Here is a 144,179-nt window from a genome sequence, read left to right as displayed (position 1 = left end):
TGCTAAACACCCCAAAAATGGAGAAACATATTGGGTACAGACAGAGGGGTGTTTCTCTGAGCTTGCAGCAGCGAAATTGACCTTGCTATCAAACGGCATTCTTTTTTTTGGCCTTATCGAGGAAGGCCCTGCCGAGGCTCCGCTTAACTCACTATCTGCACCAACAAACTTAGTGGGCGGTAAAAGCAATGTTGAAGCTGCACCAATGGTTCCTATCTCTGCCGTATTGTTTGGGATGTAGATGGTGAAACAGCAAAGGACCAGATCCCATGGGGCTGGCTCCAATTGAGACTCCCCCCGCACACCCCCTCCCCCCCCCCCCCCAGCCCTGCCAACAATTTTGTTATTCAAAGATCGGAATGCCATCTTTAAAGGCTGTCTCAGTGTACAATAGTTCACAAGGATCCTCCCCACCACCCCCCACCCCACCAAACACACCCCACCTCCCCATCCTGACAGGTACGCACTGTGCTGCCTCCCACTCCAGTCCTTGTCCCCTCTCTCTGGCTTCAAGTTGCACTCGTTCACTTGCCTCAGTGGTGTGAATATGCAAAGATGCCATCTCCATTTTGCTGCTTCTTATCGTTCCTCACCACAGTCTCCTTCCTCCTACCTGAATGCCCCAGTCAAGAGGGCCAGAAATGAACACCCTTCCAAGGCCACAAGCTTCATTCTCCAACTCCTTTGTGCGTTAGTCACACACCTGCCTTCAAAATGATCGAACTTCTGTGGGACTTGCTGAAATGTTTTAAGCTCTCCAAAAGTGTATCTGACCTCTCCAAAGACATTCAGATAGTTAAGTGACTTTTTTGCTCAAGGTCCTAAGTCCCAGCAGTCAGGTTCTGGAAGTGTGCTGCTGCTTCTGTGAACTGCATATGTGTGAAATCTATCCCCCTCCTCCATTCCCACCCCTGGCAGAAAATGGTGAATGCTGGTTCTGGGGTGGGACTTCCACATTCAGTGCCCGGGTGCCCTTTTGGATAAAACTCCACGTCATGCAGACTGAGAAAATCTGGGCACCTGGTTGTTAAAAGCCTATTCAATATATTTAAATTGCTTCAAATTTAATCCCTTATAAAAAGAAACATTTGCATTCATAACCCCACATCAAAGACAACTATTGACTGAATAACTTCTTGGAGCTGTCAATCATATTATGAACTAACTGTGATAATAATAGATTGTGGAAGTAGCCTTACACCTATAATGATTACCCTCAAGCTTATGTCAACAAGCACCTATTGAAATTGAAAGCACCATTTTGTTTCAACTCAGCGACACAACAGGTTTTTTTTTCTCAGAATTTAAAGAGCAGGGGATTTAAATAATTTGACAGTTTGATAGTTCCACAGACCGTATCCAACTTTTATGTACATTCAAATCTACTCCAAAAACATTTAGGTCATACAGTGTGGGAAACAGACCTCATTCCTGCAAAAATGGGGTCTGTCGGAACTCAGCACTAAGTTCAAATGGATCTTCTGAGCTCAGGTTTCCTCCATGTGTATATCAGATGCCACCCCCTCTTTCGCCATGAAATAGGATATGCTGGAAATGTGGGTGGGACTTGTAGATCTAGAGCCCCAGAGCCATTTTAGCTGAAACAATCTGGGTCACAGATTTGAGTCCCAGTTTCAGCTGTTTTTGTATTTGAGCTTTGGTCATGACACAGGTAGGGAAAACACACAACCAAGCAGGGATGTAGTATGTAACTGACAGAAGATACAAGCAAATACCACCTTCAATTCTCTCACACCAGCTGGCCATGAAAATGTCTGGGATTATTCAGCTCTCCTTATTCAGCAGCCCCTGAACTATATTGCATTCCAATTCAATGGGTTCTGAGATGTCTGGGAAGCCCGATCATGATCTGCATAAGCGGCCACTTGAAGGGCATGTAGTACTTGAAGGGTTGGGGAGATGGGTTGCTTGAAGGGCTGTGCGCCATGCCCGATGACTGTTTGTGGAGGATGGTTTATTCCAGCCCGTCCCTATGTAATGCATTATTAACTAACAACAGTTACACCAATGCTGTTCTGAAGGCTGGGTAGTTTGCTGCAAACAATGGTTTGTTTGAGGTTGCGCGGTTGTTTGAAGGCAAGTAGTGGGGGTGTGGGGATGACCTTGACAAGATGTTCATCTTCATCGATGACGTGTTGAAGGCTGCGAAGAAGATGTTGTAGTTTCTCTGCTCCGGAGAAGTACTGGATGATGAAGGGCACTCTTGTCGGTTGTATCCCGTGTTTGTCTTCTGAGGAGGTCGGTGCGGTTTTTTGCTGTGGTGCATTGGAACTGTCGATTGATGAGTCGAGCACCATATCCCGTTCATACAAGGGCATCTTTCAGTGACTGTAGATGTCTGTTACGCTCCTCCTCATCTGAGCAGATCCTGTGTATACGGAGGGCTTGTCCATAGGGGATGGCTTCTTCAATATGTTTTGGGTGGAAGCTGGAGAAGTGGAGCATCGTGAGGTTATCCGTGGGCTTGCAGTAAAGCAAAGTGCTGAGGTGACTGTCCTTGATGGAGATGTGTCTCTCCAAGAATGCAAACGATTTTGGAGGGTAGTCCATGGTGAGTTTCATCGTGGGATGGAACTTATTAATGTCATTGTGTAGTCGTTTCAGTGATTCCTTGCCGTGGGTTTAAGGAAAAAAATGTCATGGATGTATCTGGTGTATAACGTCGATTGAAGATCCTGTCGGTGAGAAGGTCTTGTTCAAAATTGTGCATAAAGATGTTGGCATATTGAGGTGTGAATTTAGTCCCCATGGCTGTTCCGTGTGTCCGGATGAAGAACTTGTTGTCAAAGGTGATGATGTTGTGATCCAGAATGAAGCGGATGAGTTGCAGAATTGCGTCTGGAGATTGGCAGTTGTCGGTGTTGAGTACTGAGGCTGTTGCAGCAATGCCGCCATCATGGGGGATGCTGGTGTAGAATGCCAAGGCGTCCATTGTGACGAGGAATGTTCCTGGTTCAACTGGTCTATGGTTGCTGAGTTTCTGTAAGAAGTTTGTTGTGTTGCGACAAAAGCTGGGTATTCCTTGTATGATGGGTTTCAAGATACCCTCGATGTAGCCAGAGAGGTTCTCACACAGGGTCCATTGCTTGATACGATAGGACGGCCTGGTGTGTTGGCCTTGTGTATTTTTGGTAGGCAGTAGAGATCTCCATCGCGGGAGTATGTGGGATGAAAGCACATAGGGCGCTCTGAAGGTCTGGATCCAAGGTCTTGATCAGTCTGTTGAGTTGTTGTATCTGTAAAGATCTGTAAAGACTTAATTCCCTGCAAATGCTCGCATTCAAAGTATCGTCTTGCATCTTTGACTTTGTCTATATATATGGAACATGTTCTCTTTCTGGAACATATCTCTTCATTCACCTGAGGAAGGAGCAATGCTCAGAAAGCTAGTGATTTGAAACAAACCTGTTGGACTTTTAACCTGGTGTAATGATTCTTACTGCACTTTCTGATAGGTAGTGGTAGGCGGTAGAGAGTGAAGCTAAAAGCTGAGGAAGGTAGAAAAATCTTAAGGGAATCAGAAAGGGGGGCTTTCGGGAGGTGGCAGTATACCAAACTTGGGGAACATTAGGACATGCATTCATACCTAGACTATGCACTCACTGTGAGATTATTATGAACTGTTTATGAGGCATGGGGCGACAAAACGAAAAGACAACTAACCTGGATGGTGCTTTTCAGACCCATCCATCAGCTGGCTCGAGATCCCCTATAGTTGGCACAAGGGGGCTTCTCCATTTTGTTGGTTTTCGCTAACACATGGTCGTTGTACGTTACTCAGTAAAGTAACATGAGAGATATTTTAGTCTTCTAATAAGTTGAAAATTGGCTCTACCAAAAGTACCTCTGTTTCCAATATGTATTTCACATCTTTAACTGTCATTTTCCAGAAAGATTTGGTTCACACCATTGGCGAGAGTGCAGCCATGGGGGCCTCTGGAATGATCCTGTGGGGAAATAGTAACTATTCACGCACTATGGTGAGTATTTCATTCCTGAACATGTGAACACATTGAGCTGAAGACATGGACTAAGACATGTATTCCAGATGCAATAAGAGTTTACCGGCGTTGGGTGTGTGAAAGTTGGCAAATGGAGACACAATCTAGTATTTGTAGACTATAGCTAGCCTAGGTTCAGGCCATTGCAATGTACGTAGGTCTGGGCCTACCATATATACAGTAGGTCCAAAAACCAAAAATATCTGAATACAGAAATGCAATCTGATTCACTAATGTCCTTTGATGAAGGAAATCTGCCATTCTTACCTGGTCTGGCCCACATGTGACTCCAGATCCACAGCAATGCGGTTGACTCTTAAATGTGCGTTGAAATGGCCCAGCACACCACTCAGTTCATGGGCAATTAGGGATGGGCAATAAATGTCAGCCCAACTGGCAACACACACATCCTGTGAATGAAGATTTATAAAATCGGCCCCAAGGGTTTCAGATAAAGGATACCTGACCTGTAGCAGTTAGATTAAGCCATCTCCATCCGTTGGCCTCTCTGTCAAATAATCCATTGCGAGCAGCTAATTGATGGTAGAACCCATTAGTGTGCCTTGATCCATTGTTCAATTTACCACATATTGAAGAACATGTAAATTGCTGAATTAATTTTTAGAAACTCTCTTAGCAAGTATTTGTACTTCTATTTTTCTATCAGGACACCTGCACGAATCTGAAGAATTACATTCACGATCATCTTGGACCTTACATCCTCAACGTTACTAGAGCAGCTATGTTGTGCAGTAAGGCTGTGTGCAATGGCAACGGACGATGTGTGCGGAAGGACCCTGAATCCAAAGCTTATCTGCATCTTGATCCCAAATTCAGCAATGTGATCTCTGAACTTCTTTCCACCAACCCTGAACGACTCCGCCAAGAAATTGATTCTGAAGCTCTGAATAGCATGCAAGAGCAGTTCAAATGCCAGTGCTACAAGAGTGGGATGGGTCCTAATTGTGAGACTGAATCAAATTTTTAGATTGGGAATTCAGCATTATTTTCTCTTTCTTTTTCTCTATGTATCAATTTAAGGTGGTGATTCAAAATTGCAAATCTCAAGTACTACTTTGAAATGAACATTCTTATATGAAGCTAGAGTGGTGGTGGCAGTAAGCTAATTAAATTGCTGTAATCCCCATAGTGTCTACTCTTGTACACCTTTCAGAGGGTAATCACAAAACAGCAATCAGGAGCTCAAACCGTGGAGTCGAAGTTGATCTCAGGGTGTCAACCAACGGAGCGAACTGGTTGGCCAGCCTCGAGGCTCTGGGCTTATTTGTATTTAGCAGGAATGCTGCAGCTGTCAAATTGGGGTCTTGATGCATGTCACTGCTCCACGGCCCCAGGAAGTTTGTGCCTGTTGGACCCAATTTGCATGGGGGAAAGGCCTACCTCAGTTTCAGCCACACTCATCAGCAGCAATAAGGGTACCCCCCCCCCCCCCCAGATCATTCTAATCCTACCAATACCTACTTTCCAAAGTGAAAATTGACCCCCTTGGATGACTTTTTTCCCCATCTCCAGCTATAACCTCATCGCCAACATCTGAACCAAACCAACTAAGACGGCCTCAGGGATTGAAGCCTGTTGTAGGAACAAAGCCTTGCCTCAGTCTGATATTTTCAGTGTGCCACGAAGGCTGTTATTATTTCCAATATTTCACTATTTTATTTAGCTCACCTGCAAATACTTAAATTTCTGTTATCGCCTTTACAGTCTCAGATCCCAAGAATCACAACTGCAGGTCTGGGATCTGCTCCTTTTGAGGGCCAATGTGAAGGTTCAGGTTGAAAAGTCTGTCTGGACTGACTGTGGACACCTGCACCTGAATAACATCTATTTGGGAAGGTAGCTTCCAGGACGCATGGTACTGGCTGTATCTCAGCAAGGAGCCAACAGCTTCAAGAAGTAAGGACAGACAAAAGTGGCAGAGAAAGGTGTGTCAACCTGATGGAAAGTATCCATGGGAGCTAAACCAGCTAATGTGTAAATTTTAGTTTTCGTGATGACACTCATATCAAATTTGATTAATTAAGTGGTTGTGGTTCGGTTTTTAGACAGTTTCAGCATCGGCAAAAATGTGCTCCAAAATTATCCCTAAAACACCCTGCCATCGCGCTTTCCATTTGTCCGCAGCGCACGTTCTCGCCCTGAAATTGGTCATTTTTCATTTGTGTGCACACAATGTAAGGCCGCACCCACACGAAGAACAGGGAGGACTTGGAATGCAGGTATGATGTGAAATTATGAGGGAATCCAGCTATAAATATGGGGCAGATTTCTCCATTTGGGAGACTATGCTCTCCCGCCAGAGCTGAATCACACCTGATTTGCACTCACGGTGGGAGAGCAAACCAGGTAGTGAGTCCCAATCCCTTCCCGTGCAAATTTTTGCATGGCTTGGATTGCAAGGGATTCCCTCGGGAATCCCACTATCGAGTTGCCTGCTCACTATATCTTATCCTATGCCACAGGATGTTGGTGTCTTTGAGTGAACTATTATGCCCAGGCATGTTTATAAGTTTTTATAAACTTTGGTCCGGCAGGTGAACTCTGCTTTTAATTTTCCTCCTTCCCACAACAGAATTCACCCCCCCCCCCCCCCCCCACCATCAATACAGTTCAGCCACGTCCCCCCCCCCATGACTTTATGGGTCACCACCCAGCAAAAGTAGGTTGGTGAGGTGACCCCCCCACCATAACCGACACCCCACCAGAGACCCCTAATTAGAGAGGTCCCCATCAGAGGTTCTCTGCACCAAGAGGGGACTGGAGCATCGGAACTGGATCGTAGCCGGGCGCTGGACTCTTAATCACATTGGGAACTTCGTGCCCAACGGCAGGAGGCAGAGAATCCATTTTTTATTTTTTACTTTAGAGCATCCAATTCATTTTTTCCAATTAAGGGGCAATTTAGTGTGGCCAATCCACCTAGCCTGCAGGGTTGTGGGTTGTGGGGGCGAAACCCACGCAAACATGGGGAGAATGTGCAAACTCCACACGACAGTGACCCAGAGCCGGGATCGAACCTGGGACCTCGGTGCCGTGGTGGCAGAGAATCCAGCCCACGCAGTTACAAGACTGATTCTCCTGTGAAGTAGGGATTAAAAATTCAAAGCAGAGTTCATCTGCAGGACCAAAGTTCATAAAGACTTATAAACATGGCTGGGCATAATAGTGCACTCAAAGACACCAACATCCTGTGGCATAGGATAAGGTATATCTTTTAAGATGAGGCAATTACTGAAAGAACAGGAACTGGCTTCTTCATCAGCAAGAATATGCATAAACTGTAAGATACCACACTCTGACAATGAATAACATGAAGGATGCCCCGAAATCTCTTGTGAAACTGCATCTTGAAAACTGAGTGTAACAAGAAAGTGCAAGGCAGGAAGCTCTTACAATCATCAACATAAAAATTAATTCTGGATAGTGAATGAACTCCAGGTTACGGCCTTGCTGAAGTCCTGTCTAGATTTATTGCCTCAACTTCTAAATCAAATGGCGCTCCATACATGCCCGTGAGTATCATTCGCTCTAACAGTTGGGAGTGGAAACACTTGATACAAATGATAGGTGCAGCTTATCCTGCAGCTCAGTGTTTGAGCCAATTGTCTACTTACCTGGTGTACAACCAGTTCCACAGGGTTAGCCTTTTTCCTTAATCTTTGACTTTTGTAGCATTTCTCTCAATATTCTGTTCATCGGATGCTTGCAGCATTCTGCAATTATACTTGAAGACTATTGCTTGATGCACACATGCAGCATGGTCTAGAGTGAAAGAGCACAGTTGTGCATCTGCGATTCCACACATTGAGCTCCTGGTTTCACCAGCACTGCCGTCAGATGGTGATGCGAGTTGTCCAGATTATTCTCTGCAAGGTGAGAAAGTTCCAGTGTGTGTCAACCCAGAGCTTCCTGAGCAAAATATGATTCTGTCCTGCATTACAACATGAAAAAAAATCAATTCTGATGTTTTTGTCACATACACCTTAGCCAATCACATACGCTACGATGCTGCAACAGGTGTCGATTTTCCATCATGAGTTGCTCTTCATTCTTACTGACTCAAGGGCAAGGGGAATGCTGGTAGGTTATAATCAGAGTGGAGATACAATAAAGGGTAGACAGAATTGTTTGAGGAATAAGTAGACATCTCTAAATTATGTCAGGGTAGAGTATTGAACAAGGGCATCAGATGGGTGAATGGGAACAAAATTGTAGAGGGCGCATTGAATGAAGTCACAGCGTCTACTCATAGGACAATTCACAGTCGCACATCGTAAACTGCTGCTTAAATACCATCAGCCTCAAATTCTTGCTTGTGCCAAATTAAATCATAAGGATTACCAGTAGGGTGTCAGTGCCGATCCAGTGGACAAGGCGTTCAAAAGGAGATTTAAGCTCCAAAGGGTTTAAGTCATTGTCCTCCTTTGCATCTTACTGAGAATATCTATGATCAGCAGCAACTTAAAGCAAATCTGGTGGAAGTACAATCTATGGTTTGATGTTCAGTCATGCCTTGCTATGTAATTCTGACTTTAAAATTGGAATGTATGGTGTTTGGGAACTTATCAATAAACTTTCTAATTGGAGAAGCAAAATGTTGTGTGTATGTTATGTCCATTGGGAAAGGTTATATATGTAGACAGGTAGACTTGGTAGCAGACAAAGACCTATGAGCAGTGGGGCAGTATAGTACAATGGGTTAATAGCTATTGTAATGAGTAAGTGGTGAATATTATTACCATAGTGCAGGATGAAGCCATTTGGCCCATCGTGTTTACACCAACCCTTCTAAAGAGCAGGTAAGGTAAAGTCGCCACAGTCCCAGGTGGCCATAGGCTGCTTTCCCCTTTGAGGGGGGAGAGCTGACAGGTGGTGATTTAACCTGAGGATCACCACACCTCAGGTGAGGGAGAAGGTTGAAAAGGCAGCCATTCATGAATAATCTATTCTAAAGAGCATGCTACCCATGTCCACTCACCCGTCCACCCCGCACTATCCCCGTAACCCCATAACCTAACCTGCACATCCCTGGACACTAACAGGCAATTTAAGACGGCCAATTCACCTAACCCGTATATCTTTGGACTGTGGGAGGAAACCATGTCTGATCTAATTGTAACTCCAACCCCACATTCCCGACTCTCCCCGGTAACCTGTTACACACTTTAGAACATGGAACATAAAGTGCAGAAGGTGGCCATTCGGCTCATCGGGTCTACACTGACCCACTAAAGCCCTCACTTCCACCCTATCCCCGTAACCGAATAACCCCTCCTAACCTTTTTGGCCACTAAGGGCAATTTATCACGGCCAATCCACCTAACCTGCACGACTGTGGGAGGAAACCAGAGCACCCGGACGAAACCCACACAGACACTGGGAGAACTTACAGACTCCGCACGGTAACCCAGCGGGGAATCGAACCTGGGACCCTGGCGCTGTGAAGCCACAGTGCTAGCCACATGTGCTACCGTGCTGCCCACTTTCTAATCAAGAATGTATCTTTGCCTTAAAAATATTCAAGGGGAGCTATTCCTCCACTGCACTGTGCTCGGTGTGGATCTGGATGCGCCGGGTAAATAGTGGGAAAGGGAAAAATCATGATTCAAGCCGGGTACAAACCAGTTTGCAATGGCGAGTTCTGGAGCACGCCTGATGTGACCATCAATTCACTCGGAACACGATTGGAAGTAAACTGAGGTTTTAACAGTCTTACAACTGAGCCTGCCTGCGATCAGAAGAACTGAGGGCAGGCTCACATGGCTGCAGCACTTTATACTTCCGGTATTGGGAGGGGCCATGGGCGTAGCCATGGGCGGAGCCAAGGGTGGAGCCCTGTACAAGCTCCTCATCTCCCCCTATGGGCAGAGCCGTGCAACGGCTCACAGACAGAGCCCACAAGGAAACAATACCATACAATACAATACAGTGTGAATTACATTCACCACATTCACCCCCTGTAAAAAAATCAAGTCCGGCGGGGGTGACGGGTCTCCAGGTTGAGCCGGTCCTGTGGCCGAGTCGCCCTTTGGGATCGGCGGAGCACCGGGGTTGCAGCCTCTTCGGGTAGCTGGGTGGTGACGGTCGGTGTGGGTATGAGGGTGGACTCCGGGGGTGTTTCGGTCCGAACTCCATTCCTGACCGGTGCAACGGGCGAAGGGGGGCGCAGGAAACCTATATGCGCGGGGGCGCAGGGCGTGGGCAGGAAACCTATAGGCGTGGGGGCGCAGGGCGTGGGGTATGGATGGGGTTTAGTGTGAGTGGTACCGCAGCGGTGGTGGTGATAGTGGTGGATCCTGCAGGCGCCAGGTCCCGGAGGGAAACGGTATCCTGATGGCCGTCGGGGTATTCAATAAAGGCGTAGTGTGGGTTCGAATGTAGCAGTAGTACCCTCTCTACTAGGGGGTCCGTTTTGTGTGTCCGGACGTGCTTCCAGAGGAGAACCGGGCCCGGTGTCCTCAACCAAGATGGGAGCGAAGCCCCCGTGGTAGTGCCCCAGGTCAGGATTTACGAAGCTCTCGGTGCTCCCATAGTCGACGAGGCACGGTGTCCTGTACCCATTGATTTGAACGGACATCATCGAGCTCTGGAGGTGCTTCAGACAAGACTGGTCCAATGTGCCTGCGTTGAGTTGCGGTAGTCGGCGGCTCGATCAGCAGTGCTGGAGTGGCCCCGTGATGACTGTCCGCGGAGGTCGTAGTCATTGAGGTGAACATCGGGTGATGGCCAAGATGGCGGCCCCCGCTGATTGCACGTGGCGGGCGGCGAGGAAGATGTCGTCCAAGATGGCGGCACCCATGAGTCGCACGTGGCGGGCGGCGAGGAAGATGTCGTCCAAGATGGCGGCACCCATGAGTCGCACATGTTGGGCGGAGGCGGAGTTGGCAGACACGCTGCAACATTACGGGGTCTGCGGGCCTGCGAGTTGGGGGAGCGATTGTTCTGGACTGCGGGGCAGTTAGAGGGTTTAGATTTTGCCAGGCATACTCTGGCATAATGTCCTTTGCGACCGCAGCTGCTGCAGGTCGCGTTGCGGACCGGGCAGTGCTGCCGTGGGTGTTGGGGCTGGCCACAAAAATGGCACGCTGGCGCTCCATAGTGGGTGGGTGGCTGCGCGGCGCAGGCCTGGGGCAGTCGCTGATTGGAGGTCCACGATGGGGTCGCTTGGTCCGCGGGGAATGAGTTTAGACTTCAGAACGCGACCTCCAAGTTCTGGGCCCCTTTCTCGAGTAGTCGCTGGCGCACATAGTTAGACTGGAGCTCCGCAACGTATACATCACGGACAGCGAGTTCCATATGCTGGGAGGCCATTACAGCCTGAAAGATACAGTCCCGAGCAAGGGCTTTTAAATCGCGCAGGAAGTCCTCTAGCGACTCTGCGGGGCGCTGGCAGCGGGTAGTGAAAATGTGCCACGCGTAGACCTCGTTTATCGGCCGCACGTACAATCGGTCGAGCATAGCAAGGGCCTCAGTATAGGAGTCGGTACAACATAGTTGCGTAGAGATGCGATGGCTCACCCGTGCGTGCAGTAGGCTGAGTTTCTGCTCCTCTGTAGTCTCAGAGGTGCTCGATTCAGCCAGGTAGGATTTGAAACACCGAAGCCAGTGTACGAAGATTTCCTTCGCCTCTGCAGCCTGCGGGTCGAGTTCTAGTCGATCAGGGTTGAGGGCTGATTCCATAGTAGTTTTCTTCGAGTTTTCTAAGACTATTAAATTGATGTGACCATCAATTGACTCGGAATACGATTGGAAGTAAACTGAGGTTTTAATAGTCTTACAACTGAACCTGCCTGCGACCAGAGGAACTGAGGGCAGGCTCACACGGCTGCAGCACTTTATACTTCCGGTAGTGGGAGGGGCCATGGGCGGAGCCAAGGGTGGAGCCCTGTACAAGCTCCTCATCTCCCCCTATGGGCAGAGCCGCGCAACGGCTCACAGACAGAGCCCACAAGGACACAATACCATACAATACAATTACATTCACCACAAAGCCCAAAAATGGCGAGCAGATCATTCGTCATTTACATTTGTTTCAATCTCAGTAGTGAGACAGAAGTTGAATGCACTGGCCCCCGGCAATTAAATGGCTCCCATAAAATCACGCAGGCGTTGTTTAATACTCCTTTCTAAAGCATGAAGCTGCCACGATGGTAACTGAGGGGAGGTGAAGAGGTGAGTAGCCATTTCCATTTTCTGGCATTCAGCTCAAGGGCACTGGAGCTGCTGCCCCAGTGCCCGGGGGAGGGGAGGGGGGGTTGCCCATGGGCCGGTGGTGGGGGAGAGGGGGCTTTGCGTCTGTGAGGTGTTCAAGCCATGTTTAAATATTATAGACACCCATAACAGGATCAACTATAGCTACAGTCTGTCTGTCCCACCAAACACTTCCTGGACAAAGTCCTGCTGTGGCATCAGTGCTGAAATTCAATTTCACTCCCTTTCACTGTAACCAGCCTCCAGCTGCAGAGCTGAAGGTTATTGCCATTGGCAAATTTGCCTTGTTCGTTTTGAGAGCAATTCACACTGCTGGTGGCTGCAGATGCCTGCAGGCTGCTGTTGCTGTTCCCTTCCTATTCTGTATCCGGAAAGAAAGACAACTTTTTCCAGATACCTGTGTCCTGGAACACTGGGCTCAGGGGCCTTATGTGTCCAGAAGTCAATCCCGTTTGAAGCAAGTAAATGCTGCTGGACCTGGCGCACAACATTTATCCAAATGGGCCCCTTGATGACGCCATTGAAGAAATGCTTTCACAGATTGCTGATGCTTTTGTTGCTGGTAAGTGCTCCATGTACCTGGCATGTCACTGCAGGTTAAACACGCTGGAAGTCAAGGATGTTCAACTGCATCTTGACTGCCAATGGAATATGCCAGGATTTGGTTCCGGTGAGATTGGGCCGTGTGGAAGGTCCTGCACAGCTGCGCCTCCTGGACAGAGAATGGCACTGAGATGGACCAAGCCCACCAAGATGCCTGGACAGCAGGATTCTCCGCCATCTCGGAGATGCCCCAAATCCAGGAAGCAATGGATGGCATGCATGTCGCCTTGCGCACACTGAGGCATCAGGAAATGCCCTTCATTAACAGGGATCGCCACCACGCCAGTCGGGGGCAGCTGTCAACGGCCCCCCCCGGAGATTCTCCAGGCCCCGATAGGCCAAGTGGCCGACGCGTTTGGCAGAGTCCCGCCGATGTGGATTACTCACCTCCCACACGGCGGGACCTGGCAGGTGAGTGTGCGGGAGCTGTGTGGGGCCCCACGGTGACCTAGGCCGCGATCGGGGCCTACCAATCGGCGGGCGGGCTGGTTCCATGGGGGCCTACTTTACTCCGTGCCGGGCCCCAGCAGGCTCCGCCAGATTGCCCGGGGTCCGGTGCGGAAAAGGGAAGCCCCGAGCTTGCACGGAAATACGCCGGCCGTTCCGCGCATGCGCGGACAAGCGCTGACCGTTCCCCGCCGACTGGAGCAGCGGGGATGACTCCGGTGGCACCCTAGCCCCCTAGAAAGGTGAGGAAGGAAAGGAAGGAAACAGCATGTTATGGGTGTCCATAATATTTAAACATGGCTTGAACACCTCAAAGCCCCGTCTCCCCCACCACCGGCCCATGGGCAACCCCCCCTCCCCTCCCCCGGGCACTGGGGCAGCAGCTCCAGTGCCCTTGAGCTGAATGCCAGAAAATGGAAATGGCTACTCACCTCTTCACCTCCCCTCAGTTACCATTGTGGCAGCTTCATGTTTTAGAAAGGAGTATTAAACAACGCCTGCGTGATTTTATTGGAGCCATTTAATTGCCGGGGCCACTGCATTCAACTTCTGTCTCACTAATAAGATTGAAACAAATGTAAATGACGAATGATCTGCTTGCTATTTTTGGGCGTGCTCCAGAACTCGCCATTGGGAGTGGGCTGGGTGAATTGCAAACTGGTTTGTACCTGGCTTGAATCTCGATTTTGCCCTTTCCCACTATTTACCCAGCGCGTCCCGATCCACACCGAGCACAGCGCAGTGGAGCAATAGCTCCCCTTGAATATTTTTAAGGCAAAGATACATTCTTGATTAGAAAGTGGGCAGCACGGTAGCACAAGTGGCTAGCACTGTGGCGTCACAGCGCCAGGGTCCCAGGTTCGATTCCCCGCTGGGTTACTGTGCGGAGTCTGTACGTTCTCCCCGTGTCTGTGTGGGTTTCGTCCGGGTGCTCCAGTTTCCTCCCACAGTCCAAAAACGTGCAGGTTGGGTGGATTGGCCATGATAAATTGCCCTTAGTGGCCAAAACGGTTAGAAGGGGTTATTGGGTTACGGGGATAGGGTGGAAGTGAGGGCTTTAGTAGGTCGGTTGCAGACTTGTTGGGCCGAATGGCCTCCTTCTGCACTTTATGTTCCATGTTCTAAAGTGTGTAACAGGTTACCGGGGACAGTCGGGAATGTGGGGTTGGAAATCAACCATGGTTTCCTCCCACAGTCCAAAATGTACAGGTTAAGTGAATTGGCCGTCTTAAATTGCCTGTTAGTGTCCAGGGATGTGTAGGTTAGGTTATGGGGCTACGGGGATAGTGCTGGGTGGACGGGTGAGTGGACATGGGTAGCATGCTCTTTAGAATAGATTATTCATGAATGGCTGCCTTTTCATCCTTGCCCCTGGCCTGAGGTGAGGTGATCCTCAGGTTAAATCACCACCTGTCAGCTCTCCCCCCTCAAAGGGGAAAGCAGCCTATGGTCATCTGGGAATGTGGCGACTTTACCTTACCTACTCTTTAGAAGGGTTGGTGTAAACTCGATGGGCCAAATGGCTTCATTCTGCACTGTAGGGATTCTATGATAATGATATTCATCACTTACTCATTACAATAACTATTAACCCATTGTACTATACTGCCCCACTGCTCATAGGCCTTTGTCTGCTACCAAGTCTACCTATCTACATATATAACATTTCCCAAATGGACATAACATACACGCAACATTTTGCTTCTCCATTTAGAAAGTTTATTGATAAGTTTCCAAACACCATATATTCCAATTTTAAAGTCAGAATTACATAGCAAGGCATGACTGAACATCAAACCATAGATTGTACTTCCACCAGATTTGCTTTAAGTTGCTGCTGATCATACATATTCTCAGTAAAATGCAGAGGAGGACAATGACTTAAACACTTTGGAGCTTTAATCTCCTTTTGAACTCCTTGTCCACTGGATCAGCACCATCGTGGCGGCTTCATGCTTTAGAAAGGGGTATTAAACAACGTCTGCGTGATTTTTCAGAAGCCATTTAATTGCCGGGGGCCACTGCATTCAACTTCTGTCTCACTAATGAGATTGAAACAAATGTAAATGACGAATGATCTGCTTGCCATTTTTGGGCGTGCTCCAGAATTCACCATTGGGAGTGTGCTGGGTGAACTGCAAACTGGTTTGTACCTGGCTTGAATCATGATTTTGCCCTTTCCCACTATTTACCCGGCGCATCCAGATCCACACCGAGCACAGCGCAGTGGAGGAATAGCTCCCCTTGAATATTTTTAAGGCAAAGATAGATTCGTGATTAGAAAGTGGTCAGCACGGTAGCACATGTGGCTTGCACTGTGGCTTCACAGCGCCAGGGTCCCAGGTTCGATTCCCCACTGGGTCACTGTGCAGAGTCTGTACATTCTCCCCGTGTCTGCGTGGGTTTCGTCCGGGTGCTCCAGTTTCCTCCCAGTCCAAAAATCTGCAGGTTAGGCCGTGCTAAATTGCCCTTAGTGGCCAAAAAGGTTAGGAGGGGTTTTTGGGTTACGGGGATAGGGTGGAACTGAGGGCTTAAGTAGGTCAGTGCAGACTTGATGGGCCGAATGGCCTCCTTCTGCACTGTATGTTCTATGTTCTAAAGTATGTAACAGGTTACCAGGGACAGTCGGGAATGTGGGGCTGGAGTTACAATTAGATCAGCCATGGTCTAATTGAATGGTGGAGCAGGTTCAATGGCTGAATGGCCTATTCCTGCTCCTAATTAGCATGTTCATATATGCACCTCAAAAACCCACAAACTCGGACATCGAAAGTTTAAAAATGTACTCATTCTTTGTAAAGGAACTCTTTGCAATAGATATAAAAAACCATTTGAATTCTGTCTTGGTCTCGTGGCTCAATCTATACTGGGGAGGTTTCCCTTTTAACAGGAGTAACTCTGGTCTGACGCGGGTAGGTTACTTCACAACTACTTTATTAACAATTTACAAACGAGGCCTCAAGGTAGGTACAGCTCTCTCGGGTATAGGCTGTTCTATCAGTTCCACAGAGCCGTTGACACATGGCTGCTGATATCACTGTTGCATCTTGAGTGATTAGCACTGCTGCCTCACAGCGGCAGCGACCCGGGTTCATTTCCGGCCTTGGGTGACAGTCTGTGTCGAGCTTCCATATTCTCCCCGTGTGAGCATGGGTTTTCTCCTGGTGCTCCGGTTTCCTCCCACAGTCCAAAGATGTACGGGGTAGGTGAATTGGCCGTCTTAAATTGCCTGTTAGGGTCCAGGGATGTGCAGGTTAGGTTATGGGGCTACGGGGATAGTGCTGGGTGGACGGGTGAGTGGACATGGGTAGCATGCTCTTTAGAATAGATTATTCATGAATGGCTGCCTTTTCATCCTTGCCCCTGGCCTGAGGTGTGGTGATCCTCAGGTTAAATCACCACCTGTCAGCTCTCCCCCCTCAAAGGGGAAAGCAGCCTCAGGCCACCTGGGAATGTGGCGACTTTACCTTACCTGCTCTTTAGAAGGGTTGGTGCAAACTCGATGGGCCAAATGGCTTCATTCTGCACTGTAGGGATTCTATGGTAATAATATTCACCACTTACTCATTACAATAACTATTAACCCATTGTACTATACTGCCCCACTGCTCATAGGTCTTTGTCTGCTACCAAGTCTACCTTTCTACATGTATATCCTTTCCCAATGGACATAACATACACACAACATTTTGCTTCTCCATTTAGAAAGTTTATTGATAAGTTTCCAAACACCATATATTCCAATTTTAAAGTCAGAATTACATAGCAAGGCATGACTGAACATCAAACCATAGATTGTACTTCCACCAGATTTGCTTTAAGTTGCTGCTGATCATAGATATTCTCAGTAAGATGCAAAGGAGGACAATGACTTAAACTCTTTGGAGCTTTAATCTCCTTTTGAACGCCTTGTCCACTGGATCAGCACTGACACCTACTGGTAATCCTTATGATGTAATTTGGCACAAGCAAGAATTTGAGGCTGATGGTATTTAAGCAGCAGTTTACGATGTGCGACTGTGAATTGTCCTATGAGTAGACGCTGTGACTTCATTCTATGCGCCCTCTACAATTTTGTCCCCATTCACCCATCTGATGCCCTTGTTCAATACTCTACCCTGACATAATTTAGAGATGTCCACTTATTACCCAAACAATTCTCTCTACCCTTTATTGTATCTCCACTCTGATTATAACCTACCAGCATTCTCCTTGCCCTTGAGTCAGTAAGAATGAAGAGCAACTCATGATGGAAAATTGACACCTGTTGCAGCATCGTAGGGTATGTGACTGGCTAAGGTGTATGTAACAAAAACATCAGAATTGATTTTTTTTCATGTTGTAATGCAAGACAGAATCATATTTTGCTCTGGAAGCTCTGGGTTGACACACACTGGAACTTTCTCACCTTGCAGAGAATAATCTGGACAACTCGCATCACCATCTGACGGCAGTGCTGGTGAAACCAGGAGCTCAATGTGTGGAATCGCAGATGCACAACTGTGCTCTTTCACTCTAGACCATGCTGCATGGGTGCATCAAGCAATAGTCTTCAAGTATAATTGCAGAATGCTGCAAGCATCTAATGGAGAGAATATTGAGAGATACTGCTGCAAAAGTCAAAGATTAAGTAAAAACCCTGTGGAACTGGTTGTACACCAGGTAAGTAGACAATTGACTCAAACACTGAGCTGCAGGATAAGCTGCACCTATCATTTGTATCAAGTGTTTCCACTCCCAACTGTTAGAGCGAATGATACTCACGGGCATGTATGGAGCGCCATTTGGTTTAGAAGTTGAGGCAATAAATCTAGACAGGACTTCAGCAAGGCCGTAACCTGGAGTTCATTCACTATCCAGAATTAATTTTTATGTTGATGATTGTAAGAGCTTCCTGCCTTGCACTTTCTTGTTACACTCAGTTTTCAAGATGCAGTTTCACAAGAGATTTCGGGGCATCCTTCATGTTATTCATTGTCAGAGTGTGGTATCTTACAGTTTATGCATATTCTTGCTGATGAAGAAGCCAGTTCCTGTTCTTTCAGTAATTGCCTCGTCTTAAAAGATATACCTTATCCTATGCCACAGGATGTTGGTGTCTTTGAGTGCACTATTATGCCCAGCCATGTTTATAAGTTTTTATGAACTTTAGTCCTGCAGATGAACTCTGCTTTGAATTTTTAATCCCTACTTCACAGGAGAATCAGTCTTGTAACTGCGTGGGCTGGATTCTCTGCCACCACGGCGCCGAGGTCCCAGGTTCGATCCCGGCTCTGGGTCACTGTCGTGTGGAGTTTGCACATTCTCCCCATGTTTGCGTGGGTTTCGCCCCCACAACCCACAACCCTGCAGGCTAGGTGGATTGGCCACACTAAATTGCCCCTTAATTGGAAAAAATGAATTGGATGCTCTAAAGTAAAAAATTAAAAATGGATTCTCTGCCTCCTGCCGTTGGGCACGAAGTTCCCAATGTGATTGAGAGTCCAGCGCCCGGCTACGATCCAGTTCCGATGCTCCAGTCCCCTCTTGGTGCAGAGAACCTCTGATGGGAACCTGTCTAATTAGGGGTCTCTGGTGGGGTGTCGGTTATGGTGGGGGAGTCACCTCACCATCCTACTTTTGCTGGGTGGTGACCCATAAAGTCATGGGGGGGCACGTGGCTGAACTGTATTGATGGGGGGGGAACATGCCTGGGCATAATAGTGCACTCAAAGACATCAACATCCTGTGGCATAGGATAAGATATAGTGAGCAGGCAACTCGATAGTGGGATTCCCGAGGGAATACCTTGCAATCCAAGCCATGCACAAATTTGCACGGGAAGGGATTGGGACTCGCTACCTGGTTTGCTCTCCCACCGTTAGTGCAAATCAGGTGTGATTCAGCTCTGGCGGGAGAGCATAGTCTCCCAAATGGAGAAATCTGCCCCATATTTATAGCTGGATTCCCTCATAATTTCACATCATACCTGCATTCCACGTCCTCCCTGTTCTTCGTGTGGGTGCGGCCTTACATTGTGTGCGCAAAAATGAAAAATGACCAATTTCAGGGCGAGAATGTGCGCTGCGGACAAATGGAAAGCGCGATGGCAGGGTGTTTTAGGGATAATTTTGGAGCACATTTTTGCCGATGCTGAAACTGTCTAAAAACCGAACCACAACCACTTAATTAATCAAATTTGATATGAGTGTCATCACGAAAACTAAAATTTACACATTAGCTGGTTTAGCTCCCATGGATACTTTCCATCAGGTTGACACACCTTTCTCTGCCACTTTTGTCTGTCCTTACTTCTTGAAGCTGTTGGCTCCTTGCTGAGATACAGTCAGTACCATGCGTCCTGGAAGCTACCTTCCCAAATAGATGTTATTCAGGTGCAGGTGTCCACAGTCAGTCCAGACAGACTTTTCAACCTGAACCTTCACATTGGCCCTCAAAAGGAGCAGATCCCAGACCTGCAGTTGTGATTCTTGGGATCTGAGACTGTAAAGTGATAACAAAAATTTAAGTATTTGCAGGTGAGCTAAATAAAATAATGAAATGTTGGAAATAATAACAGCCTTATTGGTACACTGCAAATATCAGACTGAGGCAAGGCTTTGTTCCTACAACAGGCTTCAATCCCTGAGGCCGTCTTAGTTGGTTTGGATCAGATGTTGGTGATGAGGTTATAGCTGGAGATGGGGGAAAAAGTAATCCAAGGGGGTCAATTTTCACTTTGGAAAGTAGGTATTGGTAGGATGAGAATGATCTGGGGGGGGGGGGGGGGGACCCTTCTTGCTGCTGATGAGTGTGGCTGAAACTGAGGTAGGCCTTTCCCCCATGCAAATTGGGTTCCAACAGGCACAAACTTCATGGGGCCGTGGAGCAGTGACATGCATCAAGACCCCAATTTGACAGCTGCAGCATGCCTGCTAAATACAAATAAGGCCAGAGCCTCGAGGCTGGCCAACCAGTTCGCTCTGTTGGTTGACACCCTGAGATCAACTTCGACTCCACGGTTTGAGCTCCTGATTGCTGTATTGTGATTACCCTCTGAAAGGTGTACAAGTGTAGACAGTATGGGGATTACAGCAATTTAATTAGCTTACGGCCACCACCACTCTAGCTTCATATAAGAATGTTCATTTCAAAGTATTACCTGAGATTTGCAATTTTGAATCACCACCTTAAATTGATACATAGAGAAAAAGAAAGAGAAAAGAATGCTGAATTCCCAATCTAAAAAGTCGATGCAGTCTCACAATTAGGCCCCATCCCACTCTTGTAGCACTGACATTTGAACTGCTCTTGCATGCTATTCAGAGCTTCAGAATCAATTTCTTGACGGAGTTGTTCAGGGTTGGTGGAAAGAAGTTCAGAGATCACATTGCTGAATTTGGGATCAAGATGCAGATAAGCTTTGGATTCAGGGTCCTTCCGCACACATCGTCCGTTGCCATTGCACACAACCTTACTGCACAACATAGCTGCTCTAGTAAGGTTTAGGATGTAAGGTCCAAGTTGATTGTTGATGTAGTTCTTCAGATTCATGCAGGTCTCCTAATAGAAAAATACAAGTACAAACACTTGCTCAGCGAGTTTCCAAAAATCACTTCAGTCACTTTCAATGTTCTTCAATATGATAATAATAATAATAATTGCTTATTGTCACAAGTAAGCTTCAGTGAAGTACCTAGTTGGTACTGCTCCCAATGGATTACCTGACAGAGATGTCAAAAGATGGAGATGATTTAATCTAAGTATCCTTTATCTGAAACCCTTGGGGCCGATTTTATAAAGCTTCAATCACGGCATGTTGGCGTTGCTGGCTCTATTGACATTTATTGCCCATGAACTGAGTGGTGTGCTCGGCCATTTTAACGTGCATTTAAGAGTCAACCACATTGCTGTGGATCTAAAGTCACATGTAGGCCAGACCATGTAAGAATGGCAGATTCCCTTCACTAAAGAACATTAGTGAATCAGATTACATTTCAGTATTCAGATATTTTTGGTTTTTGGACCTAATGTATATATGGTAGGCCAAGACCTACTTACATTGCAATGGCCTGAACCTAGGCTAGCTATAGTCTACAAATACTAGATTGCGTCTCCATTTGCCAACTCACACACACCCTACGTCTTACCTATTAACTATTATTGCACCTGGAGTACAATATTACATTGCTTTATTAACATAAAAATGAATTGCATAGCCTTTCAAAAAAGTGTTTCGTTTTGCAAGTGTTTTGTTTTTGGACGAACAGATGAAGGATATTCGACTGTAATAATTACCACAGTTGTCTCCAGCTTACAGCCACTTAGTACATGTCCTCAGCTAAATGTGTTCCCATGTTAGGGAATGAAATACTCACCATAGTGCGTGCGTAGTCATGATCCCCCCATAGAACCATTCCAGAGGCCCCCATGGCTGCACTCTCGCCAATGGTGTGAACCAAGTCAACCTGGAAAATGACAGTTAAAGATGTGAAATACATATTGGAGACATCAGGTACTCCGGGTCGATCCAATTTTCAACTTATGAGAAGACTGAAATATTTCTCATGTCACTTTACAAAGTAATGTACAACATACCATGTGATATCGAAAACCAACAAGATGGAGAAGCCCCCTGTGCCAACTGAAGCTGATCTGGAACCGGCTGATGGCTGTGTCTCAAAAACACCATCCGGGTTAGTTCGTTTTGTCTCCCCATGCCTCAAACACAGTTCATAATAATCTCACCGTGAGTGCATTGTCTAGGTGTGAACGCACGTCCTAATGTCCCCCAAGGTTGGTCTACTGCCACTTCCCGAAAGCCCCCCCTTTCTGATTCCCTTAAGATCCTTCCCTCGTGCCCAGCTTTTAGCTTCACTCTCTGCCACCTACCACTACCTATCAGAAAGTGTGCAAACCCTGGCACCTGTAAATTTGATACCAGCTGCTTGCACTTGTGAAAGAGTTGGAAAATATCAATATGAATCCACATTCATTGATAGTTGAATTTTACACTTCCTGGAATCAATACCAGTAGTGGCAGAGAGAATGCAGAGGGGAGGAGCAGTTTGGAAACTATTCCCCCAGCATCTGGTGGGAAATCTACTTCACAATGTATTAGTGTGTGGCTCCATTGCTCTAAAGGGCTGTTTCCACCAACTAGATTGATTATTTATTTACTTTATCTTTGTGCATAATATTTAAGCTACTTTAATATTTAAGTATTTTTCTAGAACTGGATTTCACAGAGAATCTCAATAGCGGGGCGAGAGAGTGATGAGGTGTAAGGAGGGAATTCCTGAGCTTAAAAATTGCTCAACGTGTAGCTGAATGACGAAGGCGGGAGGGCGGTATTTATCTGTGGTTCACCATTTCTGATAGTGGATCCGGATGTGGGGAGCACTATAGCTCTCTCCCTTTGTGCCTGTTCCCATGTGATTAGTGTCAAGGGGCAAGGGGAGGTGCGTGTGATAAATTGGGGTGGGGGGGGGGGGGGCGGGTGGACACATTTCATGTTATTTTTAAAAATATTTTTACTGGTGTTTTCCAGTTTTTACAGCTCTTGTGTATCTGGTATTTACAAACAAATGTGTGTCTTATTTACAACGGTTTTTATGTGAGGTCCACCGTGTTGTGTTCTCTATTTTGCTTTACCTGGATGGCTCAAATGCATAGTGTTGAATAAAGAACACTAAGCTTTGTTAACAAACAAAACAGTTTAATTCACATTCCTAAAGCAGAAGGTTTCTATATTAAACTATGCTATCTCTAACTGGCAGATTTTCTCAAATACAACTGCTCCCATGCACTCTTCTAACTCCTAACTCCCAGAATCCCCAAGTCAAATGATATATATATGACTGTTCTGTGGCTCCCTCTAGTGGTAAGAAGCATTATCATTAACTTGTTAACTCTTTACCTCCCAGTCAATATACATAAAAACATAAGAACGTAAGAACTAGGAGCAGGAGTAGGCCATCTGGCCCCTCGAGCCTGCTCCGCCATTCAATGAGATCATGGCTGATCTTTTGTGGACTCAGCTCCACTTTCCGGCCTGAACACCATAACCCTTAATCCCTTTATTCTTCAAAAAACTATCTATCTTTACCGTAAAAACATTTAATGAAGGAGCCTCAGCTGATTCACTGGGCAAGGAATTCCATAGAATCACAACCCTTTGGGTGACGATGTTCCTCCTAAACTCAGTCCTAAATTTACTTCCCCTTATTCTGAGGCTATGCCCCCTAGTTCTGCTTTCACCTGCCAGTGGAAACAACCTGCCCACATCTATCCTATCTATTCCCTTCATAATTTTATATGTTTCTGTAAGATCCCCCCTCATCCTTCTAAATTCCAACAAGTATAGTCGCAGTCTACTCAACCTCTCCTTGTAATCCTTTCAGCTCTGTGATTAACCTAGTGAATCCCCTCTGCACACCCTCCAGTGCCAGTACGTCCTTTCTCAAGTAAGGAGACCAAAACTGAACACAATACTCTAGGTGTGGCCTCACTAACACCTTATACAATTGCAGCATAACCTCCCTTGTCTTAAACCCCATCCCTCTAGCAATGAAGGACAAAATTCTATTTGCCTTCTTAATCACCTGTTGCACCTGTAAACCAACTTTCTGTGACTCATGCACTAGCACACCCAGGTCTCTCTGCACAGCAGCATGCTTTAATATTTTATAATTTAAATAATTGGTATTTATTTATTTGCTGTTGTTTGCTGTTATTCCAATCAAAATGGATAACCTCACATTTGTCAACATTGTATTCCATCTGCCAGACCCTAGCCCATTCACTTAACCTATCCAAATCCCTCTGCAGACTTCCAGTATCCTCCACACTTTTCGCTTTACCACTCATCTTAGTGTCATCTGCAAACTTGGACACATTGCCCTTGGTCCCCAACTCCAAATCATCTATGTAAATTGTGAACAATTGTGGGCCCAACACTGATCCCTGAGGGACACCACTAGCTGCTGATTGCCAACCAGAGAAACACCCATTAATCCCCACTCTTTGCTTTCTATTAATTAACCAATCCTCTATCCATGCTACTACTTTACCCTTAATGCCATGCATCTTTATCTTATGTAGCAACCTTTTGTGTGGCACCTTGTCAAAGGCTTTCTGGAAATCCAGATATGCCACATTCATTGGCTCTACGTTATCTACTGCACTGGTAATGTCCTCAAAAAATTCCACTAAATTAGTTAGGCACGGCCTGCCCTTTATGAACCCATGCTGCGTCTGCAGGGCCGGCTCAAGGCACCGGCAACTCGGGCAGTCGCCCGGGGCGCCATGTGCTTCGGGGGCGCCAGAGACTCGGGTCCCGCGCATGCGCAGTTGGGCCGGTGCCAACCAGCGCATGCGCGGTGGCCGCCCTCCCCCCCGGCGCCCCCCTCGGTCCGCCCCCCCCCCCCCCCCCCGCCCCCCCCCCCCCCCCCCCCCCCCCCCCCCGGTCCGCCCCCCCCGCTCGGTCCGCTCCCCCCGCCCCCCCCCCCTCGGGTACCCCCCCCCCCCTCGGGTCCCCGCCCCCCCCCCCCCGCGTCCCCCTCTCGGCCCCGCCCCCCCCCTCTCAGCCCCCCTCCCTCTCGGCCCCCCCCCTCTCAGCCCCGCCCCCCCTCTCGGCCCCGCCCCCCCCCGCAAGGGCGCCGAAGTTCAGCTTGCCCGGGGCGCCAGCAACCCTAGGGCCGGCGCTGTGCGTCTGCCCAATGGGACAATTTCTATCCAGATGCCTCGCTATTTCTTCCTTGATGATAGATTCCAGCATCTTCCCTACTACCGAAGTTAAGCTCACTGGCCTATAATTATCCGCTCTCTGCCAACCTCCTTTTTTAAACAATGGTGTCACGTTTGCTAATTTCCAATCCACCGGGACCACCCCAGAGTCTAGTGAATTTTGGTAAATTATCACTAGTGCATTTGCAATTTCCCTAGCCATCTCTTTCAGCACTCTGGGATGCATTCCATCAGGGCCAGGAGACTTGTCTACCTTTAGCCCCATTAGCTTGCCCATCACTCCCTCCTTAGTGATAACAATCCTCTCAAGGTCCTCACCTGTCATAGCCTCATTTCTATCAGTCACTGGCATGTTATTTGTGTCTTCCACTGTGAAGACCGACCCAAAAAACCTGTTCAGTTCCTCAGCCATTTCCTCATCTCCCATTATCAAAAGTCCCTCCTCATCCTCTAAAGCAGTGCATCTCAAACTATCTGATGTGGTGTACCGGCAGTTTTTTTTTTCAATGTGCCAGGGACCGGTAAGCGAAACAAGCCAATCCAGGATTACTGTCTCTTTCTTTTCTGGAAACACTCCAAGTACCGGCAGACGATGGCTCGAGTACCAGCACTGGTACTCGTACCACATTATGAGAAGCACTGCTCTAAAGGACCAATATTTACCTTAGCCACTCTTTTTTGTTTTATATATTTGTAGAAACTTTTACTGTCTGTTTTTATATTCTGAGCAAGTTTACTCTCATGGTTTACCAGTCCTCTAGTCTCCCACCAATCTTTGCCACTTTGTATGCTTTTTCCTTCAATTTGATACTCTCCCTTATTTCCTTAGAAATCCACGGTCGATTTTCCCTCTTTCTACCGTCCTTCCCTTTTTTTTTAAATTTAGAGTAGCCAATTATTTTTTCCAATTAAGGGGCAATTTAGCGTGGCCAATCCACCTACCCTGCACATCTTTGGGTTGTGGGGGTGAAACCCACGCAGACACGGGAAGAACGTGCAAACTCCACACGGATAGTAACCCAGGGTTGGGATTCGAACCCGGGTCCTCAGCGCCGTAGGCAGCAATGCTAACCACTGTGCCACTGTGCTGCCCCTACCGTCCTTCCTTTTTGTTGGTATAAACCTTTGCTGAGCACTGTGAAAAATCGCTTGGAAGGTTCCCCACTGTTCCTCAACTGTTCCACCATAAAGTCTTTGCTCCCAGTCTACCTTAGCTAGTTCTTCTCTCATCCCATTGTAATCTCCTTTGTTTAAGCACAAAACACTGGTATTTGATTTTACCTTCTCACCCTCCATCTGTATTTTAAATTCCACCATATTGTGATCGCTCCTTCCGAGAGGATCCCTAACTATGGGATCATGAATCAATCCTGTCTCATTACACAGGACAAGATCTAGGACCGCTTGTTCCCTCGTAAGTTCCATTACATATTGTTCTAGGAAACTATCGGGGATACATTCTATAAACTCCTCCTCAAGGCTGCCTTGACCGACCTGGTTAAACCAATCGACATGTAGATTAAAATCCCCCATGATAACTGCTGTACCATTTCTACATGCATCCATTATTTCTTTGTTTATTTCCTGCCCCACCATAACGTTACTATTTGGTGGCCTATAGACTACTCCTATCAGTGACTTTTACACTTTACTATTCCTGATTTCCACCCAAATGGATTCAACCTTATCCTCCATAGCACCGATGTCATCCCTTACTATTGCCTGGATGTCATCCTTAAATAACAGAGCTACACCACCTCCCTTACCATCCACTTTGTCCTTCTGAATAGTTTGATACCCTCGGATATTTAACTCCCAGTCGTGACCATCCTTTAACCTTGTTTCAGTAATGGCCACTAAATCATAGTTATTCACGATGATTTGCGCCATCAACTCATTTACTTTGTTCCGAATACTACGAGCATTCAGGTAAAGTACACTTATGTTGTTTTTTTTACCTCTGTTTTGAATCTTAACATCTTCAGTTTTGTTCCTTTTAGTATTACTGGGCCTATTCACTGAGCTCCCCTCGGTCACTGTACCTTGTACTGTCGCCCTTTTTGATTTTTGACTATGGCTTCTCTGCCTTACACTTTCCCCCTTACTTCCTTTTGCTTCTGTCCCTGTTTTAATACCTTCCAACTTCCTGCATCGGTTCCCATCCCCCTACCACATTAGTTTAAACCTGTTTAAACCTATGCATATCATTACACTACCCTCCCCCCCTTCCGTCCCCCCTCCCCTTCCCTCATTGATAGTTTAGTTCCCCTCTTAGTGTTGCCGTCTGTCCTGGGCACCCCATATTTTGCTCTGCCTTTTTCTGCTGGAGCTTTTCATTTTTATTCTTGGGAGATGGGGAGGGCGGGGGGGGGGGCTTCATGGCCCTTCTCCTCCTCCCCTTGTCCCCATGCTTTGTTTTGTGCTTCTCTTGGGTTGCCTGCCCTCCCCTCCGCCCCCCCCCCCCCTGCCCCTTTCTCTTGTGCCTTCCCTGGTCTTCCTCCTTCTCTTCCCCCTCCCCCCCCCCCTTCCCATCCCCACTTCTCTTCCTCGTCCCTGTTGGCCGCGAACAGGTCTTGGGTCAGGCTGTTGAATGGCCCCCACGCTTTGTGCAAGCCCTTGTCCGACCCTCGGATGGTGTACTTGATCTTCTTCCAAGGAGAGAAATTCCACCAGGTCTGCAGCTGTGGATGAGCAGGATTCTCCGGGTGCAATTAGGGATGCAGAAGCCAAGGGTAAGAAAAATGTGATGTACATATACAATTGTTTATAAATATGAGAAATGCCAATGAAAAGATTTTTTTTTTAAAAAGGGTTGCAAAAGCACTCTTTCCCATATGAAAATCTGGCTGCCATTCTCGGGCACGGCTCCACCCTCACCTCCACAACCTCGGACATCCCCTCGAAGAAGGCTGTTGTTTCTTAACAATGCATTACATAGGGGCGGGCTGGAATAAAGTATCCACCACAAACAGTCATCGGACATGGCGCACAGCCATTCAAGCAACCCATCTCCCCAACCCTTCAAGCACTCTATGCCTTTCAAATGGCCGCTGATGCAGATCACGATTGGACTTCCCAGACATCTCGGAACCCATTGAATTGGAATGCAATAAAGTATTTGTTTGTAGTTTTAGTTACTTTACATACTACATCTCTGCTTGGACCTGTGCCATTTGACTTATTCTGGAACAATTTCCTGCTTACCTCAGAAAAGAAATTAAGTGTATGTCGGTAAGAATATCTACCGTAAACCAAAACAGGCAGGGCTTCACTGGATCGATCAAGGGCAGCAACACGCAGAGCCTCCTTAACCCTGTAGTGAACAAACTTTTGAACATTAACTGGCTCTGCTCCCTGAGGGATGTAGACACTGGGATACAGGCACTGTGATACCTTCCAGAGCCATGCCAGCTGGTTATTTCGAGGGATGTCTAGCTCCGAGCACTGGCCAGTGTAACCGGTTTGTTCATTTGTCTTGAAGTAATTATAGCAGTCGGGATATTTATAGAAACCCCAGTAACTCTTTGGTCTCAGAGTCTTTCCTAGTTCTAGTGTTTGACTCATAAAATCCTGGGCAGCAGTTACAAATTTATTTTTGGCAATCAGGAGAATTTCACTCTCAGGTAAATCAGTGTTTTTGCTTTTTTCCAGCTCTACAGATTTCTTCCTGTAGATATCCATAATGCCCCAGTTGCGGTCCCAAAGTGGTCGCCAATCTTCCCAATCTACCACTGCAAGACCACTGAAGTCTTGATCCATGATTTTGTCAATGTCTGTTTCTGACACTTTGAGGTGCTCGAACAGACTGGCATTCTGGACAAGACCACCATTCACTGGGGTCCCCTTTGCGGTATAGAATGGGTAGAGCCCCAATTGTTCCTTGTAGAATATGGTGATCTTCTTCCCCATGAGGAGCCCATTTTCATTTTGTACAATGTCAAAGGCACCCAGATCCAAAGCAACATCAAATTTAGTTTTACACCTTGCAATAGGTGTGTTCCAAATCACAGAAAATGGCTTATTGTAGATCATTGGTGAGGCTAATGTTGTCTTCACTTCTACCCCCCATACGATGGCTGGCTGGATGGAGAAATAAAATAAGGTGCATGCGGGTAGGGTGAGACCTGGCAACATGGCTGTGGCTCTTCTCTCAGCAGCTGGTGAAGATCTCCCAATTAATATGGATCATTCTGAAAGACACAAACAAAAGAAATTTCATTTGGAAACCAAAGAATTCCACATCAATTAATCAATCACTCGAGATCCAGTGTGTAATGGTTAGGCGGACAGCGTAAAAGGACTGAGGACTTAAAGATCTCATCCCTCATCCCACCACCGCTGTTATCCACCCAGTAGCTGGCGACAGTCTTGCCAAATGGGAAGCCCGAAGAGCAACCCTGGTCGGAATCGTTTTCAGGCTTTGCAGGGGTGGGGAAGGAGGGTAGTTCCCTCATTTAAAGGCACTTAGTGCCTGATCAAGGGGCTTGACATCGAGAATGGGAGCCCATTGAGAGTCACCCCTGCCCTTGCTCACAACCTATTCTCCCTCGCAGCCCCCAGCCTGTGTCCCTGCTCCCGCCATCACTTAGCTGTGTCTGGGTCCCTCAGTGATCCTAGACCGCAGGTGGGTGTACCACTGCAGCAGCCACTGCCTCCCTACTGACGCTGCTGAGCAAATAAGGGCTGCAACTTCTGATTGGCTGGCAGCCCCCGACGGGTAGGACCTCGTCTCTGGGGTCCTTGATCCCCGGGGAAGGCTCACTGCTGCCAATTATTTTGGTGCACCTCCCTGAAAAGATGCAATGATGAAAATGAAAAGTAAATCAGTGCAGCAGGAAAAGGTCACCATGCACTTTGGTTGTAAATTCCCACCATTGGGGTTCTGTTCACGCAAATTCTCACAAAGGGCCTAATCGACAACAGCGAACAGACTTGACAATTATATAGATTCCAATCTTCACAAAATTACTCGCCTGCTGTACATCTGAACTTCGCTCCTCCAGATGTGGCAAGCTCTCCAACTCTTCACCAATCTCTCCTGAGCAGCAACATCCCTCAAATTCACACCCCAAAAATAAAAAAATCACCTTGATTGCAGTCACCGTAAACAAAAATTCGATTACCACAACATGTAATTAGAGTCGTAAACTGACCCAGTACCTAATGTTTCTGCAGTGCCAGAATGTTATTTAGAAGCTTGACTTTGAGCTTAATCACACTTCAAAAAGAAATTTGACGCGCTTTTAACACTTTTGCGCAAACAAGTTGATAATTTCCTTTCAACAAATTAAAACCGGCAATGCATTAATCTGTGAACATACGAATTCGGAGCACAGGGAGGCCATTTGGCCCATCAAGCCTGCTGTACCATTTGATAAGATCCTGGCTGACCTGCTTGTGTTTCGAGTTCTACATTCTCATCTATCCCCGATAACCTTTGATTCTTTTGCCTAACAAGAATCTATCAACCTCCGCCTTAGAAATATTCAATTACCCCACATCCGCCGCCTTCTATGGCAGAGAGTTCCAAAGTCGCACAACACTCTCAGAGAAATAATTTGTCTTCATCACTGTCCTATAAAGGGGACAGTGCCCCTAAATTTAAAAATGTGGCTTCTATTGCTGGACTCACTGACAAGAGGAAACATCCTTTCCATGTTCACCTTGTCAAGACCAGTCAGGATCTTATATAGTTCGATCAAGTCACCCCTCACTCTTTTGTTCTTCAATGGAAACAAGCCCAGTCTGTCTAACCTTTCCTCATAAGGCAACCTGCTCGTTACAGGTATCAATCTAATAAACCTCCTCTGAACATCTTCCAACCCATTTACAGACCACGTGACCAAAACTGCCCACAATGGGTGGGATATTCCGCAGCAGAGGCAGCCAGCCATTGCTCGGTGTTGGGACCTCCTGGTTCTCAACGAGGTTTCCTGGTGAATGCACCCCTCACCGCTGGGAAACCCCTGGTGGGGGTGCACCACCGGCGGGACTCGAAGATCCCGCTGGGCTGAACGGCTGCATAATTCCGGTCAATTTTCAAAATGTGGTCTCACCAATACCCCGTCTAACTGAAGCATAACATCCTGACTGGAAGGGTAGAATTCTATTAGCCTTAATTGCTGCAATACCTGCATACTAACCTTTTGTGACTCATGCCTTAAAGCACCCAGATCCCTCTGCACCTCAGAGTCTGTTGTCATTCTCCACATAGGCAATATCGTCTTTTTCTTTTTGCTTCCTCCCAAAGTGAATACATTTACATTTTCTAATTTATCAGCCAGATTTGTGCCCACTCACTCAGCCGGCCGACATCCACCTACAACCTCAGTATGTCCTCCTCATATGAAATAGCTCACCAGCTCACTGCCCACTCTCCCCCCTACCCACCAAGCCCAACCCCGTCAATCTATGTTCCATTTTCAAATTCAATCACTGACTACAGTTTCCAGGAAGACAAACCCTTACTTTTAGGCTCTTTCCCTCATTTGTGATCCCTCAGAAGAACAGGTATTAAAATGAACAACAGTAGAAATGTAACGTTTCTGTATAAGAAAGGGGAAAGCCCTAGTTAGATTCATGTTGAACAAAAATATTTGCATGTATGAGTTCTGGTTCTGGGCCGGGATTCTCCCCTACCCGGCGGGGCGGGGGGTCCCCGCATAGCGGAGTGGCGCCAACCACTCCGGCGACGGGCCTCCCCAAATGTTCTCCACACCTTTAGGGGCTAGGCCCGCACCAGAGTGGTTGGCACCACGCCGACTGGCGCCAAAACCAGCACCAACGGCCTTTGACGCCCGCCGCCCGGCGTCGGGGCTGGCTGAAAGGCCATGGCGACGGTGGAAGAAAAAGAGTGCCCCCACGGCACTGGCCCGCCCGGCAATCGGTGGGCCCTGATCGCGGGCCAGGCCACTGTGGGGGCACCCTCCGGGGTCCAATCGCCCCACGCCACCCCCCCCCCCCCCGGACCCCGGGGGCCCGCTCATGCCGCCAATCCCGCCGGCACCAGAGGTGCTCCAATTCCCACTGGCGGGAGAGGCCTGTCAGCGGCGGGACTTCGGCCCATCGCGGGCCAGAGAATCGCCGTGGGGGACACGCCGATCGGCACGGGGTCCCGCCCACCGGCGCAGCGTGATTCCCACTCCCGTCGATTCCTGGGTGCCGGAGAATTCCGGCCACGGCAGGGGCGGGATTTACGCCGGCCCCGGGCGATTCCCCGACCCTGCGGGGGGGTCCGAGAATTCCGCCCCGGTTTCATTTTAAATGGTGTTCATGACATGAAAAGCAAACAAGAGCCTAAGAGCAAACAAGAGCTAAAGAAAGACTGATCTGTTGATTGGCAACCAGGGGACACTTTAGGTAGAGAGAGAGAAGGCAGTTATCATAGCTCTGCCAGAGGCAGAAGCACAACCATGGAGTAATGGGCAGGAAAACAAGTCACAGAAACTAAAGTTACAGCTAATTCTGAAAATCATGGAATGGGTAGAGAAGTTCTAGGAAGATTTAAGTCAAAGGAACAAAAGGGAATTTGAACAAGGTATTGATCATTGAATTTAAAAACGGAGTTGAAAAGTGCAGGTTGGTGAAGTTGTCAATGGAGAAGCGAGATACCTGAAGCAATCCTTAGGTTGGTGATCTTCGTACAACCTGTGAAGCAAAAATGTTTTGTTGGTAGCTGGGGACCTGAGAGATTTGAATGCACGCGGCAATTCAAGTCAAAGGAATACTTGTTTACAATCCTGGAAGTGGATCCTTGCTGGAAACAAATGAGAGAGAACAGGTTGTTTGGAGGAAGATTCTAAGGCGGGTTTTTTCTAGAGTGGAATTTGAAAACGTTCATGTGATAATCATCTGGGGAGGATTTGAGGAGAAATCCATAGAAGTTTAGTTTGTGGGTGAGTTCAGCAACGGCAGCCATTTGGTTTCAGAGTGGGGTTTGTCTGACCACAGTTAGTCCGTTGGTTTACAGGGACTGTGTATTGACTGAAAATATTATAGGGTAAGATATATTTTGTAACCATGTTATCATTAAACATTTGTGAAGTTAAGTGGGAGTGATGGGAGTATTATAGTCAAACTTTTTATGATTGGTCAATTTTTTTATATTGTTCAAAGTTAATTGGCAGTCCTCTGATTCTGTTCCTCAACTTCTTCTAAAAAAAAGTAAAGGTTATGGGGCAGGATTCTCCACCAACTGCTGGCAGAATCAGGAAATGAGATTGGGTTTTGACCCAAAACCATGACGAACGCCGGGTTCACGCCAAATCGCATTTCTCCGATGCCTCGACAGCTGCGTCAATGCATCCCACTCCGCGCGTACAGTAAACGCCGTTGGCATATCAATAACGGGCCTGACCAGGTATTCTCGGGGACCTCCACGATTCTCCTGCTCCACTGGGGCGAATTCCCGACGGCGAGGGCCACTTGTGACTTTAAAAATAGCGAAACAGGCGCCGTGGCTGATGGGGGAGAGAGAAGAGGCAGAACACAGAGAGGCGCGAACGTGGGATTCCGCGCTGGACACTGGCTTTGTTGGGGTGGACTTGGGGTTGGTGATGACGGGATGGGCCATGGGGCCTGGGTGACCTCCCATGGGACTGGGTGGTGTCCCGGAATGGACCACCATTCCTGCAGCCCATAAGGCAGACATCTTGCTGCAGAGCCCATTGACCACCCACCACCCCAGCCCCTAATCTCCCACCCCACCAACCCCTCACCCTGCCCACCACCATACCACGCCCCCAACCGGCCGCCACCCGCCAGTGGGGCATCATGTGGCCCACCCAAGGGCAATGCCCACAGTAGTCCCTACAGGAGGGCACAGGACAGGGGCCGTGGACTGTACTGCTGGCATGGGTGGCACCAGTCAATGGTACCCCTGGCAGCAGGGATGGTTGCCATGGCCAAAGGCCCCCACGGTGTCAGGCATCAATGAAATGAAATGAAAATGAAATTAAATTAAATGAAAATCGCTTTTTGTCACAAGTAGGACAAATGAAGTTACTGTGGAAAGCCCCTAGTTGCCACATTCCGGCGCCTGTTCGGGGAGGCTGGTACGGGAATTGAACCGCGCTGCTGGCCTGCCTTGGTCTGCTTTAAAAGCCAGCTATTTAGCCCTGTGCTAAACCAGCCCCTGGGTGGGGCCAGGGATGCAGGGAATGGGGGAGGGACATGCAGGAGCAGGGTCCACAAAGTGTGTAGTGCCAACTAGGGCCACCGTGTAGCCTGTTGGACCTGGTTGGGCATGGGGGCACGTACCGTGCTAACATGTTGGCCTTTCACCCTCTGCAGACAATGGATATTGGAATATAACCAGCAATGGTGGCCTTCTTCCTAGTCGCTGCAACCCTGTGGGATGCACTGCAGCTTTAGGAGCTGGAGCTGCTCGAGGTGGAGGAAGCTGTATCAGCGGAGCATACCCCAGAGGAACAGGAGGCTGCCACTGAGAATGGAAAGTCAGCCACCCAACAGGCTGATGAGAAGGAGGAGAAGATGCAAAGGAGGTCCAGCATGAGGCCTCCTGTGCACTGGTAGCGACTGTCATTCGAGGACCTGCCGAACTGGACATGCCGTCGAAGACTGTGATGAGGATTTCAGTGCCCAGTTGATGTGTTTTTCTGACAAGACCAGGACAAGTCATTGCTGTTCTTGAACAGGTTGACAGAACCTTGGTTTGAAGTCTGACCCAAAAGTTGGGGTCGGTATACTTCACCGGCACAGTCACCTAGATAAGCAACTCAAGTAACAGAGGAAGGCTTGTATCCCTAACCTTTTGATTCAGATCAAAAAGTACAACCAAATGAGACAATCTTGCACAGTACTTGTGAATGTTATAAAATGTGGGTGTGTTTCAGCTCTTGGATTACTGCACAATAGGGATAGTAACCTGTAGGAGGGAGTGGACGGGGGGGGGGGGGGGGGGGGGTAATCAAATAAACATCGCTTGCAGGAGTAAAATTAAGAGGCATTCACTAGTTGAGGTTGACTGTAGTTTAAGTTGGATATAATTCTCCAGCGATATTCATTTCCTCACTGCTAATTGTACCTGTGCCACCAATGAGAGTCCTGTGAACACTGACATTTTATTAAGTGTTAAAATCCTCCAAATGCTGTCTTGCAACACAACCGATGATCATGAAGACTGTAAGATAATATCTAGATTTGTACTCCTAGTTATTTTTACAGATCTTTAGCAGGTCACAGAAATGACACATACCTGCCATTAGGTTTCCTCTGAAATCTTCATAGCAACAGTGTGATGCCAGTCCCCTATTACCTTGAGACTGACCAACAGTCCCACTACCAGGTTACATTCTGTGTTATCATTAAAACAATGCAGATTTAATCACTAATGAATGATCAACATGTGATTGATCCCAAAATGGCTCATGTGGAATTCTGCATTAATGCAGATTGCTTTGAAGAGGGGTTCCATCAGTTACTCTGCAGAGAACAAGAAAATCACACCTACCTGGCATGAATATTTCAGGCAAAAGCACTTTTTTATAATACCTATCTCTTAGCTTGAAACCTGCTTGCACACATTGTACACAAGAAAGGACTGGAGAAATTGCAAAGGGCAAGGCATACCGATGATGACTTCAAATCTAATTTTTATTGATAATGAGTACCAGATGCAAAGCCAGGTAATAGCTCAGCACGAGAAAGAGATTGGTGACGCTGCCTGTGGTGGCTCGAGACCTACACTGGAGGCATCCTGGAGTTAACAAAGATGTTTATTAATAAGAAACAAAGGCAGTTAAGTAAAAGGAATAAAACACGATACAACAGGTCTTAACACTTCGGCTCTCTGGGTCCACCCTGCCCAGGGTCATCTCCCAGGGCCCCGCACAAACTCCCTATTGGTGGGGTTCACACGTTCCCGTGTGATTGGCCCCGAGCTGGTCACGTGGTCTGTGGAGCCCATTTTCTTTAAGGGGTCGCGCTACCACACAATCTTAAACTATAAAACTACATCCGAAAACATAACGATCGCTAGTCTTATTTTTGGCAGTGTTCAACTTACCAATTGGTGACCTGTCACTGAGTGGATCAGTTACCCTGCGATGAACTGCAGGAGTCAATGAAAAAGATGCAACAGAAATGGAGCATTTATAGAAGAAAAGGGTTTCGGCAACACCCAAACATCAAAATATTGCTCAGCATCTTGTGGCAATTGTTGAAAAAAGGTTCCCAAGCAATTCTCTATTTCAACATTACAGGCATCAGTAAAATAAACACACAAAATGACATTTTATTTGGTCATAGTTAAGCTCCATATATTGAAATGTAAACTCATCATCAGGAAAGTAATGTATTCTATCACAAAGAAGTTACGTTGCACTTTATCTTGCTTTCATTTGAAAGGTTTGTTTATTGCGAATGTATAATGAAAACATAATTTAATAACCAAGTTTCACTCATTATCGTGAGAAATTATTGAAAATCAAATAGTTACATAGCACTATTATTATTTTCCTTCTGATCACACCCGATAGATATTTGAACAACAAGTGCCACAGACAATGGAAAGATTATTGGAGTTAATAATTGAGAAAAGTTATTTTTGTTGCGTGTACACATATTCAACTTTGATTTAAATGGCAGGTGTTATTGACATTGGAAAGATGACTGCATTTGAAATTCAAATGGAACTTCGGTAATACGGAACCACTTTGATTCAATTTCAAGATTAATTTTCAGGCTCTGGTGCTTCAAGGTCTGGTTGAGCCAAAGATTCCCACATCTTGACACCCACAAAACTGATGCATTTTCGTTTGGCTCCATCTTGAGCCACCTTGACTGTTGGCTCTGGCTGAAACCATTGACATCCTGAATGCTCTGTCCAACCCAGAGAGGAGTGTCCAAGCTATCCCACAGCACAAGGTAGAGTTTCCATTTGCTTTGCGCCCAGTTCGAGCTCAAGCGGCTGAACCAGTGGAAAGGATCCAGCGGTTCTGAGCATTTTACATTTGTGTTTTCTTTTACATTGGTTCAAGTTTCAGTTTGTCTGAATCAGACCCACAATCTGGCCACGCCATCCAGGTAGTAAGTGCGAGATTCCATTGACTGCTGGTCAATGAAAAAGCTACAACCTAACTGGAATATTTAAAGCAGGTGCATGTTTAAAGGTCAAAGATTAATCGAAATAGGCAGTCGTTAATTCTTAAGTGATTCTGACGTAGGTTATTACATTTATTAATAAGCAATCATTTATATTTATAACTTATTAATGTCCAGCGCAAGCAGATTGGGCTGAATTCTGTTGCCTGCAGTGCTGAGGACCCAGGTTCAATCCGGGCCCTGGTTCACTGTTTGTGTGGAGTTTGCACATTCTCCCTGTGTCTGCGTGGGTGACAGATGACAGCAGTTTATTGACTCCAGAGGATGAACGCAGGCGGCACAGATTGTGATGATATCAGAACTTGTATGGGCAGCACGGTGGCCTAGTGGTTAGCACAACCGCCTCACGGCGCTGAGGTCCCAGGTTCGATCCCGGCTCTGGGTCACTGTCCGTGTGGAGTTTGCACATTCTCCCCGTGTCTGCGTGGGTTTCGCCCCCACAACCCAAAAATGTGCAGAGAAGGTGGATTGGCCACGTTAAATTGCCCCTTAATTGGAAAAAAATAATTGGGTACTTTAAATTTTAAAAAAAAATATCAGAACTTGTGGCAGCAGCTTCCTGCTCCCCAGCTAAAACTCTTCCCCCAGTCTTCCTCCATTTTCCCTGGCCTTCCTCCATTTGAAGATCAGGCAGCTAGCTGCCTAACACGGATTGTCCCCAGCCTCCGAGCATCCATTAATATTCTTTATTTCAAGGAGCTGGTGGTATATCCTACTTTCTTTTTAACCCTATTATTCAATTAATGCAAGACAGGTATCCAAGATGGATGGTCATTGAGGCACTCTCAATTACGACACGAGAGCGAGGTCAGTAATCAAAGGCTTTAATATACAGAGAACAGGACTGCATTCGAGAGAAGTGTGCTCGCAACATGGGTTCTTATCTTATATCCTGTTTCCTGGCGGCGTAGCCAGAGGCGGAGTCCCCCAGGGTTCCAAGCCTCTTAAAGGGGCAAGGTATTAAAGGTACATACCGATCATCACAGTCATCTTCTCCCTTGTCCAACACTTTAGCTTGAGGTCACCTTTCAATTTATTTCATGCTGGAATCCATTTGTTTGAAATTCAAATAGAGCTTCCGTAATATGGAACCACTTTTATTCAATTTCAAGTTTGATTTTCAAGGCTCTCCTTTGTCAAGATCTGATTTTAAAAGATTAGAGGGGACAAGACAATCAACTTAGTAATGCCGACATGAAAACCTGAACCAAGATAGCTCAACATTCCTGTGGACAATTAATGTATTTTTCCAAGAGCGAAAGAAAACAGCCTTCTGCCCAATGGTCTCATAATATGCCTGCTATTTCTGTAATAATTCTATTTATTTCATCCTTTATTCTTTCATAGGATGTGGGCATTGCAAGGACAGCATTTGTTTCCCCTCTCTAATTATCCTGGACTGAGTGACTTGCTAGGCCATTTCAGAGGGTAGTTAAAAGTCAACCATTTGGCTTAGGGCCTGGGCTCACATGTAGGCCTGACCAGGTAAGGGGGAGAAGTAGAGTAGGTTGGGCCTGTACTCATGGGAGTTTCAGAGAATGAGAGGCGAGTGTGTTGAGACATATTAGATTCTCAGGAAACTTGACAGGGTAGATGCTGAGAGATTGTATCCTCTTGTCGGAGAGTTTAGGACCAGAGTGTATAATCTCAGAGTAAAGGGTTGCCCATTTAAGGCAGAGAGGAGTAGTGATTCTGAAGAAATCTTTACCGCAAAGAGCTGTAGAGGCTAGGTCGTTAAGTGTATTCAACTCTCAAATCTTTAATCAATAAGGCAATAATCAATAAGGCAATCAAGGGTTATGGGGATAAGGTGGGAAAGTGGAGTTGAGGGTTATATCAGATCAGCCATGGTGTCATTGAATGACAGAGAAGACTCGATGAGCTGAATGGTCTACTTCAGCTCCTACATCTTATGGTCTTCTGGATGGTAGATTTCCTTCCATTAAGAGCATTAGTAAACCAGATGGGTTTTTATGACAATCGGTGATGGTGTCATTGTCACAAGATTAGATTCAGATTTAGACTTATTGTCACGTGCGCCGAGGTACAGTGACAAGTATTGTTCTGCAGACATGCCAGGCAGATCGTTCCATACATGAAAAACATAGATATTCGATAAATGCCCAATGTAAATACACATACATAGACATAGACATCGAGTGAAGCATATGGAGTACTGTGCTACGATAGAGAAGATGCATGGAGAGTCCATAAAAGGGCAATTCAGAAGTCTGGTAACAGCGGGGTAGAAGTTGTTTTTGAATCTGTTAGTGCAGGTTCTCAGACTTTTGTATCTTCTGCCCAATGGAAGAGAGAATAACCCAGGTTTAAGGGGTCTTTGATTATGCTGCCTGCTTTCCCAAGGCAGAGGTTTAGACAGAGTCAATGGATGGGAAATGGGTTCATGTGATGGACTGAGCTGTGTTCATGACTCTCTGTAGTTTCTTATGATTTTGGGCCGGGCAGTTGCCATATCATGCTGTGATGCAGACAGATAGGATGCTTTCTTTGGTGCACCTGTAAAAATTGGTAAGAGTCAATGTGGATATGCCGAATTTCCTTAGTTTCCTGAGCAAGTATAGGTGCGGTTGTGCTTTCTTGGTTGTAACGTTGATGTGAGTGGATCATTACTGAGACTAGATTTCAATTCTAGACTTAATTAATTGAATTCAAATTTCACCAGCTGCCAAGGTGGGATTTGAACCCACGCCCCCGAAGCAATAGCCAGGGCCTCTGGACTATTAGCTCAGTGACATTACCACTACGTAACTATCTCCGCCTAATATTCTGAAAAGCACTATTTCTTCCAGCTCCACCCTTTGAGATGGAGATATCCTTATTGGCTTCTGACAATTAATTTTTAGCTGATCTAGTTATTTCTGAAGTACAAGCCCTTTTCTAAAGTTCTTGATTACGTAGGATAGATATGTCGCTAAAGCTGTCAGAACTGATTGGGATTGAGTTGGATAGGCACACCTCACGATGTTCCTTATTCTTTTGTTAATTTCTAGGCTATTACATACAATTAAAGCAACAAATTATGTTTTTACAAGCTCTCCCTTCATCTCTCTCCATCTTGTAGATAATTCTTATTAAATATTACTTTCCTTGGCCTTCAATTATAACAATTTGAAATCTCTTTTACTTTAGTTTCACTCCCTCTGACCATTAGCATCTTGATAAACCTTATGCTTCTCTCTGCCTTGATGATTTAATAATTCTTTCTTACTCCTCAGGCCATGTTAACCATTTCATGCAACACTGTTTTGCCGGATACATGAACATGTCCAGGGCCCATTCTTCAGTGCGTTCCGGGGCCCTATCTTTAGTGCGTGCAGCTGCACCATACCCTCCTGCGAGTTAGTGCCATGCCCTGTGAAGGCCTGTCCCATTCATAACCTCAAACATGGACTGAGTTCAAATATGGGCGTGATTCAGCGGACTTAAGGCTTTTGGGTACATTTGGCAATATGTTTCTCGACAGGTGCAGTGGCGAGATTCACCCCGTTATTCAACGGCACTGCTCCGGTTTTTTGGACCTCGGACAGTTTCTCCGCACCGAGGCCACACTTTAGTCCATTTCCTGCTGGCGATAGCTACTCGCAGATCAGGGGACCATTTTGACCGACAGCCCCGATCTCTGCACCACCCCCTCCTTTCAGGCAAACCCCCTCTCAACCCCAACCTCCAACTAGCCCCTGGAACCCCCCTCACGCCCTCTAACGGACAAGGCGCCCCCTCACTGGGCTCTATCCCTGGCAGTGGCACCTGGCACTCAGGCATGCTGGCAGAGCTAGGGTGGCACTGCTAAAGTGGCAGTCTGGAAGCACCAAGGTACACAGGTGCCAGGGGCATGCCAGAGTACCACCCTGCCCAGTTCCGACCACCCAGGTGTCTCTAACGGTTTGCAAGACCTCTTGAGGTGCCGTCAGAACTGGTCCATGTTTGTGGAAACCAATGCTAAACAGCACCCTGTCGAGTTTTAGTAGGTGTGACCGCTGACTCCCGGGTGTCTGGTGAAAGCGACATTCAGGTATTTATATAAGCTGATCTGGGTCATGCCCAGTGAGGTGTGATCCAGATCACAGTGGACGGAACTAGTCAGATGGCTCATGTGAGGTTTTAGAACATAGAACATAGAACAGTACAGCACAGAACAGGCCCTTCGGCCCTCGATGTTGTGCCGAGCAATGATCACTCTACTCAAACCCACGTATCCACCCTATACCCATAACCCAACAACCCCCCCTTAACATTACTTTTTAGGACACTACGGGCAATTTATCATGGCCAATCCACCTAACCTGCACATCTTTGGACTGTGGGAGGAAACCGGAGCACCCGGAGGAAACCCACGCACACACGGGGAGGACGTGCAGACTCCGCACAGACAGTGACCCAGCCGGGAACCGAACCTGGGACCCTGGAGCTGTGAAGCATTTACGCTAACCACCATGCTACCGTGCTGCCCCCGTTTTGCGTCACTCGCAGGATTCACCCGGCTCCACACCAGGCACAGCGCGGTGTCTGACCAATAATTTTTCAGAATTGTTTTCCGTTTATAAATGGACACTGACAAAGCTATTTAAGATGGCCAGTTTCGCCAGCATTTCGGGTTGGGGGTAGGGACAGGGCAAATGCCGATTCGGGGGAACGATAGATTTGAGACAGGGAAGTGGGATGGAAATTTTCAGAGATGGGAGGAGAAAGGAATTAGGACACTAAAAGATTTGTTTCTTGGGGGTTGGTTTGCAGGATTGAAGGAGCTGGGAGTGAAATATGGGCTGGAGCCGGGGGAAATGTTTAGATACATGCAGGTTTGAGACTTTGCCAGAAAGGAAATACAGAGCTACCCGGTAGAGCCAGCCTCCACATTGCTGGAGGAGGTGCTAACGACAGGGAAACTGGAGAAGGGGGTAGTGTCGGCGGTTTATGGGGCTATTTTGGAAGAGGAGAAGGCACCGCTGGATGGGATTAAGACAGACTGGGAGGAAGAGTTGGGAGAGGAGAGGTTCTGGTGTGAGGTGCTCCGGAGGGTGAATGCCTCCACCTCATGCGCGAGGTTGGGGCTGATAGAGCTGAAGGTGCTATACAGAGCACAACTCACGCGGGCGAGGGTGAGCCGGCTCTTTGAAGGAGTAGAAGATGCGTATGATCGTTGCGGGAGGGGCCTGCAAACCACGTTCATATGTTTTGGTCCTGTCCAAAGCTGGAGGATTACTGGAAGAAGGTTTTTAGGGTAATCTCTAAAGTGGTGCACGTGAAACTGGACCCGGGCCCTCGGGAGGCCATATTCGGGGTTGGAAGCCTTCGCCTCGTTGATCGCCTGAAGGCAGATCTTGTTGGGATGGAGATCAACCTCTCCACCTTGTGCCTTGGCGTGGCGGGGGGACCTGTTGGAATTCTTGACTCTTGAGAAGGTCAAATTTGAACTAAGGGGAAGGATGGATGGGTTCTCCAATTCATGGGCATTATTCATTATGCACTTTCGAGAATTGGATTACTCAAACATTAGGGGTGGGGGGGGTTGGGAGGGTAGGGGGGTAGGGGGATTGTATGTGTTAACGGTGACTATGGGTGATTTCTGGTTCCTTTTTGTTATTTGTTTATGATAACATGCGGGCTGCTGTTTGGGGGTTTGGTGGGAGGATGCAATCATTGTTATTGATATGGGAATTGACATTGCAATCGTTATTGATTATTGTTTATTATTGAAGGAGAATAAAAATATATTTTTTGAAAACTATTTAAGATGGCTGCTGAGGTCAGGTGACCTGTGCAGTTTCTGCCTCAACCCTGCCAGAAGTTTGGAAGAACAATGGGTGGGGGCTTCCCCTTGAATGGACACATCAAGGTGGAACCTATTTATGCATTTTTGCATTTTATAATCTTCAGGAGTTTCCCTAAATTCAAAATCAGGAGGCGCCCATACTCCCTGATTCCAGAGGATGAACACAAATGGTACAGATTGTGATTCTATCTGAAGCGCGTTTATTTTTGACACCAAGAAACCAGCTGGACTGTTTTTCCATCAGCTTTTTTTGTAAGTTTATTTGTTCCCCCTTAAACTTCATTCAAATTTCCCTTTGAGTGCTTGAATTAACAGCTCGCATCAATTTATTTTATCAGTTCCAATTTCATCATTATTCACATGAAGCTGGAAACCATCGTTAACTGTTAAAACACACACACAAGCAATATATTGAGGCTCTGGTTTGGACATTATCGGATTCATTTGCTCAACCATAATCATAAATTCAGAAGCTTAACATTGAATAATGCCGAATATATACATTCAGTAATACAAATGCTGTATGGATAATAAAGGGTTAATTTAACTGCTTGTTTTCAGCGGGGAGGGCTGGGGCGGGGGCGCGGGGGGGGGGGGGGGGGGGGGGGCGGTTGCCGGGTGGCCATAAAGAACTTGTCAGGCAATTATGGCAGGAAATCTCCATTGCGGGTCCGCACCGTTACCGTTGCCAGCGAGGACGGAGAATATGGCGCTCAGCCGTGGGCTGTGGGTGCAGCAGTGGGCTGTTTAGCACACTGGGCTAACTCGCTGGCTTTGAAAGCAGACCAAGCAGGCCAGCAGCACGGTTCGATTCCCGTAACAGCCTCCCCGAACAGGCGCCGGAATGTGGCGACTAGGGGCTTTTCACAGTAACTTCATTGAAGTCTACTCGTGCCAATAAACGATTATCATTATCATTATCAATCCCCCATTCACTGTGGCGGCTCTGGAGAATCCTGCCCTGTTTTTCACAATCCACAACAAAACCAAACTCGATTCTACACTTTCTTCCCCAAATACCTTTGAGAGCTTGAAAGAATTCAACATTCACCGTTAAACAAAACCTTCAACCTATTTGACTATTTCAACTTTTATTTTATTCATTTCCGAGATGTGGGCATCGCTGGTTAACATAGAACAGTGCAGCACAGTGCAGGCCCTTCGGCCCACGATGCTGTGCCGACCATTTATCCTCATCTAAGATCAACCTAACCTACACCCCTTTAACTTACTGCTGTCCGTGTGCCTGTCCAAGAGTGGCTTAAATGTCCCTAATGACTCTGACTCCACCGCCTCTGCTGGCAGTGCATTCCACATACCCACCACCTCTGCTGGCAGTGCATTCCACATACCCACCACCTCTGCTGGCAGTGCATTCCACATACCCACCACTCTCTGTGTAAAGAACCTACCTCTGAGATCTCCCCTATACCTTCTTCCAATCACCTTAAAATTATGGCCTCTCGTGACAGCCATTTCCGCCCTGGGGAAAAGTCTCTGGCTATCCACCCTATCCATGCCTCTCATCACCTTGAACAGCTCTATCAGGTCACCCCACTTGCATCAGCTGCTCCGTTGACCGTTGGGTCGACAAGCCAGAGGTCCGGTCCTCCTCCATGCTGTCTCCCACTGCAGCTTCAACCCAAGCCTTCTCTGTCTTTCTGTTTCTGCCTTGACGAGCACTTCTAGTCCTCCTCTCCATGCACCGATGTGGGAATTCGGTTCCCAATTGCCTCTGTCATCAATTTTTCAAATCAAGTCCGGCAACAAATTGGGGGGAAAGGTCCAAAAGTCCGACCCGAGCGGGAGCCACCAAATGTGTGACTTACGTCTTCATAGCCGCCACTGGAAGTAACGTATGTCTTCTTAACAACTGTATCAATCTGAGTGGCAACTTTGAGGGATCTTATGTACATGGACCCCAAGATCCCTCTGTTCTTCCACACTTCCAAGAATCTTGCCTTTAACCCTGTATTCAGCATTCAAATTCAACCTTCCAAAATGAATCACTTCACATTTATCTAGGTTGAACTCCATCTGCCACTTCTCAGCCCAGCTCTGCATTCTATCAATGTCCTGTTGTAACCTGCAACAGCCCTCAATACTATCTACAACTCCACCAACCTTCGTGCTATCGGTAAACTTACAAACCCACCCTTCCACTTCCTCATCCAAGTCATTTATAAAAACCACAAAGAGCAGAGGTCCCAGAATAGATCCCTGCGGGACACCACTGGTCACCGACCTCCAGGCGGCATACTTTCCATCCACTACCACTCGCTGTCTTCTTTTGGCCAGCCAATTCTGTATCCAGACAGCCATATTTCCCTGTATACCATGCCCCCTAACTTTCTGAATGAGCTACCATGGGGAACCTTATCAAATGCCTTACTGAAATCCATATACACCACATCAATGTGTCTCGTCACATCCTCAAAGAATTCAATGAGGCTTGTGAGGCATGACCTGCTCCTCACAAAGCCATGCTGACTGTCTTTAATCAAACTATGTTTTTCTAAATAATCATAAATCCTATCTCTCAGAATCCTTGCCAATATTTTGTTCACCACAGACGTAAGACTGGCTAGTCTGTAATTCCCAGGGATTTCCCTATTCCCTTTCTTGAACAGGGGAACAACATCCACCTCCCTCCATTCATCCGGTACAACTCCAGTGGAGAGTGAGGACGCAAAGATCATCGCCAACGGTGCAGCAATCTCCTCCCTTGCTTCCCGTAGTAACCTTGGGTATACTCCATCAGGCCCAGGGGACTTATCTATCCTGATGTTTTTCAAAATTTCCAGCACATCCTCCTTTTTGATTTCAACCTGTTTGAGTCTATTAACCTGGTTCACGCTATTCTCACGAGCAAAAAGGTCCCTCTCTCTAGTGAATACTGAAGCAAAATATTCATTTTGGGCCTCCCCTATCTCCTCAGACTCTAGGCACAAATTCCGTCCACTATCCCTGATAGGCCCTACTCTCACTCTGATCACCCTCTTATTTCTCACATAAGTGTAGAACGCCTTGGGGTTTTCCCTAATCCTTCCCACCAGGGCTTTTTCATGCCCCCTTCTAGCTCTCCGTTTTTGAGTTCCTTCCTGGCTACCTTGTAACCCTCTCAAGCCGTGCCAGATCCTTGCTTCCTCAACCTTATGCAAGCTTCCTTCTTTCTCTTGACTAGAAGCTCCACTTCTCTTGTCATCCATGGCTCCTTTACCTTACCATTCCTTCCTCGTCTCAGTGGGACAAAGCTATCCAGCACTCGCAGCAAGTGCTCCTCAAACAACCCCCACATTACTGTTGTGCATTTCCCCTAGAACAATTGTTCGCACTTTATGCTCCGCAGCTCCTGTCTAAAAGCAGAAGAATTTCCCCTCCCCCAATTAAATACCTTCCCATAATGTCTGTTCCTATCCCTCTCCATGACTATGGTAAAGGTCAAGGAGTTATGGTCACTGTCACCGAAATGCTCTCCCACCGAGACATCTGACACCTGGCCTGGTCCGTTGCCAAGCACTAAATCCAATATGGCCTCCCCCTAGTTGGCCTATCTACATATTGAGTCAGGAATCCTTCCTGTACACACCTGACAAAATCTGCTCCATCCAAACTATTTACAGTAAGGAGGTTCCAGCCAACATTAGGGAAGTTGAACATGACAACAACTCTGTTACTTCTGCACCTTTCCAAGATCTACCGCCCAATCTGTTCCTCCATCTCCTGCTGCTATTGGGGGGTCTATAGAAAATTCCCAATAAAGTGACTGCTCTTTTCTTGTTTCTGACTTCCACCCATACTGACTCAGTAGACAAACACTCCTCGACTGGAGGTTAGGTTAGGTCAGCATTTATAGCCCGTCCCTATTTGCCCTTCAGAAGGTGGTGGCTTTGAGGTGTAGGTACACCCACGGTGCTGTTGGAGAGGGAGTTCCAGGATGTTGCCCCAGTGACAGTGAAGGAGCGGCAATATATTTCCAAGTCAGGGCGGTGAGTGACTTGGAGAGGAACCTTCAGATGATGGGGTTCCCAGGCATCTGCTGCTCTTGTCCTCAATGGTAGCAGTATTGTTTGGAAGATGCTGTCGAAGGCACCTTGGTAAGTTACTGCAGTGCATCTTACAGGTGGTACACACGGCTGCCACTGTTCATCGGTGGTGGAGGGTTTGAATATTTATGGAAGGGGGAACATTCAAGCGGATTGCTTTGTTCTGGATGATGTTGAGCTTCTTGACTGTTGTTGGAGCTGCACTCATCCAGGTGAGTATTCCATTACACTGCTGACTTGTCGATGGTGGACAGGCTTTGGAGGGGTCAAGAGGTGAGTTACTCATAGATTATCATAGAATTTACAGTGCAGAAGGAGGCCATTTGGCCCATCGAGTCTGCACTGGCTCTTGGAAAGAGCACCCTACCCAATGTCAGCACCTCCACCCTATCCCCATCACCCAGCAACCCCACCCAACACTAAGGGCAATTTTGGACACTATGGGCAATTTATCATGGCCAATCCACCTAATCCATCTACTCGCTGTTGGATTCCAAGCTTCTGGCCTGCCCTAGTGTCTTGGATTACTCCAAGGGTCCTTTGTGATTCAGACACAATGTAATTAATGTAATTAAGAAAACAACAACAGAAATGTGTCTACTCTACTTTATTGACAAGAATAATATGATATAAGAATATAAGAATTGTACAAGATAAGAATACAACACAAGAATCTCTCACCCATCAGCTTGTTGGGGACCCCAGTGTTGACGGTGGCTTCGAGATTGAGCTCCTGGCACCTGTCGTGACTCATAGATTCATAGATTTTACAGTACAGAAGGAGGCCATTCGGCCCATCGAGTCTGCACCGGCTCTTGGATAGAGCACCCCACTTAAGCCCACACCTCCAGCCCATCCCTAGAAACCAGTAACCCCACCTAACCTAAGGGCAATTTATCATGGCCAATCCACCTAACATGCACATGAGGGCAATTTATCATGGCCAATCCACCTAACATGCACATCTTTGGACTGTGGGAGGAAACCGGAGCACCCGGAGGAAACCCACGCACACACGGGGAGGATGTGCAGACTCCGCACAGACAGTGACCCAAGCCGGAATCGAACCTGGGACCCTGGAGCTGTGAAGCCATTGTGCTATCCACAATGCTACCGTGCTGCCCCTTATGTGTTAACTGAACAAAAATAAATGTAATTTCTACTTGTGAGTAATGTACGATATTCTTGGTCACTTTCTTTCTTTCTCCAGCCCTTGAGTGGGGTGATCTGTGCAGGGAGAAAATTCATTTCCTTATTTTTGTTTACGATTTTCATAACTGTTTCTCTCTGACACTGCCCATTTGCAAATCATCTCACTCAAATATCATTCAAAATAACATCATGCATGAACTTAAAATATTTTCCAGCACTCCAAATTGTCTGTATCCATCTTGTGGATACTCCTCACCAGGTTTACTTGCTCCCAGGCCCTTATGTGTTCTTATCCAAATAATTTATTCTGTCACTTCAGTTGTGCTCATTTCGACAGGTATCAGTGTGTTTGATTCTATCCCAATTATCTTAAAGTCAGTTTCTCTACGGAATATGTATAAGTGCCTTGATCGCTTAAAGATGCTGTTTCACTCTGTTAGCCCCATTGACCATTTCTGGCCATGCTGTTTGTCAAGTAGTGTGCATGCATGGGGCCTGCTGTTCAATACATAATTGCATGCCTGCCTGTTAGTCACTTCACACGGAATTCATCTGCATACGCAAACATGTCTTCATTCTTGAAACTTTTGTGATCTTATCAAAGTTGTTGCTTATCTCTCCACATATGGTCTCGATGCCTTGGGTGGTGGCAGAGTATCAGACGTTGTTCTCTTAAATAAAGCGTAGGCAAGGACACAAGCATTATCAAGAGAAGGTTTATCAATTTACAAGCCTCCTCTAGACTGTCCGCTACATATTAATGCCAGATTGAAATAGTCCAATGAATTGCACCCAATATTCCAATTCCCTTTTCTGTTCAAGAAAGGGAATAGGAATGACCCTAGTAATTATAGGCCGGGTTAGTCTTACTTTGGTGGTCGGTAAGTTAATGGAAAGGATCCTGAGGGATAGGATTAATGACCATTTGGAAAGATGCAGCTTAATCTGGGATAGTCAACACGGATTTGTGAAGGGTCTTGCCTCACAAATTTGATTGAATTCTTTGAGGAGGTAACTAAGTGTGTAGATGAAGGTAGAGCAGTTGATGTCATATACATGGATTTCAGTAAGGCGTTTGATAAGGTTCCCCATGGTCGGCTCATGAAGAAAGTAAGGGGTGTGGGATAGAGGGAAATTTGGCCAATTGGATAAGTAACTGGCTATCACATAGAAGACAGAGGGTGGTGGTGGATGGAAAATTTTCAGACTGGAGACGAGTTACCAGCGGTGTACCACAGGGATCAGTGCTGGGTCCTCTGCTATTTGTGATTTTTATAAATGACTCGGAGGCAGGTGGGTCAGTAAATTTACTCAGAGAGTGGTTAGAGTGTGGAATGGACTGCCTGCTGTGATAGTGGAGTCGGACACTTTAGGAACTTTCAAGTGGTTATTGGATAGGCGCATGGAGCACACCAGAATGACAGGGAGTGGGATAGCTTGATCCTGATTTCGGACAAAGCTCGGCACAACATCGAGGGCCGAAGGGCCTGTTCTGTGCTGTGCTGTTCTATGTTCTATTTAGTGTTTTGATTTCCTGTCTCAATTGTCTACCCTCAATTACTTGATCCTATCCCAACCATAAGTCTGGAGAAATCTTGCAGTCCAATAAAATATCTTTAACAGAAATCAAACATTTTCACTTGATTCCAGGCAGTACCATTGTGATTGCCTGTTCTTTTTTTAAGTTATGTCTTTTGTAACATCACTTGATAAATTACATTGTCTGTCTACATCTCAGAATTGTCCCAAATTCAAATAACAGTGTTGTTGGCTTTCAAATTTTTATTAATGTCCAGTTCATCACTTCTTCAAAAGAGGCTTTGTCCACATGTCCATGGACACGAGCTAAACTGCAAATCTTGTCCCACTTGCAAATGCCTGTAAACTAAAACACAAAAGATCCAATCTGCTTGAGACAAAATGGGTTTATTAATCGGTACATATCAGACAATTCAAACTTAAAATTTGTAATTCCCAATTCCTGCAAAAGTATAAAAATACATCTACAGCTGTTAACCGGCAAGGGTAAATTCTCTGCTCAATTGAAAAAGCGACCAAGTTTTGACCGAAGAGAAAACATGATCCGCCCTCCTTAACAATCGCTACTTTACACTCCGATCTGAGAATTTTTCTGTCTTTCTTCTTGTGTCAGAGTGTTGGAAATAATGCTTTTTTTGATGCTGACAAGAAGTTTTAACTCAAGATCAACCGAACGCAGGATTGACGATAATCATTTTAAGCATCCCAAATTCCAATAAATCCCATTAAATTTAAATTATGTGTGAATTTGTATCCGGATTAAAATTCCCACATATTGATCAAAATGTCCTGGAATCATGCCTCTGGCCAGAAAAACATGACCCCAGGTTCTGTTAGCTGTTTGCTCAAAGATTACAATTTCGACAGAAAACGTCAACACTTGAAACAGACACACATGAATATCACTCACACACAAGCAGTGAAACATATAAGCCTTAACAATAACATGACTCGACAACACCACATTTTCATTTGCTGATAATGTTCAATCATTTCTGCTTCTAACGGACGTCACTGAGTTCCTATAAATCAACACTTGAACCTTTTATCAAATAATCCAGACACCTGATTCTTGGCAATTTAAAAAATCTATTAATTGTCTGCTGAAATAGTTACCTTCTGTGCTCCAATTTTATCTTCCCAACAGAAATCTTAACATTTCACTTGTGACATGTTTTATGGAGAATTCAAATTGAATCACTGCCAAACTACATCCTGACCTTGACCAGACTACATAACCTGGGGTGGAATTCTCCGACCACCCCGGGGGGGTCGGAGAATCACCCGGGGCCGGCGTCAATCCCGCCCCCGCCGTTTCTCGAATTCTTCGCCCCAGAAGATTCGGCAGGAGCGGGAATTGCGCCGCCAATCCTGCCGGTAAGAGAGGTGGTTTAAACCGCGCCAGTCGGCGGGCCCCCCGCGGCGATTCTCCGGCCGCGATCGGCCGATGTCCCGCCCCTGACAGGCCTCTCCCGCCGGCGTGGTTTAAACCACCTCTCTTACCGGCGGGATTGGCGGCGCGGGCGGGCTCCGGGGTCCTGGGCGGGGGGCAGGGCGATCTGACTCCGGGGGGTGCCCCCACGATGGCCTGGCCCGCGATCGGGGCCCACCAATCCGCGGGCAGGCCTGTGCCGTGGGGGCACTCTTTTTCTTCCGCCCCGCCATGGCCTTCACCATGGCGGAGGCAGAAGAGACCCCCTCCGCTGCGCATGCGACGGTATGACATCAGCAGCCGCTGACGCACCGGCGCATGCGCGGACTTACGCCAGCCAGTGAAGTCCTTTCGGCCCCGGCTGGCGTGGCACCAAAGGCCGTTCACGCCAGCCGGCGGACTGGGAACCACTCCTGTGAGGGCTTGGACCCTAAAGGTGCGGAGAAGTCCGCACCTTTGGGGCGACCCGACGCCAGAGTGGTTCACGCCACTCCAACACGCTGGGACCCCCCCCGGTCCGCTGGGTAGGGGAGAATCGCGGACCTGATTTCTCTTGTCAGGATCTGTTTGCGCAGTATTTTCAATTCCAAGACACTTTTAATATCTTTCAAAGGATTTCCTCTAGTTTCTACTCATAAATGGTATTTCTAACTATCGGGCCTGCCGGTCGCTGATCACGTTGTAAAGAGAGCTGGGGAGACACTCTCACAGATCTGCAAGTCTATCACGTCGCTATCGCCGATCCGTTCTTTCCTGAACTACCATCACAGCCTCTGCTAACGTTAGCTTTTGTTGTTCTACCTACAAGGACAATACTTCCCTCTCGTGGGGCACCGACCTGCATCAACAAATTAGCTATTGAGCCAGAACCCCAGTCTGCTGCGTTCCATCCTGGAACACGGTCGGCCTCAGGTCCAAACGCCTGAGGTGCTTGTCCCTTTCTCTTAACCATTGCGGCCAAATCATGTCCGACTACGACAAATATATCTTGGATTTATTCAAGGGTTCTTTGTCATTCAGAGACAATGTAATTAAGAGAACAATGACAGAAGTTTGTCTACTCTACTTTATTGATAAGAATAATATGATATAAGAATATAATATAAGAATAGTATAAGGGTACAACACAAGAATCACTCACCCATCAGGTCGTCGGGGACCCCGGTCTTCGAGATTCAGCTCCTGGCACCTGTCACGACTCGAGGTGAAGTCTAATAGGGATTAGTTTAGCATAGTGGACTAAACAGCTGGCTTGTAATGCAGAACAAGGCAGCAGCGCGGGTTCAATTCCTGTACCGACCTCTCTGAGCAGGGGCCAGAATGTGGCGACTAGGGACTTTTCGCTGTAACTTCATTGAAGCCTATTTGTGACAATAAGCTATTATTATTATTATTATTATTATTATTATTAATGAACGAGTAGAAGGGCCTCTCAGTTATACTGCGGAATAAACAAGTCCAGAAGAGTTAAACGGCTGGCAAAGACGGCAAGATGTTACAAATAGTTGGATAACAAAGCATAAGAGCATGGGAACGCTTGAGTTTGAACACCTGTGCACTGTGTCTCAGTCAACATCCTGGTCCTGGAAGGCTAACAAGTATACTCACAGTGGACAGAATTAACCCATCCCTTACACCTGGTAGCCACAGTATTAATACGGCAAGTCCAGTTCAGCTTTTGATCAATGGTAACCACCAGGATGTTGATTGTGGGGGATTCCGTGATGGTAATGCCATTGAATGTCAAGGGGCAGCCGTTAAATCCTCTCTTATGGGAAATAGTCATTGCCTGGCAATTGGTGTGGGGCGAATGTAACTTTCCATTGTCAGCCCAAGTCTGGATATTGTCTTGCTGCATTTGGACATGGACTGCTTCATTGGCTGAGGAGTTGCAAATGGTGCTGAACATTGTGCAGTCATCTGTGAACATTCCCACTTCTGACCTTATGATGGAAAGGAGGTAATTGACGATGCAGCTGAAGATGGATAGGACAGAGGTCAGAGAAAGGTTTTTTACGCAAAGTGTGGTGAGGCCGTGGAATGCCCTACCTGCAACAGTAGTGAACTCGCCAACATTGAGGGCATTTAAAAGTTTATTGGATAAGCTTTTGGCATAGTGTAGGTTAGATGGCCTTTAGTTTTTGACTTCCCATGTCGGTGCAACATCGTGGGCCGAAGGGCCTGGACTGCGCTGTATTGTTCTATGTTCTATGTTCTATGGTTCTGCCCAGGACATTACCCTGAGGAACTCCTGCAGTGATGTCCTAGAGCTGAGATGATTGACCTCCAAACACTACAACAATCTTCCTTTGTGCCAGGTATGACTCCAACCAGCGGAGAGATTTCCCCCTGATTCCCATTGACTAGGGTTTAGCTAAGGATCCTTGATGCCATACTCGGTCAAATGCTGCCTTGTTGTCAAGGGCGGTCACTCACACCTCACCTCTGACATTCAGCTCTTTTGTCCATGTTTGAACCAAGGCGGTAATGAGGTCAGGAGCTGAGTGACCCTGGCGGAACCGAAACTTGGCGTCCATGAGCAGGTTATTGCTGAATAAGTGCCGCATGATAATATATTTCTTTTAATTTAGGGAAACCAATTATTTTTTTTCCAATTAAGGGGCAATTTAGCATGGCCAATCTGCCTTACCTGCACATCTTTGGGTTGTGGGATGAAACCCACGCAGACACGGGGAGAATGAGCAAACTCCACACGGACAGTGACCCAGGGCCGGGATTCGAATCCGGGTCCTCAGCGCCGCAGTCCCAGTGCTAACCACTGCAGAACGTGCCACTCCGCATGACAGCACAGTTAATGACTCTTTCCATCACTTTGCTGATGATGGAGAGTAGACTGATAGGGCTGTAGTTGGCTGGGTTGGATTTGTCCTGTTTTTTGTGTACAGGACACCCGGGCAATTCTCCACATTGACAGGTAGATGTCAGTGTTGTAGCTGTACTGGGACAGCTTGGCTAGGAGCGCGGCATGTTCTGGAGCACAGGTTTTCAGTACTCTTGCCGAAATATTGTCAGGGCCCATAGACTTTGCAGTAACCAATGCCTTCAGCCATTTTTTGATATCACGTGGAGTGAATTGTATTATTTGAAAACTGACATCCGTGATGCTGGGGACCTCCGGAGGAGACCGAGATGGATCATCCACTCAGCCCTTCTGGCTGAAGATTGTTACAGATGCCTCAGCCTTGTCTTTTGCACATATATGCTGGGCTCCTCCATCATTGAGGATGGGGATATTTGTGGAGCCTCCTCCTCCTCCAGTGAGTTGTTTAATTGTTCATTACCATTCATGACTGGATGTAGCAGGACTACAGACCTTAGATCTGGTGCATTTGTTGTGGAATCGCTTAGCTCTTGTTGATTATTTGCTGCTTATGTTGTTTGGCCCACAAGTAGTCCTGAGTTGTAGCTTCACCAGGTTGACACCTCATTTTTGAGTATGCCTGATGTTGCTCCTGGCATGCTCTCCTGCACTCTTCATTGAACCAGGGTTGATCCCCTGGCTTGGTGGTAATGATAGAGTGGAGGATATGCTGGACCATAAGGTTGCAGATTGTGGTTGAATACAATTCTGCCGCTGATGGCCCACAGGGCCTCATGGATGCCAATCTTGAGTTGCTAGATCTGTTCGAAGTCTACCGCATTTAGCCACATATCCTCTTTTCTTTAATTTAGAATATCCAATTATTTATTTTCCAATTAAGGGGCAATTTAGCATGGTCACAACCTAACCTGTACATCGTTGTGTTGTGGGGGCGAAACCCACGCAGACACGGGGAGAATGTGCAAACTCCACACGGACAGTGACCTGGTGCTGGGTTCGAACCCGGGTCCTCAGTGCCATAGGCAGCAGTGTTAACCACTGTGCCACCATGCCACCCTCCGGTGGAGGGTACCTTTAATGTGAAGACGGAGCTTTGTCTCCACAAGGACTGTGTGGTGGTCACTTCTACCAACACTGTCATGGCCAGATGGATCTGCAGCAGGCAGGTTGGTGAGGATGAGGTCAAATATGTTCTTGTTGGTTCCCTCAAGTTACCACCAACACGTCACCTGTTCCACCAGAGGCCCAAACATCCTGGACCACTGCTACACAAATATCAAACATGCCTACCGCTCTATCGCCCGCCCACACTTTGGCAAATCTGACCACAAGGCTGTGCTCCTGCTCCCGGCTTATAAGCAAATACTGAAGCGAGAAAATCCTTCAAAGAAAGTCGTGCATTGTTGGTCTGAGGAATCGGATGATCTCCTACGGGACTGCTCAGAGTCAGTGGACTGGTCAGTGTTTAAAAACTCTGCGACCAGCCTGAATGAGTGCGCCACTACAGTAACTGACTTCATTAGTAAGTGTGTAGAAGACTGTGTGCCAAAGACGCAAATCCGCGTGTTTCCCAACCGGAAACCCTGGATGAACAGGGATATCCACTGCTTGCTGAAGTCTAGGTCTGAGGTGTTCAAGTCAGGTGACCTCTATAATAAAGCCAGATATGATTTAAAGAAATCCATCAAAGATGCCAAAAGACAGTACCGGACCAAGCTAGAGTCCCAGGCTAGCCACACGGATCCCCGCCGTCTATGGCAAGGTCTCCAATACATAACGGGCTACAAGATGAAGGCATGTAAAATTGTCGGCTCCAACACACCCCTCCCTGATGAGCTCAACACATTCTATGCCCGCTTTGAGCAAGAGGTCAGCGAGAGCGAGCCCTCCACCCCAGAAGCCACGGATGAACTTGTATCTGAGATCACCACTGCAGATGTCAGAGCACCCTTCTCGAAGGTCAACCCACGGAAAGCAACTGGCCCGGATGGGGTACCCGGACGAGCACTCAGGTCTTGCGCAGATCAGCTGGCGGGGGTATTCGCAGACATCTTCAACCTCTCTTTACAACAATCTGAGGTTCCTATCTGCTTCAAGAAGACAACCATCATCCCTGTAACAAAAAAGTCAAGCAGCATGCCTTAATGACTATTGTCCAGTTGCTCTGACATCCATGATCATGAAGTGCTTTAAAGGTTAGTCATGGTACGAATCAACTCCAGCCTCCCGGATTGCCTTGATCCACTACAGTTCTCCCACCGCTGCAACAGGTCCACATCAGACACCATCTCCATGGCCCTGCACTCTACCCTGGAACACCTAGATAACAAAGACACCTATGTCAGACTCCTATTTATCGACTACAGCTCAGCCTTCAACACCATCATTCCTACGAAACTCATCTCCAAACTCCGTGGCCTTGGCCTCGGCTCCTCCCTCTGCAACTGGATCCTGAACTTTCTAACCCACCAGGCCACAATCAGTAAAGATAGGCAATGACCCCTCCTCCACGATCATCCTCAACACCGGTGCCCCACAAGGCTGTGTCCTCAGCCCCCTACTATACTCCTTATACACCTATGACTGTGTGGCCAAATTCCCCTCCAACTCGATTTTCAAATTTGCTGATGACATCACCGTAGTGGGTCGGATTTCAAACAGTGACGAGACAGACTACAGGAATGAGATAGAGAATCTGGGGAACTGGTGCGACGACAATAATCTCTCCCTCGATGTCAACAAAACGAAGAAGATTGTCATCGACTTTAGGAAGCGTAGAGGAGAACATGCCCCTGTCTACATCAATGGGAACGAAGTAGAAAGGGTCGAGAGCTTCAAGTTTTTAGGCGTACAGATCACCAACAGCCTGTCCTGGTCCCCCCATGTCGACACTATAGTTAAGAAAGCCCACCAATGACTCTACTTTCTCAGAAGACTAAGGAAATTTGGCATGTCAGCTATGACCCTCACCAACTTCTACAGATGCACTATAGAAAGCATTCTTTCTGGTTGAATCACAGCTTGGTATGGAGCCTGCTCTGCCCAAGACCGCAGGAAACTACAAAAGGTCGTGAATGTAGCCCAGTCCATCACGCAAACCAGCCTCCCATCCATCGACTCTGTCTACAATTCTTGCTGCCTCGGAAAGGCAGCCAGCATAATTAAGGACCCACGCACCCCGGACATACTCTCTTCCACCTTCTTCCGTCAGGAAAAAGATACCAAAGTTTGAGGCCACGTACCAACCAACTCAAGAACAGCTTCTTCCCTACTGCCATCAGACTTTTGAATGGACCTACCTCGTATTCAGTTGATCTTTTCTCTACACCCTAGCTATAACTGTAACATTATATTCTGCAGTCCCTCCTTCCTTCCCTATGTATGGTATGCATTGTTTGTACAGCATGCAAGAAACAATACTTTTCACTGTATACTAATACATGTGACAATAATAAATCAAATCAAATCAAATCACCACCTGCTGCAGTCCAAGCCTTCTTTCTTTGAGGAAGGATGTGGTGGCTTTGGGTGCAGTTCAGAGGAGGTTCACCAGATTGATTTCAGGGATAAAGGGGTTGGCGTATAAGGAGTGATTAAACAGTACCCAAGAGAGAATACCGAATTCCTTTTTTTCCAATTAAGGGGAAATTTAGCGTGGCCAATCCAACTACCCTGCACATCTTTGGGTTGTGGCAGCGAAACCCACGCAGACACCGGAAGAATGTAAAAACTCCGAACGGACAGTGACCTGGGGCCGGGATCGAAGCCGGATCCTCGGCGCCGTGAAGCAGCAGTGCTAACCACTGTGCCACCGTGCCACCCAAAAGGGTTTGATAAAGTAAACATATACCAAATATTCCCCCTTGTGGGCAATCTAGAATGAGAGGTCACAGATATAGGATAAAAAGCGGTGGATTTAGAACTGAGATGAGGAGGAACTACTTCCCACAGAGACCAGGAAGAGATATTATGCTCTGATTGAATGGCAGAGCAGGCTCGAAGGGTTGAATTGCCTACATCTGCTCCTAATTCCTATGTTCCTGTGTAATGTTCCATACCAAAATCTTCTATCCTTGTGGCTGACTCTTGAATCAAAGGACCCAGGTACCTCTCACTCTCTCTGGTGTGTTGCAGTGTCCTCAGCTCAGCCTACAGCTCAATGACTCAAAGCCAAAGCCAAAGGCAGACTTTCAAGGAAACACAATGTGCTGCAAAGCGAGGTCCCGGCCAATGGGGAGGCCCAATTGGGAGAGATGCCGATTGTGGTGGGAACCATGGGAACATCAATCAGAGCCTTGATAGCTGCAAATTGGCTGAAAGGCTCAAGATGAGCCTATCAGCAGGCAATACAGACCAACATTGGGCTCTGATTGTTGGCCTCCCCTTGAGAGAGGAAAAATAGTTTGACAGATGTTGAGAGGTGGTGGAGATTTAGAGCTGGCCAATGGCTGTCAAGGGGAACAGTGGGGTGACTCGCGACCTCCGGGCCAGGGCTGAGGAGGAGGAGCGGGCAACCAACCAAACAGACCAGAGGCCACTGGGCCAGATAGCCAGCAGCCAGCCAGGAGCACACACTGATGTCAAGGCTCGAGGCCTGGTCACCCGAGCAAAAGCCGAGAGGTGAGCAGAGCAGCAATCGGGAGATGCGAAGAAGGCCAGGAAAGCGTCAGCATTGTGTCTCGGGGAGTAGGCAGCAGCGGCCACCAGGAGGGAGGGAGGAACCAGAGGCCATCCAGGCAGGGCTGAGAGTGCACGGGCTGGGCAGCGACCAACAACTTCTTTCTTCTTGCTGTTTCTCATGTTGGATTTACTGCATTTTTGGTGTCAGTCATTGATTTCGGTGTCTTTTATGATACCCGGCTTGCCTTGACCATCCATCGGCATCAGCTTCCCAAAAAATTATTGTCAGCAGCCAGTTACAACTGGTCGGATTTTGGCGGTGAATTCCAGCTTATCCTCGACAATTCTCTATACAGTTTCTGAAGACTACCCCCTTACCAACTCATAAGGTTTGTTTAATTCGTCGGTGCTTCTGAGCAGCTTAGACAATTAGCTGCTTTTGCTGAAGGGAGCTTCACTCAACAGAAAATTCTAAAGACTTATTTGTGAATTTTTGAAATCAAGACAGATCTTCCCCCGTCAATATGAGGAGACACTATGAATCTGGCAGTCAAAACGCAGGACATTTACAAGGAGTCCAACCATTGAGTTTGAGGGGTGTCGCAACAAAACTAACAACTTACACAGGAGAAGCCATCAAGATAAAGGCTGTTGAGGGAAAAATGATATAGCTATTCGACTGTCGTGTACTTCACCCTCACCAAGAGTTCATCGACAGGTAACAGGCTGGCTCTGAAGTAAGTCGATTAAAGCCTAGATTCACATCGGAAACACGTGTCTGGTGAATTGATGGTTCCATCAATTTAATCGACTTAAGAACAGTAAAGATTGATTATGGAATCGGCCCTCAAGCCTGGACGCCTGGAACTCAACCCGCAGGATGCAGAGGCTAAAGAAATCTTCTCCCACTGGATCCGGTGCTTCAAGGCCTACCTGGTCGAAGCGAGCACAGCCGAAACTACAGAGGATCAGAAGCTAAGTCTACTGCACGCGAGGGTGAGCCACAGAATCTCGACGCAACTAAACTCGGCCAGTTCATATACTGCGGCGCTAGCGGTACTCGATAAGATATATGTAAGGCCCATTAACGAAGTTGACGCACGCCATGTGTTCACGACTCGCCGCCAGCGGCCTACAGAATCATTCGCCGAATTTTTAAGGGAACACAATAATTTGTCAAATGACTGTAACTATCAAGCGGTTACCGCAGCTGAACACAGAGAACTTGCTGTACGAGATGTTTTTGTAGCGGGCCTCAGGTCTAATTATGTGCGCCAACGACTGCTGGAAAAGGGGGCCCAAGACTTAGAAACACCTGTGGAAGCTGCTAACATGTTGGAGGCTCCTTCCGCAGCCTTAACTCGTTCCCCGCGGACCCCGCGACCCAATCATGGGCCCCCGACCAGCGACTCCCCCAGGCCTGTGTTACGCGGCCGCCCAGCCACCATGCTGCCCCAGCCAGCCACTATGCTGCTCCAGCCAGCCACTATGTTGCTCCAGCCTGCCACTTCTGCGGCCAGAACCAGCATCCGCGGCAGGACTGCCCGGCCCGCAACGCGACCTGCAGCAGCTGCGGGCGGAAAGGCCACTACGCAAGAGTGTGCCTCGCAAAAGGGGCCCCAGCTTCCAACTCCCCAGCAGCACGAAGTAATCGCTCCCCACACCCACAGGCCCGCGGGGCCCGAAACGCTGCGGCCTATGCCCCGACTCCGCCCCCTCCAGCCACGTGCGATCCATGGGGGCCGCCATCTTGACAAACCTCCAACACGCGGCCGGCCACATGCGACTCATGAGGGCCGCCATCTTGGCAAACCTCCACCACACGGCCGGCCACGTGCGACTCATGGGGGCCGCCATCTTGGACGCCATCTTCCTCGCCGCCCGTCACGTGGGATCCACGGGCCCGACCTGCATCTACACGCTCGGACAACTCATCGGAAGAGTACGACTACAAACTCAGAGGGCAGTCATCACGGGGCCACTCCAGCACAGATGATCGAGCCGCCGACTACCCGCAACTCAGCGCAGTCACTCTAGACCAATCACGCCCAAAGCATCTGCGAAATTCGATGGCAGAGGTTCAAATCAACGGGTACAAAATGCCATGCCTCTTCGACTCCGGGAGCACTGAGAGCTTCATACATCCAGACCTGGTAAGACGCTGTTCGCTCCCCGTTTTCCCCATGCGGCAAACTATCTCGCTCGCTTCAGGCTCCCATTCGGTCTCGATCCAGGGGCGCAACGCTACTCAAAATTCCAACTCTACGTTTTGCCCGAACTCTGCGCGCCACTCTTATTAGGCCTAGACTTTCAATGTAACCTTAAGAGCCTCACCCTCAGCTTCAGCGGGCCCCTGCCCCCACTCACTATCTGCAGCCTCGCTACGCTGCAGATCCCCCCCCCCCACACTCCTCTCTTCGCCAATCTCACAAAGGACTGTAAACCCGTAGCCACTCGTAGCAGGCGGTACAGCCTGCAGGATAGGGTATTTATCAGAACAGAGGTCCGAAGGCTTCACAGTGAGGGGATTATAGAGGCCAGAAATAGTCCCTGGAGAGCTCAGGTGGTGGTCGTTAAGACCGGGGGAAAATTCCGCATGGTTGTCGACTATAGTCAGACCATAAATAGATTTACGCTCCTTGACGCGTATCCCCTCCCCAGGATTGCAGACATGGTAAAGCAGATCGCCCAGTACCGGCTCTTTTCCACGGTGGATCTGAAGTCTGCATACCACCAGCTCCCAATCCACCCAGAGGACCGCCACTACACAGCATTCGAGGCCGATGGCCGCCTCTTCCATTTCCTCCGGGTCCCTTTCGGCGTCACCAATGGGGTCTCGGTGTTCCAACGAGCAATGGACCAAATGGTGGACCAGTACGGGCTGCAGGCCACGTTTCCGTACTTGGACAATGTCATCATCTGCGGCTATGACCAGCAGGACCAGTACGCCAACCTTCACCGTTTGCTCCAGACGGCACAGAAACTGAATCTCACGTATAACAAGGAGAAATGCGTTTTCCGCACAACCAGACTAGCCATCCTTGGCTATGTCGTGGAAAACAGAGTCCTGGGCCCAGACCCGGACCGTATGCTCCCCCTCCCCCATTGCCCCAAGGCCCTCAAACGGTGCTTGGGCTTCTTCTCCTACTACGCCCAGTGGGTCCCTCAATATGCGGACAAAGCCCGCCCACTCTTTAGGGCCACACGATTTCCCCTCTCAGCTGAGGCACGCCAGGCCTTCGACAGCATCAAGGAGGAACTCGCCAAAGCGGTCATGCGGGCGGTGGATGAATCCACTCCATTCCAGGTAGAGAGCGACGCCTCAGAGGTAGCTCTTGCAGCCACACTAAATCAGGCAGGGAGACCAGTCGCATTTTTCTCCCGTACCCTCTCCGCTTCAGAACTCCGACACTCCTCAGTCGAGAAAGAAGCACAAGCCATTGTTGAGGCTATTCGTTACTGGAGGCACTACCTCGCAGGTAGGAGGTTCACCCTCATCACCGACCAAAGATCGGTTTCCTTCATGTTTGACAACTCGCAAAGGGGCAAAATTAAAAATGACAAAATTCTGAGGTGGAGGATCGAACTCTCCACCTACAATTACGATATTAAGTATCGACTCGGGAAGCTCAATGAGCCTCTGGATGCCCTATCCCGCGGGACATGCGCCAGCGCGCAGATTGACCGATTGAAAGTCATCCAGAATGACCTCTGCCACCCGGGGGTCACCCGGCTCGCCCACAACATCAGAGCCCGAAACCTGCCTTTCTCCAATGAGGAGGTAAATGCGGTCACCAGGGATTGCCCGATCTGTGCAGAGTGCAAACTGCACTTCTGTAGACCAGACAGGGCCCACCTGGTCAAGGCTTCTAGGCCCTTTGAACGCCTCGCGATTGATTTCAAAGGGCCACTCCCCTCAACTAACAAGAACGTTTACTTTCTAAACGTCGTAGATGAGTTCTGCCGTTTCCCATTTGCTATCCCGTGCCCCGACATAACCTCCCACACAGTCACTAGGGCCCTGCATAGCATCTTCACCCTGTTTGGTTTCCCCAGCTACGTACACAGCGACCGGGGTTCGTCCTTCATGAGCGATGAGCTGCGTCAGTACCTGCTCGACAAGGACATTGCCTCGAGCAGGACTACCAGCTACAAACCCAGGGGGAACGGGCAGGTGGTGAGGGAGAATGCGACGATCTGGAAGACCGTCCTGCTGTCCCTCTGGTCTAGAAAGCTCCAAGTCTCCCAGTGGCAGGAAGTCCTCCCAGAGGACTCCACGCTATTAGGACCCTTTTGTGCACAGCGACCAATCAGACCCCTCATGAGAGGCACTTCATTTTTTCCAGGGGCACTACCACGGGGGTCTCACTTCCGGCATGGCTGAGGACACCGGGCCCCGTACTCCTGAGGAAACACATCAGGGCGCACAAAACCGACCCCCTTGTCGAGAAGATGCGCCTGCTCCACTCCAACCCCCAGTACGCATTCGTCGAGTTCCCTGACAGCCGTCAGGACACTGTATCCCTCCGGGATCTGGCACCCGCTGGATCCAGCACCCCCTCTATCCCCACAGAAGGACCCCTCACCCTACACCCCATGCTGCCGCCCCCTCGCGCTCCCGAGCCCACGAGCTCGCTCCACCAGTTCCACGCACACGCACCGGCCAGTCCCCAGCGCTCCCAGTCCCTGGTCGAACCAGGACAGTATGAAGTTCGGATACAACCCTCCCTGGAATCCGCCATCGTACCCCAGCACACAACACCCATCCAGCCACCGCAAGAGGCTGCAACCCCGGTGCTCCGCAGATCACAACTGACAGTTCGACCACCGGACAGAGTGACTTTGTAGACCACCACCCACCCACCGGACTTGAATTTTTTGCAGGGGGTGAATGTGGTGAATGTAACTTGGCAATTCACACTGTATCTTCGTAAGCGCAGTAGCGTTATCTGACTACTAGGGGGAGTGGCTCTGGGAATGCTCAGGAGTTTGTACAGGGCTCCACCCTTGGCTCTGCCCATGACTCCTCCCCCTTGTGCTGCTGTATAAATACCCTTGTCCAGAGTCAGCCTGCAGTTCACCGAGAGTTCATCAACAGGTAACAGGCTTGCCCTGTAGTAAGTAGATTAAAACCACTGTTCATATCGGAAAGCACGTGTCTGGTGAATTGATGGTTCCATCAATTGGTGAACAGGAAGTGTTACAGAAATAACCTCCAGTTGTGGGGTTCCATTTTGTGCTGAATACCGTCATGAATAAAAGCTTGACGTGTTTTGCGGAACTTTGTCCCTAGCTTTTTTTTTTCTAAATTTAGAGTACCCAATTATTTTTTTTTCCAATTAAAGGGCACTTTAGCGTAGCCAATCCACCTAACCTGCACATCTTTGGGTTGTGGGGGTAAAACCCACGCAGACACGGGGACAATGTGCAAACTCCACACGGGCAGTGACCCAGAGCCGGGTCCACTTGCACAGTGCCAGTGGTCTTGAAGTTAAGTATAGGTTATTCTAACTGATAGGTGTAGTTTAACTTGTGGTATATTGTGCTTGCATGTCGAAGTAAGCCTTGTGTGTAAATAAACCATCTTTGAACTTGAACTGACTAACTGGTTGTGAGGTCATTTGACCGATATACGGGAAAGCCTTGTGGTTCAGTCAGAGAAATAGAAACACCCACAGTATTGGCGACGCTGTTGGGGCATAACGTACCATAAATAGAGCCTCATCACATTATAGAGCAACAGTTCCCTCTGTACTGACAGACATTTTGTAAAATTTCAATTAAAATTTAGAGATGGGGTTTTGATTAACTTTATTATCAATATTGCCGAACTGTAGAGGGAACATTTTAGTGGCAAGAGAGAAAAGTCGTGAATTGTTTGACTTTTAAAGTTTCTTTTTTACTGTGTTTTTTTTTAACAGGTTCTTTAAGACACAAACTACTGCAGATGAAAGTTTCATCCAGAATATTTCAGCAGAAATGTCATCTTCTGTCTGCATGGTGCATGGCCACTGATGCTTCCTTCACCATTTTACAGGACAGTAAATGTTAAAAAATACAAGTTCCCAAATTCCCCGCTATCTAATATGAAACTGTATGATTCAATGTAATACTAATTCAACTACAGATTCAGTCTCTATTCTGGTGATGTCTGCTCTCTGCCCAGTAAGTAGTTGAGTGTGACATTGATTTGGAGGCAGGAAAATTCCTAAGGACTAGAGTTCCTGAGAGCAATCATCATCTATTGTTACCAGTCGGTAAATGTACCCATGTCCATAATGGTTGAGAACAGGATTGATGACCTTGGTTTAGTAATCTGCTGACCTTTCCACTCCAGACTTGCACAAGGGATGTGATGTACCATCAATTGGACTCGAGACACGATGAAGATCCAAACTGTGGCTTTAATCAGCCAGTTGTTAGCCCGGTGGTCGACTACAGAGAAAGGCCGACCGCTGGGAACTCTGGGTACTTATACCCAACCTCAGAGGCGGGGTCTACTTGCCTCTCGACCAATTGGTGAGCAGTCACATGACTAGTCCCAGCCAATCGGACGAGAGGCACATGACCAGTCAGAGCCAATGGGAAACCCATGCTCTGCACCAATGGCAGTACTCACATTCACACCACCACAGGATGGTCATTTTGATGAAGTGCCACAGGATTAATTGAGCTATTCTATTTTCTTAATCTATCTCTACCTTTGGCTTCCTGGCACATTCTTTTTGCAGTCTTTCCTGCTCAATTTGGGCGAATTGTAAGTGTCGATAGTGCCATTGAAGATAGGGCGCACCAACCATCTTGGTGATGCTGATTTATATGGTTAACAGGCCACTTCATCAATGGAATTCCTGCAGTAACTGAGCTCCAATTCTCCCCTCAACCACAGAAAGCATCAATGAGTCGGAGTCGTTTACCAGAACAGAAAAAAAACTAGAGAAAGCAAGAGACGAAGATACGAATGTGCGGGCCATTAATGGAGAAGTAAAGAAAGCTAGTTCTTTTTTTTAATAATCTTTATTAGTGTCACAAGTAGGCTTACATTAACACTGCAATGAATTCACTGTGAAAAGCCCCTAGTCGCCACACTCCCCTGCCTGTTCGGGTGCACTGAAGGAGAATTCAGAATGTCCAAATTGCCTAACAGCACGTCTTTCGCGACTTGTGGGAGGAAACCGGACCCGGAGGAAACCCACGCAGACACAGGGAGAATGTACAGGCTCCGCACAAACAGTGACTCAAACCAGGAATTGATCCCGGGACCCTGCCGCCCTGAGGTAACAGTGCTAACCACTGTGCTACCATGCCACCCTAAGCGGTGAAAACAAAGAAAGTCGATGATTAGCAATTTTAGTTCCCAATATTGTTTGCGCTGTGAAAACCAGTTACATTTTCAGTTTCTCTCTTAGTGCCCCAGGGCAGGGGATAATTGTAGGAGAGACATCCTGGATGATTTGTCCCACCTTCCCCCATCAACCTGCACAGCATCACAGGTGGTGGCCAAGAGCGGATTGTCATCTGACCCAGTCATTTCCAAACTCAGGGTCGTAGCCCGTGGGTGGGTCGTGGGCGGGTTTGGACGTAGTGGAGTATATATCTGCCTCCATTTGTTTTTTCTGCTTCAGGATTTTAAAAATCTTTATTCATTCACTGTGTCGGCTGCTCTCCTGCCACTCACGTCTGAACTGGACAACACATCTTTTGTTTCTTGGCACGTCATCAACTTCCCTCCTGTTGGCGGCAGCGTCACCCGCCCCGCTCTTCCCTCCAGTTCAGTAAAAAGTTTTACATCTCCAGGTTTTTTTTTAAATTTAGATTAGCCAATTATTTTTTCCAATTAAGGGGCAATTTAGCGTAGCCAATCCACCTACTCTGCACATTTTTTTTTGGGTTGTGGGGGCGAAACCCACGCAGACACGGGGAGAATGTGCAAACTCCACACAGACAGTGACCCAGAGCCGGGATCGAACCTGGGACCTCAGCGCCGTGAGGCGGTTGTGCTAACCACTAGGCCACCGTGCTGCCCTATTACATCTCCAGGTTAAAGTCCAACTGGTTTGTTTCGAATCACGAGCTTTCGGAGCGCAGCTCCTTCCTCAGGTGAACCTGAGGTGAACCTTCCTCATTCACCTGATGAAGGAGCTGCGCCCGGAAAGGTAATGATTCGAAACAAACCTGTTGGACTTTAACCTGGTGCTGTCAGACTTCTTACTGTGCTCATCCCAGTCCAACGCCGGCATCTCCACTTCATGACTTCCCTCCAGTTGGCGGGGCTGTCTGCGCCGCCTCCCGCCCCGCCCTCCAGGTGGAGGCGCTGTCTGTGGCGCCACCCGCCCCGCTCTGCCCTCCAATTGGCGGCGCTGTCTGCGGCGTCTTCTGCCCCGCTCTGCCCATCAGCTGGCGGCGCTGTAGGCGGCGCCACCCGCCCCGCTCTGCCCTCCAATTGGCGGCGCTGTCTGCGGCGTCTTCTGCCCCGCTCTGCCCATCCGTTGGCGGCGCTGTGTGCGGCGTCTCCCGCCCCGCTCTGCTGTCCAGTTGGCGGCGCTGCGCATCCAACTCGGGGAATGGTCTTTTTTCTGACCGTCGCCGGGACGGTGGTAACGAAATGAACACGTTAGTATCTACTGGGAATATGAATAAATTGCGGTGTCAGTGGAATGAGAGGCCGGGGCTTTGGCCTGGTCTCAGTCAGGCCTGCCCTGTGGGGAATGGCCTGGGCCTTTCCTGAAGGGGGTCTGGGAGAAGCCGGGTCCCAGGACTGGGGGGAGAAACGTGATTCACCCGGGATCACACTGAGAACCTGAGGGCAATAAAGTGGGACTATCCCGTCACTTGGTGGCACTGGACGGGCAGGAATGTGGGGAATGCTGAGTTTGGGCCGGGTGTGTGTGACACTCCAGGGCCAGTGAGGCAGGAAAGCCTGGCGAAGCTCTGTCAGCAGTGGGGTGGGATACTGGGGTGTGGCAGCACAGCAACCAGCAATACAGGGGCAGGGTGGAATTGGGAAATGCTGAGACATGAACAATGTACATGCGTTATAAAACTAGGGATCAGAAATGCCAGGGACTGGCACTATAAAGCCAGGAGTCTGAACTGGAAGGCAGCAACATGCAGTATTGGAGACCTGCAGTTGCTAATGCCGGAGGTTAGAGCTCAGAAATGTCAATGCACAAAGTAAGGATGCATTTGAGGTGCTTTGTGAATGACCTGTCATTTGGCACAGTGTTCAGCTCTTGTTACAGCACTCTGTTGTTTGGTTGTGACAATTTCAGTTTTTAAATCCTCCTTTTTGCCCTGTTCAGAATCATAGAGCTGACACGGCACAGAAGGAGGTCAGTTGGCCTGTTGTTTCCATGCCATCTCTCTGTACGATCTAGTTGTACTTTCCTGCTTTTTCTCTGGAAACCGTGCCAATTTGTTCTCGTCAGATAATTATCCCAATTCCCCTTTGAAAGCCACGCTTTAACTCTGCGCACCACTCTCTGGCAGTGCATTCCTGATGCAAACCGGCCAGTGCTTAAATAAGTTTTTCTGGATGTCGCCTCTGGTTCTTTGCACCTTAAATTGGTGCCCTCTGATTCTCAGTCCTTCTGCCAATGGGAACAGTTTCTCCTTGCCTACTCTGTTCAGATCCCTCGTGATATTGAACACTTCTGCCAAATCTCTCGCCTTTCTGTTTTCCGAGGAGACCAGCCCCAGCTTCATTAATTTACTGCCGCAACTGTCTTTTACCCTTTAAGCATTCTTGTAAATTCTTTCCTACTCCAGTTCCATCCCATCCTTCCCAAAGGGAGGCCAAACTGGAGTTTTACAAACGTTCACCAAAGCTTCATTGTTTTCATATTCTATGCTCCTACTTATAAAACCCTAGATTCCTTCTCCCTTATATCAACCTGTCATGCCATCTTCAATGATTTGTGCATGTATAGCCCCAGGTCCCTCTACTCCTACTCTGAACCCCTTTAGAATTGTATCCTTACTTTAAACCACCTCTCCTCATTCTTCGTACCAAAATATATAGTTGCACACTTCTCTGCATTACTGTCCATTCCACTAACCTATTTCTTCCTGAATTCTGTTACTATTTTCCTCACAGTTCATGCTACTTTCAAGTTTTGCCTCGTGTGCAAATTTGAAGTGCGTGTCTTACGTTGCCTGCTCTTGTTAATTCAGAATGTTGAGACTTGTTTTAAGATTAATTTTCTTTTAGTTTTCTTTCCCCTGGCCAATCCATAACTCTTTCTAGCCCTCCTGAAATGTTTGTGGAAATCTGTTTGTTAAAGACATTTTTAAATTTGAATTTTTTGAGCCTTTGATATTCTACCTGTCTTGAATGCTGTCGTTCAGGCAAGCAGATGCAGACACGGGTAACCTCTTCACCTCGTCTTATTGACTCTTTTCATGTGTAATCATTTACACATTTAGAAGAACCAGATTCAATCCAATATAATCTGCCATGTTAGTAAAGCTCATAGTTATAAGCAGTGAGCTGGGGAACATCGATTGGGTAAATAGGCTAAAATGTATGCTGGTAAATAAACAATGGGAAACATTTAAAGAAACAATTCAAAATGTTTGAAAGAAAGTACATTCCATTGCAAAACAAATCTTCAGGGAGCGATCCATCCATGGATTACTAAGGAGGTGCAAGATTTTATTAGAGTCAAAAAGCAGCTTGTAATGGCGCTTAATAGGAGTAAGTCTGAGAATTGGGAATTTTTTTTAAAAACGGCCACCAAACAAATTGATGAGGAATAATAGAACATGAAAATGAACTAGCCAGGAATAGAACATCAGATTGTCAGAGCTTTAACAAGTATATGAAAGGAAGTATATGAAGGGGCAGCAGGGTAGCATGGTGGTTAGCATAAATGCTTCACAGCTCCAGGGTCCCAGGTTCGATTCCCGGCTGGGTCACTGTCTGTGTGGAGTCTGCACGTCCTCCCCCTGTGTGCGTGGGTTTCCTCCGGGTGCTCCGGTTTCCTCCCACAGTCCAAAGATGTGCGGGTTAGGTGGATTGGCCATGCTAAATTGCCCGTAGTGTCCTAATAAAAATAAGGTTAAGGGGGGGTTGTTGGGTTACGGGTATAGGGTGGATACGTGGGTTTGAGTAGGGTGATCATGGCTCGGCACAACATTGAGGGCCGAAGGGCCTGTTCTGTGCTGTACTGTTCTATGTTCTATGAAAGAGAGCAGCTAAAGATAATGTTGGGGAACGAAGAAATGGCAGAGGCATTGAACAAATGCTTTGTCTGTCTTCACAGAAGAAGATGCAAGTTGCTTACTAGAAACCAAGGGTAATCTAATAAGAGTGAGGAAAATCGGATAATTAATATCAGTAAAGAAAAAGTACTGCAATAAAATCTGACCAATCACTAGGTTGATCCTAAGGATGGGAAGGTTGCTGAGTAAATTGGCTCTATGTTCTCGGGGGTTGAGAAGAATCAAAGATGATCAGATTGAAAACTACAAGATTATCAAAGGGGACTTGACAGGGGAGATATTGGAAAGTTATTTCCCCTGACTGATGAATCTAGAACAAGAGGGCACAGTTTCAGGATAAAGGATCAATCAGTTATAACTGAGGTGAGAAATTTCTTCACTCTGAAAGTTTGTAAATGTTTGGAATTTTCTTCCCAGAGGGTTGTGCATGCTTCAGGGAATCAAGAGATTTGGTGAGTGGGTGGGAAAGTGGAGTTGAAGCTCAAGAATAGCCATTATATTGAACGGTAGAGCACGCAAATGGACCATTTGGTCTTCTCCTGTTTCTTTTGTTCTTCATATGCTCCTGATCTGATTTCAACATGCCTTCCTAGATAGGCACTGAATTTGGTTGATCCATCTGTCAAGCCATTCAACTAAGATAAACTAAGTCGGCATAGACCAGAGGCTCAACCTGTGACTGTGCTGCTTTGCATGTTGAATGATGGGCAGTCAAATAATACGATGGTTGGTTTGCTAGGAGTAGTTTTAACACATACTTCCTTGGCTGTGAAAACAGAAGTTGTAGATAAATAAGCCAGTTTCACTGAAACCACAGTAGCTGCTGCAGTTTAACACAAATTAGCTGATGTTTTGGTGTAGGAGCAAGGCACTGTCCAGGACAGTGGAGAAATCTTGTGACCTAGCACGTCTCGAATGAGTTACCCCAGTTCAGGCCCTCTTGCAGGGGTCAGAGAAACAACCATGGAAAAGGAGACACAAAGAACATTGGTCACGGGGCCCTTGGGTTAGAGAAGTGGGGAGTCAAAAGGCATAATCTTTTCAACTTGTTCATTTAGACTCCTTCCATACCTGGCAGAAGGTGTGAGTGTGTGAAGTGACAGCAGCTTTTGGCTGCCTTAATTCTTCCTCTTGTTGAATTACTTGCTGCAAATGGCTTGTTGAGCTGTACACCAGTAGGAGCTGGTGCCTCTCAGAAATGAGGAGATTGGGGAAAATAATTAACAAAACCAAATAACCCTGCATGTTATTTTCCTGTTCATTAATGGTGAGTTGCCAATCCTGCAGACTTTCTTACTCATTAATATCTTGCCCTGATGCAGGCATTCCTCCCATTGGCTGATCACAGTTTTCTGGTTGTCGCGGTTATGTCCAAGACCTGGGTCAAGCCGCCCACAAGGGCTAATGGAAGATGTGCAGAGTCAGGCGAAGGAAAGATCGAGGTAAATTCATTGTCAAAATGACTTACTACGTCAGACTGAACAATACCCTTTTGGGTAATGGGTTAGTATCTTTAAAATAAAAGTCATGAATCATAAATCTCTCCATCTGTCCCCACCTTCCTAAGTCGCTCCTTAAAACCTACATTTGTGACTAAGTTTTTGGTCGTCTGTCCAGATGTTTTTGGCTCTGTGTCAGTTTTGTTTGATTATGCTCCTGTGAAATGTTGTGGTTCGTTTTACATTGTTGTTCATGTCTGAATGTTAAGGTTCCACCTCCTCTTGTCTTTCCTGGGCACATTATACCATTCCTATACCAGCCTCTCACTAATCTGTTAGTTGGAGCACTACAGAGCACTACCACAATTCACCGCTTTCTTGTGGTTGCAAATATTACACCAAATAAGAATGTCTTTCCCAGCTCCTGATAGAAATGTCCTCAGCAGCTTCTGTATCCTCTTGCAGCTTAAGGAATCCCAGAGACTATTAATGTCTCCTCTCCTGGAAAGCAAAATGACCGATGGAGAATAAATGACCAAGTATATTTCAAACGTTTATTTACATGGATTATGGGTGCTGGTGAAACCACTGTCCATCCCAAGTTGCCCTTGAGAAAGTGGTAGTGAGCTGCCTCCTTGACCCACGGTAATGCCAGTACTCCGCGGGAGTGCTTTTCGGTAAGGAATTCTAGGATTCCGACAGTGAAGGATCGGTTATATATTTCCAAGTCAGGGTGGTGTATGATTTACAGGAGAGTTTAGGGTGGTGGTATTCCCATGTTGTCCTTGTCCTTCTAGGTGGTAACGGTTGGGAATTTGGGAGGTGCTGCCGAAAGAGCCTTGGCAAGTTGGTCAGTGCATTTTGCAGCTGGTGCACACTCCTGCCACGGTACACCTGGATGGCGTTGAACCTCTTGAGTGTCGTTGGAGCTGCACCCATCCAGGCAAGTGGAGAGTATCCCATTACACTCCTGACCTGTACCTTGTGGATGGTGGACAGCCTTTGGGGAGTCAGAAGGTGAATTACTCACTGCAGAATTCCCATGCTCTGACCAATTCTTGTAGCCAGAGTGTTTATGGTCCAGTTAAGCTTCTGGTCACCCAGGATATGATGGTGAGGATTCAATGATTGTAATGCTGTTGAGCATTAAAGACTTTTGCTTAACTGTCTCTCATTGGAGACGCTCATACCTGCTAGATATGTGGTACAAATGTTAGTTTCACTTATCAGCGTGAGTATTGCTAAAAAAAGAGACAGTTCGCTGAAGTTTTTCATCTTGCACTCATCAGGGCAAGTTGCAGTAATAGCAATGTAAGCAAAATCAACAAATTTATACTGTTTGAGAAGAGAATGCTGATTGGTTGGCAAGTAGGTTCTGATTGATAGAGGTGTTGCCATGGAGACTGCACCAGTTTATGGAGACTGACAGTTAACTGTCAAGCATTGTTTGAAATTTAAACCAGGCAACGTGACCCTGATTAGTCGATGGATTGCCTTCCGGAATGAACTGTCAATTTTTTGTTTGGCTGAAACAGGTAGGATGTATTCTTTCTATCTGCAAAGAGCAGAGCACTGTGTATTAATAGCTTCCAATACACACACATGCCCCACACTGCGAGACCAACTGACCATCTTAAATTGGTTACCAGTGTAATTTTTAGCATACTGAAGATCATTTAGCAAATTTTCTTGATAAATGTAAGACAAAGACTTACAAAAAGAGACAAAATGTCTTTTTTTTTTCAAGCAATACTCAAATTCTGTACTACCAAACGACCATTATCTTCTTGAGTTCATGAACAGGGTCGTAACTTTCAACTTGGCAGTCTACAGCCCTCTGCATTCGGCATTAAGTTCAACAACTTTAGATCATAATTTTCACTTTCTCGTTTCATCATTTCTTTGCTGGTTGCTTTTTTTCTTGTTTCTTTATTCCTTAACTGTGCAAATGGACAGCTGCTACCAGCCATTCACTCCTTATCTGGACATGTTTTTGTTCCTTTACTATATCAGTTACCACTCTCTTTGGCTTTTGTACCACAAACCCTTTTGTCATTTGGTCTCTCCTGCCCTCCATCCTATCTCAGACCGTCCCTTTGTTCTTCCTGTCCCCCCTCCCTTTTACTTGTCAAAACATTTCTGTCTTTCCTCAATTTGATGAAGGGTCATCGACCTGAAACACTAACTCTGTTTCTCTCCACAGATGCTGCCTGACCCAACATTTATGACCAAAACTTGCTCTCTGCATCCATAATTCTGTACGATGGTGATGGGAATCAATTATTTATTTCATTTTCCTAATTTTCTCCTCTCCTCGGGCAGTTTTTGGAGTATATTTTTATATCCACTGGCAACACATCTACCATATTGTTACGGTGTGACATTAAGCACTGGCAGGCACTTAATTTGTTTAATGGGAAATGAGTGTTGCTGGCAAGGTCAGCATTTAGTGCTCATACCTAATTGCCCTTGGGAAGGTGGTGGTGAGCTGCTTCCTGAACCCCTGCAGGCAACTGTGGTGCAGGAAGGGAATTCAGGGATTTTGACCCAGCAACAGTGAAGGAACGGCAGAATAATTCCAAATCAGAATGGTTTGTGACTTGGGCTCAGGAAACCTACAGGTGGTTGTGTTCCCATGCATCTGCTGCCCTTGTCCTGTCAAGTAGGAGAGGTCACAAGTTTGGGAGGTGTTGTCGAATGCTGGAGGGAAGGTCGTTGATGAAGCAGCTAAGATGGTTGGGGCCTAGGATACAACCCTGAGGAACTTCTGCAATGATTCATTGTGGAGTACAACCAGCTCAGTCCTGCTCTCACCCAATATCAACGCATGCGTGTTTTGATGGCACTACTCATTACAGCGAGGCAACATCTGGTGATTTTTGTAACCCTTCCTGGTTTTTAAACCTTCTTGTTATCCACAGACAAGGGGACTCTTAAGGCCAGTCGAAGCTTAGACTATGTGCCTTGACAGTGAGAGCCATTCAACGTCATGATCAAAACTGATTCTGGCATCACCTGACATCCTCTCCCTCCCAGCAGAAGCTGCTATATGCGTAAGCTGGCCAATTTTCCCTCCTTGGAGAACCTAACAGTAGCACTCCTTTACTGACATCTGCAAACTCAGCACAGACTTGCTATCAATTGAGACTTGCTTGATCTGTTTAGCAGAGCTGCTCACTGGTTAAACTAGCTAAACAATTCATAGAGTCAGACAGTAAAAGAGAAGCCCTGCGACCCATCGAGGTTCCTTTCTGATTAAATCTGCCTATTACTTGTGAAAAGAAACAAAAGTGGTACGTTAATGCATTTCCCCATTTTCAAACCACAATTTACTCAACCTTTGCATCTGGATGCAAAGTAACCACAACCATTTTCCTGATCGTGCAGCCGGTTGATTAAATTGTGTAAGGGGCAATGTGGAAGTCATTCAGTTTTGTATAAAATTCCTCTGCCATTAAGCGGATATCTTGACCAATTTTTAAAATATCTATTTTCTTAAAAAAAACAGGTTGAAGAATATCATGAGTGTAGTAAGTATTTGTTCTTCACTATTATATCATTACTAAACATGCAATCAAATCTCAAGTGATTAGATAGCAAATGTTGACAGCACATTTCATTACATTTAATGATGGAGTTTGGTGAACTTGCACTTATATAGCGCCGCCTCTTATGACCTTGCAACGTCTCGCAGTTCTTAACAGCAAATGAAGTAGTTTGAATGTCCAGTTATTATTGTGATTTAGGGATAGCAAGCTCCCGCTGACAGCAATGAGGTAAATTATTGTATGAATGATGTTGGTAGAGGGATAAGTGTTGGACAGAAAATCCCCTGCTCTTTCTGAAGTAATGCTATAGGATTTTTTATGGCACTTCAGAGGACATGTAGGACCCCAAATTAAATTTCATCCTAATTACCGTACCTCTGCCAATGCAGCACTTCTTTAGTACTGTACTCAAAGTGTTCACCTGTATTCTGTGTTTAACTTTTGGAGTGATATTTAAACACACATCTTTCTAACTCTGCCCTCTCTATGATATGAAAGCTTGTTGCCTCTTCCTATTGCTGCCTCCCTGTGACTCGCAGCCTTCCTCCCCTTCCCTCGCCAATTGTCCCTTCCAACTCGCCATTTCCCTGTGAGTGAGGGCTCATGAGAGGAGCATCAAGAGGGCAAGATGCAACCAAGGGAACAAGGGAGGCAATGAGTGGGAGGGGGAGATGGCGAGCAAGCCGCAGGACGAGTCAAGTGGCCTGAGGGCAGCGTAGTGAATACAACTAGATCAAACTCAAGGCAGCAAAACGATAATCAGCTAGGCTCTTGCTGTAGAGCACACTGGGAACTTTAGTTCTCTTAAAAGTGACCCGTTGCAAGAGCTCCATTAGGACCTAGATTCATCAACACAGCGTTCATTGCTGCCTTGGAAGAGGGGCAGCTTGTGATCCCAATTGTCCATCCCGCGAAAACACTGGGGATTATGACCCCCAGTTTGGGCGCCCCGTTGTAAAGTTTTTTTTAAAATAATTTTTATTCAAGTTTTTTAATAACAATAACAAATTTTATCCCCGCAATTTAAAACACAAGGCGTGTTTCCACGCCAAAACAAAACAAGAAAAGAACTCTTTCCCCCCCCCCCCCCCAATAAATAATAACAAATAGCAATACAAGAAAGAAGAAAATAACATAACAAACCCACCGCCACAAAAACAAACCCCCCAACCATCACTAGACCCCCCCCCCCCCCCCCCCCCCCGGGTTGCTGCAGAGACTGACCACACTCTACCCCTTTGCCAGAAAATCGAGAAAGGGCTGCCAACGCCGAAAGAACCCCTGTACCGACCCCCTCAGGGCAAATTTCATCCTCTCCAACTTGATGAACCCAGCCATGTCGTTGACCCAGGTCTCCGGGCTCGGGGGCCGCGTATCCCTCCACTGTAACAGAATCCTGCGGCGGCTACTAGAGACGCAAAGGCTAAAATGCTGGCCTCTCTCACCTCCTGCACTCCCGGCTCCGAAGCTACCCCAAAGATCGCGAGCCCCCAGCCCGGCCTGACCCTAGACCCAACCACTTCCGACAAAATCCCCGCCACCCCCTTCCAAAACCCCTCCAGAGCCGGACATGCCCAAAACATATGGGTGTGGTTTGCCGGGCCACCCGAGCACCTCCCACACCTGTCTTCCCCTCCGAAATACCGGCTCATCCTTGCCCCTGTCACGTGAGCCCTGTGCAGTACCTTCAGCTGAATTAGGCTGAGCCGTGCGCAAGAGGAGGAAGAATTCGCCCTCTCCAGGGCGTCCGACCACGTCCCATCCTCAATCTCTTCCCCTAGCTCTTCCTCCCATTTCGCTTTGAGCTCATCTACTGAGGCCTCCTCCTCCTCCTGCATCAGTTGGTAGATAGCCGAGATCTTCCCTTCCCACGTCCCCGAAAGCACCCTGTCCTGCACCCCCCCTTGGCGGCAGCCGCGGAAACTCCTCCACCTGCCTCTTAACAATGTCCCTGACCTGCATATACCTAAAAGCGTTGCCGGGGGGAGGTTCCACTTCCCCACCAGCTCCTCCAGAGTCGCGAACTTCCCATCCAGGAAGAGGTCCCCAAACTGTCTGATGCCTGCCCTGTGCCAAATCCCCCACCCGTTCTCCCTGGCGCAAAACGGTGATTGCCCTGTATCGGGGCCCAAACTGAGGCCTTCACTTCCCCCCTATGCCGCCTCCACTGTCTCCAGATTTTGAGGGACGCAACCACCACCGGACTAGTGGAGTACTTTGCCGGGGGGAGTGGAAGTGGGGCCGTCACCAAGGCCTCCAGACTCATACCCGCACAGGATGCCACCTCCAGCCTCTTCCATGCGTCACCCTCCCCTTCCGTCACCCACCTGCGAATCATCGCCACGTTCGCCGCCCAATAATATCCACACAGGTTGGGCAGTGCCAGGCCCCCTACTTCCCTTCTTCGCTCCAAAAATACCCTCGTTACTCTCGGGGCCTTCTGCGCCCACACAAACCCCAGAATCGATTTATTCACCCTTCTAAAAAAAGCCTTCGGGATCAACATGGGGAGGCACTGGAAAAGAAACAAAAGCCTCGGGAGCACCGTCATTTTAACCGACTGGACCCTGCCCACCAATGAGAGCGGAAGCGCATCCCACCTCCTGAACTCCTCCATCTGCCCCACCAGCCTCGAACAGTTAAGCCTATGCATATCCCCCAGGTCCTAGCCACGTGGACCCCAAGATACCTAAAACTCCCCGCAGCCCTCAACGGGAGTTCCCCTATCTCCCTCTCCTGACCCCCCGGGTGCAGGACAAACAGCTCGCTTTTCCCCACATTTAGCTTATATCCCGAAAAGTCCCCAAACTCTTCAAGTATCCTCAGCACCTCTGGCATCCCCTCCACCGGGTCCGCGACATACAACAGCAGATTATCTGCGTACAGCGACAACCGGTGCTTCCCTTCCCCCCCCCCCCCCCCCCCCCCCCCCCCCCGCACAATCCCCCTCCAACCCTTCGAGTCCCTCAGTGCCATGGCCAGGGGCTCAATTGCTAACACGAAGAGCAGGGGGGACAAGGGGCACCCCGCCTCGTCCCTCTGGAAAGCCGAAAGTCCTCTGACCTCCTCCCATTCGTCACCACACTCGCCACCGGGGAGCTGTACAGCAACCTCACCCAGCTAATGAACCCCTCACCAAACCCAAACCTCCGCAACACCTCCCACAGGTAACTCCACTCCACCCTATCAAAAGTTTTCTCCGCATCCATGGACACCACTTTCTGACTCCCCAACCACCGGCGCCATCATCATAACATTCAGGAGCCTCCGCATGTTGGCATTCAATTGTCTCCCCTTTACAAACCCCGTTTGGTCCTCATGAATCACCGTCGGGACCACATCCTCCACCCTCCTGGACAGCATCTTTGCCAACAACTTGACATCTACGTTAAGGAGCGAGATCAGCCTATAAGACCCACACTGAAGGGGGTCCTTGTCCCGCTTCAGGAGCAAAGAGATAATTGCCCTGGACATGGTCGGGGGCACAGCTCCCCCCTCCCTGGCCTCATTCAGGGTCCTCACCAGCAGTGGGCCCAGCAATCTAGAAATTTCTTATAAAATTCCACCGGGAACCCGTCAGGCCCCGGCGCTTTCCCTGTCTGCATGCTTCCCAGTGCCGCCTCCAACTCCTCCAGTTCAATTGGGGCCCCCAAACCCTCCACCCGCTCGTCCCATACTCTTGGGAACTCCAGCTTATCCAAAAAGCGGTCCATCCCGCCTGCTTCCCTGGGGGGTACTGCCCGATATAGCCCCTCATAAAAGGATCTGAACACCCCATTGATGTCCTTTCCACCCCGCACTAGGTTCCCACCCGCATCCGTGGCTCCCCCAATTTCTTTAGCTGCCTCCCGCTTCTGGAGCTGGTGAGCCAACATCCGGCTTGCCTTCTCCCCGTACTCGTATACCGCCCCCTGTGCCCTCCTCCACTGCACCTGCGCCTTACGGGTGGTTAAAATGTCAAACTCCGCTTGGAGACGGCGCCGCTCCCTCAGAAGCCCCCCCTCCGGGGTGTCTGCATATCTCCTATCCACCCTGACCATCTCCTCCACCAGCCTCTCCCTCTCGACTCTCTCTCCCCTCATCCTGTGCGTCCGAATAAAGATCAGCTCCCCTCTAATTACTGCCTTTAGCGCTTCCCAAACCATCCCAACCTGCACCTCCCCATTGTCATTGGTTTCCAGATACCCCTCGATACCCCTACGGATCCGACCACACACTTCCTCTGCCAAAATCCCACATCCAACCTCCACAGCGGGCGTTGATCCTTCCCCTCCCCCAGTTCCAGGTCCACCAAATGTGGAGCGTGATCAGAAATGGCTATCGCCGAATACTCCGCCCCCACCACTCTCGGGATCAGCGCCCTGCTAAGCAGAAAAAGTCAATCCGGGAGTACGCCTTATGAACATGGGAGAAAAAGGAGAACTCCCCCCCCCCCCCCCCCCCCCCCCGGGCTTCAAAAACCTCCAAGGGTCCACCCCTCCCATCTGATCCATGAACCCCCTCAGCACCGAGGCCGCCGCCGGCCTCTTGCCCGTCCTAGACTTTGAGCGGTCCAGATCCAGCACCGTGTTGAAGTCCCCACCCAGAATCAATCCCTCTGTCTCCAGGTCCGGGATCAGGCCCAGCATACGCCGCACGAAGCCCACATTGTCCCAGTTGGGAGCATAAACATTAACCAAGACCACCCGCTCCCCCTGAAGTCTCCCACTCACAATCACATATCGACTGCACTATCCGCCACCACTTTGGACGCGACGAACGACAGGCTCTTACCCACCAAAATTGCCACCCCACGGTTCTTTGCATCAAGCCCCGAGTGAAACACCTGTCCCACCCAACTCTTTCTTAGCCTCACCTGATCCGTAACCCTGAGGTGTGTCTCCTGGAGCATAGCCACATCCGCTCCCAGCCCCCTCAAGTGAGCCAAGACCCGGGATCGCTTCACCGGACCATTCAGCCCCCTCACGTTCCATGTGACCATCCGAACCCGAGGGGCCGTCCCCTTCCCTCTACGCCGATCAGCCATAGCCCTTCCTCAACCCACCACGTGCCCGGGGAACCCCCCCAAGCCCGCTCCCCACGGTGGCAAACCCCCCTCCCAACCGCCCCCCCCTTCACCATCCATTCCCTCACAGTCCCTGCAGCAACAACCCGGCACCCCCCCTCTCCTCCCCCCCACCAAACCCCCCCACACCCCCCCCCCCCCCACCCAAGCTAGGGCTCCCCCTAGCTGCGTTACCCCCAACATTATACTCCCGTGAGTCAGCTGACTTTGCTGACTCCGGCTACTCCCGCCATAACCACGACCCCCCACCCGGATGCAACACAGCCGCCAATCCCTCCCTCCCAGCGCCGGCCCCGCCCCCAATTCCTCCGGCGCGGGAAGAAAGCCCGCGCTTCCAACCCGAGCCCCGCCCCTCGACCCAACACGCGGGAAAAAGACGAACACATGACCCATCGGGACCCCAAACTACTCCCCAACCCACCAGTGGAAAAAACAAAAAAAAACCCACCACAATAAATAACCAACAGCCCCAAAGAAACCCCGAAAGAACCCAAATAACCATAACTCAAATTGCAAAAACGGCGAAAACAAACAGGAAACAACCATCAGCAAACACAGCCACTACGGGCGAAAGGATACCCAAGAGGACAAAGCCTCCAAGCAAAGTACATTTCCCCTCAGTCCGAATCCAAGTTCTCAGCCTGGACAAAAGCCCAGGCCTCCTCCGGAGAGTCAAAGTAGAGCTGGCGGTCCTTGTACGTGACCCAGAGGCGAGCCGGCTGTAGAAGGCCAAACTTCACCCCCTTCCTGTGGAGCACTCCCTTTGCTCGATTGAAGCCAGCCCTTCTCCTCACCACCTCCGCGCTCCAGTCCTGAAAAATCCGAACGTCCGTATTCTCCCACCTGCTGCTCCTCTCCTTCTTCGCCCACCTCGACACGCCCTCCCGGTCAACCAAGCGGTGAAAACGGACCAGCATCACCCTGGGCGGTTCGTTCGGCCTGGGCTTCCGCTGCAGCACTCGATGGGCGCCTTCCAGCTCCAGGGGACCACGAAACGACCCTGCACCCATCAGCGAGTTTAACATTAGGACCACATAGACCGCCAAATCCGAACCTTCCAGCCCCTCCGAGAGGCCCAAAATCCGTAGATTCTTCTGGCGGGAGCGGTTCTCCATCTCCTCCATCCTCGCCTGCCATTTCTTGTGCAGTGCCTCATGCAACTCCACTTTCACTGTGTTGCACGTTTTACTTGAGTGTAATACGCATTTATTGGAGTGTATTAACACGCCTCCGTTTAAAGGCCGTGTGCTTAACACTGCTAGGCTCTGTATGTGTAAATTTCAGCTCGGGAGTCGCCAGGTGTTGTATAAACACCTCACAAATATTCCAAGGTCAGGTTCAAAGTAATAAAACTATACACCGATTAGTAAGTTCCAACGATCAATATTTATTATACAAATATAATAAATACCCATGCACACGCTAAAGACTAATACCTATTTCTACTATTAAACGACTAAATACTTATCTAAGTGGGAACCAGCAAGGTCAGGGGACAAGGCCTTTGGTCCTTTCTTAGCTGCACCTTCTGTTCGTTCTTAGAAGAGTACTGTATAAGTTCACGTAGCGAGCGTCGTTTTGGGACTTACTGAACGATGGCTGGTGCTCAACGGCTGGTGATGGAAGACAGGATCTGGAGACTGGAGTCGAAGTCGAAACAGCAAGCCGGAGCAACAAAACAGATCAAGCCGGAGCACGAACAGACAGGACCATGTGCGGGGGTCTATCTTTATAGTGGTCCCCAATGTCCGTGCCTTTTCGGGGCGGGCTTTACCTTCCATGCATTGATTGGATCAATTCCCAATCAATGTCTCATTAATCCCCCAATCTGAGGGTCCCTTCTCGATGTGTGGGGCGGTCTCTAGGGTCTTTTGAGATGGATACTTCTGGTGCCGTTTTGTCTGGGCCTTCACTTAAAGTATCTATTCAAAACCAAATGTTGCTATTGTGTGTGCCCAGATCTGGATTGCCTCATTAATATGCAAAGCGTTTTGCTATTAACACCTTTGGTTGAGATCTTCCACCTGGCCAGAAACTAGTTTTGCTGCGTGCAAAATGCTAATCAGTCTTTGCAGACTGCTTGTCTTGGCTAAACTGCTTTCTCCCTGCAGTCTTAGCAGTTCTCCATTTTGTTAGCCCAGTGTCCATCTTAGGTGGCTACAACTGCCAGGCCCAAAAGCTCATCGTTATTCTCCGAGGCCTTGTGCCGCAGCTCCCGAATCTCCCCGGCCTGAGCCGTCTGCGTCGCCACCAGTTTGTCCAGTGAGGCCTTAAACGGCTCCAGAATCTCGGCTTTGAGCTCCATGAAGGAGCGCTGAAGCAGCTCCTGCTGCTCCCGCGCCCAAAACTGCCACGCTGCTTCCCCGTTCGTCGCCATCTTGCCTTTTCTGCCTCTCGCCGTTCTCTGAGGTAAAACCGATTTTTGGACCGCTCCGCTGCGAGTCCAGTCCATCCACTGGCTGCTGGGCACACTGGCTGTGTTTCGCCCCAGGGGAAAAGTCGAAACAGCGCCGTTGCGGGCTCTTAAAAGAGCCCGAAAATCAAAAAAAAACGGGAGCTGCCGAACGTGCGGCTTAGCTCCGCATTGCCGCCACCGGAAGTCTCCCCCCTGTTGTAAAGTTAATATGATAATTTTACCTTGTTGAGATCTTATCCAGTCGCGTGAACCTAATGTTCCATCAGTTTGTGCATCTGAGAGCAACAGCAATGTGAGTGGTCCAGACGCGGTCTTCATTGCAAGTTTTTTAAATATTCTGGCCTGCACACGACTAGGTGGTTTCCATTTGTATTCTCAGAAGTTTCTCATTTCTCCTATTTTAGCCTGCAAAATGTTTTGGATGTTTGGCACGTGCTGCCTATTTGTGTTAATGTTGTTTTAAGTTATGTGGCTGGGGTAAATAGCACATGAATCAGAATTTGTATCAAAGCACTCTTGGTGCTTTTGTTTGATGACAGCTGTTTGAACTTTGTCCAGTCATTTATCCCTCCTGGGATTACTTCCACGAATTTCTAACTCAAATCCAACTTTCTGTGATGTTGGTCTTTGATGATGAGGGAGTGACAAAATATGCCTTAGAACAGCTTAAAAGTGATTTGTTCAACATGTCAGTCAGCTCTACACATGGTGCAATTGTTGTGCATTGGCAGGAAGCAGTGTACTTTTAAGTTACCTATATTTATATTTGTGGGTATTGGAAACAAAGTATAGCTCTAAGTGAGTGTAATTTCTGTATAAGAAAAGGTTAAAACTTTAGTTAGTTCATGTTCAACAAAGATATCTGCAAGTTGGTTGGTTTTGGTCACTTTAAAATTGTGTCTGCATTGTAATCAAAAGGGTTTACAACGTGAAAGAAAACAGGGTTTAGAGGAAAACTAGGTTGTTGCTTAGCAACCAGGGGCCACCCTAGGTTGGGAAGAACTTTTGAGTTTAGTTTTAAGCTGGACCCAGAAGAAGCTGGACAGGATAAGGGAGCTACAGGAAGCGGACTTCCCAAAAGAACAAAGTCCAGAAACCAGAAACTTTGGACAAAAAGGTATGCCCAAGGAAAGCAACTAGGTTAAAGGAACAAAGAACAAGAAGTTGAACAAGGTCCTGTTGGGTGAAGATAAACTAAAAAGCAAAGAAAGTGCTCTTTTTTTTTATAAATTTAGATTACCCAATTATTTTTTCCAATTAAGGGGCAATTTAGCGTGGCCAATCCACCTACTCTGCACATTTTTGGGTTGTGGGGGCGAAACCCACGCAGACACGGGGAGAATGTGCAAACTCCACACGGACAGTGACCCAGAGCTGGGATCGAACCTGGGACCTCAGCGCCGTGAGGCGGTTGTGCTAACCACTAGGCCACCGTGCTGCCCGCAAAGAAAGTGCTCTAAGTTAAAGAGACAACTGCAAAAAATTGAGAAACAAATCAAAAATTCTATTGACGCCTTAATATGCCTGTGAAGCGGTAGTGGTCTGTTGGTCTGACTGGGTACCTGAAAGAGAGTGTGGAAGCTTGAATTCACGTGGTAATCCAATACAGAGGAGATTGAATTCCTAGAAGTAGATCCTAGGTGAAGGCACCTGAGAAAAACCGTTGTTTGGGAGAAGATTCCAAGGTGTGTTTTTCCGAGAGTGGTGTTGGAAATACTGGGGTGAAAATAACATTCCAGTGAGACCAGTTGGCTCATAGTGTGACAAGTTATATCGGGTGGCATCTACTACTTAGTTTCAGAATGTGGTGTGTCTGACCATGGGTGGCCTATGATTTACAGGGAATGTGTACTTACTGAGAACATTATGGTATAAGACATGTTTTGTGTTGTCCTTAAAAATCTGTGTATTGAGTGAAGGAGTTAAACCTTTCTTGTTCAATAAATGTTTTTTTTTTATTATTCATCTACGGGGAGTGGGTGCCTCTGGCTGGGCCAGCATTTATTGCTCATCTCTCGCCTATTTGAGAGTCAACCACATTGCTCTGGGTCTGGCCAGGCCAGACCAGGTAAGGGTGACAATTTTCCTTCCCTAAAGGACATTAGTGAACCAGATGGGTTTTTGTGACAGTCGACAATAGTAGTCGATCATTAGATTTGTAATTCCAAATTTTTATTGAATCAAATTTCACCATCTGCCATGGCGGGAATCGAACCTGGGTGCAAAGAACATTACCCTGGGTTTCTGGTTTACTAGTCCAGTGACAATACCACTTCCTTCTCTTGGATAGTTTTCTTTTGTTAAAAGTTAATTGGCAATCCTGTGACTCTGTTCATCCATGTCTCTAAACAAAAGATAAAAGTTATGGTCTATTGCCCCAGGGCTCTATTATGTGACCTGACTGTTCAGTGGTAACATCAGCTGAGATTGTAACAGCATTTTGAATAGGATCTAGCATTACAATTATACAGTTAAGTAGACACCAGGTATTGGATTTTCCTGTCCCCATTCGGCTTCAAACAGATGGGGCTTAATGGCCCCAACATGGTGAGGCCAGAGGTCCCATCTCCATTGTCATCATCCCCAATATTTACAAGATTGGGGGAGAGTGAGGACCTTCAAGTTAAGCCGTGCCACTTATGGGGCCAGTTATTGCAGTTAAGGCCTTAATATTGGGCCCAAGTTCAAATTGATCTCAACTTGCGGGAAACGGACTGTCATCGGGAGCCCTTAGTGTTTAGAATTAGTTAGAGAAGGCATGACTGAAATGGAGGCACGTCAGGAGACAGCAAAAATCTTTCAAGGTTAGTGCGTATGAAAGAGCTCACTCCCTGGATTGGAAATATGCAGGAGCATATCAAGAGATGATGGAAGAGAGAGAAGTCAGGTGCTTCAAGGCATTTTGTCATAGAACCAAACTGTATGGACTACACCTAATCAAGTGGAAGGGTGCAGTTGGAAAAGAATGCTGCACCCTCAAAAATAAAGGTAATTGAAGAAGAGTAATGGGAGCCCCGGGCATCAGGAGGCCACAGCAAAGGGTTGAGGCAATGAAGGAGGAGGTGGTAATATTGGGAATACAAAAACCACCAGAACAAAGCTAACAATAATAATAACAGTAATCGCTTATTGTCACAAGTAGGCTTTAATGAAGTTACTGTGAAAAGCCCCTAGTCGCCACATTCCGGCGCCTGTTCGGGGAGGCCGGTACGGGAATGGAACCCGCGCTGCTGCCTTGTTCTACATTACATGCCAGCTGCTTAGTCCACTGTGCTAAACCTGCACCTGGACATGAGGGAAAACAAGTGCAAATAAAGACTGTGACTCAGGTTTGCTGAAATACTCTAGACGCATCTACCAAGTCCATGATTTCCAGCCAGATGTTCTTCACTGTGATTGGAGGTAGTGTTCATCCCTCCGTGAAGGTCAGGTCCCTCCTCACAGCATTGATGAGCGCCTAGAGGTTGCTTCAAAAATCTTGGGGCAGTTCTTCTCTAGCTCCACTTGGTGCTTGAACACTGTGACATCCTGGCATTGGTGTGGAGGTGTTACAGGTCTCAAAATGTGTGTTTGCTTCATCCCAACTAGATCACCAGCTAAGAAGCTTTTTTTTTAACCTGAAAAATTTTAATTCATTCATAAAATTTGTAAAAGTACATTTCAAAACATTTCAATTTGAAAATCATCAGCGAAGGACCATTCTAGGAATGTGAGCGGCCAATGAGCTCTGTAACGCAGAAATGATGAGGGCCTCATATGTAGGCTTAGCTGCCTCACTGCTAATTTGTGTAGGGCATCATGGAATGATTTTCTGCTGTGTGACAAGGTTAGTAAGGTTCATTGAACTCTATTGTTCATTGGGTGACCTCTCAACTTTAGGATTTATGTAGGGTTATTGAGAGAGCCCCCTCAAAGCGGCTGGTCTGTGCAATTGTGCCATTTTACTGTCACCTGCATTATCTTAAAATTACAGGCCAAAACAGAGTAACAACATTCACTGCTTTGTGTGTCAGGACCTAGAAGATGACCTGAAGCATACATGTGCACAGTATTTCTCCTTGAATTTTAAAATTGCAGAGGGCTGGAGAACGCTGCACAGATCCTGTGGATGCATCCGACACGGATCCTGCTGTTGAAGACTTGAGCTTGATGCCCTCAACCTGCCCAGATATTGTCTAATCTTTTAATCACAGGCATGGGACCCAGGTTCTGAGTGATTTACAGTGGATAATGTATCAGGGAGGCCGTATTCTTAGAAACATAGAATCACTACAGTGCAGAAGGAGGCCATTCTGCCCATCAAGTGTACACAGACCCTCTGAAAAAGCACTCTAACCAGGCTCCCGTTCTATCCCTGCAACCCCACCTAACCCACACAACCCTGGACACTAAGGGACAATTTAGCATTGCTAATCCACAAAACCTGCGCCTCTTTGGACTTATACAAAATGTATTTAAAAGCAAAATTGCAGAACAATCGCCATGCTCCACCTTTTTCCACATTTATTTGCATTACTTTAACGTTTATACAAGTCAAAAGTTTCCACCTTCCAAACCCACAACTACTGCCATCTAGAAGGACAAGGGAAACAGACACATGGTCCCTTCCAGGCCATTCACCCCCCTGACTTGGGAATATATTTTGCAGTTCCCCCACTGTGTCTCGTTCAAAATCCTGGAACTCCCTTTTTAACAGCACTGGGTATACCTGTGTGCATTATATGGACTGCAGCATATCAAGAAGGCAGTTTACTGCCATCTTCTTAAAGGCAATTAGGGATGGGGGATGGGCAATAAATGCTGGTTTAGCCAGCCACGCCCTTTTCCCATAATTAAATATTTAAAAAGCCACCAACAGCCTTTCAAAGATAATAAACAAAATAGATTTAAGAACTTTTTAAAAAGCTACAATGCTGCTGAGCCTCAAAGGACATACTTTCCACTATAGACATCAAAGGGGACATGGCCTCAGTACTTCTGCGCCTCACCTGCACCCCTCATTGCGCCAGGATAGAAAGTCCCTAAAAGCCTGAGCACAATAAGACGGTCACTATTGACAAAATCTGGGCCCAGGTCTACACACACATGAGAAAACAAAGGGCCATCGCTCATTCGCATTAATTGGAATTAATTCCTGAGCCGGCAGTGTTACGGTTCAAAGCAATGGATCATGCCAAGTTTTTCACAGATTGTTTTTGGCTCATTAAGTCGGTGTTTGTCGAACGAGTTTGAGATAGAATACACTATAGAGAGACAGCAGGACAATTTTTAATGTGCCTTAATTAGACTTAATCAAACGGCAATCAAATTGACAGGCACAGCAGTGGTAGCCAAGGTGTGCCTTTTATTTTGTGCACTCCAGAATTGGCCTTCGGGCCTGCCTATTTGGTCAACAGACTCATCTCTATCAATTATGACCCAACGTCATCAAAATCCTGATTCACTCCCAATTACCACAGAGGTAGGTTGCCAAACTGTAATCTGACCCATTTCCAGCAGGAAAATCCGGACCCAGTATTTTGAATCAGGCTTCCTTTCATATTTGTAGTTATGAACTGGTGAAGTGAGGAGTTTGTGATCCATACGTTAGAACAGCAACCCATTGGGTTACGTGACCCTATTCCCAATTTGCCATGGACTCCTATGTTTTGGGCTCCTGGCCTGTACAGATAATAAAATTGCCAAAAAGGTTGCCATCCCTAGGAACAAAGGGAATGGCTCGATGCAGATCTTAAAAGTGCTCAAAGTGAAGAAAGCATGGACAACAGTTTCTTCTTTAGGAGAAGGGGTGAGAAAGGACCTTGCAATGGATTTACCACCAAAATGAGTTTGAAGCTATGAGGGTTAGGTTAAAGTTCAAGTTTCTGCATAAATGTATTCGCAGAATCTTCCATGAACCAGCTCAATCAGGTTGTTCTTTTGCTCCTCACATTAAAAAGTATTCTTGATATTTTTCAGAATGTTTTACTAATATAGTTGACAGAGTTTTTCACCAAAATTAAGCATTTTTATAAAGGTGTCTAGTACTCCACCTCTGGGGAAATCTGATATAAAATCACTGAAAATGACAACATTATACAAAACCATTTTATAACTTGAGAAACTGACAAAGTGTTTCAAATTAATAAATTAGATATTTCCTAATTAAAAATCCTTCAAGATGTGAGTCTAACAAAATGATCATAATTTGAACAGTCTTCAGAAATGTGAGTGATCATTGGAATTTCACAATTTCAACTTGGAGGGCATGACGAGATTGTGAGCATGATCCAGGTGAATTGAATCTTGAACCAACATAAAACTTTGTGGAAAACACAAATGTAAGCATATTTGAGCGCACTTAATCCTATGTTTAAAACTCCCTCTTGCTTTGTGCAAATTCAGCCTATTGAACTTGAAACTGGGTAGAAATCAATTGGAAACTCCACCTTGTGAGGTGGGATTTAATACTCAACTCTCAGTTCAACATTTTGGGCATGTCCGGCACTGGAGGAGTTCTGGAAGGGGGTGGCAAGGACGGTGTCGAGGGTGGTGGGATCCAGGGTCAAACCAGGATGGGGACTTGCGATCTTTGGGGTTGGGGTGGAGCTGGGGGTACAGGAGGCGAGAGAGGCCGGAGTACTGGCCTTTGCGTCCCTAGTTGCTCGAAGAAGGATACTAATACAGTGGAAGGACGCGAGGCCTCCAAGCGTGGAAACTTGGATTAATGACATGGCAAGCTTTATTCAGTTGGAAAGGGTCAAATTCACCCTGAGAGGGTCGGTACAAGGGTTCTTCAGGCGGTGGCAGCCTTTCCTCGACTTTTTGGCTCAGAGATAGGGTACAGAGGTCGCAGCAGCAGCAACCCGGAGGGGAGGGAGGGGGGGGGTGGCAACAACGGTTGTGGTAGGTTATTTACGGTTGAAATGCGGGCAAACTTGCTCGCTGTTCATGTTTGATGTTGATTGTTGCTTTGTTTGTTTTTGGGGGGGGGGGGGGGGGGGAGGGACAACGCGCGCGTGAGTTCGGGCGGGGGGGGGATATTTGTTAAGAGGGAATATTTTGTAAATTTTTCATAGTTGGGGTAAATATCTACATGTAAAAAATTCTTTCAATAAAAATTATTTTTAAAAAAAAACTCAGTTCAACAGAACATTAAGTGGATTCAGTCAGAGCAAGCAGAGGAGGTAGTTGAAGGGGTGAAGACAAATTGCATCAATTCTGTGGATATTGAGATGGGCTGTTTAGCACAGGGCTAAATCACTGGCTTTGAAAGCAGGCCAGCAGCAGTTCGATTCCCGTAACAGCCTCCCCGAACAGGCACCGGAATGTGGCGACGAGGGGCTTTTCACAGTAACTTCATTTGAAGCCTACTCGTGACAATAAGCGATTTTCATTTCATTTTTCATTTCATGTGGGGAATTGTGGCTGAGCCAGGACTTGATGCAGGAGAGGCTGGAAATTTAAACCTGAAATTGAATAGAAGTGGTTCCATACTACAGAAGATTTTGGGTTCAGTAATCTTTCCATTGTATGTTCACTTGCTGTTCAAGTAAAAAAAAGCTTTGTTCATTACCAAATTACCAAAATAATCATACCGTAACCATAGTGGTTGGGATTCTCAATTATGTTTTAGTTTTCCATTCTGTATAATATAAACTTGTAAAATAAAAAGTACAACTAAGTTCAACACAACTTCTCTGTGCTTGAAGAAATTATCTTTCTGATTGTAAATTTGCACTTCAAATCATAACGCTTAAAGGTGACCAAGCAAGGAAAGTGGTATTTGCATGTGTTTATTCTGCCAATCTGACAAGATTGTAAAGGGGAATTGCTCAAGAATATTTTTTGTAGACAGTCACATGATTCTTAGTCATTTCCTGCTGCTTGGGTCTTTCCAAAACCTTTTCCTTGCTATAAGTGTTCCAGTTATGTTGCAGTTTTTTTCACTGATTCCTGCAATTCATTGCTAGGATTAACACTTCCACGCACAGTGGCATTTCAGCAATTGGTGAGTTAAATGCTGCTAAAAGTCAGATGTATTTTTGAAACTGTAATTCAGATCACAGTGCTCTTAAAATCTGTCTTGTGTGTCTTAAGGAAGTTGAAGCAGACGTGAACAGACTGTGTCACCACACTCTGCCTCCCCCCCCCCCCCCTTTCTCTTTCTCACATTTCCCTAGATATTGCCTGGCTTTGCATCTCTTCCTGACCATCAGTTAAACTGCCTTCCAAGTTGAAGTGCAAAAGGAATTGTTTTCTTCTTAACTTTTCCAGCCCTATGCACTTTTGCATAATGTGTTCAAACAAACCTCAAGCTAGGAGATAGGTGTAATGAATACAGGAATGCAGGTGCTTTTGCCTATAATGTCCGTGGCATGTAGCTGTCCTTTTGTTCCTGCACAGTGACTGTTAGAACTAGTTTTAAAATCACAATGCATTTCTACAGAATTACATTTGTACTGTTATATTTTGCTGCTGTCTTCACTATAGAAGATATAAACAACAGTCCAGCAAAAAATGTAAATCAGGAGGTGGAAGGGAGAGAGGAACTTGTCACCAAGGAGGTGGTACTGACGGAGGGCTACAATTTCATCCTAAAATTTTAGAAGAGGTGGCTGATGATGTAGCAGATACATTGGTGTTAATTTTCCAAAATTCGTTAGATTCTGGAAATGTTCCATAAGACCGGAAAATAGCAAATATTCAAGAAGGGAGGGAAGTGGAAAACTGGAAACCATAGGCCAATTCGCTTGAAGTCCATCGTAAGAACTTTGTAGGAACTCAAGGTAATCTGGAAGACCCAGCATGGGTTTGTGCAAGGGAAATCACGTGTAACCAAATTATTGGTGTATTTTAAGGAGTAGTATGCGCTGTGTAAGAAGGGGGAGCATATAGACAAACTGTACTTGGAATTCCAGAAGGCATTTGATAAGACGCCACATCAAAGGTTATTGTGAAAAATGAAAGCTCATGGTGTAGGTGGTAACATATTGGCGCGGATAGAAGACTAGCTGGTCTGGCAGAAAATAGAGAATATGCATAGGTGGGTCTTTGTTTGAGTGACAGAATGTGCTGAGTGGTGTCCTGCAGGGGTCTGTGCTGGGGCCTCAACTTTTAACAATTTGTATCAATTACTTAGATGAGGGGAACAAAGGCATGGTAGCTAAACTTGCAGATGACACAAAGATAGATAGGAAAGTATATTGTGAATAAGGAGGTTGCAGACAGGTTAAGTGAGTGGGCAAAGATCTGGCAGATGGGAGTATAATGGGGGCTGGTTTAGCTCAGTGGGTTAGGTAACTTTTTAAAAAGTGGTTGAAGAATTGTGATCACTGATTTGAGAGATAGCCACAAAGCATCCTTTTTACTTTTCCCTCTAACATTATTTTGCTGTTTCTGGTAAGTCACATCAACCACAGTATTGCTTCGTTTCCTGTTGGATTTACACTGTTTTGAATATCGGAGAACTCCATGTAAAATACCTTGGTTTGTTTTGCTGTGCTAAAAATTCAATATAAATGCAAGCTGGAACATGACGTAAGGTGCGCTATTCAGCGGACTCAAGTTAAAGGCCGCTGAGTGACGAGTTTAGTGGGGTGTTTCTCGGTGCCTGCAGTGTCAAGAAAGACCCCGCTATTCAATGCCACTTTGGTGGTTTTTTGGCCTCGGCGAGGAACTCCCTGTCGAGGCAACTGTAAGTAATTTCCTGCACTGGCGAGCTGGATGACTACTCACATGACGGCCCTAATCTTTCGACTCCCCCGGCTCCCTTTCGACCACCACAGCCTCAGGACCCCAATTTACCTCTTATGGGCAAGGCCCCCCCTCGGCCTGACCCCTGGCACCTGATAACCTTGACAGTGCCAGCTTTGCACCCTGGCAGTGCCAACCAGGAATCCTGGAAGTGCTGGAGGGGAGTGCAAAGGTGCCACCTTGCCCAGTCCCCGAATATCCAGGGGCCTCAACTTCCAGCGAGACCCTCCAAGGTGCCAACATGAGTGGTTCACAACTTTGTTAACTAGTACAAAACAGCATCCGGCTGAAGCCTCACTAGCGAGGCCAGTGAATCCCGGGCCCCGGGTGAATTGGGCAAGCGCATATATAAATGAGCAAAATGGCTCAGTTAAATATGCACACCTGGATGCCCAGTGAGAGAGAGATCCAGGTCGCGACATTCCATTGTATCTCATGCGACGTTTCAAGCATCGCAATTCCCAATTGAGGCCTCTCGTAAGATTCAACGGCTTTGTCCCGACTCCAAATTGGGCGTGACAAGGCCGCTGAATCACACCCAAGAAGTACAAATAGGAGTAGGCCATCCAGCCCTTTGAACTTGCTGTTCCTTTCAATTCGATCATAGCTGATCTACCCCAACTCAACTATTCCGCACTACCCCCATATCTCTTAGTGTACAAATACTTAGTGATCTCTGTTTTGAATATGTTCAACAACCGAGCTTTCTAAAATAGAGCGGGAGAGTTCAATATCCCACCATCTTTGAGTGAAGAAATTTCTCATCTTCAGCTGACCTCTTATTCTGAGGTGAGGTAAGAGTGATTGCTCTCGACATCAAGGCAGCATTTGAACAAATGTGGCAACAAGGAGTCCTAGCAAAACTGGAGTCAATGGGAAAACTCTCCATTGATTGCAGCCATACCTTGCACGAATAAAGATGGTTATTGGGGGTCAATCATCTCAGTTCCAGGACATCACTGTCAAAGATCCTCAGGGCAGTGTCCTCTGTCCACCCATCTCCAGCTGCTTCATCAATGACCCTTCCGATTATTTGATGATTTAGAAAGCTTTTTCGAAAGTCAGATATACTTTAGATTGTAGTACATCTGAAAAAGTATCATTGGCTACTCCCACTCCAATATGGCCTCTTTCGAGCTCCGACTTAAGTCACCATAGTCACAGCCTTTAGCCAATCTGTATAACTTAGGTATGAAAGAGTGAATGGTTTTCCAGGGCTTCTGGACTCTTGTCAAACTTTTCTTGCTCCAAAATTGTGTTAAATAACTTCATGACCTCTTCAAAATTGTCAGATCATTTTAAATAAATTATCCTTGATTCCTTGCCTGGCAATTATGCAGATAGCTATTGAACCTATTGAATATAGCACTATTCACTTGTTCAGCCTGTTTTCTTAGTCAAGCCTGTGTTATCACATATCTTTAAATGTATTTCTCCATAATGCCCAATTTTGTGCCTGGTCTGGCCCTTTCATCTGCCTTAATTGGTCTATCAGTTTAACATCCATGGCATTTACATACTCAGGCCCATACAGCTTTTTTTTTAAATGGAGCTGCAGTAATCATTTTTCTTGTACTTTTCGGGATTTGGTGGGCTCCAGTTACGATTACGGAGCCATTTTAAACGTCAGCAATTCTGCAGGAAATCTATTGAACAGATTGTTTTGGCCAGCTAGTTGCTCTACTAATCTTGGTGAATTGATTTGAAGCCTATTTATTGCTCCAATTTATGTTTGCATGCATTCGGTATGTGTTATGGTGCCAACCTTGGATCCAGGTGCAATGTTCTTCAAGCCACGCTTGTTAAAACAGTCTGCCTGATTATTGCACCGAACTTAAAAGCATTTATCAGCTTTTGTGATCTGGCTAGGTTCTTTGACTCTGCTTTTGATCGGGTCTCGCAGTAGGCCTCCATGTGCTCAGGTGGGGAGTCCTCTTGTGCTCTTGCTCAACCAGAAGGAGGTGGGAAGACCGCAGGACCTCCATCCCACACCTCCTCTCTCAGTACACATCGCCTCCACACCCTCGGCCTCCTCTGGGGCGTGCATTAAATTCCACCCTTGATTCCAGGTGTAATCTCAAAGTCCTCGGCAATTGCTATAAGACGTCTTCATTCTTATGTTCCAATCTCTTAATAATGAGGTTGATTTGATTTAGAAATTCCCCCCCATTCATATCTTTTTATCTAACACCATTTGCTTTATTTTTTTCTCTTCGACTCCTCATTTTTGTTAAACGCTCCGCCACCGGACATATTGTTCTATTCCACTCACTGGACCATCCACCAACCTGCCCACCCAGCTTTTTAAAATGTTACTTGAACTTTGGGTTCCATTCGCTTCTATTTATCTCCTCGTTGCCCCAGATCCAGCACCAGCCCTTTTCATTAATATGTTTCTGCCCACGTTGATTTATCACTGCTGCCTATTGCTTTAATGTACTTCATTTCATTACTGTACAGCTGGCCTGATCCATTAGCTTTATTTTTAGTTCATCTCTGTGCTCTTTAGTATATTTATTAATGGTGTCCATGCTCACAAGTTTTATTGATTCAGTGGTTGTTGGTGTTGCATTAATTCAACGCTGCTTGCACAGCTGTTTTGCAGTGTTCATCTGTGGCCTTTTGTTGTCTGGGTGTAATGTGGCCTGTGTTGGTTTTTGTAGTTTCCAATGTCTTAAAAACTATTTTGTTGTAAGTTCTATTTTTGCTGTTTATCCTGTTAGCCTTTAATCGCCTATTATGTTGACTGTTAATGTTGTCCACTATTTTATGGTTTACTGTTATCACACCCTTTTGAAACATCAAAATAGAACTTTACAACATTGTTCGGATCTTGCCTCCAGCTGGTATGTATTTTAAAATAAGCTAGAGGAAGACTGACAAATGGTGGCTTTCATCAGGTCACAGGGCCTAATTGGAGTGTAAAGAGAAAAAATAAATATTCAAACAAAAGATTCCTGAATTTGTTCTATGGTGGTTACATAATGTTTCAGTGTAACCTGCTTTCTTTTCCCAAAGGTGGACATTCTTTATGTTAGCACATGAATAGACACTAAATTGAATTCTAACATTTTATTGCCGTTAGTGTGAGAAGATCATTACTGAAGAGTTGAGAGCAGTTCCTCTACACCACCATCCCGAGTTTGTCGAGGCCTGTGCAGACCTAATCAATGAAGAATGGAAGAGGAGCAAAACATCTCGGATTCATTCGCTCCAGAAATCCTCCAATTCGTTCCCAGTTTGTCTCGTGTTGATAAGAACGCCGAAGAATGACTGCAACCCTAGGATTGAAACCAAAGGCCAATTGATGGGCCACAGTAGACTTTCCCATGTAGTTGGCAAACCCACTGCCTTGTTTGTGGAGACAGTTGTTATTGCTAAGGAGCTCCGGGGCAAGGGTTACGGTAGGAAACTAATGGAGGCCACAGAGGCTTATGCCAAGCTCCGTGGGTTCAAGACACTCTATCTCACTACTCATGATAAACAACATTTCTATTCCCACTTGGGATATGTGTTAACCAAACCAGTGCAGAATGCAGGGTCAATGACGTCATTTGTGCACATGGAATTCCTTGAAAGGCTGTCTCTGAGTTCTACTGTGCAACCCTCATGCAATACCAGTCACTCTCAATCATCAGAGACAGTTTTAGGTTGTTCAGGTGTTGTATCCTCAGGAACTTCTCCCCATCCTACATCTCCTAACTCCTCCTCAGCTCGCTCATATTTACAGACCCCAATCCCGACTCCTAACCCTCCAGCTATTTCACCACCATTTAAGTTTCTCCCTCGCCCCACTTTACAAATATCGGCTCCAGTGGTTTCTGCATCTCCTCAAATATGTGGGCTTAATCCTCCTCCGCCACTTCATCCCACCCCATCTTCGCAGTCAAATGAGTCAATAACTTCTCCATCCACTTCTCTCGTTACAAGCTCTTCGCAACCTGGACAATATCAGGCTCCTGTGTCGTGTCTGTCAACCACTCAGCAGTTAGACACCTGTATTCCTATTCCACCCCCACCCCCACAATTATCCCAGTTTCCTTGCCATTCTAATATACCAGGAGACGAGCATAAACCATTTAAGGAGAAAGAAGACACGACACAGAACCAGTTGGAGACCCCCTACCGAGATGTCAAAGGCTTTCCTGTCTTCTGGATGAAGAAGGAAATGTAACTTGATTTTAAGAAGTTTCAATTGCATTTAAGAAGCTTTATGAATGCTGTCGTTGAGTCAGCTGTACCAAATGGAATACAATGGAAAATAATATAAAATCACTACCTCAAGAACTGTGATCTTAATATTGAGTGCAGCTGGCATTGTTGCAATATTCAGATAGATATGCTTTTATACATGAGAACAAAACTCCTTAGAAGTTCAAGATATCCTGGCCAAGGTATCTTTTAAAGCAATAACGTACTCAATCACTTCACTATTTTGAGAAAATTATAAGTGGAATTCTCCCAAAGAATGCAAGTGTCATTTTGAGCGATTTCGGTGCGAATCATGCTGGCTGTTCCAGCATGATTCTGATCTCAACCTTCCCGTATTTCGTCTTTTTTCTTAAGCCAGGGGAGATTTGCACCGATAATGACGTGCCGAACCCAAAGACAAGACTGGATCCTCAGAGAACGGGCCACTACAGACCACGATCGCGGCCCCCTTCTCGCCGGCAAAGAGAACCCCACCTTCAGATGAGCAGCACTCCACTATGGGGTCATCAAAGACCCCTTCCTCTTCATGCCCTGCCCCATCAAGCCTTGCCCCTTGGCAGTGCCAGCCTGTCACCTTGGCAGTGCCAGGTTGGCAATGCTAGGGGCTACCCTGTCCCCGACCACCTGGGCGCTACAACAGCTTCCGGCTCCCCAGCGTGGTCATCCTACCTGTTCTCCATTTGCAGAGTCCAGTAGTAATTTGCGCTGGTGGGTGGGCGAAATGCAGGATCTGGGCAACTCCAGATTAACACTCATCCTGTATATTTAAATGAAGATTTAAATACGCTAATCTGGTTCAGAGCCAGTGAGGGTGTAAACCAAATCACACTAGTTGGAGCATTTTGCATCTCTCCTGGCATTCTTCCAACATAGCGGGATTTGCGTTGGCCGCAGCGCAGCCGGAGAATCGCTCCCTATGTTTCATTTGAATGTGTGAAGTATAAGATTTACATGATCAATTTTTTTTGCTAAGTATTTTTATTCAAATTTTTAACATTTTACAAAACAAGACAAAAACATTATACCCCCAAGTACAATAAACCATGCACCAACCTTCCCCCCCCCACCCATGTAACTAGCTCTCCAAAATGCTAAATAAATAAGCCCCATTTCATGTGGAACCCCCCCATCTGCAGCCCCTTAAGGAAAATTTCACCTTCTCAAGATGCAAGAACTCTATGAGATCCCCCGGCCACACTGTGGCACAGGGTGGAGAAGCTGACCTCCACCCCAAAAGAACCCGTCTGCGAGCAATCAATGAGGCAAAGGCTAAGACATCTACCCCCGCTCCCATCTGCAACTCCGGCAGATCAGACACCCCGAATATGACACCCCGAATATGGCCCCAGCGGACCCGGCTTCAAATCCACATGCAGGATCGCCGACATGGTGCTGAAAAACAACCCCCAAAATTTATCCAACTGCGGTCAGGACCAGAACATGTGCACATGATTAGCCGGGCCCCTCCTACACCTTTTGTAAGTATCCACTACCCCCTCAAACAGCCCGCTCATCCTTGACTTCGTCAAATGTGCCCTGTGCACCACCTTCAACTGTATCAACCCCAGCCTCGCACACAAGGTTGAGGCATTCACTCTCCGCAGCACCTCACACCACAATCCCTCCTCCAGCACCATCCCCAACACCTCCTCCCACTCGGCCTTAATCCCCTCCACATACACTTTATCCTCCAAAATCCTTCCATTCTCCAACCCCATTACCCGACAGCACCTCCTCCAACAACGAGGAGGCACCATCAGAAAATTGGAAAAACCTTTCTCGCAAAGGCCCGCACCTGCATTTATCGAAAATGCTCCTCATGTGGAAACCCAAACTTCCCCCTCAACTCCCCCAAGTTTGTGAACTGCCCCATCAAAAGCAAATCCTTCATCTCCTTCACCCCTCTCTTTTCCCATCCCTGAAACCTCACATCCATCCTCCCCCCCGGCTCAAATCCACGATACCCCCGGATCGGCATCAGCCTCAACCCCACTCCCAACCTGAAATGCTGCCGAAATTGCCTCCAAATCTTCAACATGGCAACCACCACAGGACTTCCCGAAAGGTTCAATGGGGCAAACGGAAGCAGTGTTGTCACCAGCTATAAAGACCCGCCTTACATGATTAATTTTAAACTTTCTGATTATTTTTTCTTTCACTTCATTAATATTTTGCTCTGTATCTTTAGGTCTAATTGGACAAATACCTTTTGACAGACCTGCTCTTGTGCTAGCTGTTCTGAGTTACTTGTTTTTCGTCAGGGATGTGCGTACCGCCTTAAGTTGAAAGAAAACGGGTGAAGTCTGTCTTAGCAACACAGGCATGATTAGACTTGGTTTGTGAATGTCTTGGTTAGTAAGTATATTATATATGAGAAAAGAAACACAAGACTATCCCAAATGGATTATATTAAAACTAGAAAGGAAAGGGTCACCGGACAATGGAGATGGCATGGAAGGGGAGCTGTGCAGACAGTTCACAGACATGTAGGAACAGGACAGTAGTAATTAGAATAAAGATAGCACATAGTTAAATGTGGAATGCTTTTTAGAATGGGTCCAGTCCTGTTTCTTAGATGAGTCTGTTTCTAATTCAACAAAGAAATAAGTTCTGTTTATTTCCATCTGAAAAATGAAGTAGGGAGAATATATTTTGTGGAAGCAGAACAAATGAAAAATACTGACCGTAACATAGGTTCAATGTCTAAAAAAAGGAATGACGAGTCAACAGTCAGGGTGCTTCACTGGTTGAAAGCAATATTTAGTGAGATAAGCGATCATACCCCAAATCAATATAAACATACAAAAAGGAGCAGGAGTAGGCCATTCAGCCCCTCAAGCCTGCTCCTCCATTGAATAGGATCATGACTGATCTGCTTATGTTTCGCGTTTCACATTCCCACCTACCCGTGATAACCTTTGATTCCCTTTGCTTAACAAGAATACTTCACAAGAATCAATCTATTCCTGCCTTAAAAACATTCAATGATCCATCCCTCCACTGCCTTGTGAGACAAAGTTTCAAATTCACACAACTTCCTCTTGAGAGAAAGAATTCTCATCTCTGTCCCATAAGGGCAACCCTTAATTTTAAAACCGTGCTCCCTAGTTCTGGACTCACCCACAAGAGAAAACATCCTTTCTATGACCATCTTGTCAAGACCATTCAGGCATACTTCAATCAAGTCATTCTTCTAAACTCCAGTGGAAACTCGTATGTGCAAGCTATCCTCCTAAGACAACCTGCTCATTCCAGGTATCAATCTAGTAAAACTCCTATGAACCGCATTCAACATTTACACCCTTCCTTAAACAAGGATGCCAAAAGTGCACACAGCATCCAAGATATGGTCTCAATGAAGTAAAACATCCTTACTTTTATGTTTAATTCCTCTTGTAATAAAGGTTGGCATTCCATGAACCTTCTTTATTGTGTACTGTACATGCATACTTGGTTTTTATGACTCTTGCACTAGACTACCTAGATCCCTCCACCATGGAATTCTTCAGTCATTTTCCATTTAAGTAACCTGCTTTTTATTCTTCCTGTCAAAATGAACTTCACATTTCCCCATGTTATACTCCATCTGCCAGACTTTTGCCCATTCACTCAACCTAAAACATCCGCCTGCAAGCTCCTCGTGTCTTTCTCACAACATATTTTCCTACCTATTTTTGTGTCATCGGCAAATCTGGCTAGCATGTCTTGGCTTCCTCATCCAAGTCATTGATGAAATTGTAAAATGTTGAGGTCCCAGTACAAAACCCTGCAGGTCTCCATTCATCATATCCTGCAAATCAGACACAGACCTATTTTTTTTTTTTAATAAACAATTTTATTGAGGTAGTTTTTGGCTTTATAAACAGTTACAGACATCATCAGAAAGGAAGCAAAAAAGGCAAAAATGTGCAAACATCCACGTACTTTCAATACTTCCACCGTAACATATTGCACAAGCCCGCTCCCCTCCCACCGGTACTACCCGCCATATTTTCCCTCCTACTCTACTCTAACCCCCCCCCCCCCCCCCCCCCTGCTAGACACAGACCTATTTATGCATACTCTGTTTTCCACTAGCCAGCCAATCTTCTATCCATGCTAATATTTTACTCCTTGCACAATGAACTTTTATTTTTAGCAGTAACCTTTGATGTGGTATCTTATCAAATGCTAAATATGGTATGTCTACAGGCTCCCCTTTATCCATAGCACATGTTATTCTTTCAAATAACTCTAAATTGGTTAAACATGATTGCCATTAGACAAAGCCATATTGGCTTTCCCAGTAACCATGACCTTTTTTGAAATGCCCATTTATATATTAATGATGATTCTAATACCTTCCCCACAACAGACATCAAGCTTAGCTAGCCTATAGTTTTCAGTTTTCTGCCAGTCTACCTTGTTGAATAGAGGGGTCAAATTTGCTACTTTCCTGTCTGATGAATCTTTCTAGAATCCAATGGATTTTGAAAAATTAATACCACCGCATGTACTGCCTCATTAGCCACCTCTTTTAAGGCCCTAGGATGAAGTCCATCTGGATCCGGAGACTTGTCAGGCTGAAGCTCCATCAAATTTCTCACTACCACTTCCTTTGTGATTGTAATATCTCTTCCTTTCACCTCCTAATTTACAGATATTACTGGAATGTGTTCCTGTATCTTTAGTGAAGACAGAACCAAAATACTTTTTCATTTAATCCGCTATTTCCTTGTTATCTAGTATTAATTGCCCACCCTCACTCTCTAGTGGACTAATGTTCACTTTACTTACCATTTTCCTTTATAGATACCGAGAGGAACTCATGCTCATAGGAACTTTTTTACATTTCTAATTAGCTTCTCATACTCTAATTTCTTTCTCATGATTAACCTTTTAGTCATTCCCTGACATTCTTTATATTTTGACCAAACACATGACCTTTGCACAGTTATGTTTTATCCTTCAGTTTGATGCTTTCTCTAACTTCTACGGTTAACCACAGATTATGAGATTGAGTCTTCCTTTTATCATTTTTCCTTATAATAGGAATATGCTTATTCTGTGTATTCTGAAATATTTCCTTAAGTCTGTTACTGTTTCTCTATTGATCTGTGCCCTAGATGTGGGCTTTCATGCCCACATCATTGCCCATATTTAAGTTTAAAATACTATTCTTAAGACTCGCTCTTCACCCCTTCAAGCCAAAAGTAGAATTCAATTGTGTTGTAGTCACTGCTGCCTTTACTCGGAAGTCATTAATTAATCCTGTCACATCACACAATCCAAATCCCTGCTCACTGATTGGTTTCAGACAGTACTGCTCCAAGAAATTATCCCAAAAGTATTCTATGAACTCCTCCAGGATACTTAACTGCCGATCTAATTTTTCCAATTTATATGTAGATTTAAATCATCATGATTATTGCCAGGGCCAATGATGGGGCAGAATATGAGTAAACTGGTCAAGAGATTGGCAGTGGAAATTAAGATGAATAGAGCAGACAATAAATATATTCCTCAGGGGTTACACCAATAAATGGAGCTCTTTGGATAAATTTGCTAAAGCCATCTGACCTTAAAAGGAGGCACAGTATCAAATATTAACTCTGATTAAACATTAACTTTGATTCTCTCTCCACATTTTCTGTGTGAAACTATTGAGTATTTCCACCATTAGCTGTAATTATATGAACCAGTTAATATCAGTTGTGGAAAAACTTTTAGAATCCATAATCCAAGATAAATTTGGGCAGCACGGTAGCATTGTGGATAGCACAATTGCTTCACAGCTCCAGGGCCCCAGGTTCGATTCCGGCTTGGGTCATTGTCTGTGCGTAGTCTGCATATGGGGCTGGTTTCGCTCACTCGGCTAAATCGCTGGCTTTTAAAGCAGGCCAGCAGCACGGTTCGATTCCCGTACCAGCCTCCCCGGACAGGCGGCGGAATGTGGCGACTAGGGGCTTTCACAGTAACTTCGTTGAAGTCTACTCGTGACAATAAGCGATTTTCATTTCATTTCATATCCTACCCATGTGTGCGTGGGTTTCCTCCGGGTGCTCCGGTTTCCTCCCACAGTCCAAAGATGTGCAGGCTCGGTGGATTGGCAATGATAGATTGCCCGTCGTGTCCAAAATTGCCCTTTGTGTCCAAAATTGCCCTTAGTGTTGGGTGGGGTTACTGGGTTCTGGGGATCGGGTGGAGGTGTTGACCTTGGATAGGGTGCTCTTTCCAAGAGCCGGTGCAGACTCAATGGGCCGAATGGCCTCCTTCTGCACTGTAAATTCTGATAAAAGTGTTAGAAATCGCATGTTTGTGAAGGACAGTCACCAAAAATTTGCTAAAGGCAAGCTGTGTTTGCTAAATTTATTTGAATATTTTTGAAGAACTGACTAATTTGACAATTAGTAAGGCTGTCTCACAAGAGTTGTTGCAAAATTACACGGATATGGTGTAAGAGGAAATGTAACAGCACAGCCGGAAAATCGATAATGGACAAGAAATGAGGATGAAATGTCTCCTGGATTGGAGTAACACTGGATCCAGTTTTGTTCTTGTTATGTAAAAATGCTTTTACTTAGGTTTCGGAGGAAACTTCTGACACAAAAGTAGGGGGCTTGACAATCAATATTTCATCTAGCTTTTATGGTTGTGAGAATGTACTTTACTTTAAAATGGCATTTTAAAAAAGGACATATACAAACTGCATAGATTCACAAGTGTGATGCCAGCAATGGAAAATGAGTAGGAGAAATTAGAGACGAGTGGAACACAACAGACTAAATAAAATGAGGGTACTAGGAAATTTTATTTACTGAGAGGATTACTGGAGTACGGAATGCTTGGTCATGGTGCAGTGGTTGTGGCAGAAATTATGTTTTAAGGTCAAATAAAATAACAGGATAATAGGTAGAATGTGGCCAGTGAGCCCAGGTTTGGATTGGACTAGCACAGCACAGACACAATGAACCAAATTGTTGTTTTCTATGATATAAAACTCTGTACTTGCATGGTTAATTGTGTTCGACCTCGAAGCCAAGATTGGCAAAGTTTTGTGTCTGCTATATTTTGTTGATTCGTTTACACAGGAGGTGCTTATTTGAACTCTTCAGAATAAAACATTGTGTTCCTGAAATATGTTTCTTTCATTCTGTTAACCAATCATTTGGACACTGGAGTAAATTTAATTATAAATGTGCTAATGTTTTCATGAATCCGAGTCAACTACTGTTTAAGCGGCTGGCAAACTTGATGTGCAAATCGGAAACTTGCATTTGTCCTCTACCCTGACACTGTGCGAGCCCAAAAACAGTTAAACTGTTCACCCAAACTGAATTTGTTTATTTTATTGTGTAATTACTGGACTCATTAAACACATTGGTCAATATAGAGTTGCTTTGCAACCTATGTAATAACGTTGCCCTGCAACCTTTGCTTGTTAACTATTGTACTGAATGGCATGTATTCAACTGAATCAGCGACGATAACTTGAATTTAATTCTGTCCAACAAAAGAAATTCGACACAGAATCTAGATTCATATCCACTCACCCACTTTGATCAGTCTTACATTATTGTTTCCGTTTTGTTGAATTATTGTGGTCCAAGGTGAGCTCTTTTTACTAAAGAATGAAATATCATCTATTCCTGATAATTGTGCTACAAATTTGGTTATTTGATTTGATTTATTATTGTTACATGTATTAGTAAACAGTGAAAAGTATTGTTTCTTGCATGCTGTACAAACAATGCATACCATACATAGGGAAGGAAGGAGAGATTGCAGAATATAATGTTACAGTTATAGCAAGGTGGAGAGAAAAGATCAACTTAATACGAGGTAGGTCCATTCAAAAGTCTGATGGCAGTAGGGAAGAAGCTGTTCTTGAGTCGGTTGGTACGCGACCTCAAACTTTGGTATCTTTTTCCTGACGGAAGGAGGTGGAAGAGAGTATGTCCGGGGTGATTGGGGTCCTTAATTATGTTGGCTGCCTTTCTGAGGCAGCGGGAATTATAGATAGAATCAATGGATGGGAGGCTGGTTTGCGGATGGACTGGGCTACATTCACGATATTTTGTAGTTTCCTGTGGTCTTCGGCAGAGCAGGCTCCGTTATCCGGTAATTTGAAAATAAACACCACGAATAACACAGCAAAGTGGGAATTAGGTGCTTAAAAATGATCAGATAATTCAAATTGAACAAGTTGAGTGAACTGGTTTGCAACTTTTATCACCACTCCAGGATAAGGGGTAAAAACAGGTTGGTTGTTAGTTTAATTGCCTTCCGCGGTGCACCATTAATATTTCCGAAATGTATTTGTACAAATGTGCTCTTTAAATTTCCCACACAATTTCTTTCAGTAAGGCAGCCCTCTCTCAGTAAGGCAGCTAATTCAACAATTAATTTGGTGTTCGTTCTTGAATTTCACATGCTAGAATTGTGTTGAGGCCTCCTGTAATTGATTTCACTTCAGACCAAGCTGACGTGGATGTTTGGTCCACAGTGCTTAAAGGACATTTATGAACCTGCCTGAGACATGCCATCCATTGACTTTGTTGTTTTGAAATGGCACTTGTATATACTGCATTGTCTCACCCGTAAGGGCACTCAATTAATTGTGTACTCTAAACTTTCACATATAAATGAATAGACCATCGGGTAATGAATACCACATTGGGTAAACCATGGTAACACTCCCATTAACAGTTTGACATTACACAGTGTCATACATGTAGAAGGTCTTGATAATGCTCTCTGTTTTAGGCCTAGTTCTGGTATGACAACAATTGAGTTCTTTTATTCCTTTTGTTATCAAAAGAATAAATTTTTGCTGTACAATAGAGGGAAATTAATCCTATAACTTTTTACTTTCACAGAATTCCAATGCGCATCCAAGTCAGAATTTCAAACTGATGTGACATGTATGCTTCAAGTTTCCCACATGGATATTATTGGGATTCAGAATCACACATTTTAGTAGTGCTGATGCTATAAGGCCACACTTTTCAGACACATGGTGTTTTTGTTACTTCAACTATTTTTTCAAAATGCCGTTTCAATTTTTTAACAGCCTTGGAAAGAAACACAAGAATATTCAACTGCTGGTTGGACATCCTTGTGGGAAAGTTGCTCTTTGTTGCTCAGACAACATTGAAATTAACTTTGTTTATCAATGAAATGTTCCCACATGAGGTTTAGTAGCCACTGCACAAAGTACAAAGTGTCACTTTACATTACTGATCAAATAGCCATCAATCTTTGGGCGCAGCTGGTGATTCTGGCACAAGTCACACCGAAAACTGCAATGATTTTGAGATTTTATTTCCTCCCAGTTTTCATGGGAACTCACTTGCATATTGCCGAACAGAATATCTGCCATGACCCAGCATAAGTGGGCAAAGTTAATAAGTTAATTAAAAGAAATGTTTAAAAACATCTGCTTCAGTGTAGTAACTTGGTGAAGTTTGATTAATGCAGCTGAAAATGAATTTACCGCAAAAAAATAAACATTTTTTGTCTGTCAATCTAGCCTGTGTAATCTAATTCTAAATGACTGAAAATTACTTTTCAAAAAAAAATACAGAACTATTTCCTAGTTAGGTTATGGTAGAGTGGTTAAGTATCAGTAAATTAGGAAAAAAACATTCACTATCTTTTAAAACGCTCCTATTTATGTCTTCGCACCCTCTAGGCACGATTTAATCTTTAATAATTGAAAGCCTGCAAGCAACAGCAATGAGTGGAAACCCCCAGTGGTGATTATGGTCAGCTTTATGGCTAGGTTTTGCTTCGAACACAACAAGTTGTGGAAACCCGAGATGCGCTGAACAAAATTTGCTTTGAAATTCCACAACCGTTTGCATCGGTTACACCAACAACAGGCAAATTGCACCAAGAAAATTAGTGCAATCAAGTAGAAATTCCAGGCACTATGTCAAACCTCAGATTTCCATTAAGGAGGAAATAGGATCATGTATGAGTGGGTGGGCAGGTTCCAAAATCAACAGCATGTAAATAAATAATTCCGGTCAATTGGGTTTGTTTACAGGGCAATTGATCCCATTGTTATGCTCAGCATGGGCAGGCAGAAATGGGAATGGGCAACCTGTCCTTTCAAGAACATTTTAAATAGGATTGGAAAGAAGGGGGGGGGGTGCCCTTTGCTCATTTGGGCTGTCGCCCCCCACACACACATATACATACTCTCATGGGTGGTACTTGTCTCACTGTGCTGAACCAAAAAAAAATACACCATCGGGGACCATTGTCTTAATCAAATTTGAACCCATCATTTACACCCACCTGGAAATAGCTAGATTCAGGTAAACCAACATCTTTTCTGTTGCTTTATTGCAATATTTCCCGTAAGGTTTCTGTCCGCAATAAGCGCCCCACAGAAGACCTGAAAAATCACTACTGTGGAACTATAAAGGTCGCAACTACTTAAAATGAGCTGATTACCAACCACCTCTCCTATTACACCTATCCCCAATAGAAAGTAATGACAAATTAATGGCTTGTGGCCTTTAAGTATTCAAACAAAAAATAAACGTGCTATAGAATAGTTGTCGTAGTATCATTGCAGTACAGGAGGCCATTTGACCTATCAGATCCATGCTGGCTCTGTAGGGCAATCCAATCAGTCCCCTTCTCCCCGCTCAATCCTCATAGCCCTTCATTGGTTTCCCTCAAGTGCCCATTCAATTTCCTTTTGAAATCATTGTCCACCTCTGCTTCCACTACCATTGTCAAGCATCACACCCAATCGGCTTAAAAGTTATGTAAAACCCATTTTTATTTATGGAGCACCTGTTTGGAATGCAGGGTTTACAGCATGCGAACAAGCTCAAAACAATTCAGAAGCAAGCACTAAAATTGATCCGAGATAGTATGTGCCAAAGTGACATAATACAATAGTATATAAATTGTGAAGTATTTAATGAACTCAACATGACAGCATCTGATCTATAGACATTAATACAAATGCAGAGTGAAGTAGACCGTTCATTTTTATTCCATAAATTAAGGAGATCTGCATTTTGCAACGTTTTATAATTATTTGTACACTGGCATTATCATAATTGTGCAATCCTTTTATTATTTTGTCCAGTTTATTTAAGTGATTTCTATGATGAATTATAATTACGGGCAGCACGGTGGCACAGAGGGTTAGTCCTGCTGCCTCACGGCGCCGAGGTCCCAGGTTCAATCCTGGCTCTGGGTCACTGTGTGTGGAGTTTGCACATTCTCCCCGTGGGTTTCGCCCACACAACCCAAAGATGTGCAGGCTAGGTGGATTGGCCACGCTAAATTGCCCCTTAATTGGAAAAAAATGAATTGGGTACTCTAAATTTATATTTTAAAAAATGAATCATAATTTGTTTTATTTATATCATCACAATTTGGCATCTGCCACCACGGTAATTTTTCAATAAAGAATCCATCTAAAACATCCCAAGGCACCTCACATGACAAACGAAACGAAACAACACTAAGCCAAAGAAAGAAATATTAAGGCAGATGAAATCCTAGTCAAAGTAGTTTTTACAGACAGTTTTAAAAGTGAGGATCCATCAGCTTAAGAAACAGATATCTCACAAGCATGATCGTATAGCTGTTAAATTGTGTAGAGCAAACCACTTTGACTGTCAACAGTTCTACAGAAGACCACTGGCCTACAGGGTTTCCTAAGATGAAGCAGCCATTGCTGCAAATTGCTTTGAAACATCCTCAGGACATGATGAGGCAATATATATAAAAGCAGATACCGTTTGTTTCTTCAGTCTTTCTGCCAGAAGACGAGGGAGGCACCAGCTTAGACAGCGGTGAGTAAGCCCGCTATCCTGCACATGTTGGCTGCGTGCGAAATATTTCTAACACTCTAAAATACATATGTAATGACAACTTGTAGAATAGGAGCTCCACTTACCGGAGATTTGTCAAAAAATATCTAAATCTGCTTTCAAGAACAGAACATCTGCCTGGTGAGGTTTACGAAATTACGATTATTTTTCAGAAGTAACCAGAGTACTTACGCTGCATATAATCAATTTAGCTTCTCTGCAGCAAGAATCAGCAACTATTTTTAGTCCGAGTACCATTAATGAAGGTGTAAAACCAAGCTGGAGAAAACTGACACTTAAATTATTTGGCTTCAGAAGATTAATCAATTATTGATGGTGCAATTTGAATAAAGTTTTTTTTTGCTGTGTGACAGGAAGGTAGAGGTTGCACCACAATGAAGTTGTGGGATCTATGTAGACACTGAGGTTGGACTAAATAGAATGTTATTAATCATCTATAGTGTCTGAAAGGTGACCATGGATCAAGTCAGCATACATACGCCACGCACCAGTAAAAGCATGGAAAACAGTATTTGTACTAAATATGTGAAATATATAGAATAGACTGAAATTAAGAGGTTTGTAAGCTGTTTACCAACCATGGGAATAATGTTCAAGATTTCTGTAAAGTTCAGCAAGAATGTGGTTGGGATCTTAATTTGTGTAGGGTAGCAACACCAAGGCAGAAGGAGGAAGTTGGGGATAGAAGGATCAGTGCTGGGTACTGTGTTCACAATTAATATTAACAATTTAGATTTTGAAATCAAAACCACAAATTTCTAAACTTACCAGTTGCACCAGATAATCATTACTGAGGAGGATTTCAACACATTGCAAGAAGACATAAACTTTCAGAATGGGCATAGCATTGGCAAATTAATTTCAACATAGATAACTGCTAGATATTGCGTTTTGGTAAGAAAAATAAGGTCAAATATTACTTGGAAAATAAGAATTTCAATGTATTAAAATAGTTTAATGGAGAAGGTAGAGTCTCGGATATCTACAAGGTGCTCATGAAGGAGGAAGAGTCCGAGACGGAGGAACTGAAACTCAAATGGGAGGAGGAACTCGGCGGGGAGATGGAGAACGGGGTATGGGTGGAAGTCCTGAGTAGGGTAAACTCAACTGCAACATGTGCCAGGCTCAGCCTGATTCAGTTTAAGGTCGTTCACTGGGCCCACATGACGGTAGCTCGGATGAGCAAATTCTTTGGGGTAGAAAACAAGCGCGCTGGATGCGCGGGAGGACCAGTGAACCATGTACACATATTTTGGGCATGCCCTAAGCTTAGGGGGTACTGGGAGGGTTTTGCGGGTGTCATGTCCCGGGTACTGAAAACAAGGGTGGTGATGAGTCCAGAGGTGGAAATTTTCGGGGTTTCGGAAGACCCGGGAGTCTAGGAGGAGAAAGAGGCCGATGTTCTGGCCTTTGCTTCCCTGATAGCCCGGCGGCGAATACTGCTGGCTTGGAGGGACTCAAAACCCCCGAAGACCGAACTATGGCTTTCGGACATGTCGAGTTTTCTGGGTATGGAAAAAAATCAAGTTCGCCTTCAGCGGATCTGTACTGGCGTTCGCCCGAAGGTGGCAACCATTCATTGACTTCTTCACGGGAGATTGAACGTCAGCAGAGGAGGGGGGAGAGGGGGGAAGTTAGAGTAGAGTAGGAGGGATAAATAGGCGGTTAGTGTTTTTGGGAGAGGAGCGGTTATGTGCACTATGGTTTGGTTGAAGTGTTGGTTTTCCATTGTTGTTTGCATATTTCTGTAATCTGTTAACTGTTTACAATGCCAAAAAAACCTCAAAAAAATTGTTTGTTAAAAAAAAAACAATAGTTTAAATGGTAAAGAAAATGGATTCTGGATGCAATAATACACAAATTACTAAAATAATACAGCCATTAAAAAAAAGCAAAAGTTTACTTCTAGAGGAATGGGATTTGCAAATCGAGATTATGCAAAACATATTGAACCTTGGTTAGACCATACTTGAAGTACTTTGTACGGTTCTGGTCATTGTATTCGAAAGACAATCAAGAGGCACGGGAGAGAATGCAAACAATTGAATGGTACCAGAAACTGCAAGAAAAGGTGAACAGGCTGGCTCCCCCCTTCTCTAGGAAAGAGAAGGCTGTAGAATGACCTAATCGAGGTCTTTTAAATTATGAAACATTTTGTTAGAAATTAAGAGTGTTTCCACTTGTCGAAAAGAAAACTGGAGGCCATCAATTTAAGATTGTCACCAAGAAATCAAACCGAAGAAACTTCTCTATCCGGAAACTGGTGCAAAAGTGGAACTCAACTGAGGGAAGTGTTTGAAGTCTAGATAAGCATATGAAGGAGAAGGAAATTGAGTGTTATGCTGATGGAGTTAGATAAGGAATGATAGATCTGTGGAGAAATTCTGGTTCGGCCAAATGATCTGTTTCTGTGCTGTATAGTTAACGTAATTTTATTTAACATCATTATCACAAAATTGTTAGCGCAGAAAGAGGCCATTTGAATCATTGTGTCTGCACCGGTTCTCCAAACAAGCATCATGATTTAGTGCCATTCCCTTGCCTTTTCCCCGTACCCATGCACATTTCTTCTATTCAAGTAATGATCCAATGCCCTCTTAAATGCCTCAATTGAATCTGCCTCCACCATACGTCCAGGCAGTGTATTCCAGTCCCAAAGTTCTACGCTGTCTCTTCACGGTTTACAGTACTTCCAAATTTTGTGCCATCCGCAAGCTTTGAAATTGTCCCCTGGGCACTGAGTACGACATCATTAATATATATCAGGAAAAGCAAGGATCTCAATATCAAACCCCTGGTAAACACTACTACCTCCAGCTCAAAAAATATCCATTGATTGTTATTCTCTGCTTCCTATTATTCAACTAATTTTGTATGCAAGTTGCTATATTCTACGAGCTATAACTTTTCTCGCAAAGGGCAGCACGGTGGCGCAAGTGGTCTCACGGCACCGAGATCCCAGGTTCGATCCCAGCTCTGGGTCACTGTCTGTGTGGAGTTTGCACATTCTCCCGGTGTTTGCGTGGGTTTTGTCCCCACAACCCAAAAGATGTGTAGGGTAGGTGGATTGGCAATGCTAAATTGCCCCTTTATTGGAAAAAATGAATTGGATACTCTAAATTTATTTAAAAAAAACTTTTCTCACAAGTTGTGTGGCAATGTACCGGATGCCTTCCGAAGGTCCATGCACATCTCATCAGGGCAGCACGGTAGCATTGTGGATAGCACAATTGCTTCACAGCTCCATGGTCCCAGGTTCGATTCCGGTTTGGGTCACTGTCTGTGCGGAGTTTGCACATCCCGTGTGTGCGTGGGTTTCCTCCGGGTGCTCCGGTTTCCTCCCACAGTCCAAAGATGTGCAGGTTAGGTGGATTGGCCATGATAAATTGCCCTTAGTGTCCAAAATTGCCCTTAGTGTTGGGTGGGGTTACTGGGTTATGGGGAGAGGGTGAAGGTGTTGACCTTGGGGAGGGTGCTCTTACCAAGAGCCGGCGCAGACATGATGGGCCGAATGGCCTCCTTCTGCACTGTAAATTCTATGATCAACTGCATTACCCAAATCGACCATTTTTGTTCACTCCAAAAACTAAGCACAATTATCCTTTTCGAAATCCATACTGGCTTTTCCTAATCGACCTCAGTTTTTCAATGTGACTGCTAATTTTATACCAAATAATTGTTTCTCGAGGCTCACCCACTACTGATGTTAAACTGACTGTCCTTTAATTGCTGGAGTGATCCTTACAACCTTCCTTTGAACCAGGGCATAACATTTGCAATTCTCCAGTCCTCGGGCACCTACCCTGAGTCTTGAGAAAACTGGAAGCTTATGGCCAGCGCCCCTGCAATTTCCACTCTCCCTTCAGTATTCTTTGATGCACCTCATAGAATTTACAGTGCAGATGGAGGCCATTCAGCCCATCGAGTCTGCACCGGCCTTGGAAAGAGCACCCTACTTAAGCCCCACGCCGCCACCCTATCCCTGTAACCCAGTAACACCACCTTTTTAGAATGGCCAATCCACCTAACCTGCACATCTTTGGACCGTGGGAGGAAACAGGAGCACCCGGAGGAAACCCACACAAACATGGGGTGAACATGGAGACTCCGCACAGTCAGTGACCCAAGCTGGGAATCGAATCTGGGACCCTGGAGCTGTGAAGCAACTGTGCTAGCCACAATGCTACCGTGCTGCCCCTTGTGGGAGAGTCGAGGACCAGATGGCATAATCCCAGAGTAAGGAGATCACCTATTTAAGACAGTTTCTTTTCTCAGAGCAGAGCGAATCTGTGGAATTGTTTACCGCAGAGAGCTGTAGAGACTGGGGGTGGGATTCTCCATCTGTATAGGGAGGCGACGGAGGAGCATCAATCGTGAGTGAATAAGATTTTGTTGATAGATGGTAGGTAGACATGCAACCTGGCTCCTGAGCTGCTGGCGAGCAGAAAGAAGCTGCGGCCGCAGTTTGATCTGTTATCTACCGATAGGCAGTTCACCAGTTGCGATGCTCGATGGGGGTAATGTGCGAATATGGGGAGAAGGCCAGTCGTCTTTCGGTTGGTCAGTTGAAGCGAAAGGCAGCCTCCCGAGTGATTGTTCACGTTCGGGATTTGAGGGAGGAGGGGAGGGTTGACTGGTGTTTGCGGCAGATAAAGTTAAGGGGGTGTTTGAGGCCGCCTTAAGAATCTATATAAGTCAGAACCATCTGGGGCAGAGTCAGATATGGTGGAGTTTCTTGAGTTGAAGTGTCGTAAGGCGGAGGAGGAAGATCGGGAAGGGTTGAAGGTGCGGTGGGAGGTGGAGGCTGTCCGGACAGCTATTGGGCGAATGCAGATGGGTAAGGCGCCGAGACCGGATGGACTCCCAATGGAATTTATAAAAAGTTTGCGGAATGATTGGTGCCGTTGTTGGTGGAGATATTTAAGGATTTGGTAGCAAGGGAATCTCTTCCGGAGACAATGATGTAACTGTTGATTTCGCTCTTGCTAAGACCCTGGGTAGCTTCGCCCGATTTCCTTACTGAATGTGGATGCAAAGGTCTTGGCCAAGGTTCTTGTGCTGCGGTTGGAGAAGAGTCTCCCTCAGGTCATTGGGGAGGATCAGACGGTGTTTGTGAAGGGTCGGCCTTGTTGTCTAATATGAGGCGGCTTTTAAATGTGGTACTGTCCACAGCGGATGAGAGAGAGCAGGAGGTTATTGTGGCATTGGATGTGAGAAGGCTTTTGATAGGGCAGAATGCGAGGTATTTGTTTGCGGTGTTGGAATGGTTTGGGATAGGGCCTACATTTGTGGCGTGGGTGTTAGATCATGCACCGAAGGCTAGTGTCTGTACAAACAATGTGGATTCTGAATACTTCAGCTGCACGGGGGACAAGGCAGGGGTACCCTCTGTCCCCACTTTTGTTTGTGTTGGCAATTGAGCCTTTGGCCATTGCCCTAAGGGCCTCGGATAAGTGTAGGTGGATTATAATTGGGGGAGGGGGGGGGGGATAGAACACAGGGTGTCCTTGTATGCTGATGATCTTCTCTTGTACGTGACAGAGCTAATTCCCACAATGGGTGATATTGTGGTGCTGCTGAAGCGTTTTAGAGCTTTCTCAAGATTTAAACTGAACTGGGAGAAAAGTAAGTGTTTTCCATTCACTCCACTAGGGAGGGCAGTTAATCTGGGGGGGGGTTACCATTCCGTTTAATGGGCTCTAACTTCAGGTGCTTGGGTGTGCCGGTAGCTTGGGATTGGGCCTGACTCCGTAAATTGAATTTCACGAGCTTGGTGAGTAGGGTCAAGGCGAATTACAGAGGTGGGATAGTGTCCCTCTGTTCTTGGTGGGCAGAATTCAAATGGAGAAGATGAGCGTTTCTCCACTGTTTTTACTTCTGTTTCAGTGCTTGCCGTTTTTTTGCCAATATCCTCCTTTGGGGTTGTGGAGAGATTGACTTTGTCCTTTATTTGGGTGGGTAAAGTGGTTAGGATTCAGAGCACATTCGGCAGTTAGGGAGCTTGGCGTGGCAGATCTTGATATATTATTATTGGGAAGTGACTGCGGAGAAGCTACTGGGGTGGTATGGGGATCCTGAAGCTGTATGGATATGGATGGAATCGGGGTTAAGGGTGTTAGTGACGTCTGCGCTGCCTTTTTCTCCCTGGTGGTGGTGCCCACATTGAAAATATGGAAATAATTTTGGCAGCACTTCAAGTTTGAATTGGTGCCAATTTGTGTGAGCCACATGTTTGAGCCAGTGAGGTTGGATGCCAGGTTTAGGGAATGGGAAGAGAAGGGGATGGAAGAATTGAGGGATTTGTTTTTGGAGTGACGATTTGCGAGCCTGGAGGAGTTGTCAGAGAAATTTGGGCTTTCACAGGGAGATACATATAGGTATCTACAGGTTTGCTATTTTACAAAATGATCTTTCTGACATTCTCTGTGGTGCCGCCGCCCTCGTTGTTGGAGAGGATTCTGTCGCTGGCAGGGATGGAGGAGAGGTGTACCTCCGGAATTTATGGTCGGATTATGATAGAGGACGCCGTGTCGATGAGGGGGTTATGGGTCAGTGGGAGGAGGAGTTGGAGGATGGAGTGTGATGCGAGGCCCTGAGGAGGGTGAACGCAACAACTTCATGTGCGAGATTAGGGCTGATACAGTTGAAGATAGTGCACGGGGCCCACTTGACAAAGTTGAGAATGAGCAGGTTGTTTGCGGGAGTGGAGGATGAGTGGAAGCGATGTGGGAGGGGGCCGGTGAATTATGTGCACATGTTCTGGTCATGTCCTAAGTCTACGGGTTTCTGAGTCTCAACACGTCGGCGATTCTACAAATTAACTAAGGATCAACTACATACAAAACAATAGATGAATAACAATATTAACATGCACAAGCAACCTCTCTCTTCCCAGCCCTCCAGTCAGTCTGAGGTCACCTGACTCTAATATTCACTTATATACTAATGAGACTCCTTGTGGTCAGTTGGTGAATTACAACACAATCATGATATCACCTCAGCCATGTCACTTAGGGCAGTATTTTTCAAACATTTTTTGCCCGGTCCTATTTTTGCCAACCAGCCATACTTCATGACCAATGCTGGCCGACATTCGTGACCCATGCCGGCCCGACATTTGTGACCCACCAATTTTCACTTACCTGTATCCGACCGGTGAGCCTGCTTGGTCCTCGCGATGTCACTTGCTTTGTTATTCAGTGTTGCATTTCTGATAATGACTTCAGCTGATGATTTAAGATCTCACTGCATCCGTTGAAAAAAAGTAAAGGATTTTCCTCGAACTCGCCATTATTAATCTTCAAATATCCTTGAGGCTTTTAAACTTTCATTTGCCAGTGCTTCCGGGCATATAACACACACAAACTTTGAATCCTGATTTGCATCGGCACAATTAATAACCCACACCTCAAGTAATCATCTTTATGCTGCTTTGTTCCCGTTTTCAGTTCCTTCTTTGTGGGTTGTTCACCAGAGGCCCTGGAGCTCACACCAGCACTGCTCGCAGCTACAAAATGGAGGAATCTCTCTCGCACCCTGAACCTGTGACATCAGCGTACGGGGTGCATGACCTACTCTCTGCCTCTCCTTCCAGTGGGAGGACTCCGTCGTTTTCTGAAATAAACTGGCCCAGGACATCGCGCTGATGTCAGGAGGAAGCGGTCCACCCCGCTGGGCTCCGGGCCTGCACACAGTTTGATCCGGCACGCATGTGCGGCAATGGCCAGCAATCTCAAAAGTCCGTTGCGGCCGGCATTTTTAAAAGCCGGTCGCGGCCTTTGGGCATTCCTTCCGTGATCGGGAACGCCAAGACCGATCGCGCCGTGACCCTCCTGAAACCTTCCCGTGACCCACCATGGATCGCGACCCGAAGTTTGGAAACCCCCACCTTAGGGGCCATATTTGGAGTGTCAGACCTTGCGGAGATGCAGACAGGAGTAGGGGTGGATGTCCTGGCCCACGCCCCGCTGATTGCGCGAAGGCGGGTGCTGATGGGATGGAGGTCAGCTTCTCCACCCAGTGCCTTTATATCTCGAGAAAATTAAGTAGACCATGAGGTGGGCAATTGAGGTGTTCTGCCGGAGATGGCAGCTGGTCACCGTTAGTTGTTCGGGATGGGGGGAGGAGAGAGTTTCGGTGGGGGGGAGGAGGGAGTTTCTATTGGGGTCTTTTTGTTTGGGGGGGGGGGCTTACAGGTGGTTTGTTGTTGTTTTGCTGTGGCATATAAAAATTTAAAAACTGAATAAAAATACTTTTAAAAATTTAATTTCATAGGCCTCTTTTGGGATTTCGGGGGACGTGGACACTGTGCAGTCTACCACAAAGAGAAACGGACAGAAAATTACTGCTGCATTATTGTGGATCCTGTCATAGTCTAAAGAGCCAGTTGTCAGGCAAAATACATGCCTCAGCAACACTTGCCGTTTTTTACAACACAACTATATTGACCATATTGTGGACAATTTAACGTCTGAAATGAGCTCCACTAATCCTAACAAAGCATCACCTGTTGTACCTGTACCCGTTATTAATGTCCAATGTTTGAGGCTAAATAATAACATTTAAAATTAATTTACGGGATGTGGGCATCACTGACTGTGCCAGCATTCATTGCCCCATCCCCAGTTGCCCTTCAGAAGGTGGTAGTGAGCTGCCTTCCAGAGCCACTGCAGTCACTGAGGTGTCAGTACACCCACCATGCCATTAGGGAGGGAATTCCAGAACTTTGGCCCAGCAACAGTGAAGGAATAACGATATATTTCCAGGTCAGGATGATGAGTGACTTGGAGGGGAACCTCCAGATGGTGCTGCTCCCATGTGTCTGTTGCTCTTGTCCTAGATGCTGGTTTTCGTGGATTTGGAAGATGCTGCTTTGGGAAGAGTTCCTGCATCTTGTAGATGGTGTACACGGCTGCCACTGTTCATCGATGGTGGAGGGGTTGAGTAGCAATCAAGTGGGCTGCTTTGTCCTGGATGGTGTCAAGATTCTTGAGTGTTATCAAAGCAAAGTGGGAGGAAGAGTTGGGAGAGGTTATAGAGGGGGGGTTCTGGTGTGAGGTGCTCCGGAGAGTAAATGCCACCGCCTTGTGCGTGAGGTTGGGGCTGATACAGCTGAAGGTGGTATACAGAGCACACCTCACGAGGGCGAGGATGAACCGATTCTTTGAAGGAGTAGAAGATGTGTGAGAGCGTTGCGGGGAGGGAGGGCTCTAATCACGTTCATATATTTTGGTCCTGTCCAATGCTGGAGGATTACTGTAAGGAGGTTTTTAGGGTAATTTCCAAGTGCACGTGAAACTGGACCCGGGTCCCCGGGAGGCCATATTCGGGGTGTCGGACCAGCCAGGGTTGGAAACGGGAGCAGAGGCAGATATCGTAGCCTTCGCCTCGTTGATCGCCCAAAGGCGGATCCTGTTGGGATGGAGAGCAGCCTCTCCACCCTGTGCCCTGGCGTGGCGGGGGGACCTGTTGGAATTCTTGACTCTTGAGAAGGTTAAGTTTGAACTGAGGGGAAGGATGGATGGGTTCTCCAATTCATGGCCATTATTCATTATTCACTTTCAAGAACTGGATAACATTGAACATCAGATGGGGGGGGGGGGGGGGGGGGGGGTGTTAATGGTGATTATGGGTGATTCCTGATTCCTTTTTGTCATTTGTTTATGTAAACATGCGGGCCAATGTTTAGGGTTTGGTGGGAGGATGAGATCGTTGTTATTGATATGGGGATTGACATATTTGTTGCTGATTATTGTTTATTGTTGGTGGGTGTAAATTTGGGAAAAAATGTGAAAAAGGAGAATAAAAATATTTTTTTAAAATAGGGTTTTGAGTGTTGTTGGAGCTGTACTCATCAAGGTAAGTGCAGTGTATTCCATTTCACTCCTGACTTGTGCCTTGTAGATGTTGCACAGGCTTTGGGGAGTCAGGAGATGAGTTGCTCGCCACAGGATTCTTAGCCTTTGACCCGCCTTTGTAGCCACATTATTTATATAGCTAGTCCAGTTCAGTTTCTGGTCAACAGTAACTCCCAGTATGTTGATTGCGCGGGATTCAGCGATAGCAATACCATTGAATGTGGTGTGAATGTTATTTGCCACTTGCCCAGGTCTTGCTGCATTTGTACATGGACTGCTTCATTATCTGAGGAGTCGCAAATCGTACTGAATGTTGTGCAGTCATCAGTGAGCATCCCCACTTCTGGCCATATTGTGGAAGGAATGTCATTGATGAACCAGCTGAAGATGGTCGAATGTCAGACACCACCCCCAGGAACTCCTGCAAAGGTATCCTGGAGCTGTGATGAATGACCTTCAATCACCATAACCATTTTCCTTTGTGCCAGCTATGATTCCAATCAGTGAAGGGGTTTTCCCCTGATTCCCATTGAGTCTAGTTTTGCTAGGGCTCCTTGATGCCATACTCTGACAAATGCTGCCTTCATGTCAAGGGCAGTCACTCTCACCTCACCTCTGCCATTCAACTCTTTTGTCCATGTTTGAACCAAGGCTGTAATGAAGTCAGGAGCTGAGTAACACTGGTGGAACCCAGACTGAGCGTCAGTGAGCAGGTTATTGCTGCGTAAGTACTGCTTCATGGCGCTGTTAATGACCCCTTTTACCACATAACTGGTGATTGACAGTAGACTGATGGATGGGGTAGTAATTGATCAGGTTGGATTTGTCCTGTTTCTTGTGTACAGGACATACCTGGGCAATTGTCCACATTTACGCACTTCCGGTGGCGGCTATGAGGGAGTACATCGCACATTTGGTGGCTCTCGCTCCGGTCTGACTTTAAGACCCTTTCCCCCGACTTTTTTGAACTTTTGAGCGCTGGAGTGAAAAGCAATAGCGCTCTAGACCTGAATCCATACAGAGTTGTATGGACTTAAGGAGCAGAAGGGAGCGGAAACAGGCGAAGAAGGGGCTGAACAAAGGTGGTGTGGAAGCTCAAGCGGGAGGAAAGATGGCCGATGAACGGACCACGGAAAGGACGGTCCAGACAGCATTGGACAACATGCTGCAGGTCATGAAAGAGCTTCGCAGCACTGAAGCGGGATAATTCTGGAACCGCTCCAGAAAGCTGTGGAGCGACTTGACCAGAGGCTGGATGCTCAGGATAAGAAGGTCCAGGCACTGGAGAAGACAGTGGAAGAGCAGGCGGATTTCCAAACGGCAGCGAACGTGGAAATTAGTAAGTTGAAGGAGCAGCAAGCAAGGCTGATGGACAAGCTGGAGGACCTGGAAAATAGGTCTCGTCGGCAGAATCGGAGAATCATTGGGCTCCCGGAGGGGGCCGAGGGAGTGGATGCCACGGCATATGTGGCAGACATGCTGCAGAAGCTGGTGGGGGATGGTTTCTTCCCGCGTCCGTTGGAGCTGGACAGGGCACATAGAGTGTAGGCGAGGCAGACACGAGGGGGGGAGGGGGAGGGCCGGGGCGATGGTGGTCAGGTTCCATAGGTTTGTGGACAAGGAGCGGGCTGTACAGTGGGCCAAGAGCACGAGGAGCTGCTCATGGAACAATAGTGTCCTGCGCATCTACCAGGATCTGAGCCAGGAGGTGGCCAGAAGGAGGGCAGCCTACAGACAAATTTAAGAGATTCTGTTTAAAAAGGTCAAGTTTGGGCTACATTTTCCGCCGTGGCTTTGGGTCACATACCGGGAACAGCAACATTATTGTGACGACCCGGAGGAAGCGATGGACTTCGCTAAGGGGCATGGACTGGTGTCGAACTGAGGACCCATGGACCCAAGTTAGAGTGTACTAAGGGATGTCTGCAGTTGTTCACAGATTGCCCTTCGTGTTAGCGATGTCGTTCGGCTCTTTTATTTAAAATTGGGGGTGTTGTTGTGTTTGTGTTTGCCTGTTTGAAAGTTTCAAAGTTAAAGCCAAAGTGTTAGTTAAAGTTTAAGTTGTTGGGTGCTGGGGGGCTGTTCGGGTTCTCTTTGCTTTTTTTTCTTCTGGGGATGTTGCTTTGTTCTTTGTTTGTTTTCTCTCTGTCTCGGTCCCAGAGCGATTGCTCGAACGGGGCTGATCTGGGGAGGTGGTGTTGATGGGCGTGGGGGGGGGACAATAGGTGTGAGACATGGTGGCGCCGGAGTTGAGAGCCACCAGACTAGCGGCTTTGAGCTAGTCATCGGGAGCGAGCTGGAGGTGTGTATACAGCCAGTATATGGCAGGGGTTAGGTTACAAGGGGTTGTTGCTGGGGGGAGGGGGGGGGGGTAGATGATCTGCTGATGAGGGAGGGAACTGAACCAGGTTACAGGGAAGGGGTCGGGGGTGGGAGCTGCCAAGAGGCGGACCAAGGGAGGCGTGGCACATGGACAGGGGGTGGGCCCAAGAAGGGGGATGGCTGATCGGCGTAGGGGTGGGGGGGGGGGGGGGCAGGGGGCAGGGTGCCCTCCAACCAGGCTGATCACCTGGAATGTTAGAGGATTAAACGGGCCGGTTAAGAGGACACGTGTGTTCGCGCACTTACGGGCTCTGAAGGCAGATGTAATGTTACTGCAGGAGACACATTTGAAAGTGGCGGACCAGATTAGATTACGGAAGGGCTGGGTTAGCCAGGTCTTCCATTCAGGGCTTGACGCTAAGACCAGAGGGGTCACGATCATGATTAACAAACGGGTTAAGTTTGAGGCGGACAGCACAGTTGCAGATGGGGGTGGTAGATTTCTCATGGTCCGGGGCAAGCTTGAGGGGGTGAGGGTGGTCCTAGTGAATGTTTACGCTCCAAACTGGGATGATATAGATTTCATCAAAAGGCTGCTGGGGAAAATCCCCGACTTGGATTCGCACAAGTTGATTATGGGTTTGGACTTTAATACAGTCCTCGACCCAGACCTGGACCGGTCGTGCTCCAGAACGGGCAGGGTCCCGGAAATGGCAAGGGAACTGAGAGGGTTCATGGAACAAATGGGGGGGGGTGGACCCCTGGAGAATCAGCCGGCCGACGGGGAAGGAGTTCTCGTTCTATTCACATGTTCACAAGGTTTATTCTCGTATTGACTTCTTTACTATGAGTAGGGACTTTTTGGAGGGGGTGAGGGATACTGAATACTCGGCGATCACTATTTCGGACCACACTCCACATTGGGTCGACCTGCTGGTCTACAAAGAAAGTTATCAGCGCCCACAATGGAGGTTAGAGGTGGGATTGTTGGCAGAGGAGAGGGTATGTGAGAGAGTGGGGAAATGCATGCAGGACTACCTGCAGGTCAATGATACAGGGGAAGTCTCAGCAGCGGTGCTCTGGGAGGCGTTGAAGGCGGTGGTGAGAGGGGAACTGATCTCAATCTGAGCCCATAGGGACAGAACGGATAGGGCGGAGATGGACAGACTGGTGCAGGAGATGACACGGACGGATAGGGAATATGCGGACTCCCCGAGGGCAGAGCTACTTGGGGAACGACGGAGACTGCAGGCGGAGCTGGAAGTGCTATCCACTGGGAAGGCCGTAGAGCAACTCAGAAAGGCCAGGGGTGCAGTGTGAGTATGGGGAGAATGCCAGCAGAATGCTTGCACAGCAACCTAGGAAGAGGGAGGCGGCCAGGGAGATAGGGACGGTAGTGGACGGGGCAGGGAACCGGGTGGGAGACCCGGCAGGACTGAACAGGGTATTCAGGGACTTTTACAGTAAGCTGTATAGCTCGGGGCCGGACGGGGATGAGGCGCTTCTTAGATGGGCTGACCTTCCCAAAGGTGGGCAGGGGATGGTAGAGGGGCTGGGGGGCCCGATTAGAGCTGAAGAAGTAATGGGGGTCCTGAAGGCCATGCAGTCGGGTAAAGCCCCGGGGCCGGACGGTTATCCAGTGGAGTTCTACAAAACGTTTGCGGGTATAGTGGTTAGGGTGTTTAACGAGGCGAGGGACAATGGGGTGTTACCCCCGACGATGTCGCAAGCCACCATCTCGCTGATATTAAAACGGGATAAGGATCCGGAAGTCTGTGGGACCTATAGGCCAATCTCCCCGATTAATGTAGGCGCTAAACTGCTGGCCAAGATCCTGGCGTCCAGAATCGAAGACTGTGTACTGGACGTGATTGTGGAGGACCAAACGGGGTTTGTTAAGGGCAGGCAGCTAGTAGCCAATCTAAGAAGGCTACTCAATGTGATTATGATGCCCCCGTAGGGCAGAGAGGTGGAAAAGTGGTGGCAATAGGTGCCGAAAAGGCTTTTGACCGGGTGGAAAAGCTAGTGTAAGGATGAACAGGACGACATCTGAGTATTTTAGACTATACCGCGGGACAAGACAGGGATGCCCCCTCTCTCCACTGCTGTTTGCGTTGGCCATAGAACCGCTGGCAATTGCTCTGAGAGCGGCAAGGCGATGGAAGGGAATGGTCAGGGGCGGATAGAACACAAGGTCTCGCTCTACGCGGACGACCTAATTTTGTATGTGTCAGATGCAGCGGCAGGGATGGACGGGATTATGGAAATCCTAGGGGAGTTTGGCCGGTTTTCGGGCTACAAGTTGAACGTGGCAAAAAGTGAGATGTTTGTGGTGTAGGCGAGGGGTCAGGAGAATAGGCTGAGGGAGCTACCAATTAGGCTGGTTGGGGAACGTTTTAGGTATCTAGGGATACAAGTGGCGCGCGACTGGGGTAAGATGCATAGGTTGAACTTGTCCAGGCTGGTGGAGCAAATGAGGAGCAAGTTTCGGAGGTGGAATGCACTCCCGCTGTCACTAGCGGGGAGAGTACAGACAGTGAAGATGACGATCCTCCCGAGATTCCTGTTTATTTTTCAGTGTCTCCCTATTTTCATTCTGCGGTCCTTCTTTAAAAGAATCAATAAAATCATCCTGCGATTTGTTTGGGTTGGGAAGTCCCCACGGGTAAAGAGGGGGATGCTGGAACGGAACCGTAGCGAGGGGGGGGCTGGCGTTGCCGAACCTCAGCAACTACTACTGGGCGGCTAACATAGCCATGATAAGGAAATGGATGGTGGGTACGGGGTCGGTTTGGGAGCGGGTGGAGGCTGCTTCGTGCAGGGGCACCAGCTTGGCAGCCCTGGTCACGGCTCCCCTGCCGTTTCCACCGGCCAAGTACTCCACCAGCCCTATAGTGGTGGCGGCTTTGCGGATTTGGGGCCAATGGAGGAAGCATGCGGGGGAATTGGGAGCGTTGGTCTGGTCCCCAATATGTGACAACAATTTGTCCCGGGGAAGATGGATGGCGGGTTTCGAGCGTGGCGGAGGACGGGGGTGGGAAGGATGGGCGACTTGTTCCTGGAAGGGAGCTTCGCGAATATGAGGGCGCTGGAGGAGAAGTTCGGGCTGGCGAGGGGGAATGACTTTCGGTACTTGCAGGTGCGGGATTTCATACGTAGACAGGTCCCGTCCTTTCCACGCCTTCCACCAAGGGGGATCCAGGACAGGGTAATTTCCAGGGGGGAGGTAGGAGAGGGGAGAGTCTCAGATATTTATAAGGAGCTTATGGGAGCGGAGGACACAGGGACCGAGGAACTGAAACTTAAGTGGGAGGAGGAGCTTGGTGGGGAGTTGGAGGGAGGCGTATGGGCAGACGCTCTGAGGAGGGTAAATGCAACCGCAACATGTTCCAGGCTCGGTCTGATTCAGTTCAAGGTGGTTCACTGGGCCCACATGACGGTGGTCCGGATGAGCAAATTCTTTGGGCTGGAGGACAAGTGTGCTAGATGTGGGGGAGGACCAGCGAACCATGTCCACATGTTCTGGGCGTGTCCAAAACTCAGGGGATACTGGCAGGGATTTGCGGGCGTCATAACCCGTGTACTGAAAACAAGGGTGGCGATGAGTCCAGAGGTGGCGATATTTGGGGTGTCGGAAGACCCGAGAGTACAGGAGGGGATAGAGGCCGACGTTGTGGCCTTTGCTTCCCTGATAGCCCGGCGACAGATACTGTTGGCCTGGAGGGACTCAAAGCCCCCAAGGACCGAAGTATGGCTGTCTGATATGGAAAGCTTTCTCAGCTTGGAAAAAAAATCAAGTTCGCCTTACGAGGATCACTATCGGGGTTCGCCCGGAGGTGGCAACCATTCATCGACTTCTTCGCGGGGAACTGATCGACGGGGGGGGGGGGTAGAATAGTGTAGAGTAGGGGGAAAGAATAGGCGGGTCTATCTGCGAGAGTGGTATTGTACTGTTATTTGCACTATGTTTTTTGTAATTGGTATCTGCACACTAATGCATATTGTTACTGTTTACAATGCCAACAATACCTCAATAAAATTGTCTGTTTTAAAAAAAAAAATTGTCCACATTTACGAGTAGATGTCAGTGTTGTAGCTGTACTGAAACAGCTTGGCTAGGGCCGGGCAAGTTCTGTAGCACAAGTCTTCAGTACTATTGCCGGAATTTTGTCAGGGCCCATGGCCTTTGAAGAATCCAGTGCCTTCAGCTAATTCTTGATTTCATGTGGGGTGAATCGAATTGGCTGAAGACTGGCATCTGTGATACTGGGGATCTCTGGCCGAGCCGAGATGGATCATCCACTCAGCACCTCTGGTTGAAAATTATTGTGAATGCTTCAGCCTTGTCATTCACACTGATGTGCTGGTTGTCTCCATCATTTAAGATGGGGATATTTGTGGAGCCTCCTCCTCCAGCGGGTTGTTTAATTGTCCACCACCATTCAGGGCTGGATGTGGCAGACTGCAAAACTTTGAACTGATCCTTTGGTTGTGGAATTGCTTAGCTCTGTCTATTAGTTGTTGCTTATGTTGTTTGGCCCACAAGTAGTCCTGTTTTGTAGCTTCACCAGGTTGACACCTCATTTTTAAGTATGCCTGGTGTTGCTCCTGGCATGTTTTCTTGCACTCTTCATTGAACCAGGGTTGACCCCCTGCCTTGGTGATCACAGTAGAGTGGGGGATATGCCCGGCCATGAGATTACAGATTGTGGTTGAATACAATTCTGCTACTGATGGCCCACAGCGTCTCATGGATGCCCAGTCTTTAGTTACTATATCTGTTTGAAGTCTATCCCATTTAACACAGGGGTAGTGCCACACAACACAATAAAGGGTATCCTCAACGTGACTGTGCGATGATCACTCCTAACGATACCATCATGGACATATGCATCTACAACTGGCAGATAAGTGAGGATGAGGTCGAGCATGTTTTTCCCCACTTGCTGGGGTGTCAAGCAACTAACATGATAGTGTGGCATCAGCTGAAAGGTATTTTTGTACTTTGTATTTTATATTTTGAACGGTATTGCTATTTAATAATATTGAACTTCGAAAAGGCTATCATTTAGATTGGAATAATAGATGTCACTAATATAACTCAGCCTTTTCTTGGTAATTTAGTGTTATTTATTTTATGGCTTCCCTCTTCTGGTGAAGATCTTGACTTTGTGCAGTATGTAATACTGGGCAAGTGGGAAGCCCCTTTTACATCTCTCAATTGAAGTCAGTGGAATCAGAAAATTAGCTATCACCTGCTTTATACTGCTGCACAGAGTCAAGATCTATCCATTAATTCTTACTCGCTGTACTTCCATTGGTGCAGGCAAACCTTCTGGAGCTTGACTGAGGTGGCATTCTTCATCTTGAAGTGAGATATTGATCAACAGGTTATTTTACTGGAAGAAGTTCTTGTCCTCATCTTACATCAACACAGAGGCACAAATGGGTGAACCATATTTCTAGCCTAAACTCAATGGTAGCGTTCCAAACGTTGTTCTGGCTGAGGTCACTTAACTCAGCACGGAACAGGGATCAAACTTTGGTCCTTCACTGCATGATACAATGGATCTAGAATGTTTGATAGCTTGACCTGGCATTTCTTTGATTTCCAAATGAACTTCCTTTTTTGGTTCATATCTTACAGATTGATCTAACTGGGAGATCTTCACCAGCTGCTGCGAAAAGAGCCACAGCCATGTTATCAGGTCTCACACTACTCGCAGGCACTTTATTTTATCTCTCCACCCATCCAGCCATTATAAGGGGGGTAGAATTTAAACCAGCATCGGCCTCACCACTGATCCACAATAAACCATTTATTGTGATTTGGAACACGCCTACTGCAGGCTGTAAGACTAAATTCAATGTTGACTTGGATCTGAGTGCCTTCGATATAGTCGAAAATGAAAATGAGAGCTTTGTTGGGGAGAATATCACCATATTTTACAAGAAAAAATTGGGGCTCTACCCATTCTACACTGCTGAGGGGACCCCAGTGAATGGTGGCCTTGTGCAGAAGGCCAGTCTGTCCAACCACCTCACAGTAGCTACAAAAGACATTGCCAATTTACTGGGCCAAGACTTCCATGGTCTCGCAGTGATCGATTGGGAAGCCTGGCGACCACTTTGGGACCGTAACTGGGGATCTCTCGATATCTACAGGAAAGAATCTGAAGAACTAGTAAGAAGCAAATACCCATATTTACCCGAGAGTGAGATTCTCCGGATTGCCAAGAAGGAATATGAAACTGCTGCTCAGAATTTTATGAGGCAAACACTAGAACTAGGACGGGCTTTGAGACCAAAGGGTTACTGGGGCTTCTATAAGTTTCCAGACTGCTATAATTATTTCAAGGAAGATGCACCAAACAATTACACAGGTCATTGCAATGAGGAAGATATCCCTAGAAATGACCAGCTAGCATGGCTCTGGAAGGCGTCACGATGCCTGTATCCCAGTATCTACATCCCTGAGAAACTAAAATCTTCAAATAATGTTCAAAAGTTTGTTCACTACAAGATTAAGGAGGCTCTCCGTGTTGCTGCCCTTGATCCAGCCAGTGATACCCTGCCTGTTTTGGTCTACTCCATATATACCTACATCAAAACACTTGACTTCCTTTCTGAGGTAAGCGACACATTGTTCCAGAATACGTCAAATGGCATTCCATGAAATAATTTAGGTTGTTGGTAGCAAGGATTGCGAGATTCTGACTCCGTCCCAGTTTCAGCAGTTTTTGTATTTGGCCTTGCTTCCTGCTATAGGTCGGTGAAGCACCAAGAGATGCATTATCTAACAAAAAAGGCAAACAAATGTCCACCTTTAATACTTGCTGTATATACCCGCTAGCTAGGAAAATATCTGGAATTAGAACATAGAACATACAGTGCAGAAGGAGACCATTCGGCCCATCGAGTGTGCACTGACCCACTTTAAGCCCTGACTTCCACCCTATCCCCAGAACCCAATAACTCCTCCGAACCTTTTTGGATACTAAGGGCAATTTATCATGACCAATCCACCTAACCTGCACGTCTTTGGACTGTGGGAGGAAACCGGAGCACCCGGAGGAAACTCACGCGCACACGGGGAGAACGTGCAGACTCCGCACAGTGAGTGACCCAGCGGGGAATCGAACCTGGGACCCTGGAGCTGTGAAGCCACAGTGCTATCCACTTGTGCTACCGTGCTGCCAAACTATCAACTATTGTTCAACTATCTTTGCAATGGAGTTTTAAACTTTGAAATTGCTTCCTTCCACTTCACCATCTCTCTTGCCATTCCATTAAGATGCGCTGCAAAATAAAGTTTTGTGCATTCCTTATTTCCTCTGTGAAATGCCTTTTACGATATTAAAAGGGCCATCAAACTGCAAGTTGTTGCTTTCTGGAAACTTGTCCACGCTGGCAATGTCAGGAAGGAATTTGAGCGAAGACGTGCTGCAATTGAAAAACATTTAAATATTAAAGTAGCTGAAAGATTATATACACAACTTGAAAGGAAAGGGGCTGAACTTTCCGCTGCGGGCAGTGCCTTGGCAGGCTCACCGGCTGCCATTTGATGGCTGGGGTTGGGGGGGGGGGGGGGGGGGGGGGGGGGGGGGGGGGGGGGTGCTGAGGGTGCACAGGGAAGCAGGGGCTGGAGAGCTCATGAGGGTGTGCCCCTCTGGACATGCGGGGGGCCGGAAAAGGAGGCACCGCACCTTGCCACCCCCGCCACCAACGTGTCCAGTGAATCCTGCCAGGTTTCTTGTGGGCCTTTCCCGCAGGAAAAAAATCCCAGCAGCAGTGGGAGGGCCTCCCATTGCCTCCCCTGCCACTGGTGAGCGCAGGTGGGTAGGCGCCCAATTTTTGGCTCCTCCCCGTCCTCTTGCCTGCCAACTCACTGCTCAGGGTGCCTGTAAAATCCAGCCCAAGGAAAAAAAAATCTGGTTGGAGCAATGACCCCCCCTCAGAGCAAAATATTTAAACACTGATACATTGTGAGGTAGATTTCCCACCAAAGCTATGCTGGGGAAATAGTTTATAAGCTGCTCTACCCCTCTGCATTACTCTGTCATTTCTGGTATTTATTCCAGGAAATGTTCAGCTGTCAATAAATGTGGATTCATATTGAAATTTTCCAGCTCTTTCACAAGTGCAAGCAGCTGGTATCAAGGTGAAATTCACAGGTGCCAGGATTGATCTGTCTGTTTCTGATAGGTAGTAGTAGGTGGCAGAGAGTGAAGCTTAAGCTGGGGAAGGGGGAAGGATCTTAAGGGAATGAGAAAGGATTTGGGAGGTGGCAGTATACCAACCTTGGGGAACATTAGAACGTGCATTCATACCTAGACAATGCACTCACTGTGATATTTTTAGTCTAATAGGAACTGTGTATGAGGCATGAGGGAGACATAAAGAAAAGACAACTAACCTGGATGGTGCTTTTCAGACCCAACCATCAGCTGGCTCGAGATCACCTTTGATAGACACAAGTGGCTTCATTTTTCTTTTTCTTATCGCATGTGCTGTTGTACATTACTCCAAAATAACTTGAAAAATATTTTGATCTCATGAGTTCAAACTCCGCTGTTTCCAATATGCAATTTGCGTCTTTACTTGTCATTTTCCAGATTGACTTGGTACACACCATTGGAGAGAGCGCGGCCATGGGGGCCTCTGGAGTGGTTCTATGGGGAGATTTGAACTTTTCACGCACTATGGTAGGTATTTCATTCCCAGCCATGTAAACACATTCAATTGAGGACATGTGACAAAATGCTGAATAAACCCAGCAGCATCTGGGGAGGGAGAACGGTGTTGACCTTTTGAGTCCATCTGCAGAACAAATGGCTGTGAGCTGGAGACATCTATGTTGACCCAACTTGTAACTTGGTTGTATTGAGTCATTCCCACCTTCTGCGCCTTGCTCGGATAATCCATTGGGAGTTGGTCGTTACAGTGTGAGACCCTAAATCTGTTACTTCATGGCAGAACTCATCAATATGCCAAAATGCCGTGTTAACTTTTCAACATTTTCAATGTTCTTAAAAATGTAGTTCTGATTCTTAAACTCTCTTAACAAGTGTTTGTACTTTTTCTGGTAGGAGCGCTGTGAGGCACTGAAGCTTTACATTGACAAGGAGCTTGGAAGATACGTTCTAAACACTACTACAGCTGCCATGTTGTGCAGCAGGGCTATTTGCAGAGGCCATGGACGATGTGTACGGAAGGATCCTGAATCCAGAACTTACCTGCAGCTTGATCCCAAAAGCTTTGAAATTCTCTCTGTTCGTAGTTCCGCAGGCTCTGTGTTAACAGCCCGTGGAGAATTACATTCTGAAGATGTACAAAGCATGAGAGAGCAGTTCACATGTCAGTGCTACAAGGGGTGGATAGGGACCCATTGTCAGGAAAAATCAGACTCTTAGATTGGGAATTCAGAATCGTCCTCTTTATTTTGTAAATATTTCATATGAAGGTGGTCATTTTCACTTGAAACCCTGGGGTACGGCACCTAAATGGATATTCTTTTATGTGTGAGCATCTCAGTAGGCTAATTCAATATTGTGTACGCCATATAATGTGGTATTGCCTGCACTTTTCAGCAGGCAATCACACAACCAATCACGATCCAGAACTGTGGAATCGACATTGGTCCCTGGTTGGTCAAATAACAGAATGCACTGGTTGGCCAGTTTCTCGGCTGTCGTGATGTTGAGACCGAGCTTTATCTGTATTTATTAATTTTTTTAGCTTTACCTGTATTTAGCAGGTTATCTGACGACTGGAGTGCAGACTGATCTTTGACCTCAGGAATGTTGGCCAAGCAGGTTGCTGGCAGAGACCCATGTGTAGGTGCTGGGAGGGGAGAGGGAGTCAAAGCCAGGATGGGGTGAGGCCGTGCTAGCAGCGCACTGCAATATTTCAGTGGAGCCAGGAGAAGCAATTCTCTTCCATATAACCCCACAATTTCAAGCACTGAATGCCAGTAGCCGTGACCAGGGAATTTTGCATTGTACCTTCCACCCATGCGTTCCATAAAATTGTAACCAAGATCCTAACAGTTACATTCGGGTCCCAATTTGGACAGGGAAACGGTCCACCTCTGTTTCAGCCAGATTCACCAGCACCGCATCGTACTAATCCCATCCTACTAATACCAATTGTTCCCCAAATTTTAGAATTCTTAGAATTCCTACAGCACAAGGCAGCCTTTTCTCTGAAAGAGCACCTACCTAGGCCCACTTCCCCGCCCTATCCCCGTAGCCCCACTTAACCTGTGCATCTTTGGACTGTGGGAGGAAACCGGAGCACCCGGAGGAAACCCTCGCAGATATGGGAAGAAAGTGCAAACTCCAGTCACCCAAGGCCAGAATTGAACCCAGTGCCTGGTGTTGTGAGGCAGCAGTGCTAACCACTGTGCCACCCCTCTTTTTCTCCAGCTGGAACACCATCACTACTTAAGTCAAATAAGCCAACTTCAGGAATTTAAACCTATTCTAGTAATTTTGCCGTGTCTGAGCCAGATATTTACAGTATACCACTAAAGGTCTCATTGCTTCCAGCATTTGCCTATTTTTCTTTGCTCACCAACAAATACTTGGGACATAATTCACCCAAAAAATGACCCGCCAGCTTTTTTGGTGAGATCCAAACCTGTATTCACCCACTGGGGGAATTTTTCACCGGTAAATCCCCACACTTACCTCACCAGGCACTGCCAACCCAGCACATGGGCACTGCCCCTGGCACCACCAGGGCAGTGCCAGGATGCCATAGATTTGTGACTCCTAGCAGTGGGAGACTGTGACCTCAAACAGGCCGCACCTATTTAGATGAACCTAATAGCTCATTTAAATCTGATTAGTGATCCAGATGGTACCAGGCGAGTCTGATGGCTTGTGCCCGGCGCAAAGCTTGTTTGGGGCACCTCATCCAATGCACCTGGCATTGAACACAGGTCAGGATTGTCTGATGTTTCTTCCATCTGGTTGAATAGTCTGTCAGCCCTCCCTGAGGTCACCTAAACCTGAATAATGTCCGTTTTGGCAAGTAGCTTCCTGGACCCGTGGAACTGACTGTACCTTAGCAAAGAGCCAGCAGCTTCCAGCAATAGGGCTGGATAAAATTGGCAGAGAAAGGTTAAGAATGTGCATCAGCCAGATAGAAAGCATCCATGTCAGCTAAATCAGCTAATGTATAAATTTTAGTCTCCCTCGCAGTACTTGCACTAAAATCAGCCTGGGCAACAATATGCTCCAAAGTTATACCCCATAAATCCTGCCACTGTGCTTGCCACAGGAACATTTGTTCTCCAGCACATTTGTTCTTTAGCCCTGAAATTGGTCGTTTTGGGTGTGTGCTTATGCGCTGCATGGCTGCATCCACACCAAGGGCAGGGTGGACTAGTCACGCTAATAACTGAGAGGATAGGCAAATTGCAATAGGTTCCTAGTGTCTGGAAATATCAGTCAAAACGAGCATTGAGACTCCAGGCCAGTGGAAATATAAGAAATAATTTGCGAAGAAGCCTAAGGAATATTATTATAATTTTGCTCAAGATCAGTACTTTTGTTTCAATAAAGATATCTGAAATTCCAGTTATTTACTGATGGAATGAAGCCACAAGATTCCACAGTTTAAAACCAAAGATGTTTTTTCATTATACAAGAGTCAAAAAAATTAAACACTAAATGTTATCTTGGGTTACCACCTATACCCTAAAACCCAGAATCAACATAAGTGAAAGATGAACTAACAGGAAACCTACAGTCGATTTGAAACTATGCATTACGCATTAAATGTATATAATTGTGTTACAACTAAGACAGCATGTACATCATTTGATAAGTCATAAAGTACTTCAAAATGCTGTCTTCCTCACTGAGAATTTCAGCTCCTTTTCCAGAATTTAACTTGATCCCCACCAACCTGAGTGGCACATGTCTGCAGACCCTCCTCAACTCTGCTTACGACAGTCTGGAGGGCTTAGATCCACCATTGTTTTCTCCAGGTAATGGAAATAGCCAGAGCAACTCTCTATTTGCCTGATATCAACTACTAGAACTAGCCTCTATCATCTTCAGGCTGCTTGTACTGTACCACTGGAATCAACATCTGAGCATTGGTGTCTCTGTATCCTTTTATATGGTTTCAGCCGGTTTCAATCTCCCAGACGTTTTGCTTTCCGATCTCAGTTTCAAGTTTAGTTTCCTTAGAAACTGGAAAGATCAGTTTTACAATTAGGGTCTGTCTCAAAAATACAAGCTTGGAAACTACGGGTTCCATCACAATGTGGAGAGCTGCTCCAAAACATCCACCTGGGCCATGGTATAGCTCACAACTTGGAGCTGTGGAAGAGACTGGCATTGTAATATTTTCTCCCATCCTCCTCATGTACATCTTCCCACCCTCTCAGCCAAGAATGACACACCAGAAACAGGGAAAGCAAAGAGGAGAAATAATATACCGCTGACTTGTTGCATTCCAAAGTTGCTGAACCATTCCTTAATATGCCAAATTCATAATGAGGTTTGTTTTGATTCCCAGGAAATAGGCATTGCTGCTTAGGCCTGCAAATGTTGCCCACGTCTGATTGCCTTTGAGAAGGTACCTGTCAACAACTTTGTTGAATACAACGGAATGACTTACTTGGCCATCTCAAAGCGCAGTTAGAGGTCACTCCCGTTCCTGTGGGTCTGGAGTCACGTATAGACCAGACCAAGTAAGAACAGCAGATTTTGTTTCTTAAAGGATATCAGTGAACCAGATTAGTTTTTATAACAATTCAGAGTTTCATGCTCACAATTACTGATATGAAATTAATTGAATTTAAAATCCCCAGCTGCTATGGTGGAATTTGAACTTGTATCTCTGGATCATTAATCCAAGCCTCCTGATTGCTATGCAAGTAACATAAACATTATGCTGCTGTATCCATAATTACTGCATAACTTTGACATAAAAATGGAGCACAGAGTTTTTATGATAGTTCTCTAATTATGCTCAATTGCTAGCTCAGAGAGGGATAGGGGTAACAGATATTTGGTCAGCAAGAGCGAATGTAAGTGATCAAAATCATAGAATCCCGACAGTGCAGGAGACCATTCGGCCCATCTAGTCTGAACCGACCCTTGGAAAGAGCACCCTACCTAGCGCCCTCCCCTCTCCGCAATCCCATAACCCCACCTAACCTGCACAGCTTGGGACACTCGGGGACAATTTAGCATGGCCAATCCACCTAACCACATCATTGGACACTCGGGGACAATTTAACATAGCCAATCCACCTAACCTGCACATCTTTGGACTGTGGGAGGAAACCAGAGCACCCGGAGGAAACCCATGCAGGCATGGGGAGAAAGTGCAAACTCCACACAGGCAGTCACCCAAGACCAACCATTGTGCTGCCTCAAAAGACTTGGCTCAAATTGCTTTTTTTTTAAAGTTCATTCGGGGATGTGGGTGTCGCTGGCTGGGCCAACATTTATTGCCCATCCCAAATTGCCCTAGAACTGAGTGGTTTGCCATTTCAGAGGGCATTTAAGAGTCAACCACTTAGCTGTGGGTCTGAAGTATAGGCCACACAAGGTAAGGACAGCAGACTTCCTTCCCTAAAGCACATTAGTGAACCAGGTGGATTCTTACAACAATCGACAATGGTCATCATTAGACATTAAATTTCAGATTTTTATTGAATTCAAATTTCACCCAACGACTGTGGTGGGATTTGAACGTGGGTCCCCAGAGCATTACGTTAGGTCACTGCATAACTAGTCCAGTGACAATACCACTATACCACTGCCTCCCTATATGTTTATGCTCAGTGCAACATATAAAGAATGTTCATGTGAATACAGATAGCTCCAACAATTCACAAATTACCAGCACAAAAATTCACTATGGATATATAATGAGTGTCCGCTTACTGCCTTACACTAGACTGGACTCAATGTCTCATCCCCAAAGCACAAACACCCTCATACATGCCCACAAGGGTCATTGGCTTCCAAAGTTGCCAAGTGGAAACACTTCATACAAATAAACATTGCTAATGTAAAAGGAATATTTTTGAGTCTATTACCTAGTCTATTTATCTGGTGTACAATCAAAGCTGTTTTTGCTTAATCTTTGATTCTTTAGAGTATCATTTTTCAATATTCTGTTGATCAGATGCTTGCAGAATTCTGCAATTATGCTTGCACAAAGACTATTGTTTGATGCACCAAAGAAGAGCTTGGAGCGGCAGAATACAGTTGCATACTGTAACTTCTCACACATGGAGCTCCTGGTCTCAGCAGTGCTGTTATCGATTTTGGTGCTAAAAGGAGTCCAGGTTATCCTCTGTATGGATGGAAAGTTACAGACTGTCGCACAGTGCTATCCCAGCAGCCAATTCCAGAGCAGAATTGGAGTTGGTCGAAGAGAAGCTTGTCCACTTGCCCTCTCAGCTGCCCCGCAAGAAGGGAAAGGGGAGAAAATAAGTGTACAAAAGGGAACAAACAGGGACATTGCTCAAAAGCTAAACAATTAAAGAAAGCTTCAGCTGGAACAATTTTGTAAAGTAGAATGTGCTTAACCACTTTTTTAGATTAACAGTTGCAAGGTAGCAAACGGCATAAATGCTACAAACAAACGGTTGCTTGTCATTGCAAAGACCATTGAGATAAAGTATTGTTGCAATGAAGATACTAATTTCACTCCAAATATTTTGCAGTTCTTTGCTAATTTTCTTTTAAGATTTGCTGGAATACATTTTGCTATTAGGTTTTGTTGGACTTTTTTACTAACTTTAATAAAGAAATAATGAGAACAAAGAATGATGTTAAGGCTGAAATTTCTTTAAAGTTAAAATTGCTATTAGTTTCAGTCTATCGAAGAAATCTGCTCAAACAGACAAGTCTGAATGAGTATTAATACCTCATATTAGAAGAGAATAATTGTTTCAGTATTAAAGGGTCACCCGTTCAACAAACCCTGCAGGCCAGTAAAAGGAAAGCATCACAACATAAAAATGTCCATAAAAATGGTTACATTAAGTGGTGCATGTAAAACTGGACCCAGAGGCCGTGTTCGAGGTGTTGGACCAGCCGGGGTTGGAAACGGGCGCGGAGGCAGATGTTGTAGCCTTCGCCTCGTTGATCGCCCAAAGGTTGATCCTGTCAGGGTGGAGATCAACCTCCACCCTGTGCCCTGGCATTGGGGAGGGGGGGGAACCTGCTGGAATTCCTGACGCTTGAAACGGTCAAATTTGAACTGAGGGGAACGATGGAGGGGTTCGACAATTCATGGGCGTTATTCATTATGCACTTTCAAGAATTGGATCACATCGAACATTAGGGGGTTGGGGGGAGAAGGACTGTGTGTGTTAATGGTGACTATGGATGATTCCTGATTCCTTTTCTTCATTTGTTTATGTGAACATGCGGGCTAATGTTTGGGGGTTTGGTGGAAGAATGGGATCATTGTTATTGATATGGGGATTGACATTATATTCGTTACTGATTATTGTTTATTGTTGGGTGTAAATTGGGGAGAAAATGTGAAAAAGGAGGAGAATAAAAAAATATTTTTTTTTTAAATAGCCAAGTGGCGTGGAGTTAGGCCAGCTGCATAAGTTGAAATTGGCACGGTTAGTGGAGGAATGAAGGTGGACTTTGCGGGTGGGATATGCTGCCATTGTCATTGTATGGTCGGGTCCAGGCGGCAAAGACGACGGTGTTGCCAAAGTTTTTGTTCGTGTTTCAGAACGTCCCGATCTTTGTGCCCAAATCCTTTTTCAGGAAGGATAATTGAGGTTTGAGTGGGCGGGTAAGGCTCTGCGAGCTAGGAGGGTGCTCTTGGAGAGGGTTTGTCAGGGGAGGTCGGGGTAGCTTTGCCGAACTTGCAAAACTATTATTGGGCAGCGAACATTGAAAAGGTTAGGAAATGGGCAGTGGAGGAGTGGTCGGTGCATGGGCGGTGGAGGCGGCCTCATGTAAAGAAATTAGTTTGAGGGCACTATTGCTGTCCTCGCTGGCCAGATACTCTACGAGCCCTGTGGTGGTATCAGCGTTGAGGGTGTGGGACCAGTGCCGGCAGCATTTTAGAATGGAAGGCATGTGAGCGCCGATTTACGACAATCACAGGTTTACCCCAGCGGAGTTGGATGCGAGGTTACGGGGGTGGGGGCAGGTAGGGATAGAATATTTTAGGGCTTTGTTTGTTGGAGGGAAGTTTGCAGATTTGGAGGAGCTGGAGGGGACACACCAGTTGCCAAAGGGGAATGGGTTCGGGTATCTGCAGATGAGGGACTTCATGAGGAAGCAAGTGGCTTTGTTTCCTCGTCATGTGCAAGACAAAGTCTCATCGAGTTGAAAGTGGTACAAAAGGCCCACGTGACAGTGTCCAGGATGAGTGGGTTCTTTCCGGGGTGGAGGGTAGGTGTGGACGGTGTGCGGGGGGGGGGGGGGGGGGGCAGGTGAACCATGTCCACATGTTTTGGGCATGTCGAGGTTTGAGGGGGTTTCGGAAGGGATTTGCAGATATGATGTAGAAGAATTTGGGGGATAATGGTAGCTCTGAGTCTGGAGGTGGCAATATTTGGAGTGATGGATAATCTGGGGGTGCAGATGGGGAGAGAGACCGATGTGAGGGCCTTTGCCTCCTTGATAACCCGGAGATGGATTTTGTTGTGCTGGCCGGACTCTGAGCTGCTAAGTGCAGGGGGGTGGGTGAGAGATTTGGCAGAGTTCCTGCACTTCGAGAAAATCAAGTTCGCCATTGGTGCAGAGAAGGGGTTCACCTCGAAGTGGAAGCTGTTCATCAACTCTTTTCAGGACTGTTGAGTCATCAGTGGCGGGGGAGGGGCCCATTTTCTGTTTGGGCTGGGGGTTCTGGGTTAAAAGTTTAAAAAAGGGGGGAGCAGGCGCCTTGGGTAGCAGCAGATAGAGTGGGGAGGAGATTTTGGCGGAGGGGGTGTTGTAAGGATGTTGTGGCTGCTTGCCGTTGCTGCAGTTTTTTTTAAAACAAGGTTTCCGTTATATACGCTTTAGACAAAGTCTGTTCACTAGGACATCACAATCCAGCTTTCATCATGAGCTGCTCTTAATTCTTATTGGCTGAAGGGGAAAAGAGAGAGGAGAAATTGTTGGGTTGGAACAATACGAGAAACGGTTGGCAGGAACATTTAAGGTATAGGTAGGGAACTCAAAATTAACTCAGGGTAGAGCATTGAACCAGAGACACCAGGCGCATGAATGGTACAAAATTATAGAGGGTGTGTTGAATAGAGTCATAGCTTTGACCCAAAGGACAAGAGGCAATAGGGGCTGGATTCGCCGTTTGGGAGACTACGGGCGGATTTCTCCGTCATGCCGTCGGGATTCTCCGTTTCACCGGCTGGTCAATGTGGTTATCCATTCTGGGGCACACCACGCCATCGGGAAACCTCCGGGCTGCCGGTAAAACGGAAGATCCCGACGGCGGAGAATTCAGCCCCATGTTCTCCCGCCAGAACTGAATCGTGTGGGATTCACGTTCCCGCTCTGAGTGCTGTTCAGTCGAAATTCAGGTGATGCAAATGGGCCAGCACTCTGCCCACGTGAAATGAAGCCTGTCTTACTGAACAGCGCCTGAGAAGAGGTGGCAGAGGATGTCAGTGCTGCCAGTATCATTAGCAGGACAGGCACACAATGCTGAAGGAAGATGAATGACATAATTAGGGCAGCTTGGATGAGTCCCCACCTCTGTGTTCCTGGCATCATTCTCATCCCTCACTCCTCATATCACCCCCCCCAATCTCGTAGAGGCCAACAACACCCCACCTGCCTGCATCTCCCTTACAACCCTCCCACCACCATACCCCATGTTGCTTTCTCTTAGCCTTTATGTGAACCACAAGCTGTTTCTTATATTGACCAAATGACCACACAACCAGTATGTTAGCTCAAAAACACAGTTTATTAATAAGACAAGACTTGTATCTCTATGCAATAATACACGCGGTTCCGTACTAAACTACACCGAACGACTACGATGACCTTTACTTAACATCGAGTGACCGGCACTGTGCAAGATTAGGCCTTTATCCGGGTCCACATGGTCGATTTGGAAGTTGGTGGGTTTGTCTCAGCTGGGCTCGTCCTTCAGGAATGGTCACAGGTCCTTGAACTTGGTTGTTCTGCTGCAGTTGGTTGCGCACAGGTCAGTCCCGAGGCAGATCTCTATTGCTCAGGGCGTTTTATCCTTTGTCTCTTTCGCGCCCTTTTGGGCGGTCCTTACTCCAGGTCCAATGGATCAATAAGGTTTTCAATCACCCTCATCGATCTCAGCCAATTAGGGGGTGGATACCTCGATAGCTGGGCGGGTCCAGCTATCATTGCCCCAGGCACGTAGGCCGTTCCAAATAAGTGGGGGGGTGGCGCCGGTTAGTCTGCTACTGTTGTAACTCCTTGATTCATTCTCTATTGTCCTGGGGGAAATGGTGATCGGCTCTTAATGGATACAAGTTTCAGCCAAGTCTGGTTTCTTTGCACAATACACAGAGGCTGTGTACCTGTCTGTGTCCCAAATTGACCACAATTCCCATGGTCCTTTGCAGGTGGCTATTTTATATGGCTACACCCAACATATGTATTATCGTGTTTGGCCAGGGGCCTTGCGCACACATGCTACAGCTACAGACCACACCCTGTAAAACTCGCCTCCGGGCACCACACTATGTCTTTTCTGAGTTCCCAAAGATAAGTTCCCAAAGATAGGGGCAGCAGGGTAGCATGGTGGTTAGCATAAATGCTTCACAGCTCCAGGGTCCCAGGTTCGATTCCCGGCTGGGTCACTGTCTGTGTGGAGTCTGCACGTCCTCCCCCTCTGTGCGTGGGTTTCCTCCGGGTGCTCCGGTTTCCTCCCACAGTCCAAAGATGTGCGGGTTAGGTGGATTGGCCATGCTAAATTGCCCGTAGTGTCCTAATAAAAGTAAGGTTAAGGGGGGGGGGGGTTGTTGGGTTACGGGTATAGGGTGGATACGTGGGTTTGAGTAGGGTGATCATGGCTCGGCACAACATTGAGGGCCGAAGGGCCTGTTCTGTGCTGTACTGTTCTATGTTCTATGTTCTAAGTCGGCCCATAATAGGCAGGAGGCCAGAAGATGGGAGGGGCATCCCAGAGATTCGGGTCCACACTCCAGCTGAGGAGACGGCCCTGCAACTCGTGGGGGAGGCCGAGGAGAGGGCAGTGGCAGTGATGGAGGTCAGCATGCACAAGACAAGTCAAAGTCCAATGCAATGCTAATGCCCCTGTCACAAGTGAGTCACCCCTCTCCCACAGTCCAGTCCTTCCCAGGATCTCACCTTTTGTCTTGGAGGATCACTGTCAGGCACTCCAGGGTCGCTGCTCCTCAGCCACATCCCGGAGCACCACTCCCGAAGATACCGAAGTTTTGACACTATTTTTATCAGCATCATTCACCATCATAGAGACTATCATCTCAGTGGGTAACTTTAGTGATGAGGCTCCTGGGTCACCTTCTGGTGCACACCACACGCATATCGCAGCACATCAAGTGGAGGCAGGGACTCCTGAGGGAGCGGATGGTCAGAGGGCTGCCCTATTCCAGTAAACAACTGTCCAGACAGGTGTTGTGCCTCTGGGACGTATGATCCCACCACTGGCAGAGATGCAAACACGGAGGCTGAATTTACAAGAGGGGATGTCAGCATCTATCCAGTGTCTGCAAGTACAGCCGGAGGAGTCCAATCGCCTTCAGGCGCAGGAGATGTTCCTGACAATTTGTACCCAGGCCAACACCGAACACCTCAAGGGGGGGGTATCCGCAGTGGAAGGCTTGGGGCAAGAAGTCAGAACTATGCGTCATGACGTCCAGGACTTGGGGCACATTGTGCTGTCGATGGCTGAGAAGCAGGAATAGGAGAGCCCAATCAGAGGTGGACATGTCCCTGGGACAGATGGAAATTACAGTGATGCTCCAGAGCTTAGCCCAGTCACAAAGGGTCACGGCTGAGGTCATTGTGAGCATTGGTCGGTTGTTAATTCACCTTAGCCAGTCACAGAGGGGCATGACCGAGGCTGTGAGGGACCAGGTTCGATTCCGACCTCAGGTCTGTGTGAAATTTGTAGTTTCTCCCCATGTCTGCATGGGTTTCCTCCGGGTGCTCGGGTTTCCCTCCCACGGTCCAAAGACGGGCAGGTTAGGTGGATTGGCCATGCTAAATTGCCGCCTTATTGTGGGATTTCAGGAATAAAATGGGGGATTGGGCTTAGGTAGGGTGGTCTTTCAAAAGGGTCGGTGCTGACTTGATGGGCCGAATGGCCTCCTTCTGCACTGTAGGTATTCTATGATGGGGCTGATGCCAACTCCTCCCGCATGGGATGCTGAGAAGGCATTCGATAGGATAGAATGGGGGTATCGTTTTGCGGTCTTGGAGAAGTTTGGGTTGGGTCCCATGTTTGTTTCTTGGATGCAAATGTTGTACAAGGCCCCAACAACTAGTGTCCGCACCAATCCCACGAACCTGAGGTATTCCAGTTACATAAGGAAACGAGGCAGGGGTGCTCTATGTACCCATAGAGCGTTTGGCCAGCACTGGGCCCATCTCCGTAGACTGAACTATGCGGGTTTGGTCAGTAGGTTCAAGGCCGATCTTCCCCTGTCTTTGGCAGGTAGGGTTTAGTCAGTCAAGATGAACATTTTGCCAAGATTTTTGATTTTGTTCCAGTATTTGCTGGTCTTTCTTCCTCAATCCTTTTTTGGGAAGTTGAAAACTTTGTTCCGGTGTTTTATCCTGTTTTGTTATTTCGTATTATTTTGAATTATATAAAATAAAAAATCTGAATTGAAATATGTATACTTTTAAAAATACACATGGCCTGATGCAGCACCTCCTTCGCACCTCCTCCTCGGCCTGTTGGACAGCTGCCACTTGAGTCTCACCGGCTGGCCTCTGCTCTTCTGGGGCAGGCTCCTTTTTGTGCAGGGTCCTCCCTGTGCTGGCCCTGCGCTATAGCCTCCATGCACCTGCATTGGCAGCAGCGGCCATGTAGATATCTGGCTGTTGTCTGATATCCATGTATCTGCGGGTGCAGGGGAGACAGAGAATGTCAGCAAGTTTTTTTTAATTTAGAGTTTCCAATTAATTATTTCCAATTAAGGGACAATTTAGCGTGGCCAATCCATCTACCCTGCACATCTTTGGGTTGAGGGGGCAAAACCCACTCAAACACAGGGTGAATGTGCAAACTCCCTCGGACAATGACCCAGAGCCAGGATCGAACCTGGGACCTCGGCGCTGTGAGGCAGCAGTGCTAACCTCTGTGCCACCATGCTGCCCTGAACGTTAGCAACTTGAGGATTCCCTTGACCATCAAAAGCCACCAGGGTACATGGTCACCCTGAGTTGTATTGCTGTACAGCTCCCAACCTGTCCTCCTTTTCCTCCTCCTCCCCATTTCCCCCACCATCACTCGGCCCCTTCGATATGATATCCCCATCAGTGCAGGGCATCGTGTCTGTGATGTGGGGACCCTCTATCCTCACCACTTGACCCTGTCTACAGGAGTACCGGTGTCTGTCACAGTGATAGGCTCTGTGGTCCCTGTCCTGTTTCCCCCATTGGGATCTGCTGTGTGTCCCCTCACTGACTGGGCTGTGTGTTATCTCGCCAACAGGGTGGCAAGTGGTTGTGGAGATGATCAATGTGTGCTGCCAGATGCCTCCATGAGAAGAGACTCGTGTGTGGGCAGGTCCTACAGATGGGGGTAAGCAAAGGATGTGTGCGTTTGCTGGAGCATCAGCTGCAGTGTTATGTGGAGCTTGGGTTTTACACACAGGTTGTGACAGGGAGCTGGTCAGTTTTCCTGGCCGGGGCAGGATGGATGGGATCAGGGTGGATAGGCCGCACTTGGAGACAGCTCGTGATCCACAGGGGTGGGCTAGCTGATAGTGTCACTGGTGCGGCGTCTATTCTGAGAGGGGCTGTGTGCCAGGGAGGGTTCCAACGGCCTTGTGTCTTTTGTTTGGGATGAGCTCTGCAAATCACCTGCTTCCTCTGCTGTGGGGCCGCCTTCTGAAGAGTGCACTGAGGAGTGACAAAACCTGGTGGGCCGGCCGTTGAGCCTGCCCACGCCCATTCCCTTGATGATACTGCAGGAGTATGAGGGTTTCCAGAGTGACAGGGGCTGGGTGGGTTCTCACATGACCAGACGCCCTCTGAGCATTTACAGGATATAGTGAGCAAACAGCAGTGTGAACAGCCTGTAAGTTGCAGCAAAGGGGAGGGTCTCAGTAATGGGGGGTCTCAGCCAGGCCACCTCAATTATAAGGGGCACACCCTGAGTGCAAGGACTTACCACCAAGGTCTTCCCCACTACTCCTTCTGGTCCAGTCAGACACCAGCCAGCCAGGCCAAAATGTTTGGAGGGTTTTCTTACCTCCTCGCTCCCCCTCAACAGCCATGGCGCCTGGGCCCGGCTCATAAATACTTGCACCAATTCACGCCCGCGTGACTCCTACCTGAGAGGTGCAGACATCGGGGAGGGGTGGAGCATCCAGTATTCAGCCCGTTAATCATCGGCACAAACCTCAATGCTGCTGCCAGTGGAGGACTCGGAGGGCGCTTCGAAATCAGCGGCGGGCGCCAATCCTGTTTTTTGCTCCACACATTTTCTGCTCAATTGTAAATCACGCTGTTGGCGTCGAACAGCGGCGAATTCCCTTCAAAATGTGCAGTTAGACATTCTAAACTGCTTCCTAACCACTGAAATCTCCTCATTCTTATTTGTGCCAAATAAAGTCAGAACAATGAACAATATGGTGTCAGTGTTAAACAATTGAACAGAGTGACTTCCGGTTGCAGCTATGCGGAGCTAAGCCGCACGTTCGGCAGCTCCCACTTTAAAAGGACTTGTGGGCTCTTTTAAGGGCCACAAACGGCGCTGATTTGACGATTCCCGGTGGATAAAGGGGTCTGGAGCAAAACCCCCCGGGATTTATGGTTTGGACCCGAAGTGGGGGCGAGGAGAAAAACGGCAGCAGCTCCCCTGGAAAAGCGGGGGAAGGTGGACAAAATGGCGGCCGGTGGAGCCCCTGAGGAGTGGAGGCAGTGGGCTGAGGAGCAGCAGGCGGCCCTTCTGCGCTATTTCACGGAGCTGAAAGGGGAGTTGTTGGGTCCCTGAAGGTGACGACGAGTAAGCTGCTGGAGACCCAGACAACTCAGGGTGCAGCGATACTTGAGTTGCAGCAGCAGGCCTCTGAGCGCGAGGAGGAGATTTCGGCCCTCGTGGGGAAGGTGGAGATACACGAGGAACTTCATAAAAAGTGGCAAGATCGGTTTGAGGAGATGGAGCTTCGGTCATGGAGGAAGAACCTGCGGATCCTGGGCCACGAGGAGGGGCTGGAGGGGTCGGACCTGCCGGCCTATGTGGCCGTGATGCTGAACTCGCTGGTGGGGGCAGGATCCTTCCATCTGCCCCTGGAGCTGGAGGGGGCCCATAGAGTGCTGGCCAGGCGGCCTAAGGCGAATGAACCCCCGCGGGCGGTACTGGTGCGGTTCCATTGGTTCAGCGACCGGGAGTGTGTTCTCCGATGGGCCAAGAAGGTGAGGAGCAGTAAGTGGGAGAATTCGGTAGTGCGTATCTACCAGGACTGGAGTGCGGAGGTGGCCAAGCGGAGAGCCGGGTTTAACTGGACGAAGGCAGTGCTCCATGGAAAGCAGCTGAAGTTCGGCATGTTGCCGCCTGCGCGCCTGTGGGTCACCTACAAGGACCGGCATCACTACTTTGAGTCCCCGGAGGAAGCGTGGGCCTTTGTGCAGGCTGAAAAGCTGGACTCGAACTAGAGATTGGGGGCTGTGGGAGTTTTTCTATTCTATTCATGTATCATTGTTTATGCTGTAGCGGGTAATTCTGTTTGTTTTTGTTTTTTCTCTCGCTTTCGGATGATGTGGGTTATGGTTTTGTGTT

At 46.9% G+C, this 144,179-nt stretch overlaps 3 protein-coding genes across 10 annotated transcripts in view; 2 read left to right on the top strand and 1 right to left on the bottom strand.

The window, feature by feature from the left end:
• The window catches only part of LOC119973869 (hyaluronidase-like), a 15,035-nt gene extending 9,295 nt beyond the window's left edge, over nucleotides 1-5,740 (top strand). Inside the window, exons 3-4 of the mRNA XM_038812383.1 lie at nucleotides 3,912-4,001; nucleotides 4,690-5,740. Of these exons, the coding sequence (XP_038668311.1) occupies nucleotides 3,912-4,001; nucleotides 4,690-5,010 (411 nt within the window). The 3' untranslated portion in view covers nucleotides 5,011-5,740. The remainder of the gene's footprint in view (nucleotides 1-3,911; nucleotides 4,002-4,689) is intronic.
• Nucleotides 5,741-18,995: 13,255 nt separating this feature from the next.
• Nucleotides 18,996-36,116, bottom strand: LOC119973870 (hyaluronidase-1-like). Its single transcript, XM_038812384.1, has 4 exons — nucleotides 36,058-36,116; nucleotides 28,236-29,221; nucleotides 21,662-21,751; nucleotides 18,996-20,846 (listed from the first exon to the last, which is right to left on the bottom strand). The coding sequence occupies exons 2-4, from the start codon at nucleotides 29,163-29,165 to the stop codon at nucleotides 20,526-20,528; spliced, it is 1,341 nt and encodes a 446-aa protein (XP_038668312.1). The 5' UTR covers nucleotides 29,166-29,221; nucleotides 36,058-36,116; the 3' UTR covers nucleotides 18,996-20,525.
• A 30,955-nt stretch (nucleotides 36,117-67,071) lies between these two features.
• LOC119973867 (hyaluronidase-1-like) lies at nucleotides 67,072-135,043 on the top strand. Of its 8 annotated transcripts, none has more exons than XM_038812374.1 (6): nucleotides 67,078-67,189; nucleotides 71,122-71,241; nucleotides 74,747-74,768; nucleotides 125,887-126,870; nucleotides 128,855-128,944; nucleotides 129,329-135,043. In XM_038812374.1, the coding sequence occupies exons 1-6, from the start codon at nucleotides 67,182-67,184 to the stop codon at nucleotides 129,650-129,652; spliced, it is 1,548 nt and encodes a 515-aa protein (XP_038668302.1). In that variant the 5' UTR covers nucleotides 67,078-67,181; the 3' UTR covers nucleotides 129,653-135,043. The 8 variants fall into 8 exon arrangements, with proteins under 8 accessions (XP_038668303.1, XP_038668302.1, XP_038668304.1 ...); XM_038812376.1 differs by lacking the exon at nucleotides 74,747-74,768 and adding an exon at nucleotides 69,956-70,162 and having other exon boundaries at nucleotides 67,089-67,189; XM_038812375.1 differs by lacking the exon at nucleotides 74,747-74,768 and having other exon boundaries at nucleotides 67,072-67,189.
• Nucleotides 135,044-144,179: the final 9,136 nt, after the last annotated feature.

This window comes from Scyliorhinus canicula, chromosome 11 (genome assembly GCF_902713615.1).
Source record: "Scyliorhinus canicula chromosome 11, sScyCan1.1, whole genome shotgun sequence".
Classification (NCBI taxonomy): domain Eukaryota; kingdom Metazoa; phylum Chordata; class Chondrichthyes; order Carcharhiniformes; family Scyliorhinidae; genus Scyliorhinus; species Scyliorhinus canicula.
This window is presented reverse-complemented; position numbering and strand designations above follow the sequence as displayed.

Excerpts from the sequence above, each read along its gene's own strand:
- LOC119973870 (XM_038812384.1), bottom strand. The coding sequence starts at position 29,165 with ATGTTGCCAGGTCTCACCCTACCCGCATGCACCTTATTTTATTTCTCC. Across the intron at positions 21,752-28,235 it reads CACTTAATTTCTTTTCTGAG|GTTGACTTGGTTCACACCAT; the intron begins GTAAGCAGGAAA and ends GTCATTTTCCAG. Across the intron at positions 20,847-21,661 it reads ATGACTACGCACGCACTATG|GAGACCTGCATGAATCTGAA; the intron begins GTGAGTATTTCA and ends TTTTTCTATTAG.
- LOC119973867 (XM_038812374.1), top strand. Across the intron at positions 126,871-128,854 it reads CACTTGACTTCCTTTCTGAG|ATTGACTTGGTACACACCAT; the intron begins GTAAGCGACACA and ends GTCATTTTCCAG. Across the intron at positions 128,945-129,328 it reads TGAACTTTTCACGCACTATG|GAGCGCTGTGAGGCACTGAA; the intron begins GTAGGTATTTCA and ends TTTTTCTGGTAG.